We start from the raw sequence: 135,328 nt of genomic DNA on the forward strand, positions 1-135,328 counted from the left end.
CCGATTACTCTCACGTTAGTTGTCGCAACTTGTCATGGTTTGATGCGGGCAAAGGCTGGGGCTGAAGTCCAGCTGGCTCGGAATCGGCTAGTCGAGAAGCATCCTCAGCTTTGAGCTGATGTGAATCCGTAAAGCTGAGGGTCTGGTTGTGTCAATGGCAGTCATGTCTAAGCGTCTGGCACTTGTTGGCCGTGAGGGTATTGAGCCTTTTGTTGAGCCTGTTTGTAACTTGGCCAAGTTCACAAGGTTGTGAGTGCAATCTCCTCAAGTGAGACTGAGTCGAGGACAACTGCTCAAGGCCCAAAATCATTACCGTTGACAAGCTCCCGCAGTGCCAATGCTAAGATGGAAGGCCTCTCGTTAGCCAGGTTGAGTCTAGTAATTGCCTCTGGAGATGTCGTTCTGCTATGTATACAAGATGGGGGTATTTCTATTCCGTCTCCCAAAAACAGCTGTTTCTCTACAACATTCTAGGCAACAACTACCCAACATGGTTGTTCATATAATACAACATGTGGCATTGTAAAATTCATACCACAGCCTCCGTCTATCCATTAGTAGAGCTGGAACGGAATCCCGCCAAGCTAGAATCTCCAAACCAAAACAATGCGGCTGGCTGCGCTTCTGCGGCGGCGTGACTGGCCCCCCAAACTGTGTTCGCTCCTTTGGTGAAATCAGGACAAGCACTTGGAACCAGGCAATCTGTGCGGCATACAGGTAATACATGGGCTGAGCGCAAGAAAAAACAACAAGGGGAGACAAGAAAAGGCTGGCTCGGCCAACACCCACCGCTAGATCAAAAGCCTCATCGCTTTCCCGCAGAATCGCATCCACTGTCGCAGATGGACAAGTTGCACAAGATCTAATTTCCCCATTCGTGACTGAAAACCAACTCGCTGGAATGGACCCAATCGCTGTTGGCGCATCGGCTCTCAAATAGGCGGTGTCGGCATCCCCGTCTCGCGTGTAAGGTACATATATGTGTGTGTGCGAGCACGCATATGTATATATATGGAAGGAGTGGTATATGGTATATATAGAATCGTTAAAAGGAGGCTAGAACAATGGCACATGCGGCTTCCCGTAAGCCTCCTCGTCTTTAACCTCAAGATTGGGATACGCAGTGTAACCTAATCACGGCGTGGCGTTGCGTCATGCAATCGGTCCCCTGACGCGGATCGCCGTTTGCTGCTGTCGTGCGAGCAAGCTTGCCTGAAATGAAACAGTCCGAGGTAGGCAGGCGTTGACGAACACAACAGGCTGGTTGCTTGCCATCTTCCCGAGACGTCGGGGCAATCTCCTGTCTGAGTGACGAAGGCTGATGTGCCGCCAGGTCGAAATGATAGCCGGATTTAGCAATCGCAGCGCTCGAAATGGCGCGGAAATGGCACCACGTCACGCACATTGGGTACACCAGCGAGATAACTCAGCAGGCGATCGAAACCAAGGCCGAACCCTCCATGGGGAGGACAGCCCCAGCGTCTCAGATCTAGGTACCACCCCATGTCGCTGGATCTGGCTTTCCGCTGTGCCGGGACCTCTAACCCATGAAGGCGCATGTTGTCCTCGAGTTGGGCAAGCCGGTATTCCCTCATGGATCCTCCCGCAAGCTCTCCGAGACTGGGGACCAGGAGGTCGAAGCAGTCGACAGTCGGCCCCTGAGGCGGCGGGGACTCGGACTGAAGCATGTAGAAGGCCTTGATCTCTCGCGGGTATTGGGTGACGAAAATGGGCAGAAACGCGTCGCTCGCTTCGTCGTATCCGATTTTTTCAGCAAGATACTTTTCATGTTCCGACTGGAGTCCCGATCCCCATACGGGCTTGTGTTCAAACATGTGGGCTACAGGCTGGAGGATTTCAATGGCCTCTGTGTACGTCACTCGTGGCCATCTCTTGGGCGACATCAGACCCCTCCATCGCTGCTGCAGCTCCTTGGGATCTACAAGGTCTTCGAATGCCAAGCGCTCTGCCGGGTCTCTGGAGTCGAGCCGGTGCTTTTCGAGTTCTTGGGCGGCACTGAGCCGCTTGAGCCCGCCGGAAAGCGACGCCAACATTCTTTGGGCGAGGTCCATGACCTCATCCATGTCTTGAACGAAGCTCATTTCAGCTTCAAGCATATAAAACTCGCTCAGATGGCGAGAGGTGTCACTCTGCTCGGCCCGGAACGTCGGCGACAGAGTCCAAACATTTCCCAGCGCTTGAGCTAGAGCCTCCAAATGCAGCTGTGATGAGACAGTGAGGTACTTGGGGTCTCTGAAGAACTCGGTCGTGCCGCCGCTCTTGACGGTAAATGCTTCGCCGGCACCCTCGCAATCTGATGAGGTGATGATTGGGGGGTGTGTTTGCTGGAATTTTTCTTGGAAAAAGAATTGGCTCAGGAGGGCCATGGCATCCGACCTCAGTCGAAGGAGTGTTGAGTTGAGGGGGGTTCGCGGACGGAGATGCGAGATTGCGCGCAGGCTCTCTGGCGTTTGATATTTGTTCTGGATGGGATATGTCTTGAGAAACGTCAGACCGATTCCACGAGCCAAGGGGAGCAAAGAGCAGCTTGTTTGCAGAACAGCATAGCTTTCCTTACTTGGGGGTCGGACGAGCCGAGAATTTCCACCTCGCTGACCCGTAGCTCAGCTGTAGTCGGTGCCGGGCCTTGGTCTACTCCAGCAGAGCGAGCAGCCTCTTGCTCATGCTCATGCACATCACTCGGACTTGACTGGCCTGCAACGGAGCTACGGGCAAGCTTGCCTCCTTGAGATTCTACGCTGGGTGGTGGTTTAGAGGATGAGGAGCTACTGTGCCACACGCCTGTGAGGCGGACGGCTGCACCAGGGCGAATACTACGACGTGCTGTCAGCTACTGCTCGCCGTGATGCCAAGACGAGGGCTGACGTACTCTGCGGCCAGGCTCTTGTCCACGACGGCCTGCACAGGCCTCATTGACGAGCCGTCTGTGATGTCAACGAAGCGCACGCTAGAGCTTTTGCGAACTGATCTAACCCAGCCGCAAAGCTGGACATCCGAGACAAGGCGTCCAGGCTGCCATTCTTTCAGGTCTGCCACCGTCTTGATATCCCGAAGACCCTGCCCGTCGTCGCCAGGGATGCGCACCGAATAGCTTCGCCGGTAGAGGAGACGGCAGGGCCGATATCGTCTGGCAAACAGGCTGAGAGGATGAGACATGATATGAGATGAATTCTTCTGATATGATAGCTCAGCGGCTTCAGCAAGGCGGCAGAGCTTGGGTGCGTCTCATGACGTGTAGCCCCGGGCTAGGTAGGGAGAGGCAAAGCAACGCAATGGCCGTACAGACTGTCTTGGGCCAATCTCGATGCCGGTGGTTGTCATTTGCTGTCTCGCTGAGCAGGATTTGGAGGTCTCGTTGCTTTTCTTTTTGCCGGCTGAAAGCTGCGAGCAGGGGTTGGGCAGAAAAAGGAAAAACAGTTGTGCCGTTGGTCGTTGGTGTGCGGGCCAAGGCGGTGAGGCGCAATGCAGGCGGGCTCTTGTGGCACCTGGCGCTCGCGAACTCGTGGAGGGCTGTAGCACAGATGCAGGATCAGGTACCGGTACATGATCTGGTACCAGCGAGCCCGGAGCTGGTACTTGTCGTCCGACAGTTCGGTACCTACAAACGACTTATTGCTGCAGAGCATATGCCAGGTCAGGTACCAGGTTACCTGGTAACTGTCGTGTTGGTTCTCTCCCGCAAGGCAAAGCACTTAGGCTGAATGGATCAATTTTATATCAACCTACTAGGTAGTATCCGCCACGGCTAGCAGCCCAGCTGATACTGCCACTCGCAACACCAGACCTCAATGGTTATATACTAATACAGTAGTGGCATCGCGCTAGAGAAAGGGGCCGACGAGCGTCTGTTAGAGCCTGGCATGGACGTCTATTGCCCTCCTTGCGGCCACTAGGAGCTGCAGGTATCGTGCATGGTACTGCCTTATCTGGTGGCTAGCACCCGCGGTACCTTAGCACCATTCGCTGGCAGGTCTCTCTGCTACCAGAACAGGAGCATGCAGTACCTCAGCCGGTGTGGGACTCGTGTCTCTAGTGCCAGGCAGGTACCGGTACGTCTACATCTGCTTGGACTCTTCCATCCTCAACTTCTGCTCTCGCATCTTCTCCCCTCTTCACATCCAGCATCGTCATGCAAAGCTTCCGCTTGGAGCCTCTCAGAGGCCTTCGGGCCGCCTCCAGGCTTGGCGGGCCGCGCCCACCTGATCTCCCTTTTCTTTTTTGTCTTAACCTGTCATCAAGTGATGGGCACCTTGTCTGAATGGGCGCCAGAAGCGCCATGTTCCACTCGCACCCTCCACTTGTCTGGCGACTGCGGTCCTTTTGGCCTTGTTCTCTCTCCTTCGCCAGGTCTGCTGGAAGCCAAGTCGCGAGATTGCCTCTTGCCTCTTGCTCTTGCTCTTGCTCTTGCTCTTGGGACTGTACGAGTACCTACGCTGCAGGTGGCGTCCCGGCTAACGGCTGTCCAACCAGCTTGGCTTTGATGTCTCAGCTCGAGTCCTTCCACCGTCGTCAACCATCATGTCCATCCTTGGCGAGTGCCATGGGATTGGGCAATCGCTGCGACCACCATCACCATGGCTCGATGGACGGCCTGCCAAGTCGCAGCCGCTTTCCGCCTCCACCCTCGAGTCCGCCAGGGCAATCCCGGCACCGAGGAACAAAAAGACCTGCCTGTGCGCCGTACTCCATATAGGCGTGTACCTCTCGTGGGAGTGCCACTCGTACCGCCTCCAACGAGATCTGCCACCTACCTGGATGTACGAGGACTCGTTACGGAGTACACGCAGACCCCCAAAGCAAAGGCCCTTGAAGCCCCCCCGGCCCATGTCCTGCGCCGACACAGACTAGTTTAGACCCTTGCAAGGTTCAACAACAGGGCGAGATGAGGTATCACAGATCTTATGCGCATGCGTCCGCAACAATACTCCGGCCTATGCCAAAAGCAACAGTTACCAAGTGCCTCTCGTCATTGCTTCCGCCCGCTGTGCTCTGCTTGCATGTGCTCTTGCCGTGTCGAATCCAATGGGCAGGCCGGCTTCAGCTCCGCCCACCAGGGCCTCCCCTACCTAACTACCCAGTGTGAAGCCAGAAACGCCGTAATGAACCATGAACGCTGTACATCTTTGTCTGAGAGACCCACGGGGGGGGGGGGTACCTCGTACTATGTCTTCCCGGCCCTCGACCTGGGCTCTCGACCTGCCTCTGAGATCTCGCAGTACGCGAATCAAGGCTTCTTGGCCAGTCCTGGCCTATACCACCCCTCCATGTACAAGCATGTCCCGCCAACTTGGCTGCCGGCGCCCTCGTGGGTCCCGGTATGAATTCCTGTCTTGCCGGCAAGACATCATCTAGCCCCCCTTTGAGGTCCTGGTAGTCTGTCAAGCGATACTTGACGCTCTCTTTGCAACTTAAAGATCACTAGCCTCTTGATTGTTCCTGCTGACCCTGCTTGCTCGCCTGCCGTTGGCTTTTGTTCTAAACATGTGGTTCAGATTCTGGACATATTGGGTCGTACAACTCACTGCAATCCCTACATCTCGCTTCACCCTCTCGAAGAGCCTTCGCTTCTGAATGACTGCCCGCCTGATTGGTGACTTGGCTTGAAGAGGAAGAAACAAGGGGAGCAAAAAAAGAAAAGCATATTATATCAGGCCGAGACAATGATATAACTGCACTTCACCCGCCCTGCTGACTGGCTTACTTTCTCGGGATTCAAAACAACAAGTGTCCCCCCCCCAGCTCTTCTTATTTAACTCACGCATTTCTTCTTTATAATTTGTCGACGTCTCCTTCACCACATTCTGTTCCTCCAGCTTCTCTTGTCTATTCAACAAAGAGTCTTCGACATGGCTCCGACTTCTAGATCTAGCAAAGTAAGGCCGTCGGACGTGGCAGCCGACACCAAGAGGAACTTCATACCTCTTGTCAAGGCCAAATACTCCGAGGTGTTTCCTCCATATTCTATCCTCTACCGGCAACCTACGGTGCAGCTTGATATCCCCCGCCGGAAGGCGACTACTCGTCCTCCGGTGTTTCGAGTAGAATATGGCGATCCTGTCATGAGAGCCATCTACTATGCCGCCATGGATAGTGAGTCTAGTGAGGCGGCAGGGGGTCCGAGAATTCGGATTCCCTTCATCTGCGCCGCCAATGAGCGTCGTCCTGGGGGAGACTGGGAGACTGGCTGCTCCGGCTACGAGGAGAGGCTTTGTCGACGAAGCAACCTCTCAGCTACGTTGAGCACCCCATGGCCGACGGTGGGAGAGGTGTCCCACTATCCGATTCCCACTCCTGGGGGCATTCTCTCTGACTCGGTGGTTGTTTGCCGTGGACCTCACGAGCGGTACGAACAGCTCGATCGCTGGTTTGATCTGCCAGTCATCTCCGTCGCCCCAACAAGATGGCCCAAGCTCACAGAGAACGGGACCAAATATTCTTTTTCGGCAGAGAAGGACATGATTCGAGAAAAAATCCGTGGCGCCCTTCGGATTTGTCTATACAACAACTACGATCGGGTAGTGATTGGCGACTTTGGCCTCGGCAATGGCTACCGCAACCCACCCAAGGAACTCGCTGAGATTTGGCGGGACATCTTCCTCTTTGATCCCGACCTCCGCGGTCAGTTCTCATATGTCATTTTCGTCTTTGAGGATCCCGCACAGAGCACGACTCGCCTGATCCACGAAGAGATGCGGAAGAAGGACCAAAAGAGCAGCGGCGTGTCGAAGCCAAAGATGCCCCTTGGCCCTGGTGGTAACGGCCCTACCGACATGGACATCTTCGAGGGCGTCTTTGACCCTACAGAGATTGAGCATGTTCTTTGCCGACCAGACCCCCGATACGCACTTGACATGATCACTTCGTGACGTTTCTTCCGCCATCTTTGCAAGGATGACGGCTATGGACCAGCTGCGAGGACGGGGACATAACTCAGCGACAACGCACATGGGTTTCACTGGCTTTGCAACGCTAAGTAAAGCCCTCCTGCCGCCACCCCCTTTCTCTGTTCTCTGTTCCTCTCCTAGCTTGAATTTCATCATGGGCGGGTCATCAAAAGAGGGGGGAGGGCTGCTTTAGTTTGCTATGGGCGGTATTGTTTGTCTTTCTTATTTGTTCGGGCATTTTTTTGTCTTCTCTTCTTCGAGTGGAGAAGGGCGTCAATGTCTGGGGCTGGGACACCATGGAGGTTGGTTCATTATGGGCTTGGATGGACGGGCTAAACTGTTACGGATATCACATATTGGGACGAGGTCTTTTTTTTTCCCGGGTTGTTTCCTGTCTCTCTCTCTTTTTTTTTTTTTTTTTTTTTTTTTTTTACCTTTTCATGCTGCATAGAGTCATCTCGCGTGTGCCATGGGTTGCTGCTAGTGCAGTTTAGTATTGGCGGGCTGTGTGAAAGCACCCTGGAAGGTTTTTTCTTTTCTTTTCTTTTCTTTTCTTTTTTTCCTTTTTTCCAGCTGCTATTGAGGTGCGGTGTGAAACCTGGACAGGCGACTCTCATATTTATTCCCCCCAAGAATCTAAGATGCTATTGGATTAAATCACTCACTAGGCATCAAAATTTGGTGACAGAGGAAAGACAGCTGACATCAGACCCCCATCGCTGGCTGAGACATGAAATGGCACTACGGCAAAAAGGGCGATTAAGGTGTCAACCAACTTTTGGGGGCCGGCGTCTACAATTACTTCCACACATACGAGTAGATGACTTGACGCTTTTCTCTCCTCGCTTCTGCATGAGTTGCCTGTCTTCAATGGCCGCCAGTAGAATCTCAAAATGCTGGTATAAATACGAACTCAGACCCCCGACGCAGCAGTTTACAAAAGTCCATGTATGTGGGCAACCTCCCCAGACACGGGCTATTATTGAACTGCAAAGTCGAGTGAGACCGTCGCAATGAGCCAAAAAAAAAAAAAACCACAGTCGGGACATGTCCACTGGGCGTTCCGGAGACCCGCGACAGACTAACGGGTTTGCTCGAAATTCTTATTATTAGACGCCACACCCCTCACCCCGGGAGTTCCTTGCATGCGTCAGACGGCCGAGAAGTTGAAACCGGTGAAAGCTGGATGGGATGGGTGAGGCGCTAAAAAGTCGTGGTCTCTGTGATTCGCGGCTAACACGATCTACAGATAGTTCCATTGCCGAGACGCTATACCCAGGCATTTGATGACCGTTTGTTGACTCAGAATGCCGCTGGGTGCTGCAGGAGCATTGAGACACAAGGATCATTAACCCTCTGTCAAAGGAGAGCCCGACGAAAAGCCTCTGGGGGGGAGTGTGGAAGGGCGTGGTTTACTCAAACGGAGGAGGCATGGGGTCGCCCAGCCCTTCCCTTCCCCATACGGAGGAGCCACATGCCCATCGCCGACCTCGTTTCTCAATTCTCACCAATCTCACAAGTCGATTGGCCCTCTCAGAATCAATAGCCATGGGTCACTAGTCATGGAAAGCGGTCCCCTTTCCCCAAATTGCTGCCACTCAGCCGCAATTTTTTTGCCACCCTAAAAAAAAAAAAAGGAAATCAAGCAGCCTGGCAGCATCTGAATCTCCCTCACCCCGCCAGAAGGCTTCTTGGGAAGCTCTGCCTTTTGAAAACCATGTTACTGGGGCAGGGATTGCGGAACTCGCCCGTTGCCGGATCTTTGGCGCCTGCTCTGTGGCATCCATGCCATGATGCTTGAAGTGTCAAAAGCTGCGGCCGTTGGGACATGGGAAACCGGTGTTGTACTCTGTCTGTACAAGTATAAGTCGTCTGATGAGTGCTATTCTAGTCCCAACCCTGCGGCCGCATCAAAGCCTGTCCTGCCTTGTCTACGTCGTTGGCGAAGGCGTACGGAGTACTACAAGTATCGTGCCTGTACAGTACGAGGGACGCCTGCCTGGACAACGTGTGCCTGGTGTGGCCAAGTACATACGGAGCCGGCTCCGGATTTATCACGAGGTGCCAAGGATTGGGCATCTCTCTTGCTTGGCCATTCATCCTGGCAACATGGGCAATCGAAATATTGCTCCGAGTATTTTGTAGACTGCTGGGAGCGTTTACATTCGCATTCGTCACTCGCTTTTTACTCTTGTCTATCTGTTTCGTGCAAGAGGGCCAAAGACTTGGCAACACCGCAATCACATCACCTAATACGCTTGCGTGGCTTACAGATTAGCTCTACAGACGTACCGATCTCGACACGTTTGAGCAAGACTCGTAACCAAACTTAGCCGGGAAGCTCAATGGCGACACGTTAGTACACATGGCGCGCATGCATGTACACATCGTCAAGGCCCATATACACCCCCTTTTTTCGGTGCTTTTCTTGCGAGGAACAGGCAAAAGGCAGAAAAAAAAAGGAGGCATACCATGTAACTGCTGCTAGAAGCACGATTCTCGATCAATGACAAAGCAAAGGTGACATGTCGCCTGGATCACACCCATCAGTAACACCCTCGATAGGCTCAATCCGTCGCCCGTTCCTGGGTCTTTGACGGGCGAGTGTGCCGGGGTCAGCGAGAAGCACCGTCAACTTTTTACTGTCACTGCTACTACATACTACATCATGCGGAAGTAATACTACATGCTACATGTACATGGCAGCCTGTCATTCGCTTCCTTGGAAATGCACGATCGCTTTCCATACGAAAAGTGGGAAAAGTGGGATGGGAAAAACAGCATCCTGATCATCGTTCTTCTTTCTCCCCTCCCCCCGTCCCCAAAACGGGGTTAGGTTACCCAAATCGGCACCCCAGGCACAACAAGGCTGCGGGCAAAGGGGGATCTTTTTGCGATTCGTATTTCCATACGTTGCTATAAACTGGGCGGGAGAGGTCGTCGTTTTGCTTTCCTACGGGTGTGATATGTCTCTCTCTATCTGGCACTCTATATCGAAGAGCTGTGTTGAAGATATGGGGTTGTCGCGTTGTTTGTTTTTGGCAGCGAGGGCGAGCAAATTGATGGGGACCGGGGGGGAGAGAAGCCGATGCTGCATATACTAGGAGCATTTGGAAACTCGATGGAAACCGGGCTTCGGGCCATTAGCCTGTGGGCTTAGCCGTGCGTCTTGGGAATTTTGGGCCGTGTTGGTGGTTCGACGGATAGTTCGGTTTTGAGACAAGGCCAGGCCAACTAATCAGTCAATGTCTGTCTTTTGGCCTTTTGTTGCTCAATCTCTTTCCCAAGACAGGAGGGGGATTCAGTGTCTCAACCTGACCAACGGAAAAGAAAAGAAAAGAAAAGAAAAGAAACCCGCAGCCATTGACAGGGAAAAGCAAAGAGAAAAAAGGATGGAATTTGTTGTTTAGAGTTCAGCTTGCCATCTGACTGTTCATCAACCTGAAACGGACCCGGCGCTCAGGTCTGTGTGTCTGTCTTGTCACCACCACCATCACCATCACCATCACCATGTTCACCAACACAGACACAGACACAGACACAGACACACATCAAAAGGGCTGAGAAATTCCAAATTCAGCCCCCGGCAAGGCAATGTGTCTACGGCCCTTTTTTTTTTTTTTCTTTCGTGGTGGGTTTTCAAGTTGATTAATATGCCACGATTGATGGGGGGACCCTTGCCTTGCCCTATTTTGCTAGTGCGGATGCGGATGCATTGCATGTAACGTTTTTGTTACGGTAGCATCGGCCGTTCTTTTGGGCATTCTTTTTGATACATGCCGATACCGTTGGGGCGGGCGGATGGGCGAAAATTGGGAGCAGGGCCTTTGTTATTTCCTTGCAAGTACGGAGTACTTTTCGGGACCGAGACAAAAAAAAAAAACTTACACACCGTAGACCAGGTGTTTTGCTCCTCGTCTCCCTTCCAAGTTGGTGCAAAGTAATTAAACATGCTTGCATTTGAAATGAAATGATTCCAAGACACGCCATGCATGTTCATAAAAAAGAGGGAGAAAGAGAGAGCACAAACTATCTGCAGGGGAAAAAAAAATGACGTTATTAATACATACACAAACTGTGTTGCAATTCAAACATGTGATTTCTATTTCCACATCGATTTTTAGTAATGCTCGATTTTTCGGACATTAAAGCAAATGACCCGTTTTTGTGCCAGCGCTTCTTTTTTTGGTTGTTGTTGTTGTTGTTGTTGTTGTTGTTGTTGTCGTATCAATGTTACCCAAAAGCGTGCGCCTTATATATAGTGACATCCCCCCGTGCCAGCGACCAAACGACGTGCTCTTCTCACTTTGCGAGAAGCTGGAAACTGAGAACAAACCGCCATCGTTTGATGTTGACAGCTTGGGTTAAAAACTACTGCTGCTACCAGTAGGACGGCCTCAGTCCCGCAAAGTTGGCCATTACGGCGGTTGCCTCGCCCTCGCCCTCTTTCTTTCGCTGTCCGCTCAACTATTGGCAAAGCAGGATTAGCATCTGATAGAAACACAAGTAAAATAAAGAAAAATCAGTAGACGTACCTCGAGCTGAACCCCCCGGTGAATGTGCACAAGCCAGTCGACGTAGCTCTTCGCCTCGTTGTTTCGATCCTCGACCAGCATTCGCGCAAACTCATATTCGGCGCCGTCAAGTCCCTGGCGCGCCAATTGTATAGTCATGCCCTTGGATCCCCTCAGAGACTTCAAGAACTCGATAATGTTGCGAACCTGGGCACTGAGATGAGTTTCCAAAACCGGCAGTGAAGACGTATAGGCATCCAAGCTCTTGAGTGTGTCGTGACCCTCCCCAAAGAGGTCGCTTATCAGGTTTGGCGATGTCTGGGAGTGGAACCAGAGCAAGCACTGCTGTCCGTTATCAACCAGATAGACACCACCAGGCTCGACGCGTGAAAACGACGTTCGAACCGACGGAGGCATCTTGAGATGGCCAGTTTCGGGGTCGGCAAAGCCTTCTTCGGGTTGGAGATTGTGAAGAGCAATCATTCTGGGGTAGAGATACAGATTAAGCTCCAACGCGCCCATGCTTCGAACCATGCGCATGTCATGAACCCTCCGATCCGAGTTCTCGATGCCGCCCTTGAACGCTCTGCACTTCAAGAGGCCCAGCATGTACATGCAGAATTCCTTGAGCCTTTCGGGCATAACAAGCTGGCTCGGCGGAAACTGGTTAGCCGAATGCTTTTTGTAGTAGGCCATGATGTCAATTGTTCGCTCCGTCAGCCAGTTCCGGACGTCGAGGAGGTTGCTCGACGTGGTTGCGAGCTTGGTGCCGGCCTCCTTTGCCAAGATACCGACAACGGCGTCTTGGTCGACAAACTTCAAGCACTGCCGAATAGCCTGCTCCCTGGTGCTGGATTCTTTAGAGGTATCGCTGACGCTGGCAATCACGTTGGAGCATCGCACACGCCGTTGCCCGGAAGCGGCCGTGTAGAGGAGAGCGGTCTGGAAATGGGCATCCAGCTTCGGATCCAGCTTTCCGTCGTAGCTAAATGATACGCCGAGCGCCTTGTCCGCATCAATGACGCCGATTTCCAAGTCGGCGCCAAAGGTGTGCTGGACAAAGTTGCCGTGGTATGCCGACACTTGCAGTCCATTAGAGCAGCGCACCTTCATCAATCCCTGGAAGCCCGTTTCTCGTGTAATGGCATGCGTAATCTCCATCGACAACTTGGCACCATCCCGCGGAGCGATGAAGTTGGGGAAGTAAAAAGTCTCGCCACCAGTCGTGGCAGCAACATGCCCTACTGTGGCAATGTCAAGATAGCCGCCAGACGGCGCAGCAAGGAAGAAGTCGACACCAATTCCAGACGAGGCCATCTTTTCAGCCACCTTCTTCCACGCGGGATGCTCCGTCGTGTACATCTTCTTATCCATCTCGCCACCAGGATGGTTGCCGTCATCGCGCATGAACAATCTACCAGGACCCCAGGTTGATAAGCTCGAGCCAGAGCACACCACTTTACCTCCAGTGGCCTCTAGCGCAGCTACGGCGGCATTGAGAGTGGCAAGCAGGGCAGGCTCGGGGTTTTTGATGTCGGAAAACATCTCGGGAAGGCGGGTTAAGAGAGAGGTGATGACAGCCTTTGACTCATACGGGTCGACGAAGAGTCCCTCGCCGAGAGGGAGGAAAGGGTCTTCCAAGTCGGGCATGATCATCATGTGTGCTTGGTCAAGATTCGGCTGGTTTCACGATTAGCAAGCCAATTTCAATTCATCAAATCGTTCCATTAATGCACTCACGTTAATGTTGTAAAAGTGAATGTCCTTGTCGTATGTGATGAAGCCGACCTTGGCTCCCTCGGGTATCCTTCGCTTTGGCTCACTGCTTTCATCCTTTTCCTCATCATTGCCCCCATACAGGGCCGCAAGAATGCCTTCACAGAATGTCTCCATGAAGCCCTTGTTATACGATTCCTGGGTGACGTCGATGACGAATAACCATCGGAGGCCAACGGGCTCCCTGGTCCAGTACTCCTTGGGAACAACAAACTCGACTGTGCCACGGTGAAGCTCCGCACGCTGGTCCCTGTCTAGGCGCACTCCCTGGGGGCTGATGGCGCAAAAATACTCTGGTGGTGTATCGTTGGGGTATGAGCAGAGGTTGCACACAAACTTGTTGCCGCCAGATCGGAACATCATGAAAGGGTTGATGTATGCTCGGCATCTTCGACAGCGTGGCGGGCCGGCTTCTCCAAAGTCAAGAACAGGGATCTCTGCCTCTCCGGCCTGTAGGGGAGCCAGAGGCTGGATGAGCATGCCCAGGGGCAAGCCAGTTGAGTGTAGGCCCTCGGACGTAGTTGGGATGTTGTTGAGCGTGAGTCGGGTATATTTGGGGGAGGCATTGCCTTGGTCGAAAGCAACAAACGACGTCGTCGCCGGCGGAGGAACATGGCGCTCAAAGGTCGGGTATACGTTCTTGTTGAAGTGCTCCTGGATCGAGTCCCTGGCAGCCGGTATGCTTGGCATGTCCTCTGCCGAGACCTGGCCGGCACCAGCTGAGCCTATAGGTGTAGCGGCATCGGCGGAGCCAGAGCCAAACCTCGATGCGAATTCGGCTTGCGACACGGGGGCCGAGGGGGTGAATGGAGAGACGGGCGCTGGGAACTGGCCGGGATTGGCCATCTGAGGCGTGCCCATAGGACTGGCCAGAGGACTTCCAAACTGCCCCAGAGGAGGAATGCCGCGCGGGCTGTTGACATTGAGGAACTGCTCGGCAGGAGTGCCCGGCGGCATACCATTAAAGGCCTGCGACGAGCCGGTCGGCTCCACGCTGTGGTACGCGTGCCTGTCCTTCTTCTTCCTCCTCGCAGCAGCACCCCCCGCATCCGCGGCCAGGTTCATGCCGCCAAACTGCGCCGCCAGGGCACCATCTTGCGACGGCAACGGAGACCCGGGATAGCTCTGGCCCTGCGGCGGGCCGTAGCCGGGCGTGGGCGGAGGCGGCATGGCCATGGGAGCTTGGTGGCCATACTGAGGAGCGCCATAAGGGCTCTGGGGGGCATACGGCGAAGGAGGCACGGGACTCTGGAACTGAGGAGCGGCCGGGGCGGATGTCTTGTTGGGGTCGTTGGGGTCGAGGGGCTCGCCGTGGCCCAGGGCGTGGTACTGGGTGTAGTCCATTGTGTGGTGCGTGGACGAGGAAGGCTTCGCGGAGGATGAATATGAATCGACAATGTCAATATCAGATCAGACTGATGATGAGGGGTCTTTTTGGGGTGAGACAGCGCAGCAAAGGCAAGGCCAACAAGGAGAAAACGAAAGCGTCAACGACTGGTAAACATGCTCAGCACCGCTTCCATGATCCTCGCTCACAGGCCCGGCTCGCAAAGGTCGTGCACGTCGATCGCGGTGAAGCTGCAAATCGCCAGTGCCTCGGTGGCCTTTTCGCGGTGCTTCGACTTTGTACATTCGTGGCTTTAGAACCTCGTAGCCGCTTGTCTCTGATTGGCTTAGCCTGGTTCGGAGCTCTAGAGGCTTATCGGCTGCTTATCGTGACAAAGGGAAGCCCCGCTTGTATCCCCGTTGGTACCTCTACGTCGGTACCTCTACGTTGGTACAGCGGCCTCCATCGGGTTATTGCACGTGCACGGTCACATGGAGGCGAGCAGCCAGCCATTCCGTGTAAGTCGAAAGATGGAGACGTAGATGTCATGGGAAAAGGCAGGCTGAAGAGCGCAGAGGTTTGCAGTGTCTAGCCGCAGGAGAATGCCGCAGAGAGCCATCGATTTTCGTGGAGCTACTAGACGGCGTTGAAGATGGCTGGAGAGGTCTCCCACGGCCGATATACATTGTACATATGTTGAGCACCACGCCGAGCCAATCCGCTGGAGGCAGGGTCATATTGCATGATAAGCACATTTTTAGGTTCGGCGTCTGGTCCTATGGAACCAGCTCGTTTGCAACTTGAAGTTTTGAGTCTTTTTCTTTTTCTTTTTCTTTTTTTTAAAAAAAAAATCAAATTTTCTCGGATGGAGAATAATTGAAGCCTACCTGTGCTTTCCCAGGCACTCTGATGATTGGATTGGCGTGCCTTGCTTTGCTCGTGGAGAAGTGCTGCAGTCATCAGGCATGACACGACTCGGGGATTTGTGAGTTGTCATTCGATCATAGGCACGGCACCAGGCCATTCTCGATGGCTCGCATAAAACGGAAACGACAGATGTCTCTATCGGATTGAATGTTGGCAATCAACTGATAATTACCTGCTTACTCCTGCACGGTGAATTGTAAAGCGTTGCCAGTACGCAGTAGGGTATGTTACTGGTGAGCGCACCCGCGCACTGGGGCAAGCATCGTGTAAGACTGCGATAGATCTCATGCAGGAGTCTGCATCAATGCCTAGAATTCCGGTTGATGAAGAGGAAATTGTCCCAAATCGACGAGCTTTAAAAAGAGAGCTGTCTGGGTTGGGCACAGCCGGCAAGCTGGTTAGGCTGCGTTGTCGTTGTTGTTGTTGTGGGAGAGAGTCCAAGTGCGGGGATAGGAGAGGTGATGACGGCGTTGCGCGGCCTGGAGATTGCCGCAAAGTAGGGCAAAAAAACAGCTATTCGAGCGAGAAAAAAAGAGGAAAACACAGAATATACGATGGAAGCACCAAATCGGCAAAGTTGAAGCCTGTTATTATCGCCATGCACCGCTGGGATCTCATCTGGGCGGCTGGGTGGTCATTGGACCCTGGAACGGATGACATGACATGGTGCAACGGCGAGCCACAGAGAGGCGGCGTAAAACTGTCGCAAAAGGCAGCTTTGAAACCCGGCAGGACGAGAAAAAAGTTGATTTCGGATGAGAGATGGTCTACCGCAATTCGGTGAGAGCAGCATGGCAAGAAACAGCGGCAGATTTGGCTCCGAAAGTGGCAAAGGTGAGACCATGACAGGACGGTCGGTCGCATGACCATCCGCCACTCCGGCAGCGGGCGGTCTTGGAATCGCGACAGCTCGCCGCAGAGGAGGGATATAATTGCAAAATTGGATGAAATCAATTCGCAAATTGCCAAACTTCACAATGGGCCCAGAAACTATGTGATTGGAAAAGTGGTTGCGAAGCAGGGCGGCGGGAAAGCGTTGCGACGCTCATGTCTGGATAGCTTCACGGTTGGGTCGCGAGCGAAAGCGCGATACTGGGCCAAAAAAGTGACTTTGGCTGCGGACAGCAAAACAGACACCAAGATGCACCGGAGCCTGAATAAAAATAGGCTCGGCGAATAGCCCGAGAAACAGGCATTCGATCTCAACCATTCACAGGGTCACGAACGGGGGGTGCTGTCGCGCAATTCACAATGCGACAACGACCATGGGGGAGCGGACGACGTTGGACCATCTAAAGCGAACCACGTCTCCGGCGACGACCCGCCGACCAGATGGCCTCTTACAACAAACAACGCTACAGCCGCATCGGGCACCAGAGGATTTCTGACGTCAAAGAGCGCAGCAGACAGAAGGGCAAATGGGCAGCTCGAAAAATGACTCACCTTGCCAGGCAAAAGGAGGGCCAGCGAGAAGAAACAAAGCGAGCCGGACAGGAATCTGGCAATCCAAGGTCGGGGGGAGCGGTCGAGCCTCAGATCAGAGGTCGAGGTACACGGCAGACGAGGTGATGTTGGCGCTGGCCAATCAGAAAATTGGTCACGAGGCAAGGGATTATTTTCGCAGCCGAACTGGCGTCGATTTTTACTTTGGAAGCATAAAAGGGCTGTGGGGCCCGTGGCTTCTGGCAGGAGGGCCGGCGAGGGCATGTACCGGTACCTGCAACCGCAAGGTACCGGACACGGCGGGTCGTCATTTGGGGGGGGGTGTGTGTGTGATGTGCTGAGCTGTTGTCCGGGCTGATGTGTGTGGCTGGAGAGGCAATTGGAGGGAGGGAGAAGAGGAGGAGAGGATCGGGGAATTGAGCGCCTGGGTCGAGGTGGTATCGGATTAGCGCGGAGAGCTGTTTCGAGGTGGAACAAGCAAGCCGGCCGCTCAGAAAAGGTTACACACGCAATCAAATCGGGAGGACGGTGATGATGGCGTCGTCCTGATGGCGAATTAGGTCCACTGGTACTATAGTAGACTATATGGTGGGTGAAATTGAATACAAGATGAATACAAGATGAAGATGATATACGATGAAATGAAATGAGCATAAAGATGAATGGATACAGCAATCAATGAAAACAAAGTCAACAGAGAGATGCTGGTATAGGGTGGTGCCTTGAGAGACGTGGGAGGGACATGGGAGAGGAGGACGAGGAGGAGGGGACAGAGAGACGGGAGGCAGAGCGAGAGAGTGAGAGTGTGTGAGGGAGGGAGCACAGACAAGAAGAGATGCCGACGGTTTGAGCCCAGAAGAAGAAAAAAAGTTGTGGCGTTCGCCCTCGGTGCAGGATCGCTTCCCGGCCGGGGAGAGAGGGGCTTGTACCGGTACAAGCGCTAGAAGTCGTTGATGGAAGCAAAAGGTGGTGGTCTGGCCACTGGAGCGCTACTGGACTGGACTCGCTAGTGGGGGCGCCTAGCGGGTGCGGCACACATGGGCATGGGAGAGCAGCAGTGGAAGATGTATGTACATGATCCAGCCCAGCACCGCACAGGCCAACACAGACCACTCCAGGGGACCTCTCTGCTGGAGCTCCCAGTCCAGCACCTCTTAGCTCCAAGGACCTACTGATTGCGGCGCTGGCCCCGCCCCGTATATAAACAAGCCCCATCGCCCTCCCACGCGCCCGACGTCTCGCCTGTGCCCTCTCTCTCGATCTTCATCTGCTCTGCAAAAAGCAATTCTCCAGTCGCGTCAGCTCAGCTTATCAAGACTCTCTCTCTCTCTCTCCCTTTCAAACAAATCACAGTCCAACACGTTTTCTTCGCCCAATCAATCCACCGCCATGCCTCCCAAGAAGACCGAAGGTGCTGCCCCCAAGGCCAAGTCCGGCGCTGCCCACGCCAGCTACCAGGTTAGTTTCACCGTCCGTCGGCCGCATGCCGGCATCTGGCGACGATTTTTCACTTGTGCGGTGTCTTGATTGGAAGCTAATGCGAGGCCGAATGCAGGACATGATTACGGATGCCATTGTTAATGTATGTTGGCAGCCCTCTGTGGCACCAGCGCATCTGTTTGCGCTTTATTTCCCCGTCTTGCCCCCTCCCTTCACCTCTCCTTATCACTGCCCCCCTCCCTCTCATAGCGGCTATCCTCTCTCTCTCTCTCTCCATCACACCGCTCACTCCACGTCGCGTAATGTCCCGTCCCGTCCATTTCTTTTTTGTGCAAACCAACACACGAGGATTGTAAACTGACTTGCTCTCTCTTCGCATCCAACAGCTCAAAGATCGCAATGGTTCTAGGTAAGCAACTTGACCCCATCAGTCGCCCAAACTCATTGGGCAGCAGCCAGTACAAGTAGCTAACAATGTCCCAACAGCCGTCAGTCTCTGAAGAAGTATGTCAAGGCCAACAACACCTTGAACGTTTCGGACAACATGTTCGATTCTCTCTTCAACAAGGCCCTCAAGGCCGGTGTTGAGAAGGGCATCTTTGCCCAGCCCAAGGGCCCCTCTGGAGGCACCAAGCTGGCCAAGAAGAAGCCCGAGGCCAAGAAGGTTGCCGCTCCCAAGAAGGAGAAGGACGCCACTGCTAAGAAGGCCACTACCACCAAGAAGGCCGCCGCCCCCAAGAAGGTCAAGGCAGAGGGCGAGAAGAAGGAAAAGAAGGAGAAGAAGGAGGGCGCTGCCACCAAGAAGGCTGCCGCTCCCAAGAAGGCCACTGCCACCGCTAAGAAGACTAAGGAGGCTCCCGCCAAGGTATGTCTTTGAATCACATCTCATTCTCACTCTTACTCTCATCCTTTTCTAACTCCTCCCCCCATTCAGCCCGAGAAGCCTGAGACCGTTCTGACCAAGACCAAGTCCGGCCGTGTTGCCAAGGCCCAGAAGCCCGCTGCCACCAAGAAGGCCGCACCCAAGAAGGCTGCTGCTCCCAAGAAGGAGAAGGCTGCTGCTGCCGCTCCCGCAGCCGCCGCCGCCACCAAGGCGTAACTGATGTCCTTGGCGTGAGCAAAAGCAGCTTTTCTTTGACTTTTTGTATCCTTGATGAATGTGGCACGGCGTTTTTGGGGTTGCAAATTATTACTACGGGTCGGGCAAGGGAGAGCCTGGGTTGGCTCGGGATTGATTGATTGCTGTTTTGGCGGTGCGCAGGAATGATGTTTGTTTTGATACGCGCACTCTCGGACGCGCTGGGCACGGCATTATCGCACTATATATGTGACTTTCCTGGAATGAGCTCCCCAGTGGGGGGGGGCGGATCACTTATATTTTTTCCCACAAGACTTTTATCTTGTCCGTCCGTGTGCTGTGTTGTAAAGAAAAAACAAAGTTTGCGCGTTTTCAGTTTCTCCGGTGGGCGGATTACTGTGGGCAAAACAACATGAGCGTCACGGTATCTGAGGGATTTGGTGTTTGTTTGCTGTAATAGTATTATAGGAAAACATATAGACTTCAATTGTACAATTCATACAACTCACATGCAGCATCTTTGACTAAATATACGAACTGCGACCTCACTTTAGTTTGCAATTCCCCCCAAAAGGGAGCGATGAAAGGAGCCCAACAGTCTGTGTTTTTGCTACGGTACGAAGCTTGGTACAGCTTGCGCCACCAGTACGCGTAGCGAGATCAATATTACGGGGGAGAGCTTGACAGAGACGGAGGGGCGCATTGCAGTCCAGTGCTATTCCGGGCCATTGTTTTCTCCACGGGCCGTCGAACCAAATATAGATGCTGCGGTTGTAAGAACCGAAAAGGATCGATGAAACGCTGCGAAATCCGTCTCTCCGTTTTGGACCTGTCGTCAGCTTTGCGCAAAATGGCATGTTCGCTAATACGGAGGAGAACATGGGGCCTGAAGAACGCCCAAAGTTGCTCCAGGGCTTGCAAAGAGCCGCTAAGCCAGTAATTTCGTAGTGGCAGCGCTCAGCCTCGTCTGGTTGGTCACCATGACGTTGCCGCAGGCCCTTCCAAATGGGTTTGGCTCAAGGGTTCTGGGGCAGAGAAAGATGGGATGGCAGGTACTTGTACTTGTTTCTGCTGCTGGATGCACAGCATTGGCGTCGTGTCTGTACAAGAGCCGTCACCGACTGGGCCTCTTCTACCTGCAGCTTCCGGGCTCACCACCCGTCCACCGTATTTACACAATGCCCTCCAGCTCTGTTACGAAGCGCCTGACGGTAGGTACCTGTACGGTATTACATGGAATTATAGGACATCAAGATGCCATGGATGTGCTACCAGGCCGATGCGCAAGGCTCGTAGCACTGAGCATGCCGTGTGCCTGCGGCTCGCTGCCACGTCGACGCAGCACGGAGTGACCCGGGCCAAGCCCCGTGTGAAGCAGTTAATTTTGCTGCCTCAGAGCATCACCATCCACTCCGTCCGTCGACAATTTGCCCCTTGCAGCCTTTTGCCTCTGCCTAGCAGGTCTAGGTACCGTATTCCCTTAGTAAGTGCCGTTTCTTCGGGGTCTCCATGCCCTTTCAATGCCGACTTGGGCATGACGCCTTGTCCTCCGCAATCCCCGTAGGTACTCGTACATACTTGGCTCGGGGGTCACCAGACGTTGCCTCAACCGTCAGCGAATCTCGTCAGCGCATCCCGCCATGGCCGGCCGCATCAGGAACACGCGGTACCTGCCGAGAACAGCTGGCTGGCCCGTGCGAGCACCATTAGCACCTGGGACCATGTGCAGGCAGGGCAGGGCTGTGATGCCGCGATACCTGCGGCCGTGCTCCTGCGTAGCTGAGCCCCCAGGTATCTCCTTAACTCGGCATGGGACACCCCTCATTGAGGCACTTGTAGCTGTACCACCACCTGGACGTACCTTCCTGTAGCTCACCCCTTCGCAAGGGACAGCCTAACCGATTCTTCCGAAACGACTCACTTCCATATTTTTGCTCCCTGGGCCGCACGATTGTTAAGCCAGACACGGTTTCATATTTCCTGTCAACATCGAAGATTTGTTTTTTTCTTTGACGCTGGAAGATGGCGGACGGGCTGTCTCTCTTCCTGTCGTGACCGAAGGGAATAGAGGATACTATACAAGAAGCCCTCCCAGCCAACCATACAAAACCATATTATACGGATCCTACCCACTGGCCTTAGTAGACCGTTGCCCGTCAACGATGGCGTCGTCATCGAACCCCTTCCGCAAGAGTGCGACACAGCACACGGAGAGCCGTTTCCCTCCAATCGACTCTATAGATGCCGCCCAGCTGTTCCCGCCCCCGAAAACGAGCTTCCGCGACGAAAACACCCCTCCGGCCGCGCAGTCTCCGGCCGTTGACGCAAACAAGGCCAAGGTCGTCAAGAAGGTCCGCGTCCTGTCACCGCCTCCCCGGTCGCCCGACTCACCAGAGTGGACGGCGAGCTACTTTGGCTCTGCCGCCCACGCGTATGCACAAGAACAAGATCCCTTCAACAATGTCGACAACGATTGGGACAATGCAACCGCTACCCCACCTCCTCAGCCGGCCCTTCCGCAGGGGCGGCACCCGTTGACGGCGGCAGAGATGCAGAGGCCGGTTCAGACGGTGGCCAATCCGTTCAGCAAGAAGAAGACCCAGGACGCTGGGAATCAGGATGAGCTAAAGGAGGCTGCAAGAGACGAGGGCGAGGTGTTGAAGGCGGCGCAGTCTGCGAGGCGGTCCCTGAACGTGGATTCGTTCAAGCGGCTGCTGATGACGGGGGCCACGAGCCCGCCCAGCTCTCCGCTCCCAAAGGACTCTTTCGATCATAACCAGGCGGACCAGCCTAAGCTTACGCCGGACATCTCAAATACTGCTTCTACAAACAAGGAGAAAAAGGCTCCTCCGCCTCCTCCTAGCTCACGTCACGGCAAGGTGATTAAACCAGGGCAGAGCGTCACTGGCATCGAGAGCCCTGTCACCAGCCCTAAAGAAAAACCGGCCGAGCCAGTCGTATCCAAGCCCGAGTCACCACCCCGACCGGTGTTGTCTCGAGAGAGCTCGTCTAGCAGTTCTTCCTCAGAAGAGGAGGAGCCTGTTGAGATCGACACCCACCCTCCCGCACTCACGGCCAGCCCAGATCAAATTGATACTTCGGTATCACCCCCCAACAATGCCAAGAAGCCTCTACCAACCCCGCCACCGAGAAGGCAGCCTCGGATTGAGGTGAAAACAGGTGCCCCGGAGTCGAAAGAGAATGAACCACCTCCACGGACATCCATGGAATCGATGCCATCAAGAACAAACAGCGTTCGCCACAGCGCTCATGCGCCGGCGCCTCCACCGCCTCGAAGGACTACATCGGGCTCGAGGCAACCAGGCACTCCGCAATCATCCACCTTCATTCACCCTCCCGACTTGGACACCCCAAGGACTTCGATGGACTCGGCCAGACCCATGGCCCCCCCTCCGCCTCCCACGCGCAATCCCTCCACCCGCCGACCTCAAAGCTTATACGGCCTGGAGTCTTCTTCTCAACGACGAGGTTTAGCTGAGATCAAGCCGCGAGACGGGGTGGCGCCCCCTCCGCCGCCGTCAAGGATACGGGGCAGCAGCCAGAGCAGCGCGGACGGGCCATCCGGACGTGCGAGCTTGGACTCGGCCAGGAAACCGAGGACGTCTGCAGACGAGTTTGGCGATCTCGATGCACAGCACAGTAGCCAAAGCGTGGATATTCTCGCCGACCTCGAATCGCTGCAGAGGGAAGTTGATGCCTTGCGAGGGAGGATGAATTGACGCTAAAAAGAAAGAAGAAGAAAAAAACAACTTTCCTCATGCCTCCTTTGTGGATATACACAGTGGATTTTTGGACAAGGAGAGAGGAAGATGTAAATGTGATACCAGAGGGGGAATAACATTAGAGGAGTGAGACGGAAAGGGAAATGACATTCAATGGAGTCCGCTGTATAGTATATATGGGAGGCGTTGACTATTCTTTTTTTTTTTTTTTTTTTTTTTTTTTGCACAGCTTGGGAATGCCGATACGAAGATTTTGTGGTTTTTTGCAACTTCTTTTTCCTTTCTTTCTTTTTGTTTGTTTATACAGAATAGCGTCTGGACTGTGGTGCGGCCCAAGTTGTAGCATCGATGTGGCTTTTTATTTGTTCTACTGTAGTTGAATAGGTACATTGTGAAATCTCTCCATTTTGGATTGCGAATTGCCCGTGAAGTCAATTGCTTTTTGTCTTCATCGATAAAAAAAATGCCGTGTTATTAGTATTCCATCCCTTTTACCCTAAGAATTTGTCGGCTGTCTAGATGGCGCCCCTTTAACGTCCCAATTAACGCCGGATAATGCACGCTATACTACTCCTTCAAACAAGCATTATACATCCCATCCCAAGTAATCTCCCGTTCTTGACTAATACCATGTCTGTATATATATATATATATAAATATTCCCTCTCGCTGGCTCTATGTTGAAGTCTTTATCTGGTTCATTTCATACTCTCTGACCGTACTTGATCCGCCCATGCCATCTTCCACGTCTGGGTGCAAAGCGTCGTCTCTTGCGCCGGCGCCCCTGTTTGAGGAAGGGCCGGACGTGCCAGAGCCGAGGATCCTGCCGCCGAGGAAGAAGACGGGCTGGAGCTCGCGGTAGCGGCATCCCCACATGCCCAGGCCGACGGCGGTGGCGGAGGAGGCGAGCATGGTGAACCACCACATGGAGTTGTGGGGGAGGGAGCGCGTGTAGAGGCATGTGAAGAGGAGGTGGAGGAAGTGGATTGTGAGGGCGAAGTCGGGGACGAGTTTGCTGCGCGCGACGAGGATGACCATGGCGACGGACCTGATGGGTGAAAGAATTAGATTCGTATTTTTTTTTTTTTTTTTTTTGCTTGTTCTGTTGGAGGAGACGGTAAAAGAAGGGGTGTGTTTGGGGAAGAGAAGGAGAGAGAGCGTACATGCAGAGTCCTCCGTTGAGGAGCCATACAAATGCCATGAGCCATCCTTGGGTCGTGTCGCCACGCACGCGGTCCCAGCCGAGAATCAGGTCGAAGCCAAACGGCATGCCGGCGACCAGGGTGGTGAAGAGCATGAGGACGAGGGCGGCGAAGTAGTAGAGGGCCTGGAGGATGGCGATCTGGGAGGCGATTTTGAGGGGCGGGAGTTCGGTGAGGGCGCCGGCGCGAGGGGGTCTGCGGCGGCGAGCCATTGCGATTTTATGGGAGGGACGGAATGAGGGTGAGGTTGACTGGTTGCTTCGTGGTGTTTTGAGCGGAGGGTTTATTGTATGGGGTGGGAGATGCGAGTCGGGTGGATGAGGCGACTCGGTGTTTCGTCGTGCATCGGTTCGGGATTCGGGTGTCTTTTAGTCCATGATGAGGCGAGATGGATGGCGAATGGAGTTTTGCGTGTTATTGAAGGTATTCGAATGGAGGCGCCGCGAGCATCTGCTGTTTTTGGCGCGATGCAGACGCTGGTGATGGCACGAGGCAGATGAGATGAGAAGGGACGGGAGTTGCAGCAAATGATGAATGCTTGTGCATGATACGCCGGACAGGTGACAGCTTGCCTGCAGGGCCGGATTGCGCTAGGCTGCATCAGAGCTGTTTGCGCCTGACCGCCCGCGGGATTCTGCCGGTCTTTTTGCTTCAGCGTCATAGTTGGATGGATTGATGCGAAATAGTGCACATGCATGTATTATTAACGAACTTGACGTCGTTTACTCAGTCTACGACCAATTCGGGATTGCCAAGGCTAAGAGCATTTCATCTCAATTAGACACGACTGGCGAATTGTTGGTGCTTCCATTGCTGGATGAGTTACATGAGACATCGAGCTCAGCAATAGCACAACACTGGTACCCCTCCCATCAGAGCAGCATCGTGCAAGCAAAGCCTGGTCTCGACACAAGCACCTCGCTGTTTGCCTCTCTCCGTCAGAAACATCTGTCAGTTTCACATTCGCACACTCTCCTGAGCAAAAATGGGCTGGTGGCCGTTTTCCGCAGACACCCGGGCCGACGCCATCCGCAGCGGCACGGCCATCCCCAACCGCGAGGAGCGCACCGTCTGCTGGGCCTCGCGAGACGCCTACTTTGCCTGCCTGGACGCCAACAACATCATTGACGCCAACAAGGACGCCTCCGCCGCTGCCAAGGCGTGTCCCAGGCAGTCCGCCGACTTCGAGCGCGACTGCGCGGCCGCCTGGGTCAAGTACTTTAAGCAGTGGCGCGTGGCGGACCTGCAGAAGAAGAGGAGGCTGGAGGAGCTGCGCAAGCAGGGCGCTGTGGAGATGGACGTTTCGACGAGCTTTGCGGCGGAGGGGGGTGCCGGGGAGAAGGGGAAGGGGAAGGGCGATATCCAGGAGATGTTGGATCGGAAGAGAGGGAGGTAAAATGGGATGGGACTTTGTGCAGTCTCAGTTTTTTTTTTTAGAAGTGATGGAGGAGGCTGGTGGCATATTCTGTGTTTGATATAGATGCCGACGTGTACAACAGTTGTATATTTATGATGGACATTGGAACCTAAGTAAGGCAGCATACAATGATGGACTCACTCTTCTCTTTTGGAGGTTTTATAGATGGTACAAACTCAGCTCAAAAAGGACGGTGACTGTTTTGGAATTCCAGGTTCTCTTGGTTCATTCTTGGTGTGCATGAGACAGTCAATTGAGAGGTGGTATTTGCCACAAAAGGGAGCAGAAGGGAGACGAATGAGTGAGTACCTCAATGAATTGAGTGAATGAATGAATTGAGTAAATAAGGAGAAAGTAGCAGCTACATAGGTGCAGAAAGATGTGAATGGAAAAGACTTGGAAGCAAAAAAGACAGAGACAAAAAGAGGCTGCGAGCCTGTGGCCCGCATCACGCATGGACGAACGGGGAATCGAACCCCGGACCTTTCCCAGGCGGTGCCGCAATCCAAAGGTTGCGCTATGCTAAGGGAAAATTATACCACTAAACCATCCGCCCATTGGACTCGTGATGCCAGAATCGAGGCTCTGGGATTACCTAAGACGGCAGCACGGTGATTGAATGAGCAATTTGAGATGGGCCCGTGTAGGATTCACGAGCGTGTAGCTGTGTCGATATGGCATTCAATCCGTCTTGAATGCTGTCAACAGGTACCAATGGAATACACAACCCTTGGATCTGTCATCTAGGTACCTTGATACAGACAAGCAACCACCGCCCGATTTAGTTCAGCCCATTCCTTGGCCTCGGTAGCCTCCGCGGCCTGCTTGGTGCTAAGCTAATGCGGGCGTTTGGCCTCCATCGCGGCCTTGCATGCTACCCTAGATCTATTTCACATTTTTTTGCGGCTGCGCATTCTCGTGCCACGTGGTGGGATGTGTTGATTATTCTGATTATTTTCCAATGGTACTCGTCACAGACTTTCTATATATGTCCATGCTTGGGTTTCTGCGTTATCGAGGCTGTTTGCGAATACGGGGGGGGGCTGTTACATGCCTCGTATCGTACCAAGATGCACAGACAAAAGTGTCATGGTGTTTTTGGCAACATCATGTGGCAGAGCCAAGACATGGAACGTGCTTGTTCCCGCAGGAATCTGACATTTGCTGTAACATTGCGTCAAACGGTGTATTATATGCCTCGTACTACGCCAAATATACAGTCAAGTAAATGCCACACGTGAAGCCAAATGACTCGCATGATGCCCTTCACCTCAGCCAAGAAACATTGATATTGAACAAAGCCCATCACAATCTCATCTCAGCCAACCCCTGTCCCTCCCCCCAAGCCGTGTTCTCTGCATATTCGCCTTTAGCGCCCTCCTGGCGTTTCACGGCTCAGCTCTGCCTGTTTCATGAGACGTCCCCCCTCTAGTGCTTTGGCCTCCTGCCGCTGCGATTGGATCGTCGCCGGCGCATCCCTGCGTCCCTTTAACCCATCCCAAGGGGAGCCAATCTCGAGCCACGCCTGAAAGTGCTGATGGTTGAGCGGTGCCTTTTGGTTGGCCAGGGGGGCACAAGCAAATGGGCGCATGTGATTTGATGTGAGCCTTGGAGGCGATTGATTGTTAGCCCGTGCGCAACCCCTGGAGAGCAATGATTCACGATATCCCTCGTTGAGGGAGCCGTACAAAAGGGTCTTGCTCTGGCCCTCGGGAGAATCGTGGATTCTCGTTTTTTTTACGACCACGGGTTCTGTCTACTTACCTATTCATTCATTCCTTTTTCTCACGTCGCTGGCTGGCGCTGCATCACTCCGTTCTTTACATAGCGTTCAGCTCTCTGTTACGCATTGCGTTCACTTTTTTTTTACTCGACTTTTGAACAGTCCCTTGCTCGCCCACAATACAAAGACCTGGTGTCCCTTGTTGGCTACCTACATATACAGCATCTACCTACGCGCGCATCAACGCCCTCGATACTTCTACTCTACTCTACTCCTACTCTCGCATCTCGCATCTCGAAATCGTGATACTACCAACTAAAACTCATCATTCACCATGCACTTGTCCGCCGTTTCCTCGCTCGTCTTGGGCCTCGCCACCCTCGCCGCCGCCCAGCTGCCCGCTGCTGCCATCGTCAAGCAGATTGCTCCCAACGCCGAGAACTGCGCCGACACCACCGAGTGCCGCACTGCTGAGCAGGCTGCCCCCTTCATTGCCCAGGCCATGTACGACTACGGGGTCTACACCACGCCCGAGATGGCTGCCATCATCGCCCTGATGGCCTTTGAGTCTGTTGACTTCAAGTTCAAGCACAACGTCTCGCCCGGCCGCCCTGGCCAGGGCACTGCCAACATGCAAATGGCCAACTTCAACCTCAAGTATGCCCAGAGCATCGACAGCCTCAAGGACCAGGTTTCCAAGTTTACCACCACCGATGGCTTGAGCCCGGATGACCTGAACCACATCCTGTCTCTCCTTCAGCCCGACGAGTTCAACTTTGGCAGCGGCCCTTGGTTCTACTCTACCCAGTGCGACGCCTCTCTCAAGCAGGCCTTGTGGGATAACGTCGATACTGGATTCCAAAAGTACATGGCTTGTGTTGGTGTGTCTGTTACGGATGATCGCCTGGCCTACTTTACCAGAGCCAAGGCGGCATTTGGCCTGAACTGAGCTGCTGCAGAGGCCCCGAGTTTTGCCTCATCGTTGGTGTAGCAGTTACTGCTGCTGCTGTTGTTGTTGTGATTTAGTGGCTGGTGTTTGTTCGAAGAATATAGTTAGCGATACCCTCGTCGATAAAAATTACAAAATAAGAAAAACAACTTTATGTACTCATGTTCCTGGTAGTTTGATACATGTACCATTTGTGTCCATGTGAATTGTTAGATTGGGGAGGCTGGCACGGAGCAGATTGCCGAAAGCTGCTGGCGGGAGATGAATCCCGCCTGCTTTTGGGCCCAACAGCAGAGTGACAGCGCCGATAGGGCCTAGGTTGTGCATAAACGAGGATTCAGCAGACCTGAAAAGCTGCCTCGTATTTGACGTGGAGTCGATTGAATCCTTTTGACTCTGGTCGTATCGGTAAGCGGATCTGAATCCTTTGGCTCGGTCGGCCAACAGCATCACGAGCACGCAATAACTTGTGCCGGATAAGAGTCGCGTTGCCGCCTGTTCAAGGTTTTGGTTCAAAAGTAAATACATACATGGACGCGCCGATACTTGACCTTTGAGACATCAGTGTCATTTTTTTTTTTTGACTTCAATTGTTCAACTCACCGACCTTTTACAACTACGCGTGTATTTTAGTGAGATGCCCAAGCATAGCGGGTGCTGAGGGATGATCTGAATTGTTGACGCACAATGGCGTCTCGTGTTGACATATCCTTCTTCTTCTCACTCGTCTTGGCAACCTCACTTGCATTCATTGCTCTTGGTTCGTACCGGCTGTGGGCTCTGCGTCATGAGTCGGTCAAAGTAAAGCCGAATTGGCTCGCTGTCATTAAACCCGTACGCATCACCCCTTGCTGCGCGTTTGTTGCTGACATGCCATCGCTGACCCGATACCGTGAAACAACAGCTCGTAGCCTTGACTCTACCCGCGATATTGCTTGTTGATTTGGCACTGAATCTGTCAGAGGGGCATAAAGAGCGCTTGGAAACTGCATCGCGCAGTGCATCCTTGATTGCGTCCGCCCTTTTGGTTTGGCTGTCGGTGGCAGAGCACAAGCGTTCCATTCACCCTTCTACTCTCGCGGTGCTCTATCTACTGCTCACCTGTTCTTGGGATGCCTTTGCGTTGACGTACCCCGGCTTCTCTGAGATTCGAAATGGCGGCAGAACCAATGCGGCCTTGGTGGCAGGGTTTGCGTCTCGGCTCGCGATATTGACGCTCGAGTGTCGAGAAAAACAATCCATATTGACCCCAAAGTATAGCAATCGTTCTCCAGAAGAAACCGCCGGGTTGATTAGCTCTCTGCTTTTCTGGTGGATGAATGAACTGTTGAGTCGGGGCAACAGGAGCATCTTGCGTGGTACTCAGCTGCCGCCTCTGGAGAGAGAGCTGGAGGCTGAGCGCCTTCGCCGGGATATCTTGCCATCGTGGGAGAGCAGATGTGAGTCTCAGCTTTTATGACATCCTATATAGATTGTTCATTGTGTTTGACCCGTTGCAACAGCAAAACCTGAAACCATCTTGACGCTGCCGAAAGTCTTGCTGCGGTGTCTTTCAGGGCCCTTTCTTTCCGCCACTTTCCCGCGCTTAGGCCTCGTCGCTTTTAGATGTTGCCAGCCTATACTCATTGAAAAGGCCGTTCGGTTTGTTCAGGGATATACAAAAGAAGATGATACTAATGAGGGATATTGGTTAATGGTGGCGGCTGTTGTCGTCTACTTGGGCCAGACGGTAAGCATCAAGCCGTCCATCCATGAAAGGATCATCACTGCTGTTGCATAAAGCAGATATTCATCATTTCGTCTTAGTTTTCGTCATCGAGATACTTTCATCGTCTCAACAAGCTTGAACTCATGATTCGCGGATGCCTCACGACGTTAATCTACAACAAAACATTGGCCATCGGCTCGCACGTTTCCGACACGGGCAAAGTATTAACCATTATGAGCACGGACGTCAATGGCGCAGCTGAAGCAGGAAAGATGTTTCACGAAGCCTGGGCTAAGCTCTTTGAGCTTGTGTTTGGCATAATCCTTCTGATTCGAGAAGTCAAGTGGCTTGCTCCACTCCCTTTTATCATCATCATCTGTAAGTTGACCAGCGTGAAGCCAGGCTCTTGGTGTAATAGTAACCTGACGGCTGAATTTGGCACGTAGTTTGCTCTCAGATTAGCCGTTATGTGGCAAAAAACATTCGTTCCAGACAAAAGGGCTGGAATATGGCCACTCAACGGCGGATATCGGCCTTGAGCTCGATCCTCGGGTCGATGAAAAGCGTCAAAGCTCTGGGAGTATCAGGAGCGATGATGGACTATGTTGACAAGCTGCGACAAGACGAGATCAACAGCTCAAAGAGAGTTCGCTGGATGAATGCCATTTATAACGCGAGTGGTAAGCTTTGGTTCCCATCTATTTCGACTTCTTTGTGTTGTTTTTACAGCTGCTAAGATGCTGGAATAGCAAATGCTCTTGGAATTTTTGCGCCGGCAGCCACCATCGTGGTATATGCCATTGTGGCTCGCCTTCAAGGTTCGCAACTGAGCGTCAGCACTGCGTTCACCACTGTTGCCATCTTGGCCCTCGTAACTGAACCTGCAAACATGATCATGACGATTGTGCCCAACGCGGTTGCAACCTCGGCCAATTTTGAGAGGATCCAAGCCTATCTACTCGAGTCACCTCGTACAGACAAGCGCCGTGTTCCGCCTCGACCTGCGAACGCATTGGGAGCAGATGTCACAGAAACTGCCGTAACTCTTAATAGAGTAACAGTAGAATCCGCATCGACAAAAAAGACCCTTTTGGACGATATCAATTTGGTGCTTCGTCGAGGATCTATAACTACGTGCTCTGGACCTGTTGGAAGCGGTAAATCAATACTTGCTAAGGTGATATTAGGTGAACTTGCACCATCTGAAGGCTCTATTACAGTTTCTTCAGCATCTATAGGATTCTGCGACCAACATGCCTGGCTACCCACCGGCAGAGTCAAGCAGATTGTATGTGGATTTTCTACCACTATTGATACAGAGAGATATAATGCTGCTATTCGTGCTTGTTGTCTTGATCATGATTTAGGCACGTTCCCCGAAGGCGACGATACCATTGTTGGTAGTCGGGGGATCAATCTTTCAGGCGGACAAAGACAGAGACTGGTAAGATGAAAGACCCGTATCTTCTGCTGGATGAAGCTGACATGTTATGACGTATAGGCCATTGCGCGTTTAGTATACTCTCTTCACGATATTGTGGTATTGGATGATCCGTTTAGCGCCTTAGATGGCAACACAGAGAATATGGTAGTGGATAATTTGCTTGGACCGGATGGATGGTTCAAGAAGAATAACACGGCGGTGTTTTTGGTCACAAACTCCGGTAAGCCCATAGTATCTTTCTTCTGGTGTTAGATGAAGCTAATCGTTGAGCAGCCCAGCATTTCCACGTTGCAGACGAGATATTGGTTCTCGAGAAAGGTCGCATAGCATCGCGAGGATCATGGGATGCCTTGAAGTCCTCTTTATCCGAGTTATCCAAGTTTACATTTACGGAAACAGCCAAGAAACCGGAAGCCGTTCTCAAGGTCACTAAAAAGGCGTCGCAGTCTAACGCGGACGCCGAGGAGGATCTATATCGGAAGACGGGCGACTTCTCGCTTTATTGTAAGTGTAACCACGTAAAGTGTGTTAGAGAAACTCAACTGATGGGATTGGCTAGCATACTATTTCAAGGCTGCTGGTGTATTCAACGTGGTTATACTGCTTGGATGTTCGGCCGGGTATTCCTTTGGAATGTTCTTTCCGCAGTATCTACTCAAGTGGTGGACAGAAGGTTCCCCGGACAAGTCGACTTATTACATGGTTGGATATCTCTCGCTCGCTCTTCTTGCTTGGGTCGCAACAAATGGCAGCACGTGGTGAGTCTCGAAGAATACTTCAAGATTGGATATGCTTTTACCACCTATCTGACAATTAATGTAGGAGTACAAACATCATGCTAGCCCCGAGGTCTGGTGCAGTGCTACACCAATCTCTTCTTCGGACGATATTTGGGTAGGGTGAATGAGGAGAGTTGTAGTGAAAGATGCTAATGTTCCTAGTGCACCGCTTTTGTTCTTTTCTACTACAGACATTGGCGTTATTCTCAACAGGTACGAAGAGCGTATTGATGTTTGGCTATCTAGGTACTAAGAGATGCTGACCCCCAACTATAGGTTCAGTCAAGACATATCATATGTGGATAGACAACTGCCACTTGCGTTGATAACTATTTGTACTCGTAAGAGAGCCAATGCTCCATATTGGGAATCACCACATTATTACTAATACTCATTGTTCTTGTTATAGAAATCTTCAAGATACTAGGCCAGCTTGTGCTAATCATCAATATTCAGAGATGGCTTGCTCTCAGCCTTCCTATCTGCGTCGCTGCCATCTACCTCATACAGAGACTCTACCTCAGGACCTCTCGCCAACTGCGAGTCCTCGAGCTCGAGTATCAGTCATCCCTCTACCAGTGGTTTTTAGAAACAGCGGAAGGTGTCGTCACGATACGGTCTTTTGGCTGGTCTTTTGCAGCTGAACAGAAGAGTCTTGATGCGCTGAACTGGTCTCTTCGTCCGCGCTATGCTCTCATGTGCGTTCAGCGGTGGCTGAGTCTCGTTCTTAACTTGATTGTCAACGGAATTGCGATTGCATTAATTGCTCTTGCTGTGAAGTGGAGGGGGACCACGACTGGGGGAGATATCGGCGCAGCGCTCAACTTAATTCTGTTCGCTAGCACGACCTTGGTGCGACTGGTGGAGTCTTGGACATCTCTTGAGGTGGCTCTTGGCGCAATTGCACGACTTAGGAACGTGGAGCTGTTTACTCCTCAGGAGGACCTACCTGGAGAGGATCTTGTGACATATGCTGGGTGGCCAACTAAAGGAGAAGCTCATATTGCAGATCTCGATGCCGCATATAGGTGAGTTTGCCCGAGTGAAAATGCATGCACAACCACTAACGAGGGCAGCTCTGATCATCAAATCTTGCACAACGTCAACATCGATATTCAGGCGGGCCAGAAGCTCGTCATTTGCGGCCGAACTGGCAGGTAAGAACCTCACAATACTCATTTCTCGTCCCTTGACGGCTGACAGTCAGCATTAGTGGGAAGAGTACAATCCTCGCTGTTTTGCTGCGCTTGATCGATGGCACTGGAGTAGTCAATGTGGACGGACAAGACCTGCTTCGCACCCCTAGGTCAATCGTGCGACAGAAATGTTTCATAACCATCACTCAAGAGCCATTCTTGATACCACAAGCTACCTTGCGATTCAACCTAGACCCCCATTCCATCGTTTCCGATGAAGTACTTCAGATGGCCCTGCAAAAGGTGGGCATCTGGTCGTCTTTTTCGAGCAGGAGTGACACATCGGCAGAAGTACTGAACAGCGAATTCTCCACACTGCCCGTATTATCCGTGGGACAGCAACAGCTGCTTGCTATGGCTCGTGCCATAGTCCGTAAGCATGCTTTAGCTAAGTCGGATTATCCTGGTGTTGATACGCCCAAGCCGCTTCTCCTCTTGGACGAGGCCACTTCGTCGCTTGACTCGGCTACAGAGGCGGCCATTTACGATGTTTTGGAGAGTGAATTCATACAGGCAGGATATACGGCCGTCATTGTAGCTCATCGACTTAGCGGGCTTGTGGGAAGAATGAGACCAGAGAAGGATATGGTTGCTTGGGTTGCGGATGGGAGAGTCATAAAGGTTGGTCGGTACGAGGACATTGCCACATTTGCAGACTCAGAGTAGGGCGCATTTCTGAATCTCTTGGTGGAGTATATTACAACTAATAAGATGCGAGACCTTATAGTAATGTTAATGGAGCTTCGAGTGGGCTAGAGATTGTGCATGATAGCCAAATACATTGAAAACGGATGCTTTACAGTATCAAAGGAGAGTGGATGACTTCGAATTAAGCTTATATGGTGACCGATATTACCGTAATTCCTAGTTTAGCTCGCACCGTGGTTCAACTATCATGCGCTCCATGCCAGCTCCCGGATAAATACGAAGCGTTCAAAGGTGGGGGATCTCGTGTCTATTGGCCAAGAGTCTTGGGAATCATCTTCGTATTAGCATCAGTTCGTATTAAAGAGGATTCGAGGCTTGGTGCTGTTCATCTTACGACTATGAAGACTAAGCTATGGAGGCGCCGCTTTCATGCGGAGATTCAGCTTTCAGGCTGATTAGAGGCTTCCCCACACGGCTAAGTTGGAGAGCTTCTCCTCATGGCGCCGATTTCGCCTGCGCATGGAGAGGAAAGAAGAAATACAAGATGAATTCGGTGTGGTTGAAAACTAGAAAAGGAATCTGATGAAATACGATCTGGATAATGGAAAGATAGGATAGTCGACGGCTGAACAACATACATATTCGCCATGCCATTGGTTCGCAACCCAATCTTGCCAGGGTTCAACGCTGACCCTTCCATTGTGAGGGTCGGCACGGACTACTACATCGCCACATCGACGTTTGAGTGGTATCCAGGGGTTCAGATACACCATTCCAAGGACCTGGCAAACTGGGACCTTGTTGTCCGTCCGCTGAGCCGGCGGAGTCAGATTGATTTGCGCGGCGAGCCGGACAGCTGCGGCGTGTGGGCGCCGTGCTTGACACACGACGGAGAGAAGTTCTGGCTCGTGTATACAGATGTGAAGCGCAAGGATGGATCGTTCAAGGACACGCACAACTACATTGTGACGGCGCCGGCGATTGAAGGTCCCTGGTCTGACCCCATCTACGCCAACTCGTCCGGATTCGACCCTTCTCTATATCACGACGATGATGGCCGCAAGTGGTTCGTCAACATGACCCAGGACCACCGAGGGAGACCGAGAACGTTTTCGGGAATCGCACTGCAAGAGTTCGATCCGGTCCAAAGCAAGCTAGTCGGCCCTAGGAAGATTATCTTCCACGGCACAGAACTTGACTTGGTAGAGGGCCCCCATCTGTATAAGAGAAACGGATGGTATTATCTCTTGACGGCCGAAGGTGGCACGGGATATACCCATGCTGCGACGCTTGCACGGTCGAGAAGCATCTGGGGCCCCTATGAGCTTCATCCGCAAAAGTATATCGTATCTTCTAGGGACCACCCGTTTACGGCACTCCAGAGAGCTGGGCACGCTGATTTCGTAGACACTCCCGATGGAAAGACATATCTGGTGCATCTTGCTGGTCGACCAATTGGACAGAAGCGGAGATGCGTGTTGGGGCGAGAGACGGCTTTGCAGGAAGCATACTGGGGTGAAGACGACTGGCTGTACGTCAAGAATGGCCCAGTTCCGTCCTTGGATGTCGAAGTACCAGGGACGCGAGATGAGGATGCCTACTGGAAAGAGATACGGTATGAGTTCCGGGATGGGCTTCATAAAGACTTCCAATGGCTGCGGACGCCAGAGCCGGAGAGGCTATTTGCATTCGAGAATGGCAAGCTTGTACTTACAGGAAGAGAATCCATTGGCTCCTGGTACGAGCAGTCTCTGGTGGCTCGGAGGCAGACGCACTTCTCTTTCGACGCTGAAACGGTCATCGACTTTTCGCCCGAAGACGAGCGCCAGTTTGCTGGTTTGACGCTGTACTATTGCCGGTACAATTTCTTTTACCTCGCCGTGTCAGCACATTCAGACGGCCAGCGCGAAATCCAAATCATGAGATCAGAGGCATCCTGGCCCGATGGCAAGCTGACTGATGTTGGGGAGAATGCCTATTTCGTAAGTCTTCCCGCCGAGGGGAAAGTCAAGCTGGTGGCCTCCATTCGCGGGAGCGAGCTGCAATTCTATTACGCTCTTGTTGCCGGCGACGACGGCCAACAGCAAGGAGAGCTACGGAAGATTGGACCTGTGCTGGACGCCTCGATTGTGTCGGATGAGTGTGGTGGACACCAGGCTCATGGGAGCTTCACCGGGTCTTTTGTCGGCGTTGCTTGCTCGGATTTGAATGGGACGGAGAAGAAGGCCACGTTTGACTATTTCGTGTATCGTCCTGCGCATGATGCGACTGATCGATATGCAGTCTAGGCCGTGGGGTTCGAAAATGATCCGGATGGCTGTATATTTGTCTGTAGTCGTGATATGTACTAATTACACCAATGCCACCCCTTAGTAGACCGTGTCTGTATTTTGTTTGTCCATTCTGACGATACCTCTAATATAAATCTGTCTACGTCTACTAGATTTATTTACATCTACTAGACCCATCATTGGTATTCTTCTTGTGCTGATCCCCATGCTAACGTCGCAGCACAGCTAGAATCTCGCGTGGTGTCTGGGATTACGAGGAGGAGTAGAACAGCTTGGCACTCATCACGCTACGCAACGTTGGAACTGCAACCCACGAGGTAACGCTAGGCAACATCTTTTTTTCCCCTCCGCATCTGGCGTTCCGAGGGTGGTGTCTTACCATTGGCTGGCAAACTCGGTTGGTTCGGTCGATTCGGTTTATTCGGCAATTATATTGTTGGAGAAACTTGGAACCGGTCTAACAATCCAACGTCTTGGCAGAAATCTAGTCTTCAAGGTGCCTTTCCTCATCGTTCCGCTAGAGATATCCTGTTTATCCTTTACGATCTACTACCTCAAGATGGGCCAGCAAACAGGCTTGGCCTAAGTGTAACAGTATCAGTGGTATCTAATGGCTCAGCCCATGTACATGGTTCAACCATATATCTCGAAATGCCGGATCCCGTCTACGACTTCCATATTGTTAGCGGTGAAAGTGTAAGGAGTATCCGAGCTGGAGAGATCAGCATTAATATGGCATCATATGTATGTGCTACAGGCTTAGATCACTAAACGGTCGCTTTTGCTTTCTAAATTAAGATCAGTGCTCCGTAATACCATGCATGTCTCAGCTTGGTTCATAACAAACTGTCTCAGTACAAACCGGTATTCGGGGCATGAGCACCTCCGTTTGTACTCTGTTTACCGCTAGTATGATTAAATGTCTCATCCATTCTATGTTTGAATAAGAGAAGACAAATTACTTCAACTCTATGCTTTAAGCATACTGACTAAATCAGTGAGCTAGACCTTAAATCACAAGCATCCCGAACTTGCTTCGTGACTCCAACCGACCCACGGTATGACGGAGCGGCAGCTGGATGAGCTGCCTAATGGGGGAATGCCCGCTAATTCTGGTAATATTCCAAGTTGTACAACCCCAAGTTCGTCTCCACAGGAGGTGAGAAGGGTGACTACAGTAGCGGGTCTATGTCTTGGAGATGCCGGAAGTCAACAGCCGTTTACCTCGTGTCAGGCTGAACAATTGGGCATCTCTCCCTTCCGATACTTGGTGTATCTCTCCTCGGATGTTGGAGTATGTCACCACTATTCTCCTCTCTACTCAAGGCTTCCATCTTTCATCCAACGCTCTGCCCGACTTGGTCCGCAAACCATCCATGTCATATAAATTCCCCGCGCTTTGATCCCAATCTCCCCCGCAAAAACGATCTTGGCCTTCCCCACAAACTCCATATCGGCCTTCTTCCGGACGTTCAGTTTTTTCTAGCCGTATGCTGGGGTCGGAGAGTATGGCCGGAGAGAAGCTGCAAGGGGAGCAAACTGGGAGCGCAAGCGACCGATTGGTGGCCAAAGAGTGGATAGAGGATAATCTGGGGTTCTGCATCGAATGTCTGGCAGGCCTCGTGTAAGTATATATAGCGAGGTAGCATCGCGTCTAGGAGCTGAATTTTACATTGGAGCCTCCTCACTTCAGTACCCAGCTGGTAAAAATGTTGGCACAAAGTCTTCTCGCGTCCACTCTCCTGCTATCAATAGCGGGAGCTGTCCAGGAAACTGTGGATGTTGGATACTCTGTGTATAAAGGACAGGCACTTCCAAATGGCGTGAGCCAATGGCTGGGGATTAGATATGCTGCACCGCCATTGGGCGAGTTGCGGTTTGCTCCTCCACAAGATCCTCTCCGTACTGAGGGTATTCAAGACGCTACTCAGGTCAGTGCCTGTGCCAGAATGATTTAGTGTTGATGAATGTCCCGATTAACACTCAATATAGCATGGGAAATACTGTCTTGCGACTGGTGGTACGCCCACAGCCAAGTCTACGTCAGAAGACTGTTTGTTCTTGGATGTCCAGGCCCCGACTCGAGCCACAGCTCACTCGAAACTCCCCGTTTTCCTCTATATTCAAGGCGGTGGCTTCAACCTCAACTCAAACCCCAACACCAATGCCTCTGGCTTGATCATCAACAGCGGCTACGATATCGTCGTTGTGAGCCTCAACTACCGTGTTGGCCCGTACGGCTTCATGACGGACAGTGATAAAATCCTCCCCAACAACGGCCTTCGGGACCAGCGCAAGGTGTTGGAATGGGTGCAAAAGTACATTTCTCGATTCGGTGGCGACCCAAACCATGTCACTCTGGGAGGAAGCAGTGCTGGCGCAGCCAGTGTGACATACCACCTTACTGCCAATAATGGGACCAACCGAGGCCTTTTCAATGCTGCAATTGCAGAGTCCCCCTCATTCGCGACGACTCTCACGGTGGCTCAATCTCAATACATGTACACTCAGTTTGCAACTCGTGTGGGCTGTGTTGGCAGAGACAACCTGGCTTGCATGCGCAATAAGACGGCGGTGGAGCTTCAGACAAATAACTTCAACATTCCTCTTCCTGGAGCGGCCAACCCACCCAACTATATGTGGCTCCCTGTTCTGGACCAAGAATTCGTACAGGATTTCACATACAGAGTATTTCAAAAAGGAAAGTTTATCAAGGTGCCAACCATCTATGGCGACGACAGCAACGGAGGCACCAAGTTTGCCCCCAAAGACACCGCCACCCTCCAGCAGAGCAACAGCTATGTATTGGATCAATATCCTGTGCTCACTCTGGAGATGCTTGGGCAGATTAACGAGATGTATCCCAACCCGAATACGAGTTGCCCTGCTGTTGGCTGCTACTGGAGACATGCCAGCAACGTCTACCAAGAGGCTCGTTACATGTGTCCTGGCATGTACATCAGCTCTGTCGTGAACAAACACGGGAAGGATTCTTGGGTCTATCGATGGAACGTCGAGGATCCTGACCAAGTGGCCTCTGGGTTGGGTGTTCCTCACACCGTCGAACTGAACGCTCTCTGGGGCGCCAACTACGTCGACGGCGCGCCGGCGAGTTATCAGGATGGCCAGATCAACGCTGCTGCTTCGCCTACGATACAGCACTACTGGCTCAACTTTATCAAGTACTACAACCCCAATGGCAAAAACATCTATTCCACCAGCAAATACCCCCAGTGGAAGGCGTGGTCTGATAGGGCTCAAAGCCGTCTCACGTTCCAGACTGGAGGCAAGGCGGAGATGATCCCCGTTGACTCAGGCTTGAAGCAGCGGTGTGATTTTTGGAGTACGAATGGTGTCGCACTGACAATGTGAGGATACATGTATTCATGGAGACTTTTGTCGAGTAGCTTCAGCTTGGGAGGAAATGCGCTGATTGGGAGGAAATCTTGTGTCTGTTGCAGCTCTTGACGTCCTGGTCCGAATAAATGAATCGGTAGTATATATCCGTAAAATAAAAACAGACTAATAGTAGCCAAGTACGTTGTAAGTGAGGCTTATATTTACTGCCCTGCTGGTCTCACACCTGAATCACAGTGGTTGACTCTTGTGCTTCGTATTCGGGTGAGTGAAGCCGATTTCCGAGTCAAAGTACATATTCGCTCATCATCTGGTTTGTTTCGGGATTGAGAATGCCTGTTTCATGATGGTTGGCAAACGGTGTATACTTCGTTTCAATTGATTTAGTGAAATTTCATGAGTATCTTTGAGAAGCTATTTATAACTGATCCTCAGTCCGAATCTGTAATACTTGCGCGATGACGACACGTGATGATTGATATCATGCATCTCCCCGCACTGATTGCGCATCTCTGATAAGCTCAACCACCTTTATTTTAAGCATCTATCTCTTATATGCGGCAATAGTTGTGTGTAACTGTTGAATTCTATATATTGACGGAATAATCATTTGAAATGTCAAAATCCTATTTGCTGTGGGTTGGGGGCGGTGAAGTGGCTGGTACTGGTGATCTGTATGTTACTCTTCGCCTAAAGCCGCTCTCAGGATGAATCTGACTGTGGTTGCATAGGATACCTGTTGAGAATCCAGCTACAACGAACGTATTCGCAGAGTAAGTGTTTTCATTCCTTGGAAGAATTGTTTAGTACTCACTCCAAGTCGCTGGTTAGATGCCATTCTGCGTCACCCAAAGATGTGGATGATACCGTCCAACTTGCTCATACTGTCTTCAAATCCGGGGCTTGGTCCAAGGCGCCTCGACATACACGAGCAGACGTGCTGGACAAGGCCGCTGAGCTTCTCACTTCGAACCTCGCCACGCTGATCCCATTGGAGGTCGAGCAGACGGGACGCGCAATCCGAGAGATGCAAGCTCAAGTTCCATCTCTTGTTCGATGGTTCCGCTACTACGCTGCCGTTCTCCGTACTGAAGAGCGTCCTGTCTTGCCAACTCAGGGGAAGCTACACAACTGGCTGGATCGGGTGCCACTTGGCGTCGTTGTCCAGATCACGCCGTTTAATCACCCGCTTCTCATTGCAGTCAAGAAGCTTGCACCCGCTCTAGCCGCTGGAAATAGCGTAATATTGAAGCCCAGTGAGCTTACACCGTTGACTAGCTTGCTGCTGGGACCGATATTGAAAGAGGCAGGATTGCCAGATGGTGTCTTCAACGTGTTACCCGGTCTCGGAGCTACGACTGGACGTGCGCTTGTGAGCCACCCTCTTGTGCGGAAGGTGGACATCACTGGAGGAACTGTTGCTGGAAGAGCAATTGGCTCTATTGTTGGTAATAATTTGGCACGGCTCACCGCAGAACTGGGAGGAAAGGCACCCTTAATCATATTCGACAAGGCAAACATTGACTTGGCCGTCCATGGCGTTGCTTTCGGATCGTTTATTGCAAGCGGTCAGACCTGTGTTGCAGCAACCCGAATCATTGTCCACAAGAGTATCTTGGCGACCGTGGAGGAGAGACTTGCCCACAAAGCTGAATCAATAGCACGACGGATGGGCGCACCTACAAATCCCAAGTCTTCTATGGGTCCTCTGATATCGTCTAAGCAACTTGGCAATGTCGTGAAACTTGTGGATGATGCTGTTACCAATGGTGCAAAGATTGTTTGTGGCGGTAAGAGGATGACTGGCAAATCTGAACTCGATGCCACCAATTTTGGCGAAGGCTATTTCTACCCTCCAACAATCTTGGCTTCTGGTCCAGCATGCGACATCACTAAGACTAACATCTGGCGTGAGGAGGCCTTTGGGCCTGTCATTCTTCTGGTTGGATTTGAAAGCGAGCAAGAAGCTCTGGAGCTCGCCAACGATAGCGAATTTGGCCTAGGAGCGGCATTGTGGACTGATGACCTAAGTCAAGCTTTCAGAGTGTCTGAACAAATTGAGTCCGGTATTGTCTGGGTCAACACACACCATCGAAACGATCCGAGCAGTCCGTGGGGAGGAGCTTCTAGTGCGAGCGGAGTTGGAAGTGAGAATGGTGTCGAGGCATATTATGCATATACCACGACGAAGAGCATCATTGTTAACTATGCTTCCAGTGATGAAGCCGTAGCGGATGACTGGTTTAGAGAAGACGGTGTTCAAGTACGTTATGGATGAGCCGCTATTTGAATGAAGGCTAGAGATTTGGTACAAAATATTGTCAGCACTTTAGATGAATGCAAGCATATTCGTGCGCACGGTTGAGTTCCTTTGGCTTTCTATCGAACACGATCTCTTATCCATCTCCACAGTTTGGTCTTGATTTGAAAGCCTAGAGCTCGTTCGTGGTGCTACCTACAATGTGATGATAACCGTTTTAATCTCGTAAAATTCTTCAAGGCCCAACTTGCCCAATTCTCTGCCATTACCAGACTGTTTCCAGCCGCCAAAAGGCATGTCATAGGCGCCAGCGCCGCCACCAGAATTCACTGTGACGACTCCCGTCTCCAATGCTGTCGCTACTCGACATGCGCGTGAGATGTCTTTTGTGTAAAGGCCAGCGTGTAGGCCATATTCAGTCTCGTTACACTCTGTGATCACCTCTTCTTCTGTTTCAAACTCTTGAATCACAGCTACCGGGCCAAAGATTTCCTCGTGCAAGATGTCGGCCGTGGCGGGGACTTTTGCAAAGACCGTTGGCTGGATGTAATATCCCTTGCCGGTGGCACGACCACCTCCAGCAATTAGATTTGCGCCTGCGGATTTGGCCTGCTCAATATATTTCAAGATTTGGTCAAATTGTAGTTTGTCGGCTTGCGGACCGAAAGAAGTGGTGGGCTCTAGCGGGCTTCCAAACTCGGGCTCCACGAACTTTTCACTGAAGGCTTTGAGGAACTTTGGGAAAATGTCTTTATGGGCATAGATTCGTGAATTAGAGACACAGATTTGACCCGAGTTAAACTTCAAGCTGGCAGCAGCAGAGCCTGCGGCCTCTTCAACGTCGCAGTCGGGGAAAACAATCAGTGGGTTTTTGCCTCCCATTTCAAGTGCAACGGATTTTAGATTTGACTTTGCGGCAGCCTCTTGAATGAGCTTGCCTGCACGAGTAGAGCCGGTAAATGTAAGCTTGCGAATCTTCATATGGCTGGACAAGGCTGCGCCAACGGTATGGCCGAATCCAGAAAGTATATTAATAACTCCTGGAGGGAACCCGGCTTCGGCTGCCAGTGCTCCCAGTTTAAGAGAAGAGAGAGGAGCTTTCTCCGATGACTTGACGATGATTGTGTTGCCTGCCACAATACATGGAATGACCTTGGCGGTGAATATCACGACTGGCGCGTTCCAAGCAAGAATGGCGGCACATACCCCATAAGGCTGCCTCAAGGTAATATTGATCTGCCCAGGTGTGTTCAGGCTAGTTTCTCCATGCACATCATGGGCTAATCCAGATGTATGCTTGATGTCTCGAATTGCTCTCTGAATGAAAAGATGATTTACCGACACGGGCATGCCGATATTCTCAGCATCGAGTTTGGCAATCTCGAGCTGATCTCTCTCGATAAGTTCGGCAAATTTTAAGCACTTGTCGATACGGTCATGTGCGGAGAGGCTTTTCCAGGCCGGAAATGCGTTTTCGGCAGCAGTGACGGCAGCGTCAACGTCGGCAGCATTGGCTTCAAACACGTCGACAATCTTTTCTTCGGTTGTAGGATTGAAGATTGGAAATGTCTTGCCGGAAATGCTGGGAACGAATTCGCCGTTGATGAAGAGTTTTGTTTCTGGAGTGGCCATTCTGAGGGTATGCATTCTTTTCCTGAAAGAAGATGTTGTCTATGATAGATAGAAGAATGATCAAAGGAAGAAGGAATATAAGATGAGGAATAATGGCTGGATACGAGTAGCATGCTTTGAAAAGTACGTTTAGGCTTGTTGAGTGCTTCTTATAAGTACCTCCCTTCTCGTGTTCGGGTTATGAGATGTATATGAAGATCTGGTTGTAGTAGGTCTTATACCTAAACGTTCCTAGCATTTAGGAACTAAATACTACACAATTATTCCACAATACTGCATAATTGTAATATATTGCGAATATATGTTGAATATGTCTGCAAGATTCTCAGACCGAGTCAGTAATGTGCCATTCCTGCCTGAGGGATAAGTCATGTCTGAAGACGGCTCGGCAGACAGCCTGATTCACCGAATGAACGGCTTGGGATTAACCCAATTTCTAACTAATTATACTGCTTAAAATGGAAATCCCCTATAGTCCATGGGGTCCGTTGCTAAAATGCCATGGAGACGGACAGCACCATGTTGCATCATCAGTGGGACGGACATGGCGTATCTCATATACGCCTTGATCGTTTGGATGATGTAGTGCCTAGTTTCTATGAGTGGCCGATGAAAAGGTTACATTGTCGAATCTCCAGTCAATAATTTGTTCCGCCGTTTCCCGACCAGATGTGCTTAACATAATACTATATGGTAGAAGGCGTGCGTCGTAATATCTTGCTCCTCCTCTTTGGTCCGGCACTTCGTCCGCCCCCGATTCTATTTTGCCGCGGTGTGAATGAAGTATGGATGAGACCCGGACGAATAATGGAATGTACGTTTAATGAATGGAAGAACGAGGACGAATACCGGACGAGCGATGAGTTTGACCCTACACGGATCATATGGAAAGTGATACGGACGAGTTACGGACGAAACAATATTCCATCAGCTAAGAAAAGGGAGAATGTATTAGAAATTGATGTTATACCTGACGTATGTCAGATTCTATACTATCCGAACGGCCTGGATTACTCCAAGTTTTAAGTGTGATCGACTATAGGGCTATACTACAAGCGGCAGAAGAACCGGGCAACATCTTAGGAAGACCCTCATAGAAGAGTTATGCAGCTCAGATTAAAGAATGATTTACTTACTGATAATCTGAAAAGCCAATCTATTGTTTATGGTTCTCATGGATTATATTGTATGCGAGTCAATATGCATCATTTACTCATGAGTCTTTCACGATATGGAAGCCTCTCATTCACTCTGCTGACATGCATACAAGTCTCTCGCCTCTGGGCCGCCGAGGGGCTCGGGCGATTTGCAAAACAAAAACTTGAGGCCACAAAATGAAACTATGCATCCATGGGGAGAGTACGATCTCCGTGCTAGATGAGTTTAGTGTGGCGGATATGTGTGGGTTGTCCGTTTCTATGCTGATCATGTCCGGTCTCCTCTTTTTCGCATACGCCTTGTGGCTCTATTAATGGAGCCTCTCTTGCGGTTTCTGGCAAGTAATCTTCAATATCCTATCAACGGTCTTTTTCGCTATGATGTATTGGTGTTGCTCAATAACTTTAATTAGACGATCTGACCACTGGTTCCGTGGTGAGGATTTTGGTAGGTTGCATTCGGTCCATAACCACCCGTTCTAATGACAAAATGTTAATGTTGCGCTTTAATTTAAATAGAATTGAATAAATCTGAGATTATTTTTGGGCTATTCTGTTGCTATCCTCAATTGGTTCGACAGTTCTCGTTGACAGTCAAGTAGAGAACGCGAAGCCCCATCTTAAGAAACTCATGAAAGCTTCTAAACTCGCTGCTCCAATAGATGTGGCTTACGAACTGCACTCTTCCCAAAAAGTCATATGACCAATCGATTCCTTATTTGCGTCTTGGAATTGGAATTCCCTTTTCTTCATCATTAGCAGCATAGAAAATTCGCGACTTTTCCTCTTCTAGCGTTGACGTATAGTTCGTTCCAACTGACGGCCTCAGTCTGTCTATACGGCTTCCGATAGATATATTAAGATATAAATTCTTCCATAGTAGGTGGGAAAATAACCTGATGAGCGTTTTAAAAATGGATTCCGAGACTAGGACTTTGGCAATCTCGCACATGAGATGCTGCTTTGGCCACTGCTATTTGCACAATCAAGGCAAGTACGAAATTATCGTGAAGCTATAAGTTCCAACTATATACTCGTAGAACAGACCGCGGTGCCTGAATGGGCGGACATGTTGTGGAATTATCTGCATGTTTGTAGCCTAGTGCAACTCATCCTGTTCACAATGTGCGGATATTCGTACGGAGTTTACAAGGCAAAGCGGCCGCACGGCCGCCTATGTCCATCCATCCACTTGGCGGGCTTGCGGAGAAACAAGAATGCGACCGGATCAACATCTGCTGGTTGAGATGGACATCAAAACGACCTTAGTCACTCACGACAGTCAGCACGCTATACCGGGAAAGAAACTGTCAGCAACCATCAGCGCACTGTACCAAAACTGGTGCTCCAAGGCTTTCTCATGTTGTGCCTCACATCTACGAGTGTTATTGCGGAGTGTGAGTTTACTCGATGGAAACAGGCGGAGCGGACAATAGACTGAGGATGTACTGTTGCTGTGCGACTTCACAACTGAGCCCCTTACTATCATCGCGATGGCAGAGAATATAAATAACAGCTTCCCAGCGACAATTGTTGCTGAAGAAGAATTAGCATAAGCAGCAAGAATCGTTTAATAGCAGACTTCTAGCAAGACCTCTTACCTACGTATTCTTTACGCGATCACTAACAACATCCACAATGCCTCATTCCAAGTTTTCACCTGAATCAATTCCTGATCTTGCAGGGCGAGTCTATATTGTTACCGGCGGCAATGCCGGCATGTAAGTCAGCCGTTTAACATGTATAATTCCTCCTACAATCGATTTAGTAACAATACTACCTAGTGGTAAGGAGACTGTGATTGGCTTGGCAGCCCGTGGTGCCAAAGTGTATATGGGCGCGCGCAGCAAGGATAAGGCGATGGCGGCTATTCACGAAATACAAGAACAGCTACCATCTGCGAATATTCTTTTTCTTGACCTCGACCTATCCAATTTCCAGAGTGTCATCGCGGCTGCGAAGAAGATACGCGAAGATGAACCCGCATTGCATGGACTTATCAACAATGCTGGCATTATGGGCGTGCCTTACTCTCTGACCGTCGATGGATATGAGGCTCAATGGCAGGTATGCTCATACTGTTTAGGCTGCGAAATCAGCTGCTGTTCTCTTGCTATAGAGAGGTGTATGAGGCTAACAAGAATGATTTAGACCAATTACTTGTCCCATTGGTTGCTCACCCATCATCTGATGCCACTTCTTCAATCTACCGCTCAGTCGAAGCCTGAAGGAACTGTCCGCTTGGTCAACTTGACATCGGACGGACACGCAAGGTTTACGCCTCCGAGCGGAATTCGGTTCGAAGACACTGGATTAGAGAAGGAAAATTCCATGATGAGATATGGCCAGAGCAAACTGGCAAATGTCTTGCATACAGTGCAGCTGAACAAACGATACGGCCCTGTTTCTGCGGAATCTGGCGATGCAGCGATTTGGTTTTCAGCAGTGCATCCCGGCCACATTAACACGTAAGTTCCAACGACTGAAGGTGCATTTGGAAGCTAACAGGAGTGTAGCGATCTGAATAAACAAGCCACGGGGACTGCACCTGCACCCATCTTGCGAATTGCTACTCCCATCATGAGCTGCCTCGGGATCCTTGATAAGCAAGAGAAGGGCGCCTGGTCCTCGCTCTTTGCCATCGCCAGCAGCGACTTCAAGAAGTCGGATTCGGGGGCCTATGTCGTGCCATATGCAAAGATCGGGACACCGAGTGAGCAGGCTCGAGACGCGAAGTTGGCTGAGAAGCTGTGGCAGTGGACTGAGTCGGAGCTTGGCGGCAAGGGTTTGCTCTGAGGGGCGGCGAGAGATAAAGAGATGGAAGATGTGCATGCATAATCAGGAGCAATAGCGACTTCACTCATAATTGATACATCTATGAAAACGTACAACACCTTCGTATTTTGGCTCTGTGTTGAGTTGAGTTGAGTTGAGTTGTGAGCCTTGCTTTGCTTTGCTGAGCATGAAGCGAACTGAGACGACACGGCAACCAATCTGCCCGACTCTAGCCAATCAAGTGTCAGACTTTGCGAGCGAGCCAATGAACAAAACATTCTGTGACTCCATCAACTAAATTGGGGAAATCTGTGATGAGCAAAGCAGCCGAGCCGGGACGGCCCCACTATCAGATGAGAGTCCGGATCTCTGAAGCATCTCCAGAACCGACTCTTATTTACTCCCCTTCATCAATGCTGGATACCTCCATCTAACCGGACTTTATAAAGAAATAGACAGCTGGACAGACATTATCTAGACAAACTAGTTGAAAAACTGGCATACCAACAGAGAAGCTCGATAATATGCCCCAAGATGCTCCCATCCGAAAGGGGAGGAGGAGAGTGAAGACGGGGTGTCAGACTTGCAAGTATGCATAATACGTTCTATCATCAACCATAGCGCATCCTGATGATCATCTTACTGTTTGAAACTAACAAATCGGGTGTAGGAAGCGGCGTGTCAAGTGTGATGAGGGGAGACCGGCCTGCTACAGATGTGTCTCGACTGGTCGGGTCTGTGACGGGTACGGCATATGGGGGGGCGGAGGGAATGCCTGCGGAAGCTCTGTCAAGGTTCCGTTTGTTTCCTCTTCCTCTCTAGTCCGCAGGAATCAGATGCAGCCCCTGCGGAACATTGTCGTCATGTCGCAGACACGCGCGATCGCGGGTAAGCCCGCAAGTCTCGGGTTTGAGTACTTTCGGAGATATACCACCACTAAGCTTCCCGGTCTGTTCGAATCGGGCTTCTGGGATTGTTTAGTGCTGCAAGCAAGCGAACAGGAGCCGGCTGTCCTGCATGCGGTCACGGCCTTGGGGGCGGCTCACAAGAATGAGGAGCGCATCTCACTGACCGAATACAACGAAGCCATCCGGCACTTGCGACGGAGTCTCCATCGTTCAGACAAAGAGGCTCTCCGGGTGTGCCTCATCACTTGTATGCTATTTGTATGCATTGAGCTGTTGAGAGGGGGCTTCAAAGCAGGCCATGCACACCTGACCAATGGCCTCCGTATACTTCGTGAGATCCAGCAGCGCGAGGGAGTCGCCTCTGACGGAGATATTATTCTGCGATCACAAGCAGTATCGGTCGAGGATACTCTTGTCGAAGTCTTCTCACGGCTCAATGTGCAAGTTGCGCTTTTTGGCCAAGTCTCTTCATACTTGCTTTTTGTGGGAGATAGTGCAGAGTCACCGAGAACGTACGATATTCCCCAGACGTTCTCATCTCTCCTCGAAGCACGGAAGTATATGGATGCCCTGATCAACGGATCGCATATCCTAGGGGAACAGGCAAGTCAGCTGATTCTGGGCGGACAATTTATCCCGGAAAGGCTTTACGAGGACCAAGGACGCCTGGAGGCGGCCTTGATGAGATGGCTTCGTGCTTTGGACTTCAGCCACGAAAAGTTGACCAGTCGAGCGGACTTTCGCACCAAATTTGCCATACCTATGTTGCTTCTATATCACACTATGACGAGAATCATGGCCGCCACTGCCCTGCGTGGGACAGACGAAATGATATACGACCGATATCTGCCGGATTTCTCCCTCCTGATCAAGCAGTCGGCTGACCTGTGGGACTTGATGCGTACCGCAATGAAGAAATCTTTTGGTTTGAGAGGCACTAGCAGACCAGACATCAACTTCACCATCGACATGGGTTTCATACCGCCATTATATTACGCGCTGGCTAAATGCCGCCAGCCAAACCTTCGCAGGATGATCCTCGAGTTGCTGAAAGAAGTTCCGCATCGTGAAGGTGCCTGGGATGGATTCACAGTTATTAACATGGGCGATCTGTTGATTGAGATAGAAGAGGAGGGCATGTATGAAGGGATTGAGATCAAGCCGAGCTGCTACTTGCCAGACCCGTCGGTAGCGGAAATATTGCCAACCATCCCAGCATCCCAGCGCTTCAACAATGTCAATGTAGCGCTACCTGATTTCGAGAGCGGCAAGGCTACTTTATTTGGTAGGCGGTACAGAGGAAATAACCAGTGGGAGTCGAAAATTGTGCAGTTTGACTCTGCATTCAGGAAACTCAATCCTATTGCGTGGGATTGTATTCAGAATTCTTGCGTGGGAATGTATTGAATCGTTTTGGGCGAGATTTGATGTATGTCCGGTTTTCATTGTAGCAATACATTGAGGTAGCTTATCGTGTGGGTGCCTGTCTTCAATTTCATGTCTGACTGATACGATTCGAGCCGGCATGTCTCAATAGCATGATTGGAAACCAATCTTACGCGGTTAAACAAACAAGCGTAGAACGGCAGTTTGAACGAGTGACATAGAAACCTTTGCCAATATGCACTTACACGTCAAGTGGATAGGCAATATGAATATTCTGTATATGGGATGATAGTACAATATTGAGTAATATTGGTTGCATTCCATATGTAAAAACTCATCTACCGCATATTCTCTCAGCTTTGACCCCCGTAGGTACACTCGTATCTCTGGTTCATACCCATTATCTTCATCTTGTCGGTAAAGGCTTCAGTGGGGGTCTTGTATTGAAGCCAGCCTTTGAATCTTCAATAGATTGGTGGCGCGATCTAGTGAAGGCATGCCGCATCGAGGGCCGCAACACTCGAACCTAATAGGTCAATGGGTACGATGGCATGCGTGTGTGCAGCTTTCTAGAAATACCAGCACGTAATTCACACGTGGTACAGACTACTGATGGGTGGTGCGATTGCACTTGTTTGGTCAAAAGCTTCTCATTGGCTTGGTCTCCTTAATGCGTACTGTAGGAGGCGAATGAGTTTTATGGTGAAGGGCGAAGCTCCAGCTTGAGAGCACCGTTCGGCCATTGATGAGTTTACATCACCCGGCACAGTCGGTAGCTAAAACAATACCTCGAAGGAGCTCATTGTTCTGCATCCTTACACATGGAATCTTCAATGTGACACGATACATTTGCCTGGCCGTCAAATAAACAAAGACATAGGTCGAGAGAGGACGCTACATGCAATGATTGCTGACCGAGTTCCACATCGCCTGGCTAGCCACAGATCCCTTATCATTTAGATACGAACTGCACCCATGCAATTGCCGTCACGAGTCGCAAGATTTTATATCCGACGGCGCGACTTGCAGCCTATGAGCGAGATCCGGCGTCCCCGCGGGTTATCGAACCATTGAGCGTCGGCTTTCGACGCTGGCGCTTCCCCTCAGCTCTGAAGCGTTTTGCCATGGCGGCGACACTGTGCAAACGAGGCGGAGGCAAGTCGCCATGTTCATCATCAGAATCAGGATTTCTTCTGCCAGAACATCCGTGAGAACTCTATTGCGCTCGATACGTGGGGGATGAAAGGACGTCTTCTTGAAAGTGCCTTGGGCTCTGATAAACGGCTATGAATACAGATACGCTGCTAGTCCCGTATTTGAGAGAGATACACGTACTTGTAGTCGACTCTGAAGGCACATTATCCGGTCTTCAACCCCACAGAAGAAGCTCAAGAATGCGGGGGAGGAGAGCCAGAATTGCAATCGAAACCCCCGTCTATACCCCCATTGTCAGAAACGAGCAGCTCGTTCCCCTTCTTCGATGAACTAAAGCCCCCACGAACAACCATCGAGTTTCTAGCCATCACCAGGTTGCTCCACCCTCGTCGATAAGCCATACTGTAGCTGGGTTCGGCATTTGTCGCTGATTGTTGCCATGTTATCTGCGCTGGCCATCGGGAAATTCCTGTCCTGATGATAGGTATATTTCTTTATCTTGCTTGTTTCCATCTCGAGAATGGGTGTGGGGCGGATCTCTCTTCAACCATCATCTCGACCGACCCCCCACCGTATATGAGGGCATGATCTTCATCGTCTTTGAGCGCGTATAGACGTGCATATTAAAAAGGAACAAGGAACCATGCCGTGCAGCCTGTTCCCGAATGCAACCTTGTGATAGCAGCCTTCTTTGGCACCAATTACATCTCTTTGTTGAACACCCAGTACATCGTGGTGGTGTGTGTCATTCTTCTCTCCCCTGCCCTCTTACATCTGTCGTGTGGGAAGAGCGACACGGCGCGAGACTATACCGGTATCCAATTGTGTACGGCAGAACCCGCGAACCTGCAGAGAACCTGAGACGGATCTCGGATCTGAACGATCTAACCTCCATAAAGCCATCATCATGGGCCAGCCAGATTTGAATGAGAAGGATGAGAGGGGTCTGCAGTCCGTGTCTTCGTTCCGCCCTGGAGTGACGAGCGGTGTGTTGGAAGACTATGCAGACCCTGATGTCCAGAATGAAGCCGAATCGACTCACAAGGGAGAGTTTGGCACGAAGCGTGACCTTGTAAGTCACTGAATACTACCTACTCTTCTTCGATGCGAAAGAGTATTTGACTGATTGAGATTGTCGATAGAAACCCCGCCAGGTTTCCATGATTGCTGTCGCCGGAACTATTGGTACTGGTCTATTTCTAGGATCTGGTGCTGCATTGGTTAATGGCGGGCCTGTGGGCTTCTTCCTTGGCTACACCATTGTCGGCTGCTTGGTTGGCATGATGATGTACTGCCTGGGTGAAATGTAAGTCTGGTTACTAACATGTTCCAAGCTATTCTTGTGTGGTGCTAATCTTGAGTCTATAGGTCCGTCTATTCACCAAACATTGGCGGTTTCATCGAGATGGGCAACAAGTACATCTCCCCCGAAGCTGGGTTCGCGATGGGCATCAACTACATCCTACAGACTGGTCTGGCTATCCCCACAGAGATTACAGCTACCGCCGTCATGATCAGCTACTGGGATCATGTCTCGGATCACGTATCAGCATATATCGCGGCCTTTTTGGTCCTGAGTATCGGCATCAACCTTCTCGGCGTCAAATACTTTGGCGAGATTGAGTTTGTGTTTGCCTGCATGAAGGTGCTGATGCTTATTGCTCTCATCCTATTCGGCTTGATAGCTGATCTTGGCGGCGTCAATGGCGTATACACTGGCGGCCGCTACTGGCGAGATGAGCCATTCAATGACTCGTTTGCAAACTTGTCGCCGGTCTCACTCTCACGTTTCCTCGGATTCTGGAAAGTTCTTACTCAAGCTGCTTTTGCCTTTGGTGGTATCGAGGGTATCAGTGTGCTGGCCGGCGAGGCGCACAACCCTAGGAAGACGATGAGAAGGGCGGTCAGAACAGTCTTCTATCGAATTGGTAAGTGGAAGAATCTGGAGTACCAAGGACATTTCTACTGACATTCTCCCATAGTTGGACTGTACCTTCTCACCGTATTGATGATCTCCCTTAATGTCAGCCAACACTCACCAGCGTTGCTCGACGCAGTCGCCCAGGGCGGTTCCACTGCGGCATCGTCGCCTTTCGTTGTCATCTGCCAGCAAACCGGCGTCAAAGTCCTCCCAAGTGTTATCAACGCTGTGGTAAGTAGCTAAGAATCTCAGGCCATGGACGGCTTATACTCACAGCTGAGCTCAGGTTCTGACGTCTGCACTCTCATCATGTAACGAAAACGTCTTCGCCGTAGCGAGAACGCTGCTCGCGCTATCTCGACAAAGTAAGAAGACTCTTGCTTCAAAGGCCTCAGTGGCAGCTGATCACTGGATGCTAACATTGCCCGCCTAGGATCTATGCCTCAATGCTTTCTCAAGACCAGCCGCTTGGGCACACCCTTTTGGGGCGTTCTGGTATCTTTCTGCTTTGGACTGTTGGCTTTCCTCTCCGTCTCCAACGGCTCTGCCCAAGCTTTTATTTGGCTTTCAAACTTGTCGGGTAATTACTAATCTCTGAGGACCCTTTGTATGCTTATTGACTGACATTTTAAATTTAGCCCTCAGCAGTTTGATTGCATGGATCTCCATCTGTGCCTGCTTCGTCAGGTTTTATCGTGCCCTGGCAGTTCAGGGTATCGATAGAAGAAATCTGGATCTCCGAGGATGGTCCCAGCCATATATGGCTTGGATTTGCATCGTACTCTTTACAATCATCCTGTTCTTCAATGGGTTCCAGGCATTTATTCACAAATTTTCTGTGTCTGGTTTTTTCGCTTCCTATGTAACGCTGCCAGTGGTTGCTTTGTCATTCATTGGGTTCCGAGTCTACCTGTGGCGGACTGGAAAGGCATATGGGCTGACGAATCTCAACGAGATTAATCTTGGCAATGGGCCAGCCAAAGCTCTGCGTGGTACTCGGTATGATCTTGGGTCATCATGAGAACAAGGCCTGTATGACACTGCAGGAACAAGTCTGAATTATGAGATAATGTAATGTAAAGCTAGTTGAAATTGCAATAAGACTATATGATACAGTACGAGTCTCTTGTAATAGCAAAGCAAAAGGCAATATTTGTATGGACCGGGAGATGTCATCTTTCTCAAACTTATCGCTCAATAGGAGAGTTTCTCACAAAACCAATCCGGTTTCTGCAATGGGGCTATCACAAAGTGCCTGCATGTATTACAGCTACTAAGACTGCGGGGTCGGATACGAAATCACCAACCGGTGGTGCGATCTTCATGTCCTTACCCTCTTGGATTGTGATACTGAGTAAACTGGGGCGAAGTCGGATGTTATCTCCATGCTCGCGCCCGTCTCGGCATTCCTAGGCACTTTTTCAACCGTTGGCATCTTTGCCAAACATGATAAGGAATACTACATAACTTCCCCCGCTTCTACAGACGATGTTCCGTATCCCGATCGTTCCACGGGCGCTTGATATGAATTGGGCAGCTGGCTATCTCCAGTGGAAGCAGCGGATAGTTTTTGGAGGACAAAAAGCTCCACCATGTCTACCTCGCACCGCATGCAATGTGTTGTTACACGTCATAGTTGATTCTGCGCATGAATTCTACCCGCCAGACTCTTAAGATTGAAGACCAAAGCAGGAGAGACTTGGCTTCAATGATAACTTCAGTTAACTACTAGAACAATACAGTTGTGCCAAATGCTTGATGAAATCATAGATTCAGATCTAAGAGATCTCTATTGCACCCCACCAATTATGAAACCCTCCTCCAGCTTTGCTGCCTCCGAGAAAGAGGGGCAAGAAACGCGTTGTGACGGTATGGTGGCCGACTGGGGTTGCAGCAATTTATCCAAGGGGTATAACCCGGCATATGCAAATGGTGGTAATGCACCTCCCCTCTTGGTCTGAGACATGCTCATCAAAATCCACGGCAAAATGTCTCACGGCATAGAATGCAGCTGCGGCATGAATTCCGGAAAGAATTTTTCTCATTGTTGGCCCGACGGTTGGTAACTTGTGTGATAAGACATGGACGATGTAACGCAAGGAATTGAACTGGGGATCGCTGAGATCTGAGGGGTTGCTGGCAACGGCAGAGACAATGGAATACATATGGAGTCGTGATGGCAGCACCTTTGGTGCAGGGCGCTCTCCATCTGTCTCGGTTTGTTGCTAGCATAGTAATAAGAGACAGTGGCAGTATGGCGACCTTGAACCGAGCTGTCAAGGCTGTTGGTCTGCTTTATGGACTTACAGCGACTACGCAAGTTCGGGCCGCCTCGTTTGATCCCTTGACACATGTCGACCTTCTCATTGGCAGCAGCAATGGTGGCAATGTTTTCCCAGGAGCTACTCTTCCGTTTGGCATGGCAAAGGCCGTAGCCGATACGAACAGCGGCAGCAACCAAGGTGGATTTACTCTGGATGGCTCGTCTGTCACCGGGTTCAGCGTCATGCACGACTCTGGCACTGGAGGCTCGCCGTCGCTTGGTAATTTCCCACTATTTCCGTATACTTCTTGCCCAGGCGGCGAAGTAGACGGTTGTTCTTTTCCTAAGAATGACCGTGTCAAGTTTGGCAGCTTCTCCAACGAGAGCGTTGTCGCGAAGCCGGGCTACTTTGGAATAACCCTCAACAGCGGGCCCAAGGTTGAGATGACAACGTCTCAGCATGCGGCACTATTCAAGTTCACGTTCCCCAATGCAGGCCCTGATGATAAGCCGCTGATCCTGCAAGACTTGACGGATCTTTCAAATTCGAGGCAAGACAATGGCACCGTGAGCGTGGACGGAAAGACGGGCCGCTTTACCGGCAATGCCATTTTCGTTCCCAGCTTTGGTACCGGCACCTATAAGTTGTACTTTTGCACAGATTTCTCAGGCGCGGAAATCTATGACAATGGCATCTTTGTGAACTCGCGCGCCAGTTCCGACGTCAAAGATTTGACAGTCTCGCGCTCTATCAATGGCTACCCGTTACCGGGCGGTGCTTTTGTCCGCTTCGCCAGTGCTCAAGAGCCCATATATGCTCGTACTGGTGTCAGCTTCATCAGCAGTGCTCAAGCGTGCTCCAACGCGGAGAAAGAAATTACCAAATGGGATCTCGACAAGTATGCCAATGAAGCCGCTGATATCTGGCGCAAGAAGCTTTCCCCTATTACCATCAAGGCTGGTAATGGTGTTAGTGAGGACTATATCAAGTCATTTTACTCGGGAATCTATCGCACGCTGGTCAATCCTCAAAATTATACCGGAGAGAATCCTCTCTGGAATGACGGCGAGCCATACTACGACTCCTTTTATTGTATTTGGGACTTATTCCGATCTCAAATGCCCTTTATGACTATTCTGGATCCTGCGGCTCTTACAGAGCAGATCCGTTCGCTGATATCCATCTACGAACATCTGGGATGGCTGCCTGACTGTCGTATGAGTCTCTGTCCGGGCTATACCCAGGGTGGCTCAAACGCAGACAACGTCTTGGCAGACGCCTACCTCAAGGGCCTCAAAGATGGAATCGATTGGGAAAAGGGCTACGAGGCCGTTGTTAAAGATGCAGAAGTTGAGCCTTATGCCTGGTCCACGAACGGTAGGGGAGGCATAGACTCGTGGAAGAAGCTCAATTACGTTCCCGTACAAGATTTTGACTACAAGGGTTTTGGAACCATGACGCGCACCATCAGTCGCACTCTCGAGTATAGCTATAACGACTTTTGCATCTCCCAGATTGCTGGAGGGTTGGGTAAAAAGGGAGACCAAGAGAAATACATCGAATCCAGCGGCAATTGGCAAAACCTGTTTAAAGCTGACCAGACCTCGCTCTTCTCAAATGGGACTGACACTGGGTTTAAAGGCTTCTTCCAAGCCAAGTTCTTGAACGAAACTTGGTTCACACAAGATCCATTGATGTGCAGCAACTTGGATTCCAGGAGCGTGTGCTCGCTTCAGAACTCTGGGGCTGAGACATTCGAGAGTAGCACTTGGGAATACGGCTTGTCAGTTTATGAGATTTTCTTCAGGAGCTCTACTTTTCACTTGATGTTGAGACTAACGCACATTCTCTGTAGCTTCGTTCCACATGATCAGGCCAGTCTGCTTAACCTTTATGGTGGCTCTGACGCTTTTGTCAGCCGTCTGGATTATATGCACGACCAGGAGATTACATAGTAGGTGACCTTTAATGACGTTTACCTCGTCCTTTTAACTAACAATATTTCAGTATCGGCAACGAACCCAGTTTCCTTACAGTTTTCCAATACCATTATGCTGGCCGACCAGCCTTGTCTGCTGAACGCAGTCATTTCTACATCCCCAAGTTCTTTGCTCCTACGCCAGATGGACTGCCAGGTAATGACGACAGCGGCGCCATGGGCAGCTTTGTTGCCTTCTCCATGATGGGCCTATTCCCAAATCCTGGCCAGGATGTCTATCTCATTATTCCACCCTACTTTGAGAGCGTTAGCATCAAAAGTCCGATTACAGGGAAGACTGCGACGATTCGCAACGTCAACTTTGATCCCACTTACAAGAATGTGTATATTCAAAACGCTACTTTGAATGGCAAGCCTTACACGAAGAATTGGATTGACCATAGCTTCTTCCTTGAAGGAAAGGAGCTCGTACTCACTCTGGGTAGCAAGGAGAGTTCATGGGGTACTAGGGTGGAGGATCTCCCGCCGAGTTTGAGCCCTTACAATAGTAGCAGCGTTGCCCGCACTTCTGCGCCAGCTAAAAGATCCTATCGACCGCGCTTTGACAGTGGGAATATAGGGATGATGTTTCATTGAGTTAGATGGGGCATCCTTGTAGCTACATGATAGCACAGCTTCAATCTTTTGAATACCACATCATCAAGTTTAGATTCTCGACTTATCATATGAAATGTTGTTCGTGATATGTTATACACGCGTCAGGTGAAATTTTGAAAGTCATGGCTTTTTAATTCTTTTCAAATCCCGTAATGCATAACCTATAGAGTATATCCACCCAATATTTCATACGCCTCATAAAATCCCTAGTACGCCGCTCTACCGCCGCTTTAGTCCCTGTTTTTTACCAAACAAACATTTCCTCAAATAGCTCAACGTCAATGTGATCCTTCTTGGTCTGCCTAATCACGGCCTGCCGCGTTGTGTCGGCAATTTCTGCCGGTCCGCAGACAAAGACGGCCGTCTTACCCTGGGAATGAGTGACAAAGGTGTCAACCACGGAGTGGATGTCAGGTCGTGATTTCCTGAATCTAGGATCGGCGATGCTGTTTCCAGCCTCTTCGGTCTTGGGTGTGGCGTTGGGAGAGTCTGACGTGATATAGAATTCCATATTGAGCCTTGATGCTGCCAGCGCAGACCCTTCAGTGGCGCGAAGATCGTTGGCAAGTACATCTCGAACGAAACCCTCGTCTCGCACGATCCATGCCAAGCGGACCTTGGGAGGTGTTTGCGAATCCTTCTGATCCTCAAAGAACATGCGGAGGTAGGGCAATACTGTTGTAATACCGCTACCTCCAGCAATGAAAAGCACCTCGTCAAAGTGATCAAGACGAGCAGGCGTACCGTAGGGACCCTCGAGGAAGGTTCTAACACGAAGGGGTCCGGATTCGCTCTTGCTAATCAATCTGTCTCGCAGTCTTCGGGTCATTCCATCGCGAGGACGAATCATAAAGGTCATGTATGAGTCACCCGGTTCAGAGCTCAACTCTGTAACACGAGGAGACCGTGTGCCAGCCTCTTTGTCGCTGGGATGATCGCTGCTGCTGCCGTATGACGGGATATCATCGATTTGTTTGGATCTTCCTGCCAGAGTGAAGGGGTGAGACTCCCAGAAGTGCAAACTGGGGAAGTACACGAAGTAGTAAGTTCCCGGGGTTTGGCGAGCGGCATTGATTGAAGGCTTGACCTGGAGACGGATCATGCCAGTCTCTTCGCTGTAGCTGGCCAATGCAAGAGAGCCTTGTCCGAGGAAGGTCTTGTAGTTCATGGCAATGACGCGCAGCATACGGAGGAAATGGTCGCCAGCCCACAGACCAACACAAGCCCACACCCAGACCTTATACATGCCTTTGAACTGGCCCTCGATGTGGCTGACATGCTGTTAGTAAAGAAACATACAGAGTAAAGAAGCCAGATGACGTACTAAAACAGCGCAGCAAGGAAGACAGCTGCCAGAGAAGCATGGGCAGCCTTGAAAAACTCATAGAGTCGGCTACGCAGAGGAGCAAAACCAAAAGCTGCGCCAAGGCTCAACGATATAATCATCTGTGGCCTCTATTAATACCCATACAAGATATATTGGATGCAAATTGACAGCTTACAAGAAGTCCATAGCGGAAAATTTCATCAGTACGCAACTCCTCGTGGTAACCTTCCCATCCTTGTTCTGTTTGTCATATAAGCAGTGTTTTATTTAAAGTGTATCAACCAGATGTGCTTACCATTGACATAGTAGGCGGAAAAAATAACGCCGTGGCAGATGCCCTCGACTATGAGGGTCAGGGCCAGCCAGCGATGGAAGATGCTAAATGTCCTGTAGCTCCATCCCGTGGCATAGATGAGGATGTTGGCTCTTCCACTGAAAAGAAAGATGAATGGCAGTTCGGCCGTCATGAAGATACCGAGTCGATCAGCGAAAATTCGGCAGACCTGTCCTGTAATAGTTTTGTAGCTGATGGCCATGTTAGAACAATGTCATGGTAAAAAGTAAATCGAGAATGCATACTAAATATTGCCGGTAAAGACAGGGTAGTGGAAAGCCAGCATGAAGATCTGTGTAATGATGTAGCCAGCAATGACCAGGGATTGCAGACGAAGAGGAACGGTGAACCATCCCAAGGGCTGATGATGATGGTATGAGAATGTAGGGGCCATCATGAGGTTGCGATGGAACCAGCCCTTGATCTTTGCCGGCACAGTATTCTTTCGTACTGGTTGGCCGGAGCGTTTCACTGGAAGCAGTGCGATAGCGTGGCTGACCGTGGCCAGAAACAGCACCAATCCCCAGTAGGCGTATGGAATCCATCTATCATCATACAACTATTAGCAGATGGGGTGGTGGTGAAGGAATATTGCGTAAAAGTAACGTACCGTAGCTTCTGGTGGTATACAATGTTGGTGTAGTAAGTGTTGACAGTTCGATGAGAGATGTCCCAATTTGCCTGCGAGGGAATCGACACAACGTCCACGACAGTCTTTTGTGTCTGCTCGACAGTGGGGAGACTATCAATGTACTCTTGCGTCACATTGGCGACAGTGCTTCTATACGCATCGAGATTGACCACCTTGGCAGACTTCTTGCATGTTGCAGCCCACCAATTGATACCGGGAACCAAGTCCTTCTCCTCACAATGCTCCCATAGACACAGGTATGTCGAAGTGACACGCAGGGGGTGTGTGCAAAGCGTCTGCTCCGTTACGTTATCAGAAGCGAATTTGGTCTTGGACAAGGTGTAGTAACACGAGGCTCCGCAAACCTCGAGCCCGAGGGGCTTGGCCGCATGGGCACAAGCAGCGAAGAGGAGGCACAGCAGGTAGGAGGTCCGTGACAACATCTTGTTATCTGCGTCCTTTCAGGCGGCCAACGGTTGTTGAGAGCTGACAGCCGGAGAGCAAGCCGCCTCTGAGAGAGAGAGAGAGGCATCAGAGTCTTGATATATATATGTCAATTGCAAACTGGGATAGTAGTATTTGCCAATTCTGGCAAGTGATCGTATCCACATAGCGGACTTTTGACTACAACCTCTACGAAGGGTGGGCTCACTGAAGACATACTTAATCGGCCAATACCCGAGGCATCAATAGCGTGGCAAGTATTAGCTTTCCATCTATCCACCAGAATCTGATATCAGACAGAGCCAGTCGGGCTGCTGCGGAATAGTTCTTTCCACCAAATAGTCCACATTTTCGGAGGAACTAGCCGTATTGTCTCGACTCGAACCTGATGAAGGGCTGCCGGGAGAGCCATCGGAGTCGGCTTTCGGGACAACGTTGTCTAGGGCTGGGTTGGAGATGGTAGGGGTGCCTGGCTCAGATCTCTCAACAGCCGAAAGGGAAACATTTTGTGTGTGATTGTCAGATACTCTCAAAATGGGCTTGCGGAGCCTGGTCGTGCCAAGTGTGTGGAGTCAATGCTGATTGATACCTTGGCCTTTGGAGACCTTCCCGACCGGCTGTGACCTTGATGTTGATCAAGGACCGATAGAGACAAATTAAAAACACGCTGGATTCGCTGACATATGTAATGTAACAGTGAGCCGTGGCAAGATTAATATAACAATATCCCAATTGGTCGTGGGAGGCCACCCTCTCAGAAAGCTTCAATTTTCAACGCACAAACACCCATTTTTGGCGACTACTGCACGAGAATTGGAGACGCCGAGGTCGCATGTTCACTATCACCGCTTAAGACAGACTAAGTGGGTAGAACTGGAAACAAAGCCAGGGATGGTGGAGTGACGATGCCCGCTAGAGATTAGATGGGATTGATAAGATGATCAGATAAAATTTTTTCACAAGCCACCACCGTCGTGAGTTTGTTCTTGTAGCTTGTAGCCCGTCTCTCACTCGTGTGACTCCATCGAATTCGTCCTCCTGATTGGCCTGCCAGGTCTCAATCGGGTATTTTCCGTGAAGGGGGGTTCGAGGTGAACCCACAGATGCCGAAAATGCCTCGACTCGAGCCCTCAAAGCACGCCATTGATAATCACTTGTCCCAACAATGTTTCCTTCTCCATTTAAGCCGCTGCAGGAAAGATGAGTTTCTCAATTGAGCCGAAGCCCGCCGCCTTGCTCGGGGGGAAAGTTCGAGTATACGAGAAACTGGGCAGATGGAAGAGCGGAGGCAAAAGCCACATGCAGTTTTCGTCTCCCAAGGCTCGGCTTGGCTTCCCGCTCTGGAGAACATGGCGACGGCTGTGACTCTGTCATTTAAAGTGCCATTAGCCTAGATAGCTTAATTAAGGTGAATCATCAATGCTTGTAGGGCTCAAACCAGTGCCAAGTGCCGGTTTAATGTCGGCGGCCTGGGGGGACTTGGGATTCAAATTATCCTTGCCCCGATGCAACATCAAGCACTTCGGCCCGGTAAAATACCTACCGCAAAGTCTTTCCTGATGAGCAGCCGGGGTATGACAAGGCGGGCTTTTAGCCATGCACTTGTGGTTGCCCTGCCTGTAGAGACTATTGGATGGGGCACCAAATGCCGCAGATCGATGAGCGCTGATGGAGGGTTGCCAAGCACTGTCACTCGGAGAATCGGCGATACGACTGACTTTGATGGTCGTTTTTACCTCTGGGTGCTCTGATATCGTCTCTGGAGACAGTCTGGCTGCATATTAGTTTTTGCGGAGTGCATCGAGACAGATATTAACACAAGTCGGAGCGGAACCATGGATCCGGCCGAAAACTTCTTTGCAAGTATATCCTTGTAGGACTAATGCATCTATATATAGGTCACCGTTTGGGAAATGCAACGCCGCGGAGTGCAGAGGGCAAGTTTCCTTGCACAATCGCGCACTCAATGGACCGCTGACTCCGTCTCATCAGTGGTTTCAATTGCCTATTCTGGATGCACATGCTGTATTTGGCAGTAAGATAGAATGTCTTGATTGTGCTCCGGACATGATACACAAGATAAGCATGCAGCAGCTCATGGTCAGGTAGCACGACATGGTACTGCAGTAATGGCATGGTATACAAGGCGCGGGAGAGATCGACCTCTAACGCATATTGTTGCTTTCATGATCGGGTCATTGAAAAGGGAGAAAGAAGCAAACCCCCAAAGCAAATACATCTCCCTTCACAAATCAATCTTGACAGCAATGGCATTCGAGGCATGGTAGCTCGAGACGAATAGCCACGCCCTGCGTCTGCCTCCCTCTTCTTTTGGATCAATGGCCACCAGCACGGAGACGCTAGCAGTTCGAATTCTGTGTCCATCATCTTGAAAGATCACGTTGACATCCCAATTTCCCCCGTCTTTAATTGCAGCACCTCCTTCTTCGCTTTTGCCAGCTTTAGGCGAGGCCTTCCACACCATGATGGGGTCCAGAACAAACTCCTTTCCCTTGTTACTGAAGAAGTCGATGCTCCTCGTCGGGCCACAGGAAACAATGCCGCTCGCGTCAAAGGAGCTGTTGGCATATGGATCCCTGAAATAGCTTGGATTGTCAATAGCCGACCCAAACTCGACCGTTTCAGTCACCTCGATAACCTTGTTGGCATTTCCCCGGATTTTTCCTACATGCATGAGGCCACTGGCACACCCATTCGCAAAAATATCATCTTTAGCTCTCCCGTGACACAATCCATTCAGGTTGTGCAGATTCTCCAGTGCAATCGACGCATGGACTCCTGCACTGTCACCACCATCAACCGACTCCGGCTCTTGGAGCTGGACGTGAATGACATTGGTCCATGTAGCAATAGGAAGGAAGTCTTCGACCATCCTCATGAATCCCTCAGTATAATAGTGGTCATTCGTCACGAAGAACGATGTCGGAGATTCAGCAACCAGGTCATTTGGCGTTACGAAAAGGGGGTGCCATATTGTTCTGACGTGTCGCGCTGTCTCAGAGCCAATGACATGGTGAAATAGCTCCACCACCGAATGCGACTTTGGGGCATTGACGTCGCCGTTCTCACGGTAATGGTCGGGGTTAGGCTTGTGGTTGACGGCAAATATGTAAACTGCTTCGCCTTTCGGTTTATCCGGATCATCAATAACATCAATGCCATGAGTCACGAATGGGCCGCTAAAACCCTCGAGGGCCAGGATCCGAGATTTGAATGTCTACGTCAACGCGTTAAAACCCAATTTCATGCATTGACACGGGACCTTGGCGTTTATTAATCATTCTTACCTTGGGATCAATAACTTGGAGGTTTCCCTTCATCCGTTCCGTCGATGGGTTGCTAAAATGTTCAAGAGGAGGGAACCATATCAGGCGGCTTCCTGCAGATTCTTCACAGGCACCAAAGATGAGGCCGCTTGGTTCATGGTGGTGCAAGTCTTCACAGTTGACCGCGTTTTCAATCACTTTATAGTCTTCTGGAGCCAATTCAGTCGCCTCTGGATTCCGAAAGAGGCCAGAGATGTAGACTGTTCGCTGTACGTAAAAGTTGTACACGTAGCCAAGTAGTACAGCAAGCAGCACCACGGCAATGGAGAGACGGCCCGCCATGATGGCAACTCAAAGGACAAAGGCAATAGTTGACGAGCAGTTGACAAAAACAAATTAAAGTCTTTATGTGTGGAGCTAAAGAAAAAAAAAGGTTTGCTTATTATGATTCAATTGTAACATTTCGCCATTCCGTTTAGGAGCATCAGGAATGCGGGGGACCGAGGTTCGGCTGTGGAGAGGCTTGTTTCACCCGGAGACTTCAATGGCAACACTCGGTACATGTACTGACTATATGTACCTAGGTATACAGAACTTGATTACACGAGCGGAGAAGGAGAATGACGGGGGGCTGTGATTTGAATGATACAATGGCTGACAGAGACAGGATAATAATAAATCAGGAAGCGGGGAAGGGATTGGATTACTTCATGTAGGGGTAATCTCAACACCAGGACGTTACGACCAAATTTAATGCGATACAATATGCAAATTCTGGACCGACGACAAATTCAAACGGAGTTAATGATAATTCTTTTTTGTCCCTCACAGGGAATGTCTAACTATTGTTGCTTATTTCATGTTTTGCAGCAGATACTTGAAGCCTGCATAGGCCTCCTCTCCGCTGGGCACAATCTGGTTGGCGGGGAGAACGAATCCGTATCTCCCGGTGTCTCTGAGCTCGGATGTGAAGGTGTAGTCTGCCTTGACAACATCATTCACATAATCGACACTGGAGCCAGTGGCCTGGTAGATGGTCGAGCAGATGGGACCATATTCAAACGAGGTGCCGTGAACAGCACGGATGGCAGCAACGGCACCCTTAGCGAGGGACTGCAGCTCGCTGTTGTTTGGCGCAACAGCAGAGCAAGAGTATCCATAGGCTAGAAATATGGCATCATCAGTAAAAGAGGCACAGCAGGTTTTTCTATGGGCCTTGTGGGCACTCACGGGTCATGAAGAGCTGAGAGTAGGAGTGATAGTCGATGTAAAGCTTGAGGCCTTGGGCCGTCTTGATCTTTTGGATGTAGGCAGAGAGGGCCTTGAACTCGACAGAGTCACCAGCAGAGGCACCTTTGAAGTCTTCAGCACAGGGGTTGGTAGATGCGCCTCCTGCGACATTCCACTGGTAATTCCAGTTTCGGTTGATATCACGACCGACACATGAGCTGCCGGAATTTGTTTGACGGTTCTTTCGCCACAAGCGATCAGTGCTTTGAGTATACAGGAAGCCTAGAGAGGTAAATGTTAGGTTGGGAGCTTATATCTCGGAGGGAACGCGCAATCTCACCGTCAGGATTCACAACTGGGAAGAAGATGAAGTCATATTTGTCCAAAAAGCCCTTGGTCGTGGCGTCGGTGCTGGTGAGCAGAGTATAGGCAAAATATTCGACAACCAGAGTAGTGATCCATTCTCTGGCGTGAACAGTTCCGTGGAGAATGACGGCAGGCTTGACGCCTTTGCCTGAGCTGCCCCAGAAGTGGATGCCGGTAATGGCGTTGCCATTCAAAGAGTTTCCAGAGGTGACAATCTCTGAAGTGTTGGGGAACTGCGCCGAGAGGTCTCTGAGGAACTGCAGGTGGTCTGCATAGGCATGGTACGCGGTGAACCATGTGCTGTTGACGGCCTTGACAGCTTCAACGGAGTAGGGCTGGAACGTGGACTCTTTGTCGATCGAGAGCCCAAGATCTTCGTGCATGACCACGGGCTTCAAGTCCGACGTCTCCTTCTTGAAAGCCTCAAGTTGGCTAGGCTGCACTACGACATCTGCGAAAGATCCTACTTTCCTGGCAGGCTTCCAGGTCTGGAGGTTCAGCCTGTCCACAATGTCGTTGATTCGGCCAATGTTGTCGGCCTCGACGGACAGTCGGAAGACTTTGTGTCCATCATAAGAGACCTTATGAGGCTGAAGAACGGCGGCTGATGCCGATGCAATGAGGGCGGAGAGTAGAGCAAGGGACTTCATGGCTGGCAAATGCTAACGATACTGGAATGGGCCGAGTTTGTGCTTTGGTGATACCAAGCTAGGTACCGAGAGGAGAAGGGATTCCGTCCGATATACGTTTACGTCGCATGTTATATAGTCGGTCATTCCTCCTCATTCAAAGCCATTCTATTGCACATTATCGGTATCAAATGCCGGTAGGACTTGCACCATTGCCACGATTAGAAGGTAGTAGCCGCGAAGAAGGCAGTAGAGTGGTTATCAGATTGAAGATGTCAAATCCCCGCCAATAGCTCAGCAAAATAAACGAGAGCAGTGCAACGCTGTGAAGCCGATGAACAGCAAACAAGCCAAGATGGGTAAAAAAAAAAAAAAAAAAAAAAAGGTCTTCACCTTTGGAGCTGTCAAAAGCGTTCGAGGCCGTAAACGATCAAATGCCCCGAACCCGCTAATCGGATCACGTCAAGGGGGGTCCGCATCACGCAGATCCAGCCACGATCTGGACCAGTTCATAACCACTGAGATACTCGAGTGCCTTGGCCTGCCGAGTCGAGTTGATGGGAACTGCCGAAGAGAGCTGGTATTCCGCGGGAGGCGATAAGAGGGAGGGGTTGTGTGTAAGGCAATAGCATTCCAAGCAGATCGACCTGCCAGAAGGAGAGTCGCTGGTTCTCTCGATACGATGGGACTTTTGACCAGCGATAATTAACACGGTGACGAATTATCATGCATACGACGCCACTTTTGCCGACGATATCCATGAGATCAGAAGGACAATAATAGAGGCTCAAATGACGCAAATAGAATTCCTTGCTTCTTTTCTCTCTACTGAGGAACAATAGAACGAGTCACTATATAAGCACGATCCAATGACTATAGTACGATCTGTCTTTGGTATTATGACCTATCTATCTACATCCACGGCCTACTATAAAGCCAATATTTCCCGAGGAATGCTCCAGAGGTCATGAGCGCTTCGCCTCCGCTAAATGTGGTGCCCGATGTAACGGGTATGGGGACACCGGCCAAAAACAACCAACCAGATGTTGATCAATATATTAAAGCCTACCAAAGTTCCATTTAAGCATGTCTCAGCCAATCCTCTACCGAGATCTTTCTGCGACTGTCATAACAGGAAGCTGCATAGGCTCATCGGCTCTCGGAAGCAGACATTGGATGCTTCCCAACCTACCCTCAATACGATATTACTACGCCACCGGTGATAATTTGGCAACTTTTCGGCATACAAGTCATAGACATGGAAGTCTCGGCATGCTCTTCCTCTCCTCCTCTTGAGTACCCTACAGTAAATGGTTTGACGGCTGGGGCGAGCGATTTGCATCGAGATCGTGAACTAGCATTCTCCAGCAATCAAATCCACTAGGTAGCGGGATATAGCCGATTCTATCAATATAGTCAATGAGAATTATGACGAGGTATGAAGAAAAAAACATGTTATCCTAGAGTCAATACAATCACATGAAACTTTGTGTAGCATCTTGTGGAGGGTCACGGTTGTCAATGTCGTATTTAAATGTGCAACTCGGAATCATGTACTTTGCTATCACGTTTGTCAAAGCATCATAGCGGTTGCACCATATAAGTTATTGTATAAGCAGACTTATTAGTAGCTTCATCTCTTTCAATCCTAGCATTCCTCCGCCGAATGGCTACAGTATGAAGAAATCCCGCCAGTCTTTCGATTTATGCAGCATTTTAGATAAATAATTAAAGAATCAAATAGTCGTTGTAGTCTTGCGTTTATTTGTATTTTATTTCGTTCTATTTCTTCTTATATGTATCAAACACAGCGCAGTATTTGGCATATCGTGTAAAGCACACGCCACCAGGAGATGACGGTTCAAGTGACTGTATTTGGGCTCATCAATACACGTGAAAATGGATACGAGGAATGAGATGCTGATGAACTATAAAAGGAAAGTAGCAATGTCCGTCGATGCAAATGAGTGTCTGATTGTCATTTTGGGCTGCGCATTGCTGCTTCGGATTGCTACCCTTGAAATTGTGAGACAGGATTTACAAAGTTTAAACGGTCTCCCAGCCATCTTCACACTAAAAATCAACGTAGCAAGAATTTACACCTCATTGTGCGCGTTAGTATTAGTTCTCCTGCATTTCCTGCATAAGAAAATAACGAGGTGGGCACCCTCAATCTCAGTTGCTTCAAATTGCTGAATCTCATGGATTGTAATAAGATGCCGCTAACGGCCGACACTAGCAAAGCTTAAAAGCTTATTATGTAGAGCTGGTTGCAGAAGAAGAACTCAAATAAACCTGGGATTTCCGTTGGATAATTCGGAAAGCCTCCTGTTTACGCGTTAAATCTCTCACAGTTCCCTACAACGCGTTTGACGGCTACATAATATTCTGCTGCATCTTTCGTTCTCCATTTACTTTGTAACCTCTCCTACTCCGTATATTTCTCCAGCAATCAATACGAGCATTTGTGTATCTGCGCTTATACCATCATCTCGCTAACAAAGCTTGAAGAATCGACAATCCCAGAACTCGATTCCCACAGTGTTGATCCATGACACTGCCGTACTCGTATGCATCATAGGGATATCCACTTTGCTTCGAGCAACACGCAATAAAGAAGAAGCGTCTTATTGCGCTTTGCTGGGAGAGTAAAATTCCGTCAAAAAGGCCTGTTCAGATTGTCCTCCTGTCAAAATAATTATTCCGTCCCATTTCCCTTTCGAAAGCACTTGCGCAAAGGTGTCGGTCGACTGGATTCAAGTCTGGGCACTCCGTATTCCTAGTCAGCGGGAGCCGTCATAACCGAAGCATGAATACTAGACGAGTTTTAGGACTGGATCCCGCTAGAGTCCCCAGCTATTAATTGGGTAAGTAATTAAATGGAGGGGCTATTGATCAACTGGCGTTCAGCTCCTTTCTTTGAAGCTTTGTAGCTTTTCTTCTCTTAAAGATTGAGTGTTTCTTCTTTCCCCTCTCCGCGTGGGGATAAGTCATCGCTGCGAGATGGCCGGGAAGCCAAGAGGCCAAGAGGCCAAGAAGCCAAGAAGCCAGGAAGCGAGGCCAAGACGGATCGTAGACCAACGAGTATCCACTGGTAAAAATCCCGAGACAGATGACTTCCAACGTCCGTAGCTTCGCACTCACAAATCCACGCAGTTTTAGACTTCAGCTCTGCTAGTTGGTGTCGGTTCCCCTGAATCACGCCCGCAAGCGGCGAGTAAACTACATACTAGCCCGGATCCAAGTCTGACCCATAACAAAGGTGCTTCCCCTGTCCTGCTTTCATAACAAGATGAAACTTTCTTGATGATCCAGCTTGTGGCTGTTGTGGCATCACAACGCCCATATACTTTCAGACTAGCAATTACTGTATCGCAGGTTGTCGCCTTGAGAGGCATGTCTGTTAGCAGCCGTCATAACCTTAATTTGTTTCCGAATATTGACCGGATCCTTCAACCCATAAGCTTGAAACGCATCTGTTGCGTGGAAGGGCTGTGTAAACGTAGTGCCGTCTCGTATCGCGGTGGCTATGGTAGCCGCCACCCCCCCATACAAGCAGCAAAACCTTGCAGAGTTATGCCCATCACTGTGGGTAGCTCACGGAGCTGTTTACGACTAGAAAAGATGCCAAGTGCTGGAGCCATACTATTGTTCCTTTCATGCATGCAATCTTAGAGTGGGTGAATAGCGAAGCTCTTGAGCCACTAGTTGATGCTCTGGACCGACAGCTTGTCTACGTCAGAAACCTGGCGGCGGCGCATGGAAACGACATACGAGTACACGGGGCTCTGCGCCTCAAGGAGTCCAACATGGATGCTTTCAAAAGCTAGCGCTTACCCGTCCTCTCATTCGACGATGGTTTTAAAGGATCGAGGTTGTCTAGAATCCCAATGGCAGCCACTCCGTGGAGACGTTTTAGGCTATAACTAATATGGAGTTGCATCATTGTAATTGAAGAAAGATCCCTGCGAGTTTCTTCTTCATATTAGTAGCGCCGTGGTCGCTGGAGTTTCTCCAAAAAAATCATTCCTTTCATGTCCGACAAACGACAACGTACATATCCTCGTCCATGCTCGACACTTGTAACAAAAGAATGCCCTAATGACTAAACCAGCCCCCTCATTATCACGATTTACTACCGATCTACGAGTGGTCAACTTTGTGTTTTTCTTGGTCTGGTTTATCGCCGTTCGATATTGTCAACAAACCACCTACTACGACCCGTCCTCATATTTCTTCCGCTCGGATGCCGCGTACCAACCATTCTACTCGGCTGTTAGAGAGCAGGAAGCCGACGATTTCCTAGCTTCTCAGGGCGCACGACACAGCAGATTAATCAAAGCAACAGAAGGAAGCGCTCGCCGAGCCGCTCCATACTGCATCGGCATCCCAACACTCCAGAGAGAGCGGGCCCAATTCTTTCCGAGAGCGGCGGCGTCTCTTGTCGACTCATTGACACCCGAGGAGCGAGAGCTGATTCACATCGTTGTTCTATTGTCCGACGCCGATGCGACAAAAAACTCTGCATTTGGGCAAGACTGGCTTCACGCGATCGCCGATGCAGTCATAGTTCATGAAGATACGCCAGAGAAGTTGGTCGCTGAAAATGGCTATCAGACGATCCCACGACATTCCGAATCGGCGGCCAGAGACGAGCGAGTAAGACGAGACTATTCAGTGCTATCCGAGACATGCCGCCGAAACGAGGCAGACTACTTTATTCTTGTCGAAGACGATGTCATCGCCGCGAGAGAGTGGTTCAAGCGACTCGTAGTGGCAACACCCAAAGTGAACGAGCGCGCGGTTGCCAAAGGCCGAGATTGGCTTTACATTCGACTTTTTTATACCGAAACCTACATGGGATGGAATTCGGAGGAATGGCCGATGTATATTCGAAATATTGCGCTCATATATATGGCCGTGTTGGGAGTCATGTTCGCAATTCGCTATCTTCACCAACTGGCTCCGCCCTCGCTCAAGGACCGAACGTTTAAAAACTCAAAGCTCTTGATGGCAAATGTACTGTTTATATGGGTACCTCTTTTCATTGGGCTTGGATTCATGGCTGGTCGGTTAACAGTCAATCCCATTCCATACGGCGTGCAAGAGATGCCGCGATACGGCTGTTGCAGCCAGGGCTTGGTTATACCAAACCGACACCTTGTCTTGCTGCAAGAGAAGCTGCAGGCGTCCCCATTTGACTTACCTGCCGACTCTACTATCGAAAAGACGGCGGATGACCTCCAGTTGGATAAATGGGCCGTTGTGCCTAGTGTTCTTCAGCATATTGGAGCGCGAGGATCGTCGGCTAAAGGCGGCGCCCTCAAGACGACATGGAATTTCAGCTTTGAAAGATTTTATTCAGCATAAATGTTTATATATACACATCCCATATATACCTATATATACCACTTTACAAGTATTGACACTTGTTTTTTCTTTCACTATACCAAGATTCCGCAAGCTTAAGAAAACAAAGAGAATTTTATTACAGTTAAAGAAGGGAATATTGTTTTTGAAAGATGTCGTATCCTGGGTATCACTGCTGTTCCGCCCGGTCCATGTGGTATGACGTCCTCACAACATCAACCGTTTTTGAGATACCGTGAACGCCTGCGGTATCAGAGCCGCTATCATTATCTTTGAGAGCATCATCGATCATGTGTAGCTCATCACTTTTCCTCCCCAATCCTGTTTCTGGTCCGGAGATGGACACAACCTGGCGACTGTGTCCTCCTCCACGCCACATGCCTGGATGGGATGCATGTCCGGATAAGTTGGACAGATTAAAAGCCCCCTTGCCGGGAGTTCTGTTGTCATTGTGGTTTGAGTTCTTCATAGTCGATTCGAAGAAGCGAGGGAATATTCGAGCCATAGGCTGTCTTAGAGCGGGAAGACAGGCGCCGATAATGCCCGCATTGGCCTCGATCAACGTCCACATGCCGCGATCGATAAAGTTCCATGTGGTGTCTGCTTTATTGGCGAGTGAGTTTTTCACAGATGTTGCTCTGAGGATTGACGTGACAGTAACACTGTTGAAGGTAAATGATTGTTAGCTCATTGTTAGAGCAGGAAGATTTGGGGCGTATTAGAGGGCAGGCTCTACGTACAAACCGCCCATCAGGAAGATGGCACACAGCATCACCTTGCTGCGTGGGCTGAGCTGGAGTTGCATGATTGGCGCGATGGGAAGAGCCAAGACCATCACATCTGTCAGGATGTTCATGACGGCGTAGGCAACCCAGAACACATCCGAATTGATGCAGGTTGCCTTCACGCTCTTATCCCAAGCACCAGCGATGGGAACGCATTGAAAAATGGTAGATCCCACACCTCCAATGCTCCAAGCAACGACGACTCCCATTACAATATAAGACGCAATCTCGAATTTCTTGGTAACAAATATACGCTGATAAAGTAGGATGGTGGCCACTTTGTTGAGGCAAACGGTTACTTTGTAGGGGGTTTGAGCAATGAAGAACCACCTTAGAGCGGTGACAAGCTCAACCACAGTGAGATCGGCTTTGTGCATTCCGTAGCCATTTTCTATGGCAAGCTGAATGGTAACGGAGAGAACGATGGAGAAAAGCTGAGATGAAGAAAACCGATCAATGCAAGATTAGCGAAGACCAGTCTTGACGTGAATCAGGGGCAAGAAGAAAAAAGGCGACGGAACTCACCAAGGAGAAGATGATGACAACATCGTCAGCACCAAAGTTGAAGAGGTAGACTCGACTTGCACATCTAAAAGTAACAAACAAGCCGGCGACGATGATCATTACCATAGAGGTGATGTATAACTTCCAGCCATGATTGTCTATCCCGTCGGCAGGGAAACCCATACCCTTCGGCCCCATCGTGGATCGCGAGTGTATAGCGTTGATCACAATCACAACTTGATGGCACACATGGCTCTGGCGGGCGTTTTTGGTATTCTACTCTTTTCTGTTGGATAATCGCCGTCCCGAATTAGCCGGATGTTGACCTGAAGACTAATCCCGCTGCCCGGCGCGGGAAGCCGTGGCGATCGAATGCTTTTGCGGTGGAGAGGCCCTCGACCGGCAGACCGGCCAAGGCAAAAGAAACGTAGGGTGTCGACAGCTTTTGCTCGCGTTGGTCAGACATGGAGTGCCGTCCCCGGAATATGAATAGAAACTCTAGATGCCCCCTGTTGGCAGGGAAAGGGAAAGAAATGGCCGTCGAGGAGCGCCAAGGGTTTCGAGTAACACCACCTTGTATTAACCTCCGGGCAGATTACTCCTGTACGAGAACTTTTGCCGTTAGTATTACTTCTTTCCCCTTTCTGCAATGCACAAATACTGTATGTCTTACTACTCTGTAGCTAGTGATAAAATGTCATAAGCCAGAGACCCTGTGAATGCATGCAGGACAAGCGATGCAACAATGCAAGGCCGGGAGAGCTGGGGTGATGCTCAGTGGAGCCGGCAAAAGAGGTCCACGAAATGAGACAGGCTCTCTTCGGCGACATTCACGATGGCAAAGGATGATTGAGCGTCGTAAACTTGTTACTACTACTAATACGACTGCTATCATATAAGTAGCTAGCTTGATATACTCATACGGCATGGAGTACAGGATTTAGCCAAGTAGTACTCCGCAGCGTCCCGTAATTTGTATCGAAAGGACTCAAAGGAGCAAACTACCGGAGCACTTCTGATCTAAAATCTCAGATCCGTTGCACAAGTTATGCTGGCTGGGCATGAGGATGAAAGTAGAGTGTTCATGCTGACAGAGCTTTTGTACTTTGCGAGCGACATGCCATACTCTTTGAACAACTTGCTTGCCATTACTCCTCCCCAAAAGATGACACTCTTCTCCCTCGATCATCTAATCGTCTTTGGTTTGGTGTTACTCTCGACACTCAGCTCCTTCGCGCGTCTCAAGCCACGCAGTAGGGCCATACTAGAGTGCTAGTGGCTTCATTCACTTGCAGCAGTGGATCTTCAAACACCCAAAGGGCTTTCGAGGAACTCTTCTGCTTGCAAGGAACCTACACACGAGCACGGCTACAAATCCCTCGCCGCTCAGCTTTCGCTCGCGGAGCTGAGCAGGACTCCGTCTACATCCATGCAGACACGCAGGACCAACAGCATCTCCACTCCCCAACCCCTGTCCTCCAGCCGTCCACTGGTTAGGAAGGACGTGTTGGTTCGGGACGCCTCAATGAAGGAATTCAGGATCGACTAGAATCTTTACGAAAGGCCTGGATTACCCGGTCACAGCCAGCGCGGACGTCGCTTCTCGATGTCGTGCGATGGAATCTCGCCCGCTTTGCTTTTTCTGCATCGCGCGAATCGTGTCTCTGGCGGATGAGCTAAGGTTATCGCCAACTTTAAATTCTTCTAACATCGGCCCCGACGGGTAGAGAGGAGTGCAACAGGCACCGAAACATGAAATCATGCGCTAGTTTGTATCCTTGCCATGGCAATGTCGACTAGAACGCCGGAGCCCACTCCCGCCACGGAACCAGCACATTATACGCGGTTCTAGTACGCGGTTTTAGTACGCGGTTTAGTGCTCGTCCGCCGTGGTTAGTTCTTGTTAGCTGTTGTCTCGAGTCACAGCGGGAAACAAACTGCGGAGTTTGTCTTCAGAGGTTCCCTTGATGAGTTGCCCAGGGGAGAGAACTGGGCTTGTTCGGCCAAGATGACAAATGCTTGTGCTTCTGTACGGAGAACAGGCTCACAGACTTGTACAGAGCACAACTATCAGCTGAAGTCGAGTAGTACTCGTATCTAATCGTTGCTGGTCACAAGGATGGCCCGATGCCGAGCATACCGGCGCAATTAAGCGCGAGAGGTGGTTACAAACTATTGGTTTTTTTTCTCACCCACAATGGTTGAGATGTTATAGAAGTTGAAAGGAACCCTAGTGCGTTGCTGTTTTGAGAGTTCACCGAAACAGGGACCGCAATAAACTTGTCGGGGCTTATTCGATGCTTTGCAGTGAGAAAGGGGTGATGCTGGGTGCACCGCACCTACATATGTGTATGTGCCTACTTCTTGATGTTCGGAAATCGGTAGATCATGGAAGCATAAACGAGGCTGTCAATGGAGGGCAGTAATTCGGAGCGTGAGTACTATAAATGCTTGTGCTTGATTACTCCGTAGATGCAAGAGATTGCTAGAATACTACGCACAATGCTGCACTCCGTAAGCCTCCGCAAGGGTTGAATCTCTCGTAGCAAAATCAAAGGGCCTCCGCATCTCCACCTGTGTATTCAATCCTCGCGCCCGCAGATTGACTTTTTATTGCTTCGTACTCCCTCTTAGCCTGAGATTTACTGACCAAGCCGCTCCTCCGCCATGTAGCAATTGATCCGTAATTTTCTTGGCTGCAAATTGGTGACCTCTCGGCAGGGATTGCCCCCAATTGTTTGGGGGATGTTGGCCGATGATATCCCTGCCAACGACCTGGAAAAGCCCTGGCCCATGAAGCTTTCGCGTCTTCCCGCATCAATCAACCTGGAAATAAATATTGGCGACCGGAAAACGAGCTCTGTTGGCCGCATCCCGGAGCTGGGCCTCCATAATTGCCTGAGACAATTGGAGAGGCCCGGCACCTTGGCTGCCGAGCTGCTACCTGGAGGAGCTCTGCTGGCGGCCTGGTTACTGGATCGGGTTGCAGATGCGAGCGCCTCAACGTGGGTGATGGCAATCAATATGGGGTTTAGTAAACGGTGGTTTGATGAAATTGCGCATGAACGGGATCCACGCCGCGCAATTGGCCCGGGTCAAGCAACGACAGACGACTAACTGGACGACTATATATGTATATATGTAGTGACGCAGATGCTGCTGTCGTATCACTCGGACGAAAAGGTGTTGTTGAGCATCGGCGGTTCACCACATCTCCAGCAGCCTCACCTTCACCATGCTTCTCACGACTAAGAGCGCGGCCTTGATCTTGGGCGCGGCCCTTGCTTCAGCCACTCCTGTGAATGTCACAGCATCGCCGGCATCGAACTGCAACACCCGTCAGTTTCTCACCGTGCCCACGTCCAACGGTCCCATCACCGGCCACCAAGCGTCCAACTCGGCCTGCGTGATTGAATACCTGGGCGTTCCCTTTGCGCAGCCGCCTGTTGGAGACTTGCGATTTGCAGCACCCGCCAAGATCAAATCCAAGAAGCCCTATGTGGCTGCTAGTTTTGGATTTGATTGTCCTTTGACGCCCTCGAAGCCTGTCGATTATCCCGGGTTTACGCCCCAAGCGCAGCAGATTGTCAGCTATTTCGCCTCCGCGGCGGGCACTCCCCAGAGTGAAGATTGCCTTACCCTCAACATTTGGTCCAAGGCCACTCAGAATGCATTGAAAGCGAAGAAGCCTGTCCTGGTGTTCTTCTATGGAGGCAGTAAGCATATAGACGATTCAATTCTACAAGCCGTGCGAGACACGGCGACGAATCCGGTTACTAACAACGAGAGCAGGATATACCATTGGAAACACCGACAGCCCGTTTTACTCTGGCAAATACTTTGCCGACGCCGAGGATATTGTCGTCGTTACGGTCAACTACCGAATCAACATTTTCGGCTTCCCTGGTGCCCCCGGCGAGACGCAGAACCTCGGTCTCCGCGATCAGCGAGCGGCCGTCGAGTGGGTTCGAGACAACATCAAGCAGTTCGGCGGCGACCCCAGCAAGATTACCATCTCGGGCCAGTCTGCGGGAGGTGTTGCTGTTGACTACTGGACCTACGCATACAACAAGGATCCCATTGTCAACGGCGTCATTGCGCACTCGGGCAATGTCTTCAGCTTCCCCGTCAACGCCCCGGGCGTCCCCGAGAAGAATTGGGACACTGTTGTGGCGGCTGTGAACTGCACTTCTGCCAGCGATGTCATGTCTTGCATGCGTCAGGCTGACTGGACAAACATCAAGGCCGCTGCGGCTGGCATCAAGCCCACGCCGAGCAGCAGTGTTCTGCGTTCCATTCCTGCGTTCTACCCGATCCCGGACGAACAGATTGTATTCTCTGACTATCTCTCATTGACCAAGGCTGGTAATTTTGCAAAAGTGCCTCTCTTGTTGGGAAATAACAACAATGAGGATGGATACTATCGCATCCCGGCCTTCGCCTCTGGCATCGTGCCGACCGCTGACCAGGTGGTGTCTTTCCTGCTGGAATCTTTCACCTGTCCCGTGTCCCACCAGGCCAAAGCTCGACGCAACCGCGGGGTGCCAGCCTGGGCTTACCGATACATGGCTGACTGGGATAACACTCGTCTCTATCCCACCAGCGGTGCTTATCACGGCGTCGATCTTCACATGATCTTTGGAGCGTCCGCGGATGTCAGCGGATTGCCCACGACCGCAGACCAGAGAAGCCTCACGAAGCTGATGCAACACGCTTGGTTTACCTTTAGCAACAACCCTTCCTCAGGCCTCAGCAGCCTTGGATGGCCTCAGTTCAACGAGAAGAAGGCCTCATTGATCGTGCTTGGCCAAAACAACAGCCCCAAGGCACAGTTTGTGTCTCCGTCGGTGTTTGACCTTACATGCCCTAACATTACCTTGGCTGGTTTGGGAAGTGCTGTATCCACAGTGGCCGATGCAGTATTGCGGCCGCTGTTGGAGTATTAGATTGATACATGGCTCGGCAGCCTGCTAATGAATTATACGAAGCTACGATATATAAATTAATAACATCTAAGACTTTTAGTCGTAATTGAGGGTTTCAGACTTGTGCCCTGATAGTCAATTCCTAGTGATGTTCGTCTATTTCTATGAGATTGAATGAAGCTGTCTTCGCATTATGGCGCTTTCTTTATTCGCGCAGTTCTCCACTATCATATGCATAGAATAATAGTTCGTTAGAATATATGCGCCGGGTTGTCGGATATAACTTTTTGGCTTCTGGCAGGTAACCCGGGCACCCATTGATAACAACGGCGGATATCGATGGAGGGAGTATGACGTGTAAGAAAGTTCTCAATCATAGCCGAATGGTTAAAGACGCATGTACATGTCAAAGTCCCTTTCAACCCTGGCATCAATTCCTCACGCGACTTTGAGAGTCTTCTTCAGATGATGCTCTTTAGATGAGTTACTCTAAGATAGAAAGGTAGTATGTAATTTGACTCTACTCATCAATTGAGGCGGACTTTGAGATTCTGTCTAGATCATCCCACCTAACAAGTCTAATCAACCCAGGCTGCTCGCCTCGATAAGTCTCGAAACAAGCAACATCTTTTCCAGTACAGTGTACATTTCCACAAGTTTTGACATCGTATATTGGTGTACTCGGGTATAAACGGGTATATAAATGACCACAATTTACATGCGCGATATCCGACTTCGGTCATGACATAATTGATACCCACCGTGAGATTGAGGGGTAAGTCTTGAATATTTTATTTCAATTCTAAAACTCCCGTCTCTTCCCTTCTTTTTTCACACAACCTTTGTTTATTCAATCTTGAGATTGTCAGAATTCTTGTCACCTAAAACAACAAACTCCCCCAAAAAATCTCTTGGTACGAGGCTCGCCTCCAAGGAGCCATGTTACTTGTCGCAATGGAACTATCCAGTCATCGAGGTAAAGTAGACTGAGCAAGCATCCGGGTGTTCGATCCGTTCTATCATGTTGTCTCTCTCTTCGCTAGCTCTCGATGGTGGTCGAGTCATTCGATCCATTATCTTGATGTCTGGTTTAAGGTAGGAGACAGCATGGTAGAGTGGATTGATCTGAGAAATACCGGCGAACTTGATCTGGATAATACCAGCGAAAGGATCTGCTTCTTGGGCTTCCACTGCTCTCCTAATCACATAGTGTACAGACTAACCCACGTAGCTCTTTGCTCGATTATCCAAAATGTCGACGGATAAGATCACGTTCTTGGCGAACTGGTCAGAATCATCCTCGTCAATTGGGCTAGTGATCCGTAAAGTTAACCAAGGCACAGGCACGCCACCCCGTACCACGCACCAGTCTACCTCGCTCAAGCGAAAGGATACTTCAAGGATGAAGGTATCAAGGTCGCTCTCTTGGAGCCCAACGACCCTAGCGTATGTAACATTTCCTAACCTTTAATCAAGCAGAAACTCACTCGCATTGATAGGATGTCACCGAGATCATCGGATCCGGCAAAGTGGATCTCGGATTCAAGGCTATGATTCATACTCTTGCTGTAAGGCTATATGCCTATGACTAAACAATTCTTTATATGGTTACTTATGCGCAAGGTCCTTTAGGCAAAGGCCCGTGGCTTCCCAGTTGTGTCCATTGGCAGCCTTCTCGATGAGCCATTCACCGGTGTTATTTACCTCAAGGAGTCGGGCATCACCACTGATTTCTGCTCCCTCAAGGGCAAGCGCATCGGCTATGTGGGAGAGTTCGGCAAGATCCAGATCGATGAGCTTACTTCCCACTATGGCCTCACTCCAGAGGACTACACTGCAGTTCGCTGTGGAATGAATGTTTCCAAGGCCATCATCAGCGGCGAAATTGACGCTGGTATTGGCCTGGAAAATGTCCAGATGGTTGAGCTCGAGGAGTGGCTCGACAAGCAGGGCCGCCCCAAGACAGACGTCCAAATGCTTCGCATTGATGAGCTCGCTGAACTGGGCTGCTGCTGTTTCTGCACCATCCTCTACATCGGCAACGAGTCCTTCATTGAGGAGAACCCGGAGAAAGTTCGCGCTTTCCTTCGTGCTGTCAAGAAGGCCACTGATTTCGTCCTTGCCGACCCCAACAAGGCTTGGGCTGAATATGTTGACTTCAAGCCTGTCATGGGGACTGATCTCAACCGCAAGATGTTTGAGCGTAGCTTTGCCTACTTCTCAAAGGACTTGAAGAACGTCCAGCGCGACTGGAACAAGGTGACCAAGTATGGGCAGAGACTCGGCGTCTTGGACGCCCAGTTCAAGTCCAACTACACCAACGAGTTCCTTGGCTGGGAGCTTGAAGCCGAGTCCCCAGACCCTACTGGCGACCAGAAGCGCATGGTTGAGTTGCAGTGCGATGTTGCCTGCCGAGGAGGCTTCCGCCGACTCCCAGCTGTCATCAAGGCTTAATTCAGTCAAATGGAAACCCCAAAGGCCATTTTGCTGAGTATTTATACATGGCTGCTTCATCACTCATTACCAATGCAGCCTGTAAATCTGGCATCACTACGTTCATTGTGCCCAGTCACTCATTTAGCTATGTAGCTTTCTGTCGGTACAAATTAAAAAATTGAATGACAGACAAATCATTATTTTTTGTTCATGTATGCTGAGAATGTAGAGTATACTCATATTATCTAAACATCAGTAACAGGTCATGCACTGCTATCCCATCCACCCTCCTCCATCTCTATCTCCGCCATCCAGTCCTCAGGAGCGCATCAACCGTCAAGAGCATCATCGTCAGCCTCAAAACGATCCAAGGCCTTCCATCCAGCAAATCTCCAGCCTTACAGCTAGTCTTGCAATCTGCAATCGAATGTCTCACTCTCACTAAAGATCTCTTCCAAATACTCCATATTCTGCTCCGAATGCCACATATAATCCTCTTCTATAGCAGTATCATACCCGCATCTCAAAAAGTGCAGTAATCGCACTGTCATCGAGCTGCCCACCTGTCTGTACCTCGTCAAATCCCACGTCGTCTCGCCCCACTGCGCATCCCTCAGCATGGTTAGTTTCGCGTCAATGGCAGATTTCTGGCAGTCAAGGCACTCATAAATGGAGGCAAAAGGTTTTTGGCATTGTAGCTCCACGATATAGTTGATGCCACATATGTTCTTAAGATTATTGGAGATGTCTTCAAGAAGGGCTGGCCAAAAGCCGAGATTTGCTCTCCACAGGCGAAATGGATTTCTGTTAGTCGGTTCCCAATAAAATCTGTTATGCTGAGAATGAGGAGCAAGTCATAGTTGTTGCGGAATATCGACAAGAGCTCGGGAAGTTGCTGAGAATTGTGTTAGTATGGATTATTCCGAGGGAGCTCGGAATAATGTACTCAACTTAAGTGTCGTCTCTCACTTGGCAGCGATGCTTAGAATGAGAGATGTAGTTGATGCTCATGATATTTGGGTTAATATCAGAGATGAAGCTCATTGCCAGAACTCCGATCTGTTGGCCAGCTCTTCAATGCTGCGACTCAATCCAAAGGAAGCCTCAGCTTCAGAGCAGTAGTAGAGAAGCGTAAATAGTCTAAGGAATACCAAGCGGCAGAGCTATCGTTGAGGTCTGTTTACGTCTGATGGTAACCATGTATCCACTGAGAAGGCGAAAGACTAGCTTGACGATTTGCTGCATCAGTTCGTTCTTGTGAAGTGGCAGGCACAGTCTCTAGCGGAGATATCTTAATTGTTTCTTCTCGAGAAGCGCCGAGGATGGCCTGAAAAAGCTAAGATGTTGATTCTCCTTCCTATCGGGCTTTACAAAAGACTGATAAAGAGAGTCCATAGCCTATTCTGGATCGGGTGAGTTTCCGAATCTAGTTTATACAACTCAAAGTGTATTGGCCTGCGCTCTGTGTGAGCCAAAGCCCTAAAACAAACCGCATAATAGGCACCAGAAAGACAATCCGGTACCAATATTTAATATTTTCAGATTATTCAATTTGTCGATATAACACTAGGTTCCAGCAATAGATGGTTGGCGGTAAATAAAAAGCCTGAAAAGGGTTTAATAAAACTATTGTAAGTCTGGCAACGCCTGGTAAACAAACTAGTTCTAGCTTATAGTATAAAATTGTACTACCTCAGCAGTGACTTATAGTCCTTAGTCCAGCAGCCTTAAACAAATAAACAGTTTCATGCAAAACATAGCGGTCATTTCTACCTTGTTTATTTCCTACTGTCAGAGACCTAGTAGTTGGGTAACGGAAAGGAGGCATCTGGATTTAAGCAAGGCTTTGTGGCTTAAATCGGAGCTAGGTAAAGAAGAGGCCAACTTCTTTTACTGAACGAGTAAAGAAGTACTTAATGCGGTCTTTATGGGGTGCTTAGACGCAGGGGGGTGGACATAAAGCTGTTTATCCACCTCTTTGACTGCGAGATTCTTTTTTTGTGTTCCATGTTCCTAAGACTTACCATAACTGATTTGTTAAAATTTATCTCGTTTCTTCTCATTTGCTCCTCGCTATCATCATTATTGGCATGGCTAGAACGCATCATCAACGTTGTTTATTAGGCCCCTAAGACTTGTAGGAGAGGAAGGTCAAGTTGATGTGATTTATACGGGTGAACAAAAGAGGAACGCTAAAGGGCCGGGTAAAGCATTTGGTTTACTTGGATGCCTCTTCATTTCAAAGTATCTTTGAGATAGGATTTGTTTGTGTTTTAGAAGAAAAGAGATTTTCTGAAAGATGGGTAGAAAAGCAACGAAAATCGGGCTATTGAATAGTAATTATGCAAAATTGTATTGTAGCGTGGAACTAAGATGGCATGCGGTACTTGTAAGTATATATACGTTGATGGAGCAAATGCACGTCGACGTTGCGACCTGTAACGTGAGCATGTCGCAAGTATTCATTTTGCAAGCAGTAGACCTCGGAGGGATTTCTATTTCACCGCGTTCATATGATACGGACCCCGTCAAGCAGCGCCTGTGATTAGCTATCAATGACTTCTTACACTCTCTGAGAATTTCCGTCTTTGTAGAGATCTACTCTCTATACCTAAAGATTGTCAGAGGTAGTAATGATAGAGAGCAGAATTGGAGGTCATAGGCGTAAAATGACAACTGTCTAACATACAAGTGATTGTCAGGCATTGATCGAAGGCTCTGATTATCTTAAACCTCTTTCTAGAGCAGTTGTTGAGCAAGCAGTTGCCCATAGCTGCTAGCCGTTCGAGTCAAAGATGTTCTTGAATTGCCCATGACTGTGCAATCAGCAGTCACTTGGATAGAATGTTTGATCACTTCACAAGGGGAAGCTGTTGAGCAAGTTTACTCAAGGCCCTCTTGAAAAGAGTTGTTTACCCTTCTTGTAGAATGCGTATAAATGTTCGTCCGTATTTTGCATCGAGCCGGATACAGTGTGTCGAACAACAAGAAGCGACAGGTAATAGTATGGGTCGTCTCTGGGAAACTTTCGATGAGAAGGAAGCTTGGAGTTGATGTTTGCTAAAGTTCAATCCTATCATTAGGCAAGTTAGCGAAAGGAGAAGAGAAGAGAGTGTACTGGTTCTTCTGACAACGCAGGCTTTTCTGTAGCAGGATTGAGTGTGCAGCATGGCCACTACCCCGATTCTTGTCAGAAACGAATGGCACAATGATGAAGAAATAGTCGGCCCTTTTATCAACTTATTTCTTTGTTGTGACACGCCGCTATTGCGAGTCAATGTACGGAGGCATTTCTGAAGACAAGTGATGGAGAATCGAGAAATAGACAGAAGCAGTGATCCAAAATCAAGGACCTAGAGCTTGCTGTACGCCGTAGGGCATCGGGATTGGTCTTGACTTAATGATTTAGGGCAAACCCTTCTCGAGCTTTCAGTTTATATGGAAATATTGAAAGCCTTGAGCTGAGTTTGTGGCAATAGGGGTGGTATTGTAGCTTGCAAGTAAAGATACAATGAAACAACATGGGCATCAGGGGGCACACCACCTCCGGGGGTAATAGGGCATGCTTCAACTCGAGCGGATTGTTTACAGGCAGCCAGAAGAGTGCAAATAGGGCTAACGCGCTTGGAGAGGAATACCATCCAAGTCGGGCACAAGTTGGAGGGACAAAATAATGCCTCTGCCTATGATCACTGACATTGGGATAAAAGGGGGGAGGGGAGGCAAAAGGAGTCGGCGACTACACGGCTGACGCATGATGGAGAAGCATTTGATATTGCCCGGCTCTTTTTGGTGCGAATGCGGATATACCCTTCTAGGAAGTAGAACAGCATCACATGCGGTGCAACAATGAGAGTGAGGTGGCTCTCGATACTAAAGCCGTGCCATACCGCGGCGTTGGATCCATCCGGGGGCTAGGGCTTGTGAATGGACATGCTGAGGGAGTGAAGGGAGGCAATTGATTGTTGCAGCGGCAACAATGAAAGGAAGCGTGAGAAAAAGTCCTGCCGTGATGATTTTCTATCCCGGGCTGCATCTCGGGCATGGGCACCCCAGCGGGCGCGATATTAGCCCTGGTGTTGTCTCTCCATAACAGAGGTGAAGTATCACGGACGAACCTCGTGAGAGCGGTGGCTATGAGCGATATACGTTGGAGGCACCTGGGGCGTGCTGAGGTGGGAATTTTTCCCTCTTTTTTTTTTTTTCCGTTTAAGACGACACTAAACACGGAGCAAGGAGCCGGGACTATGGGGATCGGCAGAGGACTGAACAACTTGCCAGATGCATATATACGGGGGCTGTGATTGGCGAGAGGCATGGGGCCGGGCCTGGACTTAGTACTGAAACAAGCAAAACGAAGGGCTTGAGGCTCCCGGGCCATGGGCAGAGCCAAGCTGGATTCGACCAGGCGGCATCGTCATCCTACGTCACAGCTGCCGGTTTGCGTGCATCTGGAACTGGCGAGAGGCCTCCCTCTGGCTGTGAGTATGAGGCATTTGGGTTTGGAGCCAGGGATGGCTGTGCTCTTGTGGTCTTTTTGTGCTTGATGTTGTTGTTGCGGTGAAGGGCTTGGATTCACCGTGTCTAGACTAGTCCATGCTATTTTGACCATTGAAGCCAGAGCTGGGCAAAATTCATAGTACTGTTGTTTCGTATTTCGTAATTGAATACAAGTTTTGAAAAGCACTAGCTGTTCACTTAGCGGAGCCCGTTCCCGTTCCGTTTGATCTCTTGGTATGTTAGTAGTCTAGACACACTTATACGTGTAATTGTGTGTTAGTAGGAATGAGGAGGTCTCAGAGGTCTTCACTAACACGGACACACACACACCGCCGTGCTGTGTCTGTCGTATGCTTTATGCTATGCTGGGCGATGAACTGATATCAATGCAATGCACCAGCTTCTGCATGGCTGACCGCTTCATGCTCACAACACACACGCGGATGAATTGGTCATATTGAGCACCTACTTCCATGTACTTACACACCCAATACGACCGTACTATTGCTGCTCGTACATACTCGTACATACAGTAGTCATGCACGCTTCTCTCACGCATCACCACGCTCGCTATCGCTGCGGAAAAGTGGTAGAGCGACGGAACCGCCAGGTTGGGGGAGCGGCTGGTCGAAGCTTGCCCGCTCTTCTTGCAGCCCTAAGCCATGTCCGTCAGAATCCTGGCCGTGTACCCGCGACCTTTGGCGAGCTGGAGATACAGTGCCGACTCGAGGGAGTCCGCACTGCCTGGATCACCACGCACCGGGCTGGAGCCAATAGTGCATAGATGCATATTACGTCCGGGTTATTGCATACCGGCAGCACCACGATGCCATCCTCCAGCGTTTGTCTGGCTCGTGCCACTTCCACTTCCATGCTCTCTGGATCCTCCCACGTCGAACCGGATCGCTGCCACGCCACGCCTCATCCGGAATGGCAGTCCATTCGCTCCCCATATTTTGCCATGAGCTTATCACAAAGCGAGCCTTGGCATCTAGGAACACGCACGACCCCCCTACGAGCTGCTGTTGTCGCCTGGACGAGGGCAAACCGAGTGCCTCTATCTAGCCGCCTCCCCTCTTCTGCCTGGACGCTCGCGTACTGTATGATGACCTGGTACCGAATACCCGCAGCTGAGCTCGGCTACAGCGACATGTGGTGACAAGTGATGAATCATCTCATCTGTGCAATTACCCGTAGGGACAAACCGCAGCCCAGAGAGAGCAACGACTCAGCCTTGCTTCGAGCAACTCCCTTCTCCACATGGCATCTGAGGGCACAGACTACATACAGCGTTCCAGCCCTAAAAACCACCTCCAAAAGCGGACCACCGTTGTTCGGCAGCGACTGTTCAGCGGCCGCTAATTTGCGTCGTCGACTTGGGTAGTGCTGCCAGCTCCGCCTATCACAGGCACCATACAACAGGATGGGCGACAAATGCAGCAACAGGAGAGACGGACGGCCCCGAGCAGAATGCTTGGCATGTGTGGTAGCATTCTTGGTTGAGACCAAAGCATCACCGCATCTTGAACGACTTAAAGAGCTGCCTCCCCTATGTCTCAACCTGCATGGCTAATCTCTGTCTGTATGTCTGTCTGTTGCAGAACTGACTCGGCTTATAGGGAGGGAGCTTTGCCCACTACGGCCGGTGTTCTCACTCTCTCACCTCTTTCCTCTCCCCCCTTTCTGCCATTCTTCGGCTCGGCTGGACCAGCTGTAACAACAAAAGGCTCGCGTAGAATGACATTGATGGCTTGAAATTCTGGCATTCCAAAAACTCAGCAGCCACACAGCCAAACCAGTTGAGCCGACACACAAATGGACAGCCAGTGTCTAAACGCAGCGCAGCTCACGCCAAACGTGGCCGAAACGCCAGATGATGGGCTGCTCAGGGCATATTCTGGCACAGCGGACGCCAATGTTCTAGTGGGAGACGTTGCCGTTTTTTGTTGCGCCACTTCTGTCAAAATTTTCCGTCACTGCTTTATGGTGTCCTCAATTCAATTGCCGCATCACCAACAAGGCTAATAACCACCCACTCATCAAGAACGGCAAGCTACGGCATTGCTGCTACCGAGTAGAAAGTTCTTTTTGAGTCGAGACAACCAGACCTTGGGGCACTAATAAGCAACATGAATAAGTTACCAGAGATGGGGGCCCTGGGGAGCCGAGATTTTCGCCGTAGCTGGTTGCCGAGTACCTTGGCCCGGGAGCCGTCGTGAGAACAAGCGGCCGTAGTCCTGTGAGGGGAGCGGGAACGCCTCCTTATGTATTACTACTGGAAGTGAGACGAGAACCCGCTTCGGATCTTTTACCAAGATATCTCTAGCGGAACTCTCATCCGCACGTACTTTACCGAGTGCTACATGGTGCAGAAGCTCGCTACGAGGCATACGAGTACATAGTGAAACTGTGTGAATCTTATCTACAGACCTTTCTTGTTGGAGTCTGGCGCTGCTTCACTCCGCTACTTCTGCATCCTGTTGGCTGTACTCGTATGAAAGCGATGGTGAAACCGGGCTCTTGAGAGACGAAACGACTTGATTCCACCGCGGTTTGCACCGGAATTGAAGTTGGCGCACTAACAGAAGATGAGCACATTAGCACCTGACTTCTGTCCACTATCCGCAAGGTCAGCACCAGCACATTCCCAATATCCGAAAGTCGTCTTTGCACGATGTGGGATCCGGAGCTATTTTTCGTTTCCTCCAAAGAAGAAGAAAGAAAGAGAACCAAAAATAAAAAAGAAGAAAAGAAAAAAAGAAAAAAAATCTCACCAGTCCATGCGCTCGTTGGTCACCGTCGATAGTCGCGCGTCCCGAGTGAGGGTTGGTGTGGAGTACAAGCAAACCCAGCTTTTGAGACACGATCCAGTCGCCCACGTGCGTGAGCTGCCGTTGTCAGATGGAGACAAACCAAAAGACCCTCTCAGCGCCCGTCGCCATTCTGCCGGACAGGTCTCAGCCGGCGATTCAATATTGGCCACTGTCCCTTTCCCACGTGCTCAAGTCCTGGCCTCTCTTGGTTGCGGCTACCGACTCTCGCCACTGACTGTCCTTTTAGTATCATGGTTCGAGACACCGAAAGACCCTCTGACGATTCCAATGGTTTGTCTAGAACACGAACAACGGGAGACTCCGAAACGAGAAAAGAAGAGAAATTTTTTATTTACCAACTCAAGGATGGCCAATGGAGCTGTCTTAGTGTTGCTAGCAGATGGCATCGATTTTCTCCACTGCCAAGCAACGATTCCTTCATCGCCAAGTGTCCCGGCCGATATGGCTCTTTCGCCCAACAGAGCGTCGCATGCTCAATTGCCAATTGCTGGACTGGTAGGTGGTGCTACGTGCTATACGGATTTAACGCCCTTTTCTGAGCGGATTGTACAGGTAATTCCCGTACTGGAATCGTCAGGGTCACCATGAGGCTGCACACAAACAAGTGTGACGATTCGCAACGTTTCGTCATTGCCTCTGTTATCCAGAATGTAAATGCCATGTTTGGTTGTCATTACTATTATTGTTGTATTGTATTGTACTACTATTTTACATGATGCCCGTGTACGTAACCGTCATCTCGGTTTTCCTTGATGGTTCAACGCCTGTCTCAGCGCCTTTTCTGCCCTTTGCTGGCGCTTCTTGAATGTTCCGAGAAACATGTCGGGAATGGGGTGCTTGCTGTTTGGGTGGTTGGGATCGAATTCGACGCTGGCGGTTGGGCCAAACGCACGGGTTGTCGTCTGCACCGCGTAGTGCAGCAGATCCGAGCCGATTCCCTTTCCTCGGTATCGCATCTTGGTGGTCCAGGCGCGGATGATGCCTCGACCAAGTGTGCTGGGCTGCACAGCGCCCTTCTTCTTCTTGTTCATCTCCTCGCCCTCCAGCCTCAGCACGACGGTACCGATGATGTTGTCGCCGTAGACGGCTGCGATGACGGTGTCTTGCTTGCCGTCAGGGCCGGTGATGAGGTCTCTCCATCGAAATTCCTCGGCTCGCTGAATATAACCCGACGTATAGAACCGAACGAACGACAGATACAAGATGATGGAGCCACAAATCATTGTCATGAGGGTACCGACGCCTGCATGCTGGTATTGGTGATATGCACCAGCACACATGGCGAACAGCCCCGCGATGCAGAGCGGGTTGAAGATGATGGCCGCAGAGGCGGTTTGGCGCTGCTGCGCGATGCTGTCAGCGACTAGGTGCAGCGCGTCCTGCTTCTCCTGGTCTCGCGTGACCACTCTGTAGGAGAGCTCCGGCGTGTCGGCGAGCGCATCGTTGGCGTTGTCGTTGTCGTTCTGGGGCTTGTCTGCCATGGTTGGCGTGTGTGTTGTGAGTGACATGTTGAGCCTTTGATAGCAAAAGCTGACAAGAAAAAACTTGGATCCTGGCCCTGGCTGGTGCTAGCGGGGGGGAAGCGACTGAGAGCTGCGAATGCTGGGATGAACCGAATTTTCTCGTCGAGCTCACGCGATGCAAAAAAAGAGAATAGGCAAACGAAGGACCAAAAACAGGCTCAAAAATTAAAAAATCAACCTTGAAAATAAGCTGCTCAACGAAGCCGGGGGCAGGCCATGGCTTACAGGCTGCAGGCGAAGACGCAAGTGGCGTGCATGAGTGAATTTGGAACTGATCAGCAGTTGCTCGAGAAGAAGTGGCTTTCAGGCAGCGTGGATTCAGCACCATCTTGAAAACTGAATCGAAGGCCGACTTTGATGGAGATTCAGCAGCGCCGGGGCAAGCACGTGGGACGATGCAGGCAAGCTCATGCGCGGAGAGTCTTCAAGGCGAGGTGGATAAGGCGAACAGCCATGGGTCCGGATCCCCGAATTCATCGGTGTCCTAAACAGGCAACCGACCGGTTCCACCCGCCTCACTCGGTTTCGGTCTCGAAACTAGGAAGATGCAGCAGAATGAGCCTCGAGGCAAGGCGCACGAAAGCTCAGCTGCTCGACCTCGAGGCATTCCAACGGCCTCAGCCAGAGACGTGCCAAGCCGCGAGTCGACTGCCGCCATAGCCAGGACCCCTGGGGCTTCCTTTTTGACTTTGCGGAAGCAGGTCTGCGCAGACGCATCTAAATTTCAAGCATATGCAGATGCGAGGAGTGGAGAGATGCGTTCCCCCGTATCTGATGGGTTGAATCGAGACAACGTGGTGGCATCGCGGCCCCTCATTGGCCGATCCTCCACAACGACACACTCGGGTCAGCATGGCTCTGGGCTTTTTTCCCATCAAACCTCGCGGACAGGCATCTGTGGCCAATAGCTTCGTCCAGATAGCGTCGTAGTGCCTGATCCTCTGCCCTTCCATCTCCGTCTGTGGCTGCATTCGCGTTTTCTATTATCGGTTTGGCCCGCTCCGAGGGGATAGGCTAGACTATTCAGACCCTTCGGTCGTCTTGGCTGGGAAAAGCCTCCGAGAGACTCGATCCACGATGGGCCAAGGTACCTGAGCATGATTTAAAATTAATTCTCCTTGGGTTTTGGAGCGTGGAAGCCGTTGTGGTCCTGGTCTGTATATAACTCCCATGGGCCTGTCGTTGGCAATTCCTTGGCCTGCTCCCTCCCCTCCCCTCTCTTTTGCTTCTCAACCACAGGCGTTTAAGAACCCCCTTGTCTTTTTTTCTCCTCTTTCTCTTGGGAGGAGAGTTGACATAGAGCTTGTGTTGTTGTCTCTCATTACACCTTTTCTTCTTCTTCTGTTACAAAAAAGCAACAGCCCCTTTTTATACCATGGCGTTCGGTAAGACCGCCGGAGGCAACAGTGCCTACCACAACTACAACAATGATTTCCTCCACGTCCAGGATCTCAACGAGCGTCGTCGTCTGGCCCTCGCCGAGATCGACAAGGCTCCCTTTGGCTGGTACCATGTCCGCGCCATTGTCGTTGCCGGCGTTGGTTTCTTCACAGACTCATACGACATCTTCACTGCCTCCATGTTGACCGTCATGCTGGGCATCGTCTACTTCCCGGGAGTTGGCCAGATGCCCACCTCCTCCGACAGTGCCATCAAGCTCGCCACCTCTGCCGGAACTGTCATTGGACAGGTTGGATTTGGTATCGCCGCCGATTTGGTCGGTCGTAAGCGCATGTACGGTCTCGAACTCATCGTCATCATCTTCGCCACCATCGGCCAGGCCCTGACCAGCGGTTCTCCTGCCTGCGACGTTATCGGTCTCATCATCTTCTGGCGTGTCATCATGGGCGTGGGTATCGGTGGTGATTATCCCCTATCTTCCATCATCACATCTGAGTAAGTGTCTCTACACCTCGTCGTCTGCTTCGCCAGATTGGTTTACTAATGCGACTCGCTGCTATTCAGGTTCGCCTCCACCAAGTGGCGTGGTGCCATGATGAGCGCCGTCTTTGCCATGCAGGGTCTCGGCCAGTTCACTGCTGCCCTCATCATGCTGTTCGTCACTCTCGGCTTCAAGGGCTCACTGTCTTCTGCCGCCACCACTGCCACCTGCACTGGTGTCTGCCAGCTGGCTGTTGACAAGATGTGGCGTACCCTGATCGGCTTCGGTGCCGTCCCCGCCTGCATTGCCCTCTACTGTGAGTTGCCATTGACAACCATTGACATAATGCATCGTCTCCTAACTGGGTAATACAACTACAGACCGTCTGACCATCCCCGAAACCCCCCGTTACACCTTCGACATTGCCCGTGATGTCGAGCAGGCCGGCGACGATGTCAAGGCTTACATGACTGGCAAGCGCGAGGGCCACCCTGACGAGATTGCCCGCGTCACCGCCAACAAGGCTGCCCAGGAGTCTCTCCAGGTCCCCAAGGCCAGCTTCCGCGACTTCTGCAACCACTACGGCAAGCTCAAGAACTTCCTCCTCCTGTTCGGAACCGCCGGTTCTTGGTTCTGCCTCGACGTGGCCTTCTACGGCCTCTCCCTGAACAACGCCACCATCCTCAAGGTCATTGGCTACTCCACCAAGGGCAACCCCGATGTCTACAACTTCCTGTACAACACTGCCGTCGGCAACATTGTCATTGTCCTTGCCGGCGCCGTCCCCGGATACTGGGTCTCCGTCGCTACCATTGACACCCTCGGCCGCAAGACCATTCAGATGGGTGGTTTCGCCATTCTGACCATCCTCTTCATCGTCATGGGTTTCGCCTACAACCACATCCCTTCCAACGGCCTCCTTGCCATCTACGTCCTGGCCCAGTTCTTCTTCAACTTTGGTGAGTAGTTTCCCCCCTTTGTTTGTTATACAAACAATACCAGAAATCAAAGACTAACGCAAAGTGCGCCAATCAGGTCCCAACACCACCACCTTTGTCGTTCCCGGCGAGGTCTTCCCCACCCGTTACCGTTCTACCTCGCACGGTATCTCGGCCGCTTCCGGCAAGATCGGCTCCATCATCGGCCAGGGTGCCATTGCTACCCTCCGAACCAAGGGCGCCACCAAGGACAACTCTGCTCCCTGGATGGACCACGTTCTCGAGATCTACGCCCTCTTCATGCTTCTCGGCTGCTTCACCACCTGGTTCATCCCCGAGACTGCCCGCAAGACCCTCGAAGAGCTCAGCGGTGAGGACGACTACGCCGTCAACCACCGGGACTCCAACGGCCCCGGCTTCGAGTCCGAGGTCGTCACCAAGATCTCTGCCGACGTCGAGGCTGCTCGCAAGTCTCCTGAGCCTTGAGCAAAAGCACCTAGTAAAAACGTCATGGCGTTGAAGGAGGAGGAGGAGGAGGTTCCCTTGTTTTTTTTTAGGCTCATGAACCTTGCACGTGCATATGAAGGGTGTTTGCAATACGGTCTTGTTGATGATGATACCACTCGCTTATATGCCTGGCACGCTTAGCAAAATCGTTGGACGCTACAAAACTCTCAGATATTAAAAAAAAAAAATACCCTCTTTTTTCCTATAGGCAAATATATACTTATCTAATACTACCTAGTCATTCATTCCCTTCTCACATGAAAATGTCCCATGCTGTGTTTTGCGCTCTCACGTCGTTGTAATGATTTACGTGTAAGCGCCTGTTATGTTGACTTACATACCTTACCTTCAAGGTTGCCTATGGCCCAATGAAGAGGCCCGGAAGATGCCGACAGGGTGCACCAACCCACCCCCCACATGACGTGCAGGGTCACGATGCCAAGGGTTTTGTGTGCGTATGCAACTGAGAATTTGGGTGTGTGGATCGGATGGAGAGTTCTTTTTCTTTTATTTTGGATTGTTTATGGAGTGCATGTGGTAGGGCTGTGTGTGTTGTCTTGGTCGTGAGAGGGGTTTTTTTTTGTTCTTGTGTGGATCGGGGTATGTTTGGGTATAGGTGGGCGGTGAAGGCATCGATGGACATGATTTTGTAAGGTGAAGGGATGTTTACGGTGTTATGGTGGTGGTTGGGTTTGGAAGGTGAAGATTGATGCTGGGTTTTTGCGTTATTTGGGGAGAATGAGTGTTTAGTGTTGTGGGAAGATGCCTTGGCGTTGATCACTGTTCACTTGGACATGAAGATTACTAGTATAGGAAGCGAGTGTTTAGCTGGCTCAAGGCATTCGTGGTTTCTGGAATGACTTTTGATACCTAGGGATATGAGAAAATAGGGTTGCGCTTTGTGATTGCTAACAAAGTCTGGCGAGCGTATTGCGCTATTTGCGTGAGGCTATATGTTCTATAAGACGTTAAGAGATGAAAGCCACAGCGCCCTTGTTAAGAGGAGAGAAGAGACATTCATATCCGATGCTCCTGGAGGAAGGCATTGCCTATCATAGAGCAAAGAAGAGATTTCACGAGAGGAGAAGTGGCGGGATGCTACCGGCACCGATTCGGTGTAAGTGAGGAGAGGAACAAGAAGCAGAGGAGGATAATGTGGGACATGCGGTATTTTATATTTGCATCCTTTTACGGCACCATCTCACATACGTCTTGATCGTCTTGATTAATCAATCGTGAAAAGCAGGTAATATGAGAAACGTGCAATGTTACTATAGGAGGCGGAAAGAAAGCGAGAAGCTCAGATGGTGGGAGGGCGAGGGTGAGGACAAGATGGCAAAACCCAGCTGGAGTGGCCAAGTGCCGAGGAGGGGGCCGTGCATTGCATAGAGCGGGGTTCGCACCCTTGTAGTGAGGTGAGGTGCATTTCGTCTACTCTGCTGTACAGGTGAGATGCGATACGCGCCAAGAGCGATGCTTGATGCGGTAAGTCCATGTCCCGCTGTGATGCAATAGCGGGGGGCAACGGTTACCGCCTGGCAAGGGGGAAATTCCCTCATACAATTGCATATCCACAGCACGGGCGGCCAATGACAGCTTAGCGGGGCCGGGGAGCAGGAGAGTCACACTGTGTGTCTGTGAGCGCTGGCCAAGTATCTTGTACCCGGCAGATGTACTCTAGTACATTAGTAGGCATAGGTTCCGTTTTGGCTGGCTTCAACTTCGGGGTCCCTTTTTTTTCTTCATGTTCCTTTTGATACGTGTATTATGATTGTTGTTATACGGGACTAGCGACGGATTCCCCTCCCTTTCTCTCGGGCCATCCCAGATCAGGTTGATAGTTTTCAGTTTTTTTTCTTTCCTTTTTTTCCTTTTTTGTTTTCCACGCCCTCTGCTTTTATTCACTTACACGGCTGGCTAGCTGGTTCAGGTAAGCTGGATGGCAACAAACACAAAGACAAGACACAGCATAGCATAATGGGATAGCTGGGTCCAGTCGTCTTTCTTCATATCTTGCTTCCCTGCCATGTATGTATATGCGGGAAATATTTATCGACTTTTTTTCCGTTGTTGTCTACACGCCCCCCCTTTTTCCCTTGTCCACCTCCCACCGGGGGGGGGGGGGGGGGGGGGGGCGTTTGGGAAACATGGCACATCAGACAGACGCAGTCGTTTATATACGGAAAAAGCCATGAGATGAAATGGTCCTCCGTACGGTGGCCGTATGCATAGCAGCCATGTACGTGCCTTTTGCTATACTGTAAGCTGGCGAGAGATATCACAGCCCGGCCCCAGCCCTGGTGGCGACGAGGGCCAAAGGGTGTAGGAACCGATATCCCCTCGTGCTGTTGACTGCAAGCGTCCTGAATTGTCTTTTTTTTTCCAGCTTGTTGTAGCTGGGTCATTATCCCAGACCGCTCGAGGCTGCTGCATAAAGCCTGCCTCTTGTCCTCCAGTTCTCGCTGCTTTTTTTTTCACCTTCATCTGGGTTACTTGACCTCCTTCTCTTCGACCGGCTTCCTCGTGCTGTGTCTGTGTCAGGACGTTGTTGCGCAAAGTCGTGTTGTTGGCTTATACGCCGCCGTCTGTTCTTCTTGCCCCTTTTCATTTCAATTTGAATTTCTTTCAAAGAAATAGAAAAGCACTTTGAAAATCAAAATCATTTTGATATCCCCCTTCTCTACTTCTTTCGCAATGTCCGAAAACCTCGCCCCCGAACCGGACGAAAAGGAGCCCAACGTCGACCTCCGCATCACTTTCAACGATGCCTCACATCCTTCTGGCCGAGCTGGCCGCAGCAACGCCTTCGATCGTGACCAGCCGCGTCCGCTGTCTCGAAAGAGGTCCCTGAGTCGTGGCTCGGCCACCAGCCGTCGCGACCTGCCCTCCTCGCCCTACTCTGGCGTCCAGATTGAATACCGCACCTTGTCCATCCACGTCTCCGAGTCTCGCAATGTCGATTCGGAAGCGCTGGCTGATCTCAAAGCCCCCAAGAAGGACGGGAAAGAGGAATACTTCTCCAACTTGACCTTCCATGAGCTCCAAGTCGGCCAGCTCTGCCAGCAACTCAACGTCTCTCAGGACGCTGGACTGTCGGAGAGTTCTGCAGCAATGAGACTCCAGCGAGATGGCAAGAACACACTTCCTCACCCCAAGACAAACTACTGGAAAAAGATCCTCACCTACGTCTTTGGCGGCTTCTGCTCCGTTCTGTGGGTGGGCGTCGTCATCTTCTTCATCTGCTGGCGTCCCCTGAGCAACCCCCCCTCGCCAACAAACCTGGCCCTTGCTATTCTTGTCCTCATCGTCATTGTCCTCCAGGCGGGCTTCTCTGCCTTCCAGGATTGGTCCACCTCGCGTACTATGAAATCCATCACCGACCTGCTCCCTTCGGATGCTCTGGTGCTGCGCGATGGCCAGCTGATGAAGCTGCGGGCCACTGAGCTCGTGAGCGGAGATGTCGTCCACTTGAACATTGGCAACAAGGTGCCTGCGGATATGCGCATCATCGAGCATTCCGGCGACCTTCGCTTCGACCGTGCCGTCTTGACCGGCGAATCGGACGAAATCGAGGCTTCAGTCGACCAAACGGATGAAAACTTTCTCGAGAGCCGCAACATTGCTCTTATGGGCACTCTTGTCGTCAACGGAGGTGGCGTTGGGGTTGTTGTCCTGACCGGTCCTCGCTCCGTCATGGGTCGCATTGCGGATGCCACTGCCTCTGCAGAGGAGCGCCCGACTTTGATTCAAAGAGAGATTACACGATTCGTTTACATCATTGTCGCGTTGACTGTTGTTCTCGCTCTGATTATCCTGCTTACCTGGGTCGGATGGCTGCGTAGGGACCACTTTGCTTACATGAACGTCGTGGCCATGCTCAACAATGTCATGGGCTGTGTCGTCGCCTTCATTCCCGAGGGCATGCCTGTTGGTGTCGCCCTGACACTCATGATGGTGGCAAGACGCATGAAGGCCTCAAACGTCTTGCCCAAAGGCCTTTCTACCGTCGAGACGTTGGGTTGTGTCAACGTCATTTGCTCCGATAAGACGGGCACCTTGACGCAGAATCAAATGCATGTCAACTCTGTTGCCTTTGTCGACGAGCCCATTGCCATTCAAGACGTCTACCACAATCTCGGCAGCGGCAACGTCGATGCTGGCGTGGGAAAGCTTCACCAAGCCGCTTCGCTTTGCAACGATGCCACGTTTGCGCCGCAAACTATTCACCTCCCTGTTGCATCCCGAACCATCCAAGGCAATGCTACAGATGGCGCCGTCCTCAGATTCACCGCCGATGCTCCGATCAGGAACGGGAAAGCAGAGCAACCTACCAAGGTCTTCCAGATCCCCTTCAACTCCAAGAACAAGTGGATGCTCACCATGTACAGAATCCCTTCGGAAAGCCAAGCTCTCAACGAATTCCAAGTCTTTGTCAAGGGAGCTCCTGACGTCCTCCTGCCCTCCTGCACAGCCTACTGGTCTCGCAAATCAAGATGCGTCATGCCTCTTGACGCAACTGCAAAGACTGCCTTCAAGGAATACCAGGACAAGCTGTCCAAGAACGCCGAGCGTGTCATTGTCCTCTGCATGAAAAGCATGATTGTTCAGGATGCCATGGGCACCAACGCCTTCAGCGACGAGGTAACCAGCCGCGCCATTGATGACCTTGTAGTTGTCGGTATCTTGGGTATCACGGACCCCCCTCGCCCCGAGACTCTGGACACCGTCAAGGAGTGTCGTCGCGCGGGCACAAGATTCTTCATGGTGACTGGTGACTACGGATTGACCGCCGCTGCCATTGCGCGCAACGTGGGCATCTTCACTGGCGAACGAGATCCTGACACCGTCGCCACCATCAAGGCCAACAACGACGTCGACGCCGTCAAGAAGTTGAACAGCGCTCGCGTTGCTGGAGAATGCCACAGCCTCCTTCTCGAGGGACACAGCCTTGGCGGCCTCGGCGATGAGGATTGGAGCGTCGTCTGTGAATACCAGGAAATTGTCTTTGCTCGCACGACGCCGGAGCAGAAACTTCGCATTGTGGAAGAGTTCCGCAAGAGAAACAACGTTGTTGCCGTGACTGGCGACGGAGTCAACGACGCGCCTGCTCTCCGCGCTGCAGATGTCGGCGTTGCCATTGTTTCGGGCAGCGATGTTGCCATCGAGGCAGCCGATCTCGTCTTGCTGGACCGCTTCGACTCCATCATTGACGCCATCCGTCTCGGCCGTCTTGTCTTCCAGAATCTGCAAAAGGTCATTGCGTACCTTCTCCCCGCTGGTAGTTGGTCTGAGATCTGGCCCGTCATTCTCAACGTCTTCTTTGGTGTTCCTCTGCCCCTCAGCTCGTTCCTCATGATTATGATTTGTGTCTTCACCGATCTGTTCTTGTCGCTGTCTCTCATCATGGAGAAGGAGGAGTTTGACCTCCTGTCACTGCCTCCTCGCAATCACAAGAAGGACCATCTCATCAACTTCAAGATTTATGGTCAGGCATACCTCTTCACCGGTACGGCCGAGACTCTCTGCGCTCACTCCATGTTCTTCTTGTACATGTGGAGGGCAGCCGGCATTCCCGTCAGCCAGCTGTTCTTCCTCTTCGAGGGCTACAGCGAGGGGTTCCACGGATACACCCAGGACGAGCTCAATCACTTCAACTACACCGGCCAGTGTGTCTACTTCGTCACCCTCGTCATTCTCCAATGGGGCAACATCCTGTCTGTTCGCAACCGCCGCCTCAGCATCCTCCAGGCCGATCCCTTCACCCAGAAGCGTCGTAACCCTTGGCTGCTGCTCAGCATGCTCATCAGTCTCGCCATTGCCATCTTCGTCACCGAAGTCCCAGGTCTTCAGACATTGTTCCTCACGGCGTCGGTTCCCATTGAGTATTGGTTTATTCCTATTCCTCTGGCTTTGGGAATTCTTGTCCTGGATGAACTGCGCAAGCTGCTTGTTCGACTGTTTCCCAACGGACCTGTGGCAAAGGTTGCATGGTAAGCGGAGCTTTGAAATATATACCCCCTCCTTTGTTTTTTTATCTTCTTCATCCGTTTGTTTGGATACCATTTACTCACCGATACGATGAGCTTGGATATGAGATGTCGAAAGGGTCACGTATGGAAGGAATTTCTTAAAAGTAGAGTCTAGTATATAACAGAACGTGAGAAAATATACAATTGCCCAAACCTAGATGCCTCTTTTCCATTGTCCGACTTCTAGGTCTCTAGCAGTAAACGAGGTGGACATGACCACTATATTTTGCACGACAACTGACTGCATAGGTAATCAGCTCAAGGGTATCGAAATTAGGACTCCATGGAAGTTGCCGCTGAGGCCGTGCAATGCCACAGGATGAGCCAGAGTTAGGTTGCCTACCAGGCATTACCCGTCTTGCAATAGTTTCGTCAACCCTTTTCCAGGCTTGCCGTTTGCCGCCAACTATCTATTGCTAAGACCTGAAGTTGGATTGACGAATTTAACAAAGTATTAAATGTTAGTATCGGATTTACTTTCCATTATCCGGTCTGTTTTGGGGCTTTTGACTTGCACAGGGTGATGTCAATATTTGTCTTACTATGGACTGTTGTGCATCTCCGGCGCTGGCTCACCTTATACGGTCATGTCACTGAACCCGATTACTCTAGGAGGTAGGCCCTGCACACAAAAACTGTTGCAGAAAACATGGGATTCCACGGTCAACACTGTCATGGGCAACGCCTTACATGCCACAAGGGGGAACAGTATGTACTGCAAAAACAGCATGGCTGTAATGGTATTGCCAATAAATAACTCGAGATGCAGCTAGTACATAAACATCAAATCTGCAGGCTCATATATGCAGATGTACAGACTACTAAATACTCCGAAGCACCATGTCCAGAAAAGGTATCATATCCATCATGACGAACCAGCGCCCAACTTGGCCTGCACAACCAGCAGATCTGTCGTCACACCGCTGGCAACAAAGTGGGAAGCAAGGGTACCCAAGCAGCTCTGCACGTCCTCTCTCGGCCTGTTTGCAAGCTTTCCTTCATCCAACTTGACTCCACCACTGCGGCTCAATACAACCAAGGTTGGATTGGAGACATCTGTCTCGGTAGCGCCAGGAGCTGCGTCGGCATGGCTGAGCAGCTCTTCAATCGTGGGAGCAACAGAAAACTTCTCAACCTTGATCCGGGAAGCTGTATCACGGGGAAGCTTGCCCATGACAGCATCAAGAATGTTGTCGCTTGCCGATGCGGACTTCTCAGAAAGCTCAGAAACGTTGATGATGGTTGCAGTTACACGCTCGCGCTCGAGCAGTTGTATAACCAGTTGAAGAGCGAAATTGTCATCGCGTCCACCAAAGTAGACGAAAAAGATGTTTTGAGTGCGGGCAACAAGGGGGGCAGTCGGGAACTCGTGTTTCGCGACGTCATACGAGTATTGTCGGCGAGCATTAGCCTGTTCTTGGCCTTTGTTCTTGACGTCGTCTCGGCTTCGAGTGAAGAAGATGCCAACATTGTGGTCAATGGAGCGGAGAACCGACCTGACAAACGACAGATAGGTAGATGCGAGCCTGTCCTCGACATTTGCAGAGGCAATAATCTGCGCATCTCCCATGCTACCCGTCTCGGTCCATGGCATGAGAAGGAGATCTGACGACATGTTGGATGAGCGGGAAATCAGAGCCTCTGCAAAGCGATCCTCTGGCATAATGGCAACCTCTCCAGAGGCTGAGATGTTGTGAAGCTGGCTGACGCTGCGGAAGATGTTGACAACGGGATCGTGCCTGGTGTATTCGTCGACCTGAGCCACCGTCATGACGGAAGAGTCACGATCTGTCAATTCGAGGAGTCGAAGACCATGAGCTCGGACAGGGCCTTTCATTGCGTCCTCGTAATTTCTCTTTGAGCTTTCCTCGGATGATCCGGTTGGGGTTATGGCGTGAGAGTTTCCAAACAGCGAAAGAAGGTTGAGTAACGCGGGCATGTTGTCCAGCCTAAGGTAAACAAGTAGCCGCCTAACTCTCTCGGGGGTCGCATCTGATCCAGGTGTGACGTTGACTTGGGTAATCAGAGCACCAGTATCCCAATCGATCTCGCCACGCTTCCAGGCGGCAATCTTCTTCTGATACCAAGGAGGGTAAAGGAAGGAGACGACGGGGGTTGTGAAGAAGGTGGTGAGAAGAGCCATGACAACAAAGATGGTAAAGGTCCTGACGCTAAGAATCTGGGCTTGAAGACCAATATTCTAGAAAGTGAAGATGTCAGCGTAATTCTTGGTAAAGGAGACTTTTTCCATATCAGCTTACCAAAACAATAAGTTCCACAAGACCTTTGCAACTCATCAGGACACCAATGGAGAATGATTCTCTCCAGACCAGACCATTCAGACGAGCCGCAAGAGACGCGCCAATGATCTTGGTGATGAGGGCAACAAAGGTAGTAGCAAAGACATAGCCCCAAGCGGTTCCATTGTTGAGGAGGCCCAGATTGGTGCTGAGACCCGAGAGGGTAAAGTAAAGAGGCAGGAAAATGGAACCGACGAGATCTTCCATCTTTTCAATGACGCGGATATTGAAGCCGTGCTCACGTGGAATGACCAAACCAACAACAAATCCTCCAAAGATGGGATGAATTCCAATGATTCCCGTGAAGAAGGCGGAGGTGAGAGCGATGAGGAGGATGAGGGCAATGGCGCTTTGCGATGGGCCATTCTCCAAGTTGTTCGTTTTCCGCAACACAAATCGCAAGGTGGGTTTGACAATGACAACGAGGAGAATGACATAGCCGACGGCAACGAGAAGAATCCACAGCGCAGTAAGTCCCTGGCCAGCGTTGACTAGAGCAACGCAGAGAGCCAGCAGGATCCATCCTGGAAACCGTGTCAGTAGGAATCACATGCCAACATGATGCCAAGCTGTACTCACCGACGACATCGTTTGCAACACCAGCAGACAGAGTAATAACACCAACTGGGGTATCGAGCAGCTTCAATTCGGTCAGGATACGGCAAAGCACCGGGAAAGCCTAGAGGTCGTCATGTTAGCTTCACGAAACAGCGAATCAGACAAGTCGAAGAAGGGACTTACAGTGATGGCAACCGCGATACCGACGAACAACATGTAGACGCTAAAGTCAATTGGCTTGATGCCGGGGTCATCACGAAAAGCATTGTAAATACCCCAGGCGAGACCGCAGCCAACGCCAAAGGGCAGGGCCAATCCAGCAAAAGCGACAGAGGTGGCCACACGCCAGTTGCTCAACAGAAATCGGACATCAGTCTCGAGACCAATCATGAACAGGTAGAGAACAAGACCCAGGTTTGCGACCAGAGTGAGGTTGGGGATTGAAGCAGCAGGAAAGATGGCGTCTCTGAAACCGGGGATATGGCCCATTACAGAGGGACCAAGGATGATTCCTCCGATGACCTCGGCAATGACTCGGGGCTGACGGATCTTGGACAGAGGCCAGTGCAGAATATGGCAGAGGATGACGATGAGTCCGACCTGTATGCGCCTGTGTCAACATTGCTCGACATCGACCAGCTAGCGGGAAGGCTGTACCGACCTGGATAATGAAGATTGTGAGAGGGTTCTTCGGATCGTACACGGACGGATTGGCGCCCTCCAGGATACCGCCTTGCGGCGCGACCCGGACGGTCGAGGTTGGCGCAGCCGAAGCTGTCGTCGCGGTCGCCATGGTGAGAGTCGTTTATTTACAATCGAGGTTGGCAGCAACGGTGCGGCCTCGAAGGCGCAGAGCTGGAATGCGGGATGAGTCGCCCCGATGAAGCTCCCACAGCAGAGACGCGGGGCCGGCGCGCAGACAAGCTCAGAACTGTCGACACTCTAGAGCTGGGCAAGTTGATGAGGATACGAGAGGGATTATATCCAAGAGAAGAACGGACTCCCTTCTCGCAAGAGAGAGAAGATGGAGATGAAGAAGAAAGGAAGAGGGAAGGGCAAAAGGCGGAGCATCACTAAACGGTGACATGACACTAGGAGCTGAGGCTTCGGCGGGCTTACAAGGGGTCCTTCTCCGCCGTCTTGGCCGCTGAAAGGCTGAAAGGACCACTGATCAGTTGACAAGATGAAGGCATCCAAGCCCAGTTTAGTGGAGGCGAGCACTAGCAGGATTGATGCTTGGCGCCACGCAAGTTGGCGTTGGAGATGCTGCCCATGTGATGACGAGATGCGCACTGTACAGAGTATCTTGGAGAGTCGAGGACTTGAGACTGTAAAGCATAGCTCAATTGAGTGCTTGTTGGTGCTTACGAGAATGCAGATGTTGAATCTTGATTTTCAAGTTAAACCACATCCACCGAATCGATGAGTCTTTCGTCAAATCCGCATGGCTACGTGTATCAAAGGTCTTAACAATCCCCTCTTATCTCCAGATGGCTCAACCGAGACGCACAACGCCCGACAAGACAAAACATCGATCCATTCTACTACCTAGGGAAGAGATGTAAGCTACATGTACCAACACAAGCGGACCCCTACCGAGACTTGCATGGGCCATGACACCATCGCCGCCGTCCCAACCAAGACTGAACCACAACTTGCTCGTGATGTTGCTGCAGCTTGAAGGGGGTGGTCATGCTCAAAGCTTCAACTGCACCATCCAAGTAAGACGCGCGCTCCCACCGGCCCCCAAAGAGGATTCGTGCATACGGAACATGCGTCGATGCAACTCCTGGGTGCTACGGAATATCGCAACAAATGGAATCACGCACTAGGGAGGAGAATATGCACCTGTCTGTGCTTTGCAAACACGCCAGAAGAGATGGTATCTTGCTCAACCGCATCTATCCGTGAGAGCTTTACCTAGAAGCTAGGTATGTTCTCAAGTGCTAGTTGCGTCATCTCTCATCCGCGCCTTTTCCACAGACATACTTGTACGATATGGACTCATCTCTCTTTACAGCCAAAGTCCCCGAGGCCACAGCCACGCAGGGTTCATGGGTACATGTAATGCCTGTCTGTAGATAACCCCGTGGAGTTGCGGTCTGTGCTTCAAATTCAAAGAAATCTCACCCCCGCACAGTCCTCATAGTTCTAGTACAATAATTAAGCTCGTGTCCATCGCTCTGCATAGTTCCGTATAGTTGCGCACGCTAACACTGCCAAGCATCACGCAGTGGAATCGAATCAGAACTCGCTCGTGGCCTCCAGTGAGACAGAGACACACGGCGGCCCGTTGTCTCGCAAACTTTAGTTGTTGGAGAGTCGCAGTCGAATGTAACGCTATCCAGGAACATGCAAGACCTGCCGCAACACCAAGATCGGCATCAATTCTTGCAGGGACTGAACAAGTCTCTGACAACTAGAACTCGTGCCAAGGTTTTGATATCAAGAGACATCATCCTACTCGTATCACCAGCATCAAGTCTATGGCTTGAACAGTGTCGTTGTTTTGAGTTCTGTATCCAAAAGGCCCCCAAGTCCAGTCAAATGCCGCGTTTGCCTCGAACAAATTGGACGCAAAACCAACGTAGATTGGCAATTAGAGCATCTATAGCACATGCTGGTGTCACCGTATCTTCTTCACTGTGCTCCGTTCCCCATACAAACCCTGCAACTGATGCAGCTCCGCCCGCTCAATCTTGGCTTCAACGCTTGATGACGCTGATGGACCCTGCATGAGCAATGGGTTGAGGCTCCTCTCTGTCTGCATGGCTCTTTGACAATTGTAATTCTACCAGGTCATACAGAACTATGATCAAACATTGGTTACTTCACGCGACCTGGTTAGATCAACATCATTTACATGTACTTGACTCTAACATTCAGAATCTCAAAGCAGCGTAATAGCCATCTATCAACAACTCGAAGGAGACATAAAATATCAAACAGTGCCGTAAATAACAAATAGCGGCACAGTCTAGACTACCGAATAAACACGTGTACCCAACATCTCATCAAAGCCAAGGACGCCACCACGCTCAGCCGTAGCTGAATGGCGCTCTGCAATAATGTTTCACACTCACTGTTACGCAGCATATGTCTGACAACTCAGCTCATCCAGCTGAAGAATGCGAAAAGGGATTTTTTAACATTCTATTAACCTTGTTCCATTCCCCTCGACACAATTCGCCATCATCAGCAGATCCCAAACATCAACGCCGCCACAAAAGGCTAAAGCCCGCACACTCAATCTCATGATCTCGCCTGACCCTAAACTAACCTCCGCACCCCAAAGTGTGGAGAAAGCTGGGGCACCAGATCTCTGGGAAGCGATCAATCAAAGAGCAAATCCCAAAGTCCGGGGGCTATCAGGTGGTCCTCCCAAGCGCCCTGCTAACGTCTGTAACATATGAGCAACTACATAAGCCAAGGCACATGTGGGTGTAAATCCTTGTCCACCCTGCCAAAGAGCAAACAATATCTGCATTGTATGAAAGCGTATCGTCCGGTCACTCCTCATTTTCCACCTGCCGCCAACTCAGCAACCAGTTGAGCTGCCAGTTTTCGGCCCCCATATTCGTGTCCCTTGAATGCAATAGCCTTGGCATTCTGACGCATCGTCACGCTCGTGTTGCCGCTCAACGCCTCCAGGAAGGTCTCGGTCAAGGCCGCAGCCTCCCAGCCCGGCGCCGTCTTCTTGTTGGGCCAAATGCCGACGCCAAAATATTCTGCCGTTTGTGCGTAATTGTAACGGTCCGCCCATAGCGGGAGCACGACGCTCGGGATTCCGGCTCTGTCCGGTGTTGGATCCGTGTTAGTGGAAATTGACAATTGTTTGCTAGGCAACATTTGAGAAGTTTGATAGTAGGGCTAGGGGGGAGGAAGTCAACGGTGAAATGGACAATGAAAGCACAAGGGATGGAAGCATCAAACATCAAACAATGAAGCAACTCACAGAACCGTCTCATAGAAGCAGTTGGCTCCTCCGTGATGCACCGACACCGCGATATCCCCAGTGTTGTACAAAGACGTCGGATCAACATCCAGCCACGTCTCCAGCCGCAGCCGGCCCTCATCAACATACTTCTTCGCCCCCCCCCCCCCCCCAAGAAGCCATCGCCATACTTACTCTCCCTACGTAGTTTCCACGAGATTCACACATCCGTGGCATCCAGCACGGCGGCAATCGCTTCAGCCATGACGACAGCCCTCGGCTCCTCATATCGGAACGCGCTGCCCAGGTTCACGAGGATCGTCGGCGCCTGCTTGATCCAGCCCGTCAGCTCAGCGCTCTGCGTCTCAGCTGGCGCCGCATCGAGCACTAGAGGACCAACTATGTGAAAGTTATCCGGGATATACTCGAGGGGGTAGCCCGCTTCGGGGTAGCTCATGGCGATCCACGGAATATCCTTTTGATACATTTGAAAGAGGTTGACAGCTTTCGGGATTCCCTACGCCTGGAGCGAGGAGCGCTTGTTCTTTATGGTTGAAGACATGAGGTAGTTGATGATGAAGTACAGTTGCTGATACATGTTGGACGGGATGTCTTTCCAGGGGACAGGGAAAGGAAGACCCGAAGCAATCCTGGTCCCAAAATCAGCTGTTTCCCTCATACAATCTCTAGTTACCGGTACGAATACACTCACCCAGGATATCTCCGAAAGTGCGCTCCTCGGGGCTGTACGGGGCTCAAGAGGTCTGCCAACGCATTCGGAGTGATGTAAGCGCGCGTGCGATTGAGATTCACAGTAGCATCGATACTTGGTCGGAGCAACGAATCGAGGATCACGACAACAGGATCAACCTTTTGGATAATATCCACAGTCTGTTGATACAGGCTCAGATGTGCCTCGTCTGACCATGCCGTCATGAAGAATGGGATCATCTTTGCAAACGCCTTCAGCCCAGGCAGTCCCGGCGGTGTCACAATCTCCAGCAAGCCGCCCGCCGCCTTGATCTCGTCCACGATGCTCGGGCCGTCGAATTGGTGCCAGTGTGTCTTTGCATCTGGATTGAATGCTCTGGCATTCTTCGAGATGCGCTCAATGTCCGATGCCATGCCGGAGAAGGAAGCATAGTGCACCTCACCCAACGGATGGTTCTCTACCAGTGCCGAGACTGTGGCCAGATGTGCGTTACACAGCCCGTGATGGCTGTCGGCGAGGATAAGAACCGTGTTGTTGCGGCCACTGACAAACGCTTGGTCTTCTTGAGCAGTCTGTCCGGCAACAAAGACACCAACGAGTGCGGCGAGGATGGCGAAGACAACCACTGCTCGCCGAAACATGTTTGCAAATATCAAAGCTGAAAACAAATCAAACAATAGCAGAAATGCGTCAACGCGCGCTCAGTCGTAGAGATTGTGGGAGAGCAGTGTGCCCACAGTTATACTCTCTTCTCCTCTTAATATACTGATCGATTCACAACAAACACACAACTAGACACAGCATCTACTCAAACACGAATCCTGATGCCCCTGATTTCGGACGCCACTCAGCTCCAATTGCACCATGATTCGAAGGAAGCGGGGTTTCATCCATTGATGTCTCACAATTCCTGCTGCGTTCCTCCTCATCTTCCAAGTGTCACTTCAAAAGCGAGTACGATGAACCAACCTCTGCCTTGACCGCAACCGCAACCGCAAGACAACGAGCCAAAAACGCGGCCACTTCATAGCAATAAGGCAACAATCTTCGATCCGGTCCACTTCAATCGCAGTATTTTCTCGCTCTTCATCCTCTGAACACGCACTTGCATGCGCTTCCACTGTACGAACACGCAGCCCGTCAAACTACTACTCGTACAGTAGCAGCAAAATAGCATCAATCTACCGAGTACATATACGCGTTTTTTGTGCGGACGGTGACCTTTTCGAGTCAGCATACGCGTATTTCCGGCCATGTTGGCAAGTTTGATAGGTCATCTCATGCATATGTTCAGACAAGCTGGCTCCAAAAGCTGTTGGCTATTACGAGCATACGCTGCAATTCGTACGCGTCGGAAGCTGATTTGTTAGAGATTGCGGTTTGCGAGGTTCAGCTGCCGGCTATCGGCAAGTTTCCCGTTTGTCGAGGGCTCAAGCTTTTCTCAACCTTGGTTGATACCTGAAGACCCCACGAGTTTGCCGTGCCCACATATCGTCTCCCGGCAATGCCCGCTCGGATCCGTACTCCCTGCATGTGTTGAAGCCGTGAAAGTCTTTGTGGTACCGTACCATCTAGGGATTCATCGTGTTTATCTAGTGGAGCACCGGCACCTCGTTTTAAATTACACGTCTATGTGTATCCTCGGCATAATCTCCCTACGGGGCCCAGATACTATCTGATTTTCCAAGCCGGAGCGAGTGCCGGTCCTTACCTGACTTCACCAGTCTCCATCAAGCTAACACATGGTGACGCACATTGTTGCTCGGCTTAAGCTTGTGGGTTGTATTATGCTGGTAACACTGACAACGGTGAGTGTGTTTCCATCAATACTGGGCAAGTGTTTCTAAAATGACAAAATTAGACAGGTTTTCTAAATTAGTGCCCACAAACAAATTACTCGCCAAAACGCCAACAGAGTCATGAATTCGGATGCTATCCAGGGTAGGCCGGATAGTGCTCGAACCGTCGACGACCAGCCTCGCACTATTTACAACTACCGACTACGAGGCGTGAGAAGAAGAAAACAAAGGGGGACAACACTGTAGTCGAAATAAAGCTAGAATAGTCAATACCTGTATCTCGCATTTTCTCGTCTCCGTTACCCGAGACTACATGTACACATGCGCTTTGTTGTTAACCGGCATGTTGAACTGAACAGCCTAAAGCCGGACCTCATTGCCTACATCTATGGATATTTTGTGACGGGTTTAGAAAGCACGTAGACACGCTACCCTATATATCCTATTTTACATGCAGATGTATACGTTTTTGGCTATATTCACATACCATCTATCCCGAGCCAACTCGTACCATCTTTGCCGTCCAACAGCCTGTTCTACACAAACCTCTCAGCCTAAGGAACCAAAAACTCCGCCCTCTTACAAAATGACGCGACTTACACACTCCAAGTCGACAATCCGATGATCACTCATAACCATCTTGACATATTCACATGAAAACGGCCAGACTTATAAATCCTTCTCAAACCCCTCAGTAGTATCCAAATCCCGCCGAAAACTCCCAATTAAGCAGCATACTCTATCTAGATCCCTTCCGGTATTCCGTATATGTCTTCTCCCACAGAGATAGCCTTCCGCGCGTTCCGCAACGCCGCAACGGAACGGGAGGGTGTGGTGTCACACGCACGCAGAATCCTCCCCCCATGCAAATAGATAGGCCATACTCTGCATCCCTTGATTTGACCGTATGCATGCAAATAGGAATGGTAATAGTTCAACGTACATGTACAGATTGAAATCGGATTGATTCCTCCCCCCCACGTACGTACGTATAGAGGAGGGATGCCTCACAGAACCCCATCTCACATATTCACCAATCACTGCTTTCATATATTCGATAATCTTGCTTTTCCGCCCCCAAGGTTAACCCCCTCCCCGAGGAAGAGACAGATGTAGTAATCGCCCTCCCCAAAACGTCGAGTGAGATTTCATATCCTGGGTCCCCAGGACACACGTATTGATTATTCGTCTTTCAAGTTTCTCGGCCTCACTCAAACAGCTCAAATACCACCTCACCAAAGAAACTTGACACACCTCCTTCAAAACCGCCCTCCCAGTTCTCCAACCCGACTGGTCAAAATCTCCAGATGAAGGATCGGCACCAGGGTCCATCCATTAGAGTCACCTCACTCTGCCATTGGAGCAATCCATCATTTCCCGTCACAGAGTCCCTTCAATGCAATATAAAACCTACCAAGTGTAGAAAACGCGGCTCTCGCATCTCATTGGCACACACAACACGCCCAAACTCCCCAAAACGAGCCACACCAAACCGAGTAGAGGCAGCAAGGTCTCCAGAAACAATGAAACCCCAGCCTGCAGACCCCCAAAAGACCAGCTTCGGACCCAGCTCCTCAGTTTAGTTACTTCTTGTCAACCGCACGTAGCATTGGGGCAAGGGATGGACTTGGAGAAGGCGGACGAGGAGGGGGGGGGGGGAGTGTACATTACGTTATTTTTCGTCTGCTCCCTCTCCCTGCATCATGTACATGTAAGAAGCATGGAGCAACGAAAAGAATGAATTTCGCCGAAGCACGTTGGACAGATGAAAGAGTGTAACCCTCATCCTGGCCCGTGTGCCTGCAATTGCTACATACATTGTGGATGATGTTTGGTTCGTTTTTTTCTCTCCGTAACGTGTGTATCGCTTGTGGCCAAGGTGCCAACTTGTTCGATGTTACTACAAGCACATGCGCGAGGCAATCTCATCGCAATTATTTGTCCCATCCCTACGCTTATGGGGGAGACCGCCGTTTTACCAGGTACGGGCTTACTTGAGTGGTGGGTTGGTGGTTAGGTGGTATTCCATGTACGCGAGGTAAACACGGATGGAACAGCTTATGCGACGGAAAAACACTGGTCTCAAGCTGCTTAGCCATGGTTGCAAGGTAACATGCAGAGGTAGATATACAGCAGACTGTGCTGAAGTTCTCTGGACAAGTACTCGTAAGAGCCGTCTTTGCTCATACCGTTGGGCAAAGTCTTGCACTCAAGACCAGCTTCAGCCTGCCAAAGAGCAGAGGGGGGAAGAGGATTCCTTTGCATCCTCGATTTGGTGTCCAGACGCGCAGGTGTGGCAGGTCAACCAAAGGAACCCATGCTTGCGTCTCCCCCGGCAATATATTTGCGGTGACGGGACGCCCTCTCATACGTTACTGGTTACTGTGGCTCATGCACAATGCAGGACTGGGAGATTGGGAGTCACGTACGCTCGGTCCCGAGCCAACAAAGCACTGGCTCTCGCCGTCCTTCTGCCAGCAACTAGCAACTAGCCCTGCAACGGCAAACGGCTGGGATTGCTCGCAGTGTGGAGGGCGAGGCCGTGGCGCAACAGCAGTTGGTGGTAAGATGGGTGGTAATTTCAGGGACACCACCATCTGGAGATGCAGCATCGGGTCGCCACCCCGATCAAGGCACGAAGATCCACCATCTGCTCCCCGTCTATCGATAACTATCGCGATCCTTCTCGCGCTGCTCTTTCCAGAGCATCTGCCATGTCCCAAACGACATTGGAAGACAAATATCGTGACAGGGAGGGTACGCCCACCATCCTCGGGGCCTCTCGGCCATTCAGAATCCCTCTCTGCCATTCTCTCTGCTCACGCTTACCTGCTCTCCGCCACTTGCTTTTTTTTTTTTTCTCTTTCTTCCTTCTACCCATGGGGATGGGGACCCGGGGCGTCTGAGTGGGACTCCCCTTTGTTATGCGTTGGTAGACGGAGTATGTCGTAAATAGTACGTATATACGACCGAGGGCACTCCGCGAGAGCTGCCGGAGCTCGGCGCCTCGTTAATAGTGCACAGGTACTCGTACTCGTCCACGTAGCGGCTTTGGCGGATACTGCGAGTACAGTCCGATGGCGAGACGGGGGTGAAAACATACGAGAGTTACAGTTGGATATGACTGCAAAGTTAATAATCAGATGGCGCCAGGGGGCGTGGTCTTGAGGCTGTTTGCTTTTCGGGGAGAAGCGCGGTGGTTGCTCTTGGGCGGAATGTGGGCTGCCACGATGCTTAGCGGGAGAGCCAAGATTGTGAGCTGCTGGTAATCAATGAATCGCACAGGTCAGAGAGCTCGTCCAAGCAGAGAAGTCGATCTCGGGCTTGATTTGGCCGCCGTCGCGATGGCCTCGTATGGGGTCCGCGCGCCGACTGCATGTTAGTACCGAAGGGAGCCTCCCCTCCGGATGCAGCTAACGACAAGCCACATCAGTGCCATGCGCGGTGAACTGTGGACGAACCCTCATCATCATCATCGTCATCACACTATGTACTACTGGCAGTACCAGAAAGCAGGGAACAAGGCAAGCGAGCTCGGCTGCTGAGCCGGATCTGATGACTGGATGAAGAAGAGCTGAAAAACTCTGACTGTGATTTCCTGGTCAGCGCGTCAGAATATTGGTCCCGTGATGGAAAGGCCAAAAATTCTCTTCACCCCTTGCTCCCCACAATCCCCTGTCCCCCGTACTTTAATCCCTTCATCAGATGAGCAAATACGGGGTCTAGACGACTCACGGCATGTGTCGGCCAGCAGGAGTACGTCCGCGCTGCTAGGTAGCCAATGTCTGCCTCGGTACGAACCGATACGTACCTCGCAAGGTCATTTTGACCAATCAAAGCATGTGCTATGGCAAGGCGGCGCGGCTGAAGGATTTTCTCGTCTCAAGACGGCATGGCGTCCATGTCCCGGAAATCTCCCCTAGAGCCAGCAGAGCGAGTCCCGTTGGCGTGGGAAGGAATTTTCTCTTCTTCTCTTGGGTACTAACGTGACCTGAAATTTCCCAGAGGAGCTCCGCATTGTGGGCGGACGTGTGGGGAGTGTTTCGGTCCGGAGACGTGCATGGTGGTGAGGCATGCTAGCGTACGGAGTGCGTGCTGGGGGGTGTGCCCGAGCATTGGGTTCGCCTTGTGGTGAGGTTTGTTCATCGATGACAAGCAGCTGAGCCATGATTTGGCATGCCGGCAAGGTTTCGAGGGGCTACCGGTTGCTTGCTGCTCGTTTGCTCGGTGTATTTGATGTTGGGCCGTAGTTTGTAGCAAGTCGTCGATGCAGAACCGACTGTTGGCCGCTGACGAGGCAAATAGTAAGGCCGAATGGGCGAAACGGCTGGCGCTGCTAGCCCGCTCAGCCGCGATGCGATGGTTTGTAAACTGAGATGAAGGTTTGCAGCTTCAAAGTATCGAGAATCGTATCGTGAAACGGCGTGACGAATTGGCCGGGCAAGTATTGGGGCCATCTACGGTTTCGGCCAGAGAGATCCGAGGCAGCTGTGTCGACTCCAGCATCTAGCTCAAACCTCTCTCGTCGCGAGGTGCAGTAGCATCCCGTCGTCAGCCTCGTTGATGGGCAGATCTTGGCGTGGGCCGGCATCATCTGTCACAAACCACTGCGTACGAGTAGGTACATACAGTCACGAGAGACACACTCCCACCCGGTGTGCGAGGATTGATTGATTGATGGATGGATTGATTGAGTGATGGAGTGCCCGTCGTGCCACTAGTAGCTTGTTCGTTGTCTGGCAATCTGGGAATTCGCATGCGCAACGGCGAGGCATGATCCGATCGAAGGGCCATGGGCTGGCTGGGCGCGCGGTTGACGAGGGCTTTGGCGAGAGCACAATCCATGGATGTGCATCCCGTCGAGATCCTTACACGTACATGCACCGGTGCTTGGTCCGGGAACCAACGCCCAGCACTAGCGACCCGGCAAACCGCCGAAGAGGCGCCCGTGATGCGATGCGATGCGATGCGATGCGGGCAACCAGAGCACGAGGACAGCGAGTAGGTATATCGTACGCATGACTCCGCGTATTGCCGTATATCCTTTGCAATGCTCGAGAGCCAGCTGTGCCAGAGTTCGGAGATGACTCCAGATTGCAGATTTGGGTTGGGCGATGCGCAATTGGCCGCCAAGCCGCCCCTAGCTCGGTCAATTACCAGCAATTGAACTGGAAGCAGTTCAAACAAGTCCTGGCAGTGGGCAGTGGACAGAGGGCGCTGGAAGGGCGCTGGTTTGGTTGCGTTGCTCCGGGCTGAAGAGCCGCCCCTCCCACTCCCACCAAAGAATGGAGAGGCCCCAAAGGGTGGAATAGCGCCGCTGAGTACGACCGAAAATTGCCCTTTGGGAGGCAGCGCCGGCGGTGGCATCTCCAGCTTTTGGTCCCCCGTCTTCCCCCACGCTGGGCCGAGTCGACTGTCAGCACGAGGCCCATGGGGAAAATAGAGTGAAGTACGGGGGAGGCGTGATGGAAAAGGCCGAGGAAGATTTCGAGGTCATGCCATGCCATGCGGCCATGGAGTGACTGACTGACGCTGGCCGCCGGATTCAGCGAGCGAGTGACCGGTCAGCATTCGATCAATTGTACCTAGCTCCAGTTCGCTCGCTTGCTTGCCACTCGTTCACTCAGTTGGTTGACCTCCATGCGCCTATTGTTATTATTAGTACACGCAGTTGTTGGATCGTATCAATGGGATGGCCAAAGGTTAGTTGGGTATAGCACATGGATGCTTGCGCGGGTGTTGGTGGTGCTGTTCTTGTTGCGCTGCTGCTTCGGTAGACTGACGGGTGACCTGCTGGCGTCTTTTGACCATCGAATTTTTTTTTTTCTTTTCGCTCCTCGACGGCAAAAGGGTCCGAGCGTCTCGTCTGTCTCGCCATGCCAACGTGACATCTGACATGGACAGCGATGATCGACGGACGGACCTCGATATTTTTTCCTTGGGGCCATTCTGCTAGGTACCTAGTGGTATTAGCTAATCCGGGACTTGGGTGTTGGCATCGTCACCGGCGGGCAAGGGCATGTCACTGGGATTGATGGATGGAAAGCGGGAAAGCACCACCTACGAGCCACGAGCACGATACATACAGTAGCACCTACCTTAGCACTCAGGACTGCACGCAGAAGTTCCATGGTGACTTCCATAATAACGGAGCCTTGCCCTTTGCAGTTTGGCAGGATGGACTTGTATTGGATCAAATGAATGCACAAGAGAATTGAAGTCAAGCAAGAGCCATCCATCGACGCTAGTGCCCGAGCCGGCGCCTCTCCACCATCTCAATGGTACGAGCACGTACCGGTAACAATGTAATGTAACTGGCAGCCACCAGAGAACCGTACTGTACCTGTAAGCATTGATGTCCAGATTCGCTGCTGAAATCCAAAATACGAAGCCGTGTGTGGTGCCGAGTGTGTACTCGTGCATGCATGTGCTCGTATGTACCCCAATTTCAAATCACCGCCAGACCAGACTCCAGACTATTTCCCAAGCAGGAGTCATGAGCAGCAGAGCCAATTCGCGCCTCCAGCCAAGCAAAAGGCCGCAGCCAGACCCCCAGCCGGCCCTTCTCGGCGCTTCTCTGCCTCGTCTGGCTAGGGGTCCAGCCCATGGCCCAGCCCGCGGCCAATCAGCGCCCGCCGCCGTCTTTGGGCTGCGTCGGCGGTACTTCGTAGCTCAGAAGCCTCCGGGCCCCGCAAATCCCCATGCGGGCTTCCCCAGACGCGTCTGGCCAGCTGCGCAAATGGAGAGCCAGGGGGGGCCCCTCAATCTCCTTTCGCGGCCCCTTGCCTGAGATGTGGTGCCTTGCCACAATGCCTGCTTCTCGCGTGCGGCGCCACACCCACCCCGGCCCCCTTTTTTTTTCTTACTCTTTTCAGGGGTGTGTACCTGTGGCTGAGTTTCTTTTTTTTTTCTTTCAATTCTTCTGCTCAGGTGCATGTACTCGTACTGCTACAGCACAGCACAGCACAGCACAGCGCTGGCGGCATGGTTCCGACGTGCAAAGGCATGGGAAACCACCTACTACCAAGCTTAGCAGGTTGCAGTCAGTCGCTCTCTCGTATGTACATGTACTCGTACATCAATGCTCTGTTGGCCTGGCTCGTGATGAGCGCGTGCACCAATCAATCACCTGTTGCTGCTGTCCCGTCCGTCCGTGTACTCGTACTCGGAGAATGCCGTCAAAGCAAAGCAAAGCTCAGCTCTCGACCTGACCTGATGCGAACCCAGATTGGCCTCGTGACTTGCACGAGATCAATACGCGCATTGCAATCGCCACTCGACCCAACTGTAAAATTTGCACCTGCACCTTTCAGTGAGCCCGAGTCGCTGCGGTGCCTGTAAGCTCAGCGCTGCAAGGCCTTAAAACTCTGTGCTGTGCTAGCACGCCGAGCGCTAGGCCAGACCCGACCGCTGGCCCCAAACGCTAGGCGGGATGCGGCGCCAGGCTAGGAGAATAGCATGTGGGTGAGGCCGAGCGCCACACCAGGCCGTCTCTTTTTTTTTGCCTCCACCAATCCGCCATCCACCAGCCCACTGCAACCTCGTACCTAGTCGAGACGAGACGAGACGGTCCAGGAACATGAGCCAGCCATTGCACTCGCACACAAACAGCTGCGCAGTCGAGGTACCCGTTCCCATGTCGATGCTTCGTCCATCGGCCAATCTCTCACCCCCTCCCTGGTCGCTGCAAATCCAGAACCTGGAGGGGCGTGCGAGACCGAGAGCCTCTCTCTCTCTCTCTACGCAACGCCCAAGCTTCCCCAAATCGACGGCGCCTCTCCACCATGGAGTCTCTTGGACGATGCCGCCGCCTCTTTCTGGGTTCTAGGTTCGGCCTGCCTACCTGCCTGTGACTGAGTGACCGAAAACTCTCTGGCCTACCGTCACGACACGACAATAAAAAGGCCGGCCTGCCGCCTGCCCCTTCCCTCCTTCTCCTGTCTTGCCTCGTCGATCTCTGTCTCACTCAATAAGAGCTCGTTCCGTTCACTCGGCCCGGGTCAACCTCTTTCTTCTTCCATTCCTCTTCAGCAAACACCAAGAACTGAGCTCAGAAGATTCCAATCCCCAACTTCGACGCCATGTCCGACGCCCCCGAAACCAACGCGGAGGCGCGAAAGCACTCCATCGGCATCCACACTACCCAGGATGTCGAGCACATCGAGGCTCCCATCACATGGAAGGCCTACCTCATGTGCGCCTTTGCCTCCTTTGGTGGCATCTTCTTCGGCTACGACTCCGGTTACATCAACGGTGTCAACGGCTCCGCCATCTTCTACAAGGCTGTCGAGGGTGCTGCCGCTACCAAGCTCACCGACCCCCATACCTCCCTCATCACCTCCATCCTGTCTTGCGGTACCTTCTTCGGTGCCCTGATTGCTGGTGACGTCTCCGACTGGATCGGCCGAAAGTGGACCGTCATCATCGGCTGCTTCATCTACATGATCGGTGTCATTATCCAGATGGTTACTTCTCCCGATCACGCTCTTGGCCCCATTGTCGCCGGTCGTCTCATTGCTGGTCTCGGTGTCGGTTTCGAGTCTGCCATTGTCATTCTGTACATGTCTGAGATTGTAAGTTGGACACAGTGCTTCTGCCCGCTCGTTCCCTTCCGGCTGCTAACCCTGCTGCCTCTCCCAGTGCCCCCGCAAGGTCCGTGGTGCCCTTGTCGCCGGTTACCAGTTCTGCATTACCATCGGCATCCTCCTCGCTTCTTGCGTCGTCTACGGCACCAAGGACTACACCAACACTGGTGCCTACCGCATCCCCATCGCCATCCAGTTCCCCTGGGCTCTGATCCTCGGCGGTGGTCTGCTCTTCCTCCCCGACTCTCCCCGTTACTTCGTCAAGAAGGGTGAGATCCAAAAGGCCATCGACGCCCTGTCCCGCGTTCGCGGCCAGCCTGAGGACTCCGAGTATGTCCAGAACGAGCTTGCTGAGATTATCGCCAACGAGGAGTACGAGCGTGCCCTCATCCCCTCCACCACCTGGTTCGGCTCTTGGGCCAACTGCTTCAAGGGTTCTCTGTGGACCGGCAAGTCTAACCTGCGACGAACCATCCTCGGTACCTCTCTCCAGATGATGCAGCAGTGGACCGGTGTCAACTTCATCTTCTACTACTCCACTCCCTTCCTCCAGTCCACCGGTGCCATCAGCAACTCTTTCTTGATCTCCCTCATCTTCTCCCTGGTCAACGTCTGCTCCACCCCTCTGTCTTTCTGGACCGTTGAGCGATTCGGTCGTCGTAGCATCCTCATCGTGGGTGCCGGTGGTATGCTCATCTGCCAGTTCATCGTCGCCATCATCGGTGTCACTGTCGGCTTCAACAAGACCCACCCCAACCCCAGCGACCCTACCTCCGGCCTGGCCGACAACGTTTCTGCTGTCAACGCCCAGATTGCCTTCATCGCCATCTTCATCTTCTTCTTCGCCTCCACCTGGGGTCCCGGTGCCTGGATTGTCATTGGTGAAATCTTCCCTCTGCCTATCCGATCTCGTGGTGTTGCTCTGTCCACCGCTTCCAACTGGCTGTGGAACACCATCATCACCGTCATCACCCCCTACATGGTCGGCACTGACAAGGGCAACCTGAAGTCGTCCGTCTTCTTCATCTGGGGAGGCCTCTGCACTTGCGCTTTCGTCTACGCCTACTTCCTCATCCCCGAGACCAAGGGCCTGTCCCTCGAGCAGGTCGACAAGATGATGGAGGAGACCACCCCCCGTACCTCTGCCAAGTGGAAGCCTACCACCACCTTCGCTGCCCAGATGGGCGCTGGTGAGTACATTGAGAAGGCTACCGTTGAGGTCTAAGCGTTTCCTGCTTCGATTTGGATACAGGAGGTGTTTGTTCCTTTTTCTTTTTTTCCCCTTTTATTTACAATTTCCTTTATTACGCGGTGGGGTGGACGGCTGCAGGTAATGGTCTACCTCTGCAGCTTTGTGATGAAATCATACCCAGGGCACGGCGGACGTGTCCCAAGAGATGTGTTTGATGATGACGGAGACGCTTTTGTAATGCGGTAGATGTGGACATAACTATTACTACCTTATTAGTTAAAAAATGTTATCCCAAGATCCAAAAAAACTTCTTTCCCTTCGCGCTTTAAGGATGCGAAACGACCTTTTTAGTCCTTTTCACAGTCCCTTTTTAGCTACCCTGTTTTACTACTACTTTATCTTAATAAGATCACTCACTTGATCTACATGTTGGTTTTGTTTTCTCTTCTTTTTTCCCCCTGTGTGTGTGTGTGTGCTTGCGCTTGAGGCTGTGAGACTTCCCCTTGTCTATGGTTGCACATGACACTGGGTTTGAATTTTACACACTCGTTTTTTTTTCTTCCTTTTGCTTCCCTTGACTTGTTGCTTTTACCTAATTTGTACGGTGCTAAGCATTCCCTGCAAAACCAGCTGATGTGAGATTTTTCTTCTCCTTCTCGGTTCTCGGTACCCCATGCGTGAAACTCGACCAATCAGTTTATGGAGGGTGTGGTACGTACTACGAACAGGAGGGAGAGGTTTCGTCTCACGAGTTGACTGGATTTGGTAATTGGGATTATACGAAGGGAGAGGAAGAAGGGGGGTGGGGTTTATTTTGCGGTGATGTTACGTTGTGCTTGGGTTTATTGCGTAGGGGACGTTTGATCTTATGACTGTTGTTTGGGGGCTTGTTGTGAGTGTATCTTATTCATGCTTGTGTATGGTTTCTTTTTTTTGGTATATGGTATATGGTACTGGTTTTTTTTTGAGCTTACTGAAAAAGGGATTGATGTATTTTCCTATTTGGGTAGTTGATGGGCTATTTGTAGGCAAGCAGGGGTTTTATTCATGTGCATAACGATGACTGTCTGCTTAATCTGGAGTGTTGAGTGTTCATGTTGGATACCAAGGTTGTGTAAGAAGGGCATCAGGAGTGAAAGCTGCTAGATATACGTAGTCTTGTATGAATATTCTGACTTGATTTGGCTGTTTTCCTCTTGCACAAACCATTCCCGCTAATAGTCAACTGTGATTAGGGGGGTATCTTGGGTATTATATCTTATCGTGACGACTTTCATGAATACAAACAAAAGTAGAACCAATTATCCCTGTACTCGATAATCCGCAAGCAGTATTACAGCAACAATAGAGCCATCAGTGGTTACTCCTGCTCGCAGCGGGACCAGCCCCTTCACTCGTCTCGCTCGTCTCGCTCACCGAAGCTACCGGTCCCTGCAAGATATTCTCCGTACTCTTCTCGCTCCCGTTCTCCCCGTCAACGGCGCTGCCCAGGGGCCTCATGCCGCTCTTCGTCGCCCGCCACGACTGCAGCGCATAAGGGCCTTCTGCGCCGGGCCTGGCCGGCGTGTTGCTGCTGCTGCCGCCGCTGCGCGTCTTCTCCTGAAAGTACGTGACGAGGGGCGCGAGCGTGGGCACGCACGCAATGATGATTCCGACGGCCGTCTCGACAATGGACCACTTGATGGCTTCGGCGGAGTCGAGGTAGTTGGCCAGGTTGCTGATGGTTTGGATGCGGATGATTTGGACAATGGTGACGAAGAGACCCAGGGCGAAGAGGCACAGGAGGGCGATTTTGCGACGGGCCTTCATTTGGAGCTTGATGAGGACGGGGAAGGGGAGGACAAGCCTGTTCAACACAGGTTAGGAGGAACTGGAAGCTGTGGGTGTAGAAAGAGAAGCGATAAAACTTACGTGATGACGTCAAAGATAATCGTCAGAGACGAGAATGTGAGGTAAAAGGGAACGGCATCGGCACAATGACCGGGCACGAGAGGCTCCCATTGCTTCTGGACCTAGTCATTCAATATTGTTAGATATATTCGGTGCCATTTTCACCCCTGACAGAGACAACATCTCAACAAAAGGGGTCGCGTTTCATGATGTTTGTCGTACCGGTATACACAGGAACAGGAAAACCAGCATAAAGGCTATATGTGCCATTGTAACAATCGCAGCAATCGAGATGGGCAACAGTCGGTACGTCCCCGGTACCAAGCGGACGTAGGATACGAGCAGGCTGGTCTTGAAGCCCCAAATCCCAAGAACATAGCTAGTTAGACAGAGGAGTTGTGAGCTAACAGTATCTCTCACGAGGGGCCTAAAGAGGAATTTGCTTACAACGGCGCGCCGATATATTGCGTCTGGAAGGATTTAATGACTTATTCATGGAAACGATGGGAAGAAAGGACAGGGGTGAAAGTACTTTGCCAAAGTTGAGGACATTTTCGTCAGGCATCGTATCGAGTTCAATCAGCCCGAGGCCCCATTTCGTTTCTGCGGAGGGGTTCAGCAATTGATCCTTCCAATCCACAACATTCGGCTGGGTTGTGTAATGGGATATATCATATACATACGGACGATGGTTGCTGAAGTGTACCCGCAAGCTCCAATCTGTTTCCAATCCCAATTCTAGTCAGTGGACCAGCCAGTAGACGAGAGTTTTCCTTCGAAACCATCCGGGCGAGGCAATCGATGGGGAAAAGTTCATTCGGTCGCATACCCAGCTAGCAATGATTAACCAGTCGTCTGTGTTTCCTTAATTAGCCTCTGGCCTATCGGATCCTGCAAGAGAGCCGAGAAACGAAGCCGCAGCGACGATCGCCAAGGGGCCCCTTTTAGATACGTACCTAGACCGACGGCCTTTGCAATCCTCGTCCTGACATAAATTCTCAGACACAGCGCGACAAGAGCCAGCGCCGTCACAGACAGAGCAACGGCAGCGATAGTTGGCCCATTGTTCGGCGTACCGTCAGGCGTATTGTACGCCCACGCCATGGCTTTCTCCTAGCCAAACCCCAAAGAAGCCCGAAAAGCCCTCCAGATGCCTGAGAACACCGAGGTAATAGCAGTAGAAATAGAGAACTCTAGGTTTTTACATAACGCATGAAAAAAAAGGAAGGAAAGTTATTAATAGTAAGAAATGAGAAGCAGGTAATCCGAATCCAGATTGTCGAGCTGCCGGAACAGGGAGGAGAACGAGGGAGAAGGGGGCCGCCTGTGCCGCACGGGGAGATCCCCAGGATATTATACTCTGCTTTGTCCGAGAGAATCTTAGATACTACTGTTAATAAAACGCAACTTGTCAAGAGCCGCCAGCTGAAGATGCATCGTGGACTCCTGACGGAGGCGGTTCCGGCGAAAGTGGCTTGCAGCTAGACAGGTTTAAAGCAGCAGGGAATGGAAGAAGGCGGGAAACGACGGGAAACAATGGAGGACGCAGACAAAGTCCAACAGTAATCCCAATGCCACCTAGGCCTGAATCCAATTCCCCAAACAAGTTGGAGTGAGAAAAAAGGAAAGGGAAAATGGAGGGCTGACAAGGGATGGCGAGTGCCGACCCAAAGAGAGAGCCTGTCAATGCCGCATGTCATTTTCCGAGGCACTGGAACCCCCGATCCATGCTTTCTTTTCCCTTTTTGCACTCCCCGTCACGGTGCCGCGTAAGGAAAGAAAACCGCCCGCCTCGTTGCTACTGCTCGCCGTTGCTCCCGTATTGGATAGGCAAGCCTCTCTATTCTCTAGTCTATTCGTTTTGTGCTAGCACTGCGACATTAGCTTCAAAGCGGAGAGAGAGCCGGACATCTTACAGGTTCACGCAAGAATGGGCTTGACAAAGTCTCCTGTACGTCGTACTCGTACTTGCCTGTCCTCTCTCATTGCCTGTGCCTCAGGACATAATCGAATAATCGAGATGAGAGATACTCCACGTGGAACAGCGCTCTCCCCTGTGTTACGCATCTACAAGCAATGTAACTCTCACCTGCTTTCTTCTTTCTTTCCTATTTTCGACGTACGACGTTCCAATCCGTCCTTTCCTCTCCTCCGCGCAGGCTTCGAACGGGCGTAGCGGTCGTAATCCACGAATCCGAGACCCTTGGGAGGGTAGCATTCCTGCGCGTAATAGGTAAGAGAGAAAAGCAGGCCATGGCACCTGTAGGGGTCGCCCCGACCGGCAGCTGGCCCATTCGGAGATGACTGGTTTTGATTCTACGCATACATGGGGAGCTGGTTCGCCGATGGCAGACTGCACTCATGCGACCAGGGATAGCTGCAGTGACGACAGCTTAGTCAGAGTGCCGAGGTGATGCATCGCCCGACGAATTTTGTGAGATCTGATCTGCAGGCCACGATACCATTCAACTTGAAGCATAGCCTTGCGCAGAAAAAAGAGCTATTGTTTAGCCCAGTCTCCTAGAGGAGAGGCGTGATCACTGAGTTCATGCTGCTTACCATTACCAAGCTGAATTCGTCCGTTCCCCAGACGGGGGGTTTTCAGCTTTGATGCTTCTTCGTGCGTCTTCAGTCGCTGGGCTTCGGACGAAATGTGTCTTTCCCCATCTTTTCTGTACCCCTGGTCCGCCGGAACTCCGCTTTCAAGAGCCGGCAGCCACAGCGCGGTCTTATCCAGGAAGAGTCATAGTTCAGAGTAGTCGTTGATGGCGGCGGGAGGATACGGTTCCGCCAACGGTAGATCGCCAGAGGTGGGGGAATAATAGCAAGAGCAGAACCCAAGGCCGAGTAAGTGATCATTGACACGAGATTCGACAATCCAAGCAGCTGTCATTTAACAGGCCTTCTTTTCTGTGCCCTTCTGTACAGCATGAATGCCGTTGCAGCAATACGACATAGCAAGACCTGGGGGGCTTTGTCCCTGAACTACATCCCTGTCCACATGCAGGAGAGACGTCCAACTTGTTAATCTTTGCCTAATTCGAACGGGCAGAATTCTCTCATTTGCACTAGGGATCTTTCAAGGAGCAGAAGCAAAGCGCTAAATAGTGCTAGACCGCGGCCCGCGCAGCATCCCAACACGACAGCTTCCAGAGCGACGGTGAGAAGAGGGGGAATGTAGTACCGTTACCTCTGCGGGCAGTTTTGAGATCGAGGTCCAGACTCGAGGTCCAGACTCAACAACGCACCGGGAATTCTCGTGTCAACTGCCGGTCATGGGGCGAATAGCGAAATTTTCGAATACCACCTCACAGCTCGCATTGAAGGTTCAAGCAAAACCGGCAACCTGTTTGGCACATGAAAAAGGGACAACGGAACGAAGCAGAACCCCAGGATAGACCGGGTACTAAAGGTAGACATGGCCCCAGCTCCTTCTTCAGCTGTTTCTTCAGCTCTCTCTCTCTCTCTGCTTCTTTCTCCTCTGCTCCAAATGTGAGCTCCCTTGTCTTTAGCCTAGCCAATGATGCTTTCTCCGCCGGGTTACTCGGGTCACGTTCTCATCAGTACGCCGAAAAAGGCGGTCTTGCTCCCCCAGTCTACCTTGAATGAGGGGGCCTTGAGCCCAAGCGAACAACTGAACAGAGCTGCGGCCGCGGGATTGGCCGCGTGGGATCTGATGCCCGCGCATCGACGTCCTTTGATTAGCATCTCGACTATCGACTGACGAGGTGACCGTAAAGAGTAGTAGAATGATTAGACCGGCACGTGGAATGCCGAGATGGGCGTATGCAAGCCAAGATCGATGGACCTCTAAATCGTGGCAATGGCTCGATAAAAGTCCACAGATCCGCGCATCTCGCCGAATCTGTAGCTCAACCTCCTCAGCTTCTCTTTCCCCTCTCGCCACACCACACGGAGCACACCCGGGATTCTAAGATGCATCGCAGCAACCTAGGTTCTGCGCTTCTGGCTTTTGCGAACCTGGTAGGCTTCGCCAACTGTGCGCCCGCAACCTCGTCTACATCAACCTCGTCTACATCGTCATGCAAATGCTTCCCTGGTGATGCATGCTGGCCCAGTAACAGTGATTGGGCCGCGTTCAACAAGACTGTTGATGGGCGTCTGATTGCGACGACTCCTCTGGGATCGCCGTGCCACGGTGCATCCTACAATGAGGCCGAATGCCAGTCTCTGCAGGACAATTGGCTATTCTCTCCAATCCAGTAAGTTGTATATGCATGAGAGACGCCCTTTTTTTTTTTTTTTTGTTTTCCCTCTTGTCTAGCTTCCCCAGATGTATGCACCGCTTGCCAGCGATATTATCTGACAAACGGCCTGTTAGCTACGCCTCGTCGTCGTCGGTCATGGCGCCTTTGTTCGCAAATGCGAGCTGCGACCCATTCCAACCGGCTGACACGCCTTGCACTCTCGGCAATTATGTGCGATATGCGGTCAATGTGTCAACGCCTGCTCATGTCACAGCAACGCTCAAATTCGCGGCGCAGCGCAACATCCGCTTCGTCATCCGCAACACGGGGCATGACTATAACGGCCGCTCAACTGGTGCAGGCGCCCTCTCTGTTTGGACTCATAATCTCAAGGACACCGAGGTTTTGGACTGGAGCGATAAGTATTACACCGGCAAGGCCCTCAAGATTGGAGCTGGTGTCCAGGGCTTTGAAGCTCTCGAGGCAGCACACGCAGCAGGTTTAATTGTAGTGACGGGAGAATGCCCCAGTGTTGGCATTGCCGGAGGATACGTCCAAGGAGGCGGCCACTCCGCTCTCAGCACCATTTATGGCTTGGCGGCCGACAATGCCCTTTCATATGATGTCGTGACTCCCAACGGAACGCTCGTGACTGCCACCCGGACTCAGTATAATGATCTTTACTGGGCATTGAGCGGCGGCGGCGGCGGCAACTATGGTGTTGTAGTGTCCGTGGTTTTCCAAGCGCATCCTGACAACATTGTCAGCGGCTCCAAGTTTGCCGTTGCCACCACTTCCTCCGAGACACTGTACGCAGTCATTGACGCGTTCCACGCCGCTCTGCCTGCCATTGTGGACTCGGGTGTCATGATCATCTACTTCTTCGGCCCGGGATTCTTCCAGGTGCCTGCCATGACGGCATATGGCAAGACGCAAGACGAGGTTGTGGCCATTCTGAAGCCTTTTGTTGACTCTCTGGCGGCACTCAATGTCGACCTGACGCCCACGTACACGCAGTTCCCCAGCTACTTTGATCACTTCCAGAACTACTGGGGCCCATTTCCTGCTGGCAACATCCAGGTCGGCACGGACCTGTTTGGTGGCCGACTGATTCCCCGCTCCGTGCTGCCGAATTTCTCTCCGACGGCGCAGAAGCTAGTCGAGCTCGGCGTGACCTTTATCGGAGTCGGACTCAACGTCTCTCACTTTGGCGGCAACAACGCCAACGCCGTGCTGCCGCAGTGGCGATCGTCCATTGTCGAGGTGTCACTGACGCTGCCGTACAGCTTCCAGGTTCCCTTCCAGGACATGATTGCCACGCAGGACACCATCACCAACGTCGTCCAGCCCGTCATCGAGGCGGCCACGCCCGGTGCCGGTGCCTACATGAACGAGGCCGACTTCCAGCAGCCTGACTTTCAAGAAACCTTTTTCGGCGCCAACTACCCCCAGCTGCTCAAGATCAAGCAAAAGTATGACCCCACGGGTCTGCTGTATGCGAGGGCGGCCGTGGGCAGCGAGGCTTGGACGGTTGCGGAGAATGGCCGGATGTGCAGAACTCAGTCATGATTCGTTGAGTTGAGTTGATTAGTTGCAGTAGTATAGAAGTGATGCTTGGTTGAATGGCTCATGATGATGATTATTGTATGTACTTGATCCTAGGTAGTGATGAAGTGATGTTTGGAATGCGGTTGTGCACGTGTAGATTAGCAGATATGCAGATATGGCAGGTACGCGGGGCCATTGACATCGTGGATTACTAAGCCGCGACGATACTATTATGTACTCCTTCAACGGTATTGATTGATCTTGCATCGCCAAATAGATGTACATGTGTATGTTATCAGCAGTTGAGACGCAGATAAGCACAGATGCCCGTGGATCACCTACAGCTCGGGATCTGACCCCAAGATCCAGCCAACCAGCCTATCAGCAGCGGCTTCGGCTACCGCGCTTGTGTGATTAGCGGGCTGTAATGCATCATCTCGATCGGCGCATCTGCTGGGACAAGCACAACGCAGACAAAATACTCCGGAGTATGAATTCATTTGGGTCATTTGCAGCGGGAATACAGAGCATAGCGTCTTGAGTTTTCCACTGTATCGGCATCAGCACGGAGTAATACTATGAATAGGTACGGATGTTACATTTGGTGCATATTAGACGACGGATGCTGCTGAAAGGCAGCCTTACAAAGCATCTGCAACTCCCGTATCAGCAGACCTTCCGATGCACCAAGTAATTGTATCTGTACGGGACGATCTCAAGGATTGATACTTGCCATTTTCGTATTACTACCTACTCCGTTGATTTGTCTGGTACTTTTACTATTCAATCCCGTAATACCCGAAGCTGAAAAACGGGCTTGGCGGCTTAAAAGACGACGGGCCATTTTTTCTGCTTCCTTTTTAAGCTCGCATATACACGACGGAAGTTTGACGCATCAATTACTCCGAAGAACCCACGCCGTCAAATCACGGATCTTGGCCCTCGCCCTCGTCACAGCCGTTGCTTCTCCAAGAGCCTATGAATTTGCGCCGTCTTCCGAAGCCTTTACTCTATTGTACTGTACTTGTAGCACATTCTGGCCCTTTCGTCGTCGGGATTTATGTATAGCACCGTTTTCTGTTCCAGGGTCTTGGCTCGATCGGGAAAAAAACGGACAGGGTTCCGGTTTCTCCGTCTCTCTTCCGAGCATAGTTCCAAGACGTGATATCCAACGCCACCTGATAATAAATACTTTACCTTTCCCTTCACCCTCCTGTAACACCAGCCATGCCTCTCAACCGTCCCTGAATCTCTCTCTCCGGCTCTGCTCGCCGACCGTCGCCGCTCAATGGGTGCCTCACCGCCGCTGTCGCAGGTTCTGCCTCCCCTGCTGCTGGGGACGGCCACCTTCAACCATCAGTATCACCCCGATCCCTCACGCATGCCCTACGTCGATATTGTGCGAAAAGCCCTCGAGCACGGAATCAACGCCTTTGACACCTCGCCTTACTACGGCCCCTCCGAGATCCTGCTGGGCCAGGCGCTGCGACTCTTGACCCCGCCCCCGCCGCGAGAGGGATATTTCCTCGTCACCAAGGCTGGCCGCATCAAGTCGGACGAATTCGACTACTCGCCGGCGTGGGTGCGATACAGCGTCTGCCGCAGCCTGGAGCGTCTCGGGACGCGGTACCTGGACTTGGTCTACATGCACGATGTCGAGTTTGTGTCTGCCGCCGAGGTCCTGCAGGCCGTCAAGGAACTGCGCCGCCTGCGCGACCAGGGACTGATTCGCTATGTTGGCATCAGCGGATATCCCGTCGGCACTCTCGCATCGCTGGCGGAGATGGTCCTGAGGGAGACGGGCGAGCCTCTGGATGCCATTCTCTCCTACGGCAACTTCTGCCTGCAAAACTGCCAGCTTGGGCGAGCCGACTTTTTGCAACGATTCCAGGCCGCCAGGGTGGAGTGTCTGCTCAACGCAAGCATGCTCAACATGGGCCTGCTGACGACTCGCGGTGTTGACAACGGCCCTATGGTCTCCTGGCACCCCTCGCCGCCGGAGCTGCGCAAGGCCTGTACCAAGCTGTCACAAATCGCACAGGATAACGGCGAGCACCTTGAGGGGGTGGCCATCCGGTGGGCTCTGGAAAATTGGTCTCGCGCAGGAAGGGACTTTGGCACAACGGCATATGTCGGGGCTGGACCTCGCATCGGTGCAAGCGTCATGGGTGTCACGGCCATCACAGAGCTCGACGAGACTTGGGATCTATGGAGAAGCGTCATTGGCCCTGTCATCGGCACCAAGGACGAAGCCGCAACGCAGAAGAGCAACAAGATCAAGAGGCTTGTCGAGGACAAGATGTGGCCTACCCTGGGCTCATGGAAGGATCACGCCTGGGAGAGCGGCGGCGAAACATTTGTCAATGCCAGAGTGACGCCTGGACAGATTCCCAACGACGAGGTTGCCGAGAGATGGGGACTGGTTCCTTCAGCAGCGGCTGTTGCCAAGTTGTAACGCGCAACGCCTAATATCATAGACCAGCATGATTGTTTTTTTCTATTCTTTTTTATATCTTTATCCTTTTTTCTTCTTGTTTGATCTCGGATGAATTCCTACAAAGTACATACATGCCGTCGCTATAAATGAAATCGCATTTATGAGAACAGTGCTGAGCTGGGAACCGAGTGATGTCAACGCGTTATCCATTTTTTTTGATACTACTTGTAGAGATTGGCGAAATATCAACTTACCTGCCTATCTAGGCTATACGGAAGAAGAAGCTGGAGAATCTTGACGCTGGATTCAGCCGAGACAAAGGCTGATGCGTGTAACGGATTTTATCTCACTATTGATGTCTTCGTATTACCGCTGATACAGCGGCAGTCATGCATGGCCAAGTCGCATTAGGATCTGCATCTGTTTAGCCTACCCAAGTGTATGTAATACTACATGGATGGCCATCCTCTCTAATCCTCCGATCCTCCGATCCTTCGGCTATACATAGCAGCAGCTCCAAAGATGTAAGCGGGTCGTCAGCCTTCTAATGCAAGACATGCTTCCAGATAAGAGGATTCCATATCAATCAGACTCTAGTCAATCTGCGCGTAAAGCATCAACTTGTTGAGCTTTCTTTAGATACTGTACGACTTGATTGCTTCGTATACATCAGAAATGGAATCAACTCTTGTATCTCGGCTGCTCAAAATATTTTCGCGTGGCCTGCTCATCTTGGTAGCTGCGCTGGTTGCTAGATTTCTGTATCGTGGATACAGAGTCAGGAGGCATGTCCGAGAGTTGCAAGCTCAGGGAATTGTACATACGTAAAGTTTGGCACTCTCATCGCAGTAAATACTGACCGGCTCGCAGCCCACTCTCCCGCATTCCCTCCTGTTTGGCCATATTCCAATTCTCCTCAAGTTCCGGAAGCATCACCCCGAGGATGTCCATTTCGGCATCATCATGAAATGGCTTGTAGATAACTGCAGCCAGTGGATTCCAGACTTGAAACGCCCCCCGCCAGTTTTGTACCTTGATATTTGGCCCGTCTTCCCGGACGTCATGATGATGGTCTTTGACGGCAGCATGTCGGCGCAGTTTACGCAGGCGAGAAGCTTGCCTAAGCACCATATTACTCGGACATTCCTGGAGCCGTTGACAGATAACCTGGACATGACCTCTGCCGACGGCAGTCAGTCCAAGGTGTGGAGGTCGCGGTTCAATCCGAGTTTCAGTCCGAGAAACATCACCATGCTCATTCCCGAGCTCATCGATGAGATCATGGTCTTTAAAGATTTGCTCGGGAAAATGGCTGGGCCAAGCGGACTATGGGGGGACGTCTTTCAGCTAGAGGAGCGCACCACGAATCTCACTTTCGACGTAATTCTTCGTGCAACCATGTAATAAATCCTCCAAGATATTGATCGTGCCCATACTTACACGCCATCTAGGGATGAAAGACTGCATGAGCAGATAAATACACTGGGTAGTCCACTTAAGCAAGCTCTCATCAGTCAGATACGGTTGATGAGCAAAGTCCTCGGCGTGAACCGTATCCTAGGCATCAGAAGGTGGCCGTGGGAAGCCTGGATCAGACAGCGCAACAACGAAGCATTACGCGACGCTCTTCTGGGCCGCGTGGAAGCCGTCACAAAGTCACCTCATCTCGCCGATGCTGTCAGCGAGAAAAAGACTATTCTAAGCATAGCCTTGAGTCGCACGCTTGCCGAAACGGGCGGCGAAGTTCCCGATCAACAGTCAGTCGATGCCATTCTAGCTAATCTCAAGCTTTTCCTGTTTGCGGGCCACGACACAACATCGTCAACCATCTGCTGGATGTTCAAGCTGCTTCGGGGCAACCCCGACTGTCTCTCCAAGCTCCGTGAAGAGCTTAACAGTGTTCTTGGAGAAGACGTGAACCAAGCCGCCAGGTTGTTACGGGACTCGCCTCAGCTTCTAAGCAACCTGGTGTACACCAATGGCGTCGTCAAAGAAGCTCTCCGCTTCTACCCGCTCGCATCAACCGTGCGCCAGGGCGAAAGGGATTTCTTTCTCACTGTCTCCGGGTCTGATATGAGATACCCGACGGAGGGCACCGCCATCCATGACGTGCCGTCCGTCATTCAGCTTGACGAACACGTTTGGCCGCGCGCAAACGAATTTCTCCCGGAACGCTGGATCGCAGCCCAAGGCGATCCGATGCACCCCAACAAGGACGCCTGGAGGCCGTTCTCCATGGGGCCGAGGAATTGCATCGGACAGGAGCTTGCCATGGTGGAAATAAAATTGGTGGCTGCGTTAGTGTGTAGGGAATTTGACATCCAAGAGGCTTGGGACAAGTGGGATTTGAAACAAGGAACGACGAAACCCAAAGAGATGGTTGGTGGGCAGAGGCTCTATGGATGTGGGCAAACCGTCCAGCACCCAAAAGACGGAATGCCGGTGCATGTCAGGCGACTTTATGCTTGAATAAACACCAATGCGTAACAGAATCGGAATGCTCCGAATTAGTCGGACTGTAGTGCAACATCGGATTGAGCCGATGAAGTCGGATCAAAGCCGGTACACATGGCCTCTACTCGATTATAAAATATCGACAAGTCCTAAGATATATCTCAAAGTAAAAAAAGCAACCTGAATTCAAATTCGCTCTCTACTTTAAAGTGACTGTTAATCGCCTTTCAATTGTGCTTCTCTGGACATAGACACAATGGCTACCACCACGACTCCACACGTTATTATTGTTGGTTCCGGAATCACCGGCCTCCTGATAGCACAAGGCCTCAAAAAGGTAATATGCGATTTTATGCTTCCATCTATGCAGCCAGAATTCCGTAATTAACCCTTTACTTCTACTACGCAGAGAGGAATATCCTTCGCTGTTTACGACAAGGTCGACCCGGCCACTCGTACTCGAGACTGGAGCATGACCATATTCTGGTCTTTTCGACACTACCCTGCCCTGCTATCTGAAGAGCTTAACAATCGCATCAACGAGGCGCAGTCAAAGAAATACTATGAACCGACGGCAGTTGAAGAATTGGTTGTCAGGAATGCCGAGAGTGGCGATATATTAGCAAAAGTGAACTCTCCCTTTGCCAGGAGAGTCAACAGAGTGGACATGAGAAAGCTTCTACTCAATGGAGTCAAGATTCAGGTATGTTTTTTTTCTTTCTGAGTTTCCATTTGGCATGCTTGGAGAATATTCAAAATTAACCAACTGCCAGTTCGATCGAGAACTCGTTGGTATCGAATATACGACCGATGGTGTTGTTGCCCGCTTCAAAAATGGAACATTTGAGAAGGGCACCATGATTATTGGTGCTGAGGGCGGACAGTCCTTGGTACGGCGCTTGCTTCTTGGTAACCTCGCCCTGCCGGAGGTATATCCAGACGTTGAAATGATCAACATCAATGCCAGATATACTCATGAGCAAGGGAAATATATTGCAGACAATACAGTGCCGCACGTTGATTATGGAGTTCATCCCAAGGGAATCTTCTTTATTATCCTTGGTAAGATACTTGGCCCTCTTTGAAGAGTCAACGCTAACTTTTACATCCAGTTATGCGCGTTGAAGATAAAGATGATTACTCTACATGGACATTCCATTTTGTCATTACATACCCCAAAACGCTCACTGGCAACCCGCTAAAGGGCAAAACCAATGCTGAGCGTGTTGCCATTCTGAGGTCCCTTGCAGATAACTTTGCGGAGCCTAGACGATCAGCCTTGATGTGGCTGCCCGATGACTTGGAAGTCCCCGATGATGCTATCAAGATGTGGAGTCCAGAGCCGTGGGACAATCATGATGGCCGAGTTACGCTGGCTGGAGATGCAGCGCACGCAATCGCATTCTGTAAGTGATTTAATTGTCTCTCACTAGACAAAGGAAATGCTGACTTGCTATAAAAGATCGTGGACAAGGACTTAACAACGCGACTGCCGACGCCGCCAGCCTCGTCTCTGCCATAGAGAAAGCTACTACTGGAGAGATGAAATTGGCGGATGCCATTACTGAGTACGATAAAGAGGTCATCGCTCGGGGGCAAGAAGAGGTTAGATTGTCTCGAGAATTGGCTTTGTCAATGGAACACTGGGATAAATTCTTGGAAAGTCCCATCATCAAATACGGTGGAAATATTCCGAAAGAAATGTCCAAGTGAAAGTCTTTATAGCAGATGGAAACTTCGCTGAGTTGAGATAGTTTTGTTGGAGATTCAACATCTCCATCGTGGTATGATACTTGTTATCGGCCAAATTGAATTCTCTTTTCAATCATTTTGATTTAGAATCTAAGCAAAATCTAGATCAGCCCACATGGGCCCCAGCTGATATTCTGGTAACAGAAAATGAGAAAAATCAGCATCGCCATTGATTTCCTGAAATAAGCCAACGTCAAAGCTGTCTAAGAGCGGATTGGGAGTACCGGAAGGCGTCAGGAGGCCAAGTCGACGACAGAGGGACATGACCTTTGCATATTGATGCTCTGATGTCTTTGAAGATATAGCGGTCAACTTGAGGAGATCCAATGAGGCCGTAACGAATTCACGGGCCTTGGCGAGGGTAGCACCATCAACCTTGCCCGCATTGAGAGCTGATTTCTCTTGAGCCAAGACGCCCAACACGGCCCCAAGCGCCGTGATGAGGAAGTAGTTGTACTGCGTTTGCTGCATTTTGTATATGTCGGTCCCGCCAAACAAGTCCAGCAAGATCTGAAAACTGTCGCAGGCGATGTTGACAGTTGTCGCCCACAGGTCCGAGTTGGTAGCCTCTTGCAGTTGGAACGAGTAAAGTGCCGGACGAATTAGTACGAGGCGTAGCTGATTGGCCCTCAAGTAGAGCAGTGTTTGGAAATGACGGATCTTTTTAGCATCGGGTTCCTCGATATTAGGATCCAGTACTTTTGGAACATGTTTCTCTTGCCATTGGCTGAGATGATCTTGAAAGAAATCGAATGATTCTCGCCATTCTTGCGCGTAATGAGATGAGCCGCCAAAGACATTGGAGATGGATTCGCAGATTCTAGAACCTAGACGACAGTAATCGATCATGGCTAGTAAATAAGGGGAATCGCCCTAAATTTTATGACAATCATTAGTGCTCCTCCACTTGGAAAAAGAATGAAAGATAGAAAACTACTCAGTACGTACCGGCAACGGAATGCTATTGTCAATATCTTTATCTTGAATATGTCTCGGTAGCCCCAAGGAATAGCTGAGCTGGCAATCGAGAACAAAGGCCGTCCAGAACATGTTTACTGCCAGTTTATACGAACTTGGCTCCTTAAACATGCTCATAAGCACTTTGCCTTTATGCAGCCCAAATTCCAGGATCAGACGAGTGAGATTGCCAACAATACGCCAAGCAAGTCTCGAGTTGCCCTTGATTGAATGATATATACTCTGTTCAAGTTTTAGCGCCAGCTGAATAGAGGAATACCGAGTTCAGTACGTACAACTAATATCAGTACTTGTAAGTCGCCAATTTCTGCAGTGGCCGCCCATATTGTGTTGTCTACATCGCGTTGTATGCTTGCATGGAACTTTGCGGCTGCGGCCTCATGACTACTGTCTTGTATAACCAAGGCAATACCAAACACCATCTTGATGATGTTGAGGTCACTGCGACCCATTTGAGCCGCCAAGATATCTTGAACGGATGAATGCGATTCTGCTGCCAGAGCAGGGTAGAGTTTCCTCACATGCCGCATCAAAACACCAATTGGTAGGATAGGATGCGTTACGCCCACGAAAGTGTCGTAAAGGTGTACAAGATGGACCGCCATTTCTCCATCTATCTCCTCCAATGTGCTGAAGGGCAATCCATGTAGGGGCTTTGCCGTCGCTGGTATCGAGAAATCATCAATGTCCCGATCATATGAATCGTTCTGGATATTTTCGCAACTACTTTCGACAATAATCTCTCCATCCAGTGTCGAATATGTCTCTCGGTCCGTGCTGTCTATTCCGCTGCCTATCATCCCTACTGCAGACATATAAAAGGTCATGCCGGAAGGACCACGGAAAAATGGAAGTACGTGCTTGTAAGACATGGCCGCGGAGTATTGTTCAGCGTTAATAGGGATATGCTCCTCAGGCTCTCCGGCGAGTCTCTTATTGAGTCCATTGCTGTTGCCCTCGGTCCTCTGGAGGAGCAAATCGAGTTTTTCTGACTGAGCTTGAATTATCTTTGCTAAATCCAAAGCCGAGGCAGCATCCCTAGATGAGTTCAGATCTCTTAGTATATAACCGTCATGAACTGGACGATGGGTTCTATCAGCTGCGGTATTGAGACATACCAAGTAGGAGGAGGTTCCCTGTGACTGGATGCCCCGGCCGGAATCTCTACTTCGCCATTGTTGGTATAAACAGCACCAACGTTGTTTAATTCCGTTATAAGAGAGTCCCGCAATTTATAGACACATTCTTCCGGTCGCCTTTTTTCGCATCTATCGCACGGTTTCTTGCCATTGCATCGAATCTTTTGCTGTTTACACCGCTCGCAGGCTTGAAACACGTATCGCTTGCGCTTCCGAGCGAGCCGGCGGGCACTGGACTGAGGGAGAGACGATTGTCGATTTGCACGGGTCTCCATAAGGTATGTTATTTAAGATATGATGGATGTTATAACAAGTACCAATAGTAGTGAGTTTAATATCCCTTTAGTACGTCCTGGATGGGGTATAGAGTAAGGTTTAGCTCAATACTATATACTGCCTAGTAACAGAGGGATTTGTCGATTCTTAATAAGTCCCCTATTCGTATATGACCATCTCATGACAAAGCTTAAGCGGGGTAATATGCCGCTAATTACGGAATGCATAGTATGATATGTCGGATTTGCAGGGCATCTTATTGGATGGCGATGTTACTTTGGTCGGTGGTACCGCGTTGCATGCGGTATGGGCATATAAGGTTGTATGTGGATTTTACTAGGCAATTGCGGAGGTGGCGTCAAACTTGCCCCCTTTCTTCTTCAGCTTCATTCTGGGGGGAAATACGTTGTCAATGACCTGTAGAATAATTCGAAGTGATGAAGGAGTGTTACCCAGCCATGTTTTATCTATATGTAAAACGCTCAACATCTCTAGCCTTGAGTAATAGTTGACAGCACGGCTCCGGTTACTACATTTACTTTTCCTATCCCTCTTTCGACAAGGCTATTTGTAGTTCTAATCTCATTGGTGCTATAATAGTAATGTTTTATGTAATGCTAATATCTCATCAATTGGAATTTCATTTGTCTAGATAATTATCCGGAAGAATCCGGGAATCTTCATACTCTTCGCCTCCTCAATAAGCAGAACAATAACACAAGATAGGGTCCAGCATTTTGATGCCTACTGCTTCCTCCTCCTCACAGAGATCTTGTACCCCATTGGAGGCGGCGAAACATAGCTAAACCACTATGACAGAGCTCACGTTAGTTTACACACAACGTGTTACCTTCCCAACTTGGGAATAACTTACAGGGTTCTGAGGCCGGGGATCTGCGTCAGGCTTGATGTCGTACCGCATCACGATCTGCGACAAGAGCAGCTTGAGCAGATGATTCGCAAAGAAGCGGCCGGCACTATATATAAGTCAGTAAAATACCACCACTCAAAGTCTCTGGTGTTCATTTACCAAGCATATCTGCCATGACTAAAGGCGAGATAGGTGTCGCTGGTGGCCGCAAACTTGAGCCCGGTCGTTTGCGCCTCTGTCTTCTCGTCCAGGAAGCGGAAGGGATCAAACGAAAAGGGCGACTCCCCAGGATA

At 50.9% G+C, this 135,328-nt stretch overlaps 39 protein-coding genes across 39 annotated transcripts in view; 23 read left to right on the forward strand and 16 right to left on the reverse strand.

Moving 5' to 3' along the window:
• Positions 1 to 1,352: 1,352 nt before the first annotated feature.
• Triagg1_6824 (uncharacterized protein) lies at positions 1,353 to 3,177 on the reverse strand (the record flags this gene model as incomplete). Its single annotated transcript, XM_062901491.1, has 3 exons — positions 1,353 to 2,498; positions 2,579 to 2,834; positions 2,891 to 3,177. 3 exons carry the CDS (start codon positions 3,175 to 3,177, stop codon positions 1,353 to 1,355), a joined length of 1,689 nt encoding a protein of 562 aa, XP_062754152.1.
• A 2,690-nt stretch (positions 3,178 to 5,867) lies between these two features.
• On the forward strand, positions 5,868 to 6,887 carry Triagg1_6825 (uncharacterized protein; the record flags this gene model as incomplete). The annotated part of the gene is made up of 1 exon (XM_062901492.1): positions 5,868 to 6,887. The coding sequence occupies one exon, from the start codon at positions 5,868 to 5,870 to the stop codon at positions 6,885 to 6,887; it is 1,020 nt and encodes a 339-aa protein (XP_062754153.1).
• A 4,398-nt stretch (positions 6,888 to 11,285) lies between these two features.
• Triagg1_6826 (uncharacterized protein) lies at positions 11,286 to 14,539 on the reverse strand (the record flags this gene model as incomplete). Its single annotated transcript, XM_062901493.1, has 3 exons — positions 11,286 to 11,372; positions 11,441 to 13,099; positions 13,160 to 14,539. The coding sequence occupies 3 exons, from the start codon at positions 14,537 to 14,539 to the stop codon at positions 11,286 to 11,288; spliced, it is 3,126 nt and encodes a 1,041-aa protein (XP_062754154.1).
• Positions 14,540 to 16,047: 1,508 nt separating this feature from the next.
• On the forward strand, positions 16,048 to 16,887 carry Triagg1_6827 (uncharacterized protein; the record flags this gene model as incomplete). The annotated part of the gene is made up of 3 exons (XM_062901494.1): positions 16,048 to 16,229; positions 16,299 to 16,554; positions 16,630 to 16,887. The coding sequence occupies 3 exons, from the start codon at positions 16,048 to 16,050 to the stop codon at positions 16,885 to 16,887; spliced, it is 696 nt and encodes a 231-aa protein (XP_062754155.1).
• A 1,394-nt stretch (positions 16,888 to 18,281) lies between these two features.
• On the forward strand, positions 18,282 to 19,431 carry Triagg1_6828 (uncharacterized protein; the record flags this gene model as incomplete). Its single annotated transcript, XM_062901496.1, has 5 exons — positions 18,282 to 18,350; positions 18,448 to 18,474; positions 18,719 to 18,741; positions 18,819 to 19,197; positions 19,267 to 19,431. The coding sequence occupies 5 exons, from the start codon at positions 18,282 to 18,284 to the stop codon at positions 19,429 to 19,431; spliced, it is 663 nt and encodes a 220-aa protein (XP_062754156.1).
• Positions 19,432 to 21,572: 2,141 nt separating this feature from the next.
• Positions 21,573 to 23,150, forward strand: Triagg1_6829 (uncharacterized protein; the record flags this gene model as incomplete). The annotated part of the gene is made up of 1 exon (XM_062901497.1): positions 21,573 to 23,150. The coding sequence occupies one exon, from the start codon at positions 21,573 to 21,575 to the stop codon at positions 23,148 to 23,150; it is 1,578 nt and encodes a 525-aa protein (XP_062754157.1).
• A 678-nt stretch (positions 23,151 to 23,828) lies between these two features.
• Triagg1_6830 (uncharacterized protein) lies at positions 23,829 to 24,567 on the reverse strand (the record flags this gene model as incomplete). Its single annotated transcript, XM_062901498.1, has 2 exons — positions 23,829 to 24,201; positions 24,317 to 24,567. The coding sequence occupies 2 exons, from the start codon at positions 24,565 to 24,567 to the stop codon at positions 23,829 to 23,831; spliced, it is 624 nt and encodes a 207-aa protein (XP_062754158.1).
• Positions 24,568 to 25,340: 773 nt separating this feature from the next.
• Positions 25,341 to 25,751, forward strand: Triagg1_6831 (uncharacterized protein; the record flags this gene model as incomplete). The annotated part of the gene is made up of 1 exon (XM_062901499.1): positions 25,341 to 25,751. The coding sequence occupies one exon, from the start codon at positions 25,341 to 25,343 to the stop codon at positions 25,749 to 25,751; it is 411 nt and encodes a 136-aa protein (XP_062754159.1).
• A 2,078-nt stretch (positions 25,752 to 27,829) lies between these two features.
• On the forward strand, positions 27,830 to 28,444 carry Triagg1_6832 (uncharacterized protein; the record flags this gene model as incomplete). Its single annotated transcript, XM_062901500.1, has 1 exon — positions 27,830 to 28,444. The coding sequence occupies one exon, from the start codon at positions 27,830 to 27,832 to the stop codon at positions 28,442 to 28,444; it is 615 nt and encodes a 204-aa protein (XP_062754160.1).
• Positions 28,445 to 29,131: 687 nt separating this feature from the next.
• Positions 29,132 to 34,237, forward strand: Triagg1_6833 (uncharacterized protein; the record flags this gene model as incomplete). Its single annotated transcript, XM_062901501.1, has 16 exons — positions 29,132 to 29,278; positions 29,349 to 29,883; positions 29,947 to 30,173; positions 30,251 to 30,530; positions 30,599 to 30,832; positions 30,902 to 31,309; positions 31,520 to 31,596; positions 31,654 to 31,816; positions 31,870 to 32,100; positions 32,156 to 32,354; positions 32,419 to 32,490; positions 32,538 to 32,588; positions 32,652 to 32,716; positions 32,785 to 33,403; positions 33,452 to 33,532; positions 33,589 to 34,237. 16 exons carry the CDS (start codon positions 29,132 to 29,134, stop codon positions 34,235 to 34,237), a joined length of 4,038 nt encoding a protein of 1,345 aa, XP_062754161.1.
• A 629-nt stretch (positions 34,238 to 34,866) lies between these two features.
• On the forward strand, positions 34,867 to 36,507 carry Triagg1_6834 (CAZyme family GH43; the record flags this gene model as incomplete). Its single annotated transcript, XM_062901502.1, has 1 exon — positions 34,867 to 36,507. One exon carries the CDS (start codon positions 34,867 to 34,869, stop codon positions 36,505 to 36,507), a length of 1,641 nt encoding a protein of 546 aa, XP_062754162.1.
• A 1,493-nt stretch (positions 36,508 to 38,000) lies between these two features.
• On the forward strand, positions 38,001 to 39,882 carry Triagg1_6835 (uncharacterized protein; the record flags this gene model as incomplete). The annotated part of the gene is made up of 3 exons (XM_062901503.1): positions 38,001 to 38,134; positions 38,234 to 38,441; positions 38,503 to 39,882. 3 exons carry the CDS (start codon positions 38,001 to 38,003, stop codon positions 39,880 to 39,882), a joined length of 1,722 nt encoding a protein of 573 aa, XP_062754163.1.
• A 600-nt stretch (positions 39,883 to 40,482) lies between these two features.
• On the forward strand, positions 40,483 to 42,145 carry Triagg1_6836 (uncharacterized protein; the record flags this gene model as incomplete). The annotated part of the gene is made up of 3 exons (XM_062901504.1): positions 40,483 to 40,541; positions 40,599 to 40,640; positions 40,699 to 42,145. The coding sequence occupies 3 exons, from the start codon at positions 40,483 to 40,485 to the stop codon at positions 42,143 to 42,145; spliced, it is 1,548 nt and encodes a 515-aa protein (XP_062754164.1).
• A 177-nt stretch (positions 42,146 to 42,322) lies between these two features.
• Triagg1_6837 (uncharacterized protein) lies at positions 42,323 to 43,759 on the reverse strand (the record flags this gene model as incomplete). Its single annotated transcript, XM_062901505.1, has 1 exon — positions 42,323 to 43,759. One exon carries the CDS (start codon positions 43,757 to 43,759, stop codon positions 42,323 to 42,325), a length of 1,437 nt encoding a protein of 478 aa, XP_062754165.1.
• Positions 43,760 to 46,554: 2,795 nt separating this feature from the next.
• Positions 46,555 to 50,006, forward strand: Triagg1_6838 (transcriptional regulator family: Fungal Specific TF; the record flags this gene model as incomplete). Its single annotated transcript, XM_062901507.1, has 6 exons — positions 46,555 to 46,637; positions 46,701 to 46,983; positions 47,068 to 47,384; positions 47,433 to 47,701; positions 48,202 to 48,280; positions 48,362 to 50,006. 6 exons carry the CDS (start codon positions 46,555 to 46,557, stop codon positions 50,004 to 50,006), a joined length of 2,676 nt encoding a protein of 891 aa, XP_062754166.1.
• A 2,041-nt stretch (positions 50,007 to 52,047) lies between these two features.
• On the forward strand, positions 52,048 to 53,376 carry Triagg1_6839 (uncharacterized protein; the record flags this gene model as incomplete). The annotated part of the gene is made up of 5 exons (XM_062901508.1): positions 52,048 to 52,212; positions 52,283 to 52,446; positions 52,509 to 53,068; positions 53,123 to 53,292; positions 53,338 to 53,376. 5 exons carry the CDS (start codon positions 52,048 to 52,050, stop codon positions 53,374 to 53,376), a joined length of 1,098 nt encoding a protein of 365 aa, XP_062754167.1.
• A 1,939-nt stretch (positions 53,377 to 55,315) lies between these two features.
• Triagg1_6840 (CAZyme family GH92) lies at positions 55,316 to 57,900 on the forward strand (the record flags this gene model as incomplete). Its single annotated transcript, XM_062901509.1, has 3 exons — positions 55,316 to 57,108; positions 57,181 to 57,279; positions 57,333 to 57,900. 3 exons carry the CDS (start codon positions 55,316 to 55,318, stop codon positions 57,898 to 57,900), a joined length of 2,460 nt encoding a protein of 819 aa, XP_062754168.1.
• Positions 57,901 to 58,165: 265 nt separating this feature from the next.
• Triagg1_6841 (uncharacterized protein) lies at positions 58,166 to 60,656 on the reverse strand (the record flags this gene model as incomplete). Its single annotated transcript, XM_062901510.1, has 6 exons — positions 58,166 to 59,192; positions 59,246 to 59,367; positions 59,424 to 59,488; positions 59,544 to 59,773; positions 59,828 to 60,127; positions 60,193 to 60,656. 6 exons carry the CDS (start codon positions 60,654 to 60,656, stop codon positions 58,166 to 58,168), a joined length of 2,208 nt encoding a protein of 735 aa, XP_062754169.1.
• Positions 60,657 to 62,902: 2,246 nt separating this feature from the next.
• Triagg1_6842 (uncharacterized protein) lies at positions 62,903 to 64,286 on the reverse strand (the record flags this gene model as incomplete). Its single annotated transcript, XM_062901511.1, has 2 exons — positions 62,903 to 63,895; positions 63,966 to 64,286. The coding sequence occupies 2 exons, from the start codon at positions 64,284 to 64,286 to the stop codon at positions 62,903 to 62,905; spliced, it is 1,314 nt and encodes a 437-aa protein (XP_062754170.1).
• A 510-nt stretch (positions 64,287 to 64,796) lies between these two features.
• Positions 64,797 to 66,190, reverse strand: Triagg1_6843 (uncharacterized protein; the record flags this gene model as incomplete). The annotated part of the gene is made up of 3 exons (XM_062901512.1): positions 64,797 to 65,107; positions 65,175 to 65,456; positions 65,515 to 66,190. The coding sequence occupies 3 exons, from the start codon at positions 66,188 to 66,190 to the stop codon at positions 64,797 to 64,799; spliced, it is 1,269 nt and encodes a 422-aa protein (XP_062754171.1).
• A 4,080-nt stretch (positions 66,191 to 70,270) lies between these two features.
• Positions 70,271 to 71,539, forward strand: Triagg1_6844 (CAZyme family GT109; the record flags this gene model as incomplete). Its single annotated transcript, XM_062901513.1, has 1 exon — positions 70,271 to 71,539. The coding sequence occupies one exon, from the start codon at positions 70,271 to 70,273 to the stop codon at positions 71,537 to 71,539; it is 1,269 nt and encodes a 422-aa protein (XP_062754172.1).
• Positions 71,540 to 71,708: 169 nt separating this feature from the next.
• Positions 71,709 to 73,026, reverse strand: Triagg1_6845 (uncharacterized protein; the record flags this gene model as incomplete). Its single annotated transcript, XM_062901514.1, has 3 exons — positions 71,709 to 72,201; positions 72,280 to 72,758; positions 72,850 to 73,026. The coding sequence occupies 3 exons, from the start codon at positions 73,024 to 73,026 to the stop codon at positions 71,709 to 71,711; spliced, it is 1,149 nt and encodes a 382-aa protein (XP_062754173.1).
• A 2,304-nt stretch (positions 73,027 to 75,330) lies between these two features.
• Triagg1_6846 (uncharacterized protein) lies at positions 75,331 to 75,945 on the forward strand (the record flags this gene model as incomplete). The annotated part of the gene is made up of 2 exons (XM_062901515.1): positions 75,331 to 75,342; positions 75,550 to 75,945. 2 exons carry the CDS (start codon positions 75,331 to 75,333, stop codon positions 75,943 to 75,945), a joined length of 408 nt encoding a protein of 135 aa, XP_062754174.1.
• A 118-nt stretch (positions 75,946 to 76,063) lies between these two features.
• On the forward strand, positions 76,064 to 77,774 carry Triagg1_6847 (uncharacterized protein; the record flags this gene model as incomplete). Its single annotated transcript, XM_062901516.1, has 2 exons — positions 76,064 to 76,544; positions 76,621 to 77,774. The coding sequence occupies 2 exons, from the start codon at positions 76,064 to 76,066 to the stop codon at positions 77,772 to 77,774; spliced, it is 1,635 nt and encodes a 544-aa protein (XP_062754175.1).
• A 1,231-nt stretch (positions 77,775 to 79,005) lies between these two features.
• Positions 79,006 to 80,207, forward strand: Triagg1_6848 (uncharacterized protein; the record flags this gene model as incomplete). Its single annotated transcript, XM_062901518.1, has 4 exons — positions 79,006 to 79,040; positions 79,097 to 79,199; positions 79,253 to 79,321; positions 79,386 to 80,207. 4 exons carry the CDS (start codon positions 79,006 to 79,008, stop codon positions 80,205 to 80,207), a joined length of 1,029 nt encoding a protein of 342 aa, XP_062754176.1.
• Positions 80,208 to 85,344: 5,137 nt separating this feature from the next.
• Triagg1_6849 (uncharacterized protein) lies at positions 85,345 to 85,642 on the reverse strand (the record flags this gene model as incomplete). The annotated part of the gene is made up of 2 exons (XM_062901519.1): positions 85,345 to 85,453; positions 85,503 to 85,642. 2 exons carry the CDS (start codon positions 85,640 to 85,642, stop codon positions 85,345 to 85,347), a joined length of 249 nt encoding a protein of 82 aa, XP_062754177.1.
• A 2,615-nt stretch (positions 85,643 to 88,257) lies between these two features.
• Triagg1_6850 (uncharacterized protein) lies at positions 88,258 to 89,004 on the reverse strand (the record flags this gene model as incomplete). The annotated part of the gene is made up of 1 exon (XM_062901520.1): positions 88,258 to 89,004. The coding sequence occupies one exon, from the start codon at positions 89,002 to 89,004 to the stop codon at positions 88,258 to 88,260; it is 747 nt and encodes a 248-aa protein (XP_062754178.1).
• Positions 89,005 to 90,421: 1,417 nt separating this feature from the next.
• Positions 90,422 to 92,352, forward strand: Triagg1_6851 (uncharacterized protein; the record flags this gene model as incomplete). Its single annotated transcript, XM_062901521.1, has 4 exons — positions 90,422 to 90,942; positions 91,012 to 91,244; positions 91,309 to 91,887; positions 91,964 to 92,352. 4 exons carry the CDS (start codon positions 90,422 to 90,424, stop codon positions 92,350 to 92,352), a joined length of 1,722 nt encoding a protein of 573 aa, XP_062754179.1.
• A 2,715-nt stretch (positions 92,353 to 95,067) lies between these two features.
• On the forward strand, positions 95,068 to 98,367 carry Triagg1_6852 (uncharacterized protein; the record flags this gene model as incomplete). Its single annotated transcript, XM_062901522.1, has 1 exon — positions 95,068 to 98,367. The coding sequence occupies one exon, from the start codon at positions 95,068 to 95,070 to the stop codon at positions 98,365 to 98,367; it is 3,300 nt and encodes a 1,099-aa protein (XP_062754180.1).
• Positions 98,368 to 99,267: 900 nt separating this feature from the next.
• Positions 99,268 to 102,053, reverse strand: Triagg1_6853 (uncharacterized protein; the record flags this gene model as incomplete). Its single annotated transcript, XM_062901523.1, has 5 exons — positions 99,268 to 100,602; positions 100,664 to 101,226; positions 101,282 to 101,381; positions 101,444 to 101,860; positions 101,922 to 102,053. The coding sequence occupies 5 exons, from the start codon at positions 102,051 to 102,053 to the stop codon at positions 99,268 to 99,270; spliced, it is 2,547 nt and encodes an 848-aa protein (XP_062754181.1).
• A 2,723-nt stretch (positions 102,054 to 104,776) lies between these two features.
• On the reverse strand, positions 104,777 to 105,681 carry Triagg1_6854 (uncharacterized protein; the record flags this gene model as incomplete). Its single annotated transcript, XM_062901524.1, has 2 exons — positions 104,777 to 105,053; positions 105,419 to 105,681. The coding sequence occupies 2 exons, from the start codon at positions 105,679 to 105,681 to the stop codon at positions 104,777 to 104,779; spliced, it is 540 nt and encodes a 179-aa protein (XP_062754182.1).
• A 30-nt stretch (positions 105,682 to 105,711) lies between these two features.
• Positions 105,712 to 106,547, reverse strand: Triagg1_6855 (uncharacterized protein; the record flags this gene model as incomplete). The annotated part of the gene is made up of 2 exons (XM_062901525.1): positions 105,712 to 105,844; positions 105,907 to 106,547. The coding sequence occupies 2 exons, from the start codon at positions 106,545 to 106,547 to the stop codon at positions 105,712 to 105,714; spliced, it is 774 nt and encodes a 257-aa protein (XP_062754183.1).
• A 9,239-nt stretch (positions 106,548 to 115,786) lies between these two features.
• Positions 115,787 to 117,515, forward strand: Triagg1_6856 (uncharacterized protein; the record flags this gene model as incomplete). Its single annotated transcript, XM_062901526.1, has 2 exons — positions 115,787 to 116,278; positions 116,346 to 117,515. The coding sequence occupies 2 exons, from the start codon at positions 115,787 to 115,789 to the stop codon at positions 117,513 to 117,515; spliced, it is 1,662 nt and encodes a 553-aa protein (XP_062754184.1).
• A 1,320-nt stretch (positions 117,516 to 118,835) lies between these two features.
• Triagg1_6857 (uncharacterized protein) lies at positions 118,836 to 120,476 on the reverse strand (the record flags this gene model as incomplete). The annotated part of the gene is made up of 8 exons (XM_062901527.1): positions 118,836 to 119,328; positions 119,394 to 119,494; positions 119,595 to 119,751; positions 119,820 to 119,842; positions 119,905 to 119,975; positions 120,056 to 120,110; positions 120,202 to 120,227; positions 120,329 to 120,476. 8 exons carry the CDS (start codon positions 120,474 to 120,476, stop codon positions 118,836 to 118,838), a joined length of 1,074 nt encoding a protein of 357 aa, XP_062754185.1.
• A 2,832-nt stretch (positions 120,477 to 123,308) lies between these two features.
• On the forward strand, positions 123,309 to 125,149 carry Triagg1_6858 (CAZyme family AA7; the record flags this gene model as incomplete). The annotated part of the gene is made up of 2 exons (XM_062901529.1): positions 123,309 to 123,595; positions 123,715 to 125,149. The coding sequence occupies 2 exons, from the start codon at positions 123,309 to 123,311 to the stop codon at positions 125,147 to 125,149; spliced, it is 1,722 nt and encodes a 573-aa protein (XP_062754186.1).
• Positions 125,150 to 126,416: 1,267 nt separating this feature from the next.
• On the forward strand, positions 126,417 to 127,583 carry Triagg1_6859 (uncharacterized protein; the record flags this gene model as incomplete). Its single annotated transcript, XM_062901530.1, has 1 exon — positions 126,417 to 127,583. One exon carries the CDS (start codon positions 126,417 to 126,419, stop codon positions 127,581 to 127,583), a length of 1,167 nt encoding a protein of 388 aa, XP_062754187.1.
• Positions 127,584 to 128,240: 657 nt separating this feature from the next.
• Triagg1_6860 (uncharacterized protein) lies at positions 128,241 to 131,732 on the forward strand (the record flags this gene model as incomplete). Its single annotated transcript, XM_062901531.1, has 7 exons — positions 128,241 to 128,300; positions 128,436 to 128,965; positions 129,017 to 129,944; positions 130,429 to 130,722; positions 130,793 to 131,081; positions 131,132 to 131,425; positions 131,482 to 131,732. The coding sequence occupies 7 exons, from the start codon at positions 128,241 to 128,243 to the stop codon at positions 131,730 to 131,732; spliced, it is 2,646 nt and encodes an 881-aa protein (XP_062754188.1).
• A 129-nt stretch (positions 131,733 to 131,861) lies between these two features.
• Triagg1_6861 (transcriptional regulator family: Fungal Specific TF) lies at positions 131,862 to 134,163 on the reverse strand (the record flags this gene model as incomplete). The annotated part of the gene is made up of 4 exons (XM_062901532.1): positions 131,862 to 132,644; positions 132,720 to 132,971; positions 133,025 to 133,787; positions 133,868 to 134,163. 4 exons carry the CDS (start codon positions 134,161 to 134,163, stop codon positions 131,862 to 131,864), a joined length of 2,094 nt encoding a protein of 697 aa, XP_062754189.1.
• Positions 134,164 to 134,908: 745 nt separating this feature from the next.
• Positions 134,909 to 135,328, reverse strand: part of Triagg1_6862 (uncharacterized protein) — a gene marked incomplete at both ends in the record, with an annotated part of 1,745 nt that continues 1,325 nt past the window's right edge. The window contains 3 exons of the mRNA XM_062901533.1: positions 134,909 to 134,974; positions 135,039 to 135,141; positions 135,195 to 135,328. The exon at positions 135,195 to 135,328 is cut by the window's right edge and continues 1,062 nt beyond it. Of these exons, the coding sequence (XP_062754190.1) occupies positions 134,909 to 134,974; positions 135,039 to 135,141; positions 135,195 to 135,328 (303 nt within the window). The remainder of the gene's footprint in view (positions 134,975 to 135,038; positions 135,142 to 135,194) is intronic.

The sequence above is a fragment of the Trichoderma aggressivum genome (genome assembly GCF_033847375.1).
Source record: "Trichoderma aggressivum f. europaeum strain CBS 100526 chromosome Unknown scaffold_028, whole genome shotgun sequence".
NCBI classification, from domain to species: Eukaryota; Fungi; Ascomycota; class Sordariomycetes; order Hypocreales; family Hypocreaceae; genus Trichoderma; species Trichoderma aggressivum.